At 41.0% G+C, this 142,864-nt stretch overlaps 9 protein-coding genes and 1 non-coding gene across 12 annotated transcripts in view; 3 read left to right on the forward strand and 7 right to left on the reverse strand.

The window, feature by feature from the left end:
* The first annotated feature begins 2,743 nt into the window (after positions 1-2,743).
* Positions 2,744-10,330, forward strand: arg2 (arginase 2). The gene is made up of 8 exons (XM_078278322.1): positions 2,744-3,188; positions 3,306-3,378; positions 7,056-7,230; positions 7,444-7,603; positions 8,609-8,703; positions 8,809-8,913; positions 9,099-9,235; positions 9,358-10,330. Exons 1-8 carry the CDS (start codon positions 3,075-3,077, stop codon positions 9,546-9,548), a joined length of 1,050 nt encoding a protein of 349 aa, XP_078134448.1. The 5' UTR covers positions 2,744-3,074; the 3' UTR covers positions 9,549-10,330.
* Positions 10,331-11,646: 1,316 nt separating this feature from the next.
* On the reverse strand, positions 11,647-16,914 carry vti1b (vesicle transport through interaction with t-SNAREs 1B). Its single transcript, XM_078278325.1, has 6 exons — positions 16,644-16,914; positions 16,473-16,531; positions 15,561-15,758; positions 14,935-15,108; positions 13,988-14,049; positions 11,647-12,545 (listed from the first exon to the last, which is right to left on the reverse strand). The coding sequence occupies exons 1-6, from the start codon at positions 16,738-16,740 to the stop codon at positions 12,446-12,448; spliced, it is 690 nt and encodes a 229-aa protein (XP_078134451.1). The 5' UTR covers positions 16,741-16,914; the 3' UTR covers positions 11,647-12,445.
* On the forward strand, positions 16,479-26,762 carry rdh12 (retinol dehydrogenase 12). Of its 2 annotated transcripts, none has more exons than XM_078278324.1 (7): positions 16,479-16,581; positions 18,544-18,662; positions 20,292-20,447; positions 20,559-20,663; positions 21,645-21,854; positions 23,223-23,412; positions 25,741-26,762. In XM_078278324.1, the coding sequence occupies exons 2-7, from the start codon at positions 18,569-18,571 to the stop codon at positions 25,841-25,843; spliced, it is 858 nt and encodes a 285-aa protein (XP_078134450.1). In that variant the 5' UTR covers positions 16,479-16,581; positions 18,544-18,568; the 3' UTR covers positions 25,844-26,762. The 2 variants fall into 2 exon arrangements, with proteins under 2 accessions (XP_078134450.1, XP_078134449.1); XM_078278323.1 differs by lacking the exon at positions 16,479-16,581 and adding an exon at positions 17,798-17,967.
* Positions 22,839-22,909, reverse strand: trnag-gcc (transfer RNA glycine (anticodon GCC)). The gene has a single exon. It is a non-coding gene; the product is annotated as a tRNA-Gly (tRNA).
* A 1,475-nt stretch (positions 26,763-28,237) lies between the features above and the next one.
* On the reverse strand, positions 28,238-69,421 carry zfyve26 (zinc finger, FYVE domain containing 26). The gene is made up of 43 exons (XM_078278326.1): positions 69,315-69,421; positions 66,665-66,952; positions 66,440-66,515; positions 65,678-65,764; positions 64,614-64,766; positions 63,924-64,245; positions 61,693-61,817; positions 61,341-61,505; positions 61,140-61,228; positions 60,876-61,027; positions 60,576-60,779; positions 59,375-59,986; positions 57,540-57,704; positions 57,121-57,266; positions 55,980-56,223; positions 54,956-55,219; positions 54,645-54,764; positions 54,272-54,442; positions 53,521-53,754; positions 52,969-53,074; positions 50,693-51,528; positions 49,852-50,051; positions 48,759-48,863; positions 47,774-47,896; positions 47,316-47,492; positions 46,442-46,691; positions 46,019-46,114; positions 45,559-45,746; positions 39,382-39,518; positions 39,017-39,045; positions 38,611-38,747; positions 38,127-38,347; positions 36,917-37,064; positions 35,724-35,933; positions 34,563-34,778; positions 33,995-34,192; positions 33,345-33,425; positions 33,118-33,239; positions 32,320-32,482; positions 31,708-31,767; positions 31,122-31,304; positions 30,926-30,976; positions 28,238-29,758 (listed from the first exon to the last, which is right to left on the reverse strand). Exons 2-43 carry the CDS (start codon positions 66,853-66,855, stop codon positions 29,546-29,548), a joined length of 7,770 nt encoding a protein of 2,589 aa, XP_078134452.1. The 5' UTR covers positions 66,856-66,952; positions 69,315-69,421; the 3' UTR covers positions 28,238-29,545.
* A 1,822-nt stretch (positions 69,422-71,243) lies between these two features.
* On the forward strand, positions 71,244-77,211 carry LOC144535060 (galectin-related protein B). Its single transcript, XM_078277326.1, has 4 exons — positions 71,244-71,351; positions 71,679-71,764; positions 74,384-74,564; positions 76,303-77,211. Exons 1-4 carry the CDS (start codon positions 71,325-71,327, stop codon positions 76,444-76,446), a joined length of 438 nt encoding a protein of 145 aa, XP_078133452.1. The 5' UTR covers positions 71,244-71,324; the 3' UTR covers positions 76,447-77,211.
* A 697-nt stretch (positions 77,212-77,908) lies between these two features.
* On the reverse strand, positions 77,909-85,090 carry plek2 (pleckstrin 2). The gene is made up of 9 exons (XM_078277318.1): positions 84,981-85,090; positions 84,502-84,666; positions 81,588-81,772; positions 81,341-81,432; positions 80,238-80,425; positions 79,983-80,084; positions 79,814-79,897; positions 78,855-78,933; positions 77,909-78,372 (listed from the first exon to the last, which is right to left on the reverse strand). Exons 1-9 carry the CDS (start codon positions 85,032-85,034, stop codon positions 78,245-78,247), a joined length of 1,077 nt encoding a protein of 358 aa, XP_078133444.1. The 5' UTR covers positions 85,035-85,090; the 3' UTR covers positions 77,909-78,244.
* Positions 85,091-90,575: 5,485 nt separating this feature from the next.
* On the reverse strand, positions 90,576-108,455 carry tc2n (tandem C2 domains, nuclear). The gene is made up of 12 exons (XM_078277846.1): positions 108,294-108,455; positions 106,989-107,063; positions 106,698-106,901; positions 104,815-104,985; positions 104,002-104,075; positions 99,872-99,941; positions 98,990-99,090; positions 98,092-98,208; positions 97,591-97,782; positions 95,071-95,185; positions 94,768-94,967; positions 90,576-93,005 (listed from the first exon to the last, which is right to left on the reverse strand). The coding sequence occupies exons 1-12, from the start codon at positions 108,295-108,297 to the stop codon at positions 92,895-92,897; spliced, it is 1,434 nt and encodes a 477-aa protein (XP_078133972.1). The 5' UTR covers positions 108,298-108,455; the 3' UTR covers positions 90,576-92,894.
* Positions 108,456-110,490: 2,035 nt separating this feature from the next.
* On the reverse strand, positions 110,491-124,496 carry fbln5 (fibulin 5). The gene is made up of 11 exons (XM_078277947.1): positions 124,110-124,496; positions 123,892-123,946; positions 123,585-123,633; positions 123,110-123,385; positions 116,979-117,101; positions 115,098-115,214; positions 114,755-114,871; positions 114,371-114,493; positions 113,694-113,820; positions 113,379-113,574; positions 110,491-111,337 (listed from the first exon to the last, which is right to left on the reverse strand). The coding sequence occupies exons 1-11, from the start codon at positions 124,151-124,153 to the stop codon at positions 111,176-111,178; spliced, it is 1,389 nt and encodes a 462-aa protein (XP_078134073.1). The 5' UTR covers positions 124,154-124,496; the 3' UTR covers positions 110,491-111,175.
* Positions 124,497-125,942: 1,446 nt separating this feature from the next.
* trip11 (thyroid hormone receptor interactor 11) overlaps positions 125,943-142,864 on the reverse strand; it is a 23,728-nt gene continuing 6,806 nt past the window's right edge. Inside the window, exons 6-21 of one of the 2 annotated variants that reach the window (XM_078276832.1) lie at positions 142,373-142,538; positions 141,867-142,193; positions 141,574-141,614; positions 141,359-141,457; positions 140,877-141,080; positions 136,671-139,718; positions 136,243-136,383; positions 135,406-135,599; positions 134,232-134,395; positions 133,314-133,417; positions 132,486-132,585; positions 131,178-131,259; positions 130,383-130,497; positions 128,014-128,136; positions 126,681-126,823; positions 125,943-126,248 (exon numbers count right to left, since the gene is read on the reverse strand). In XM_078276832.1, coding sequence (XP_078132958.1) covers positions 126,032-126,248; positions 126,681-126,823; positions 128,014-128,136; positions 130,383-130,497; positions 131,178-131,259; positions 132,486-132,585; positions 133,314-133,417; positions 134,232-134,395; positions 135,406-135,599; positions 136,243-136,383; positions 136,671-139,718; positions 140,877-141,080; positions 141,359-141,457; positions 141,574-141,614; positions 141,867-142,193; positions 142,373-142,538 — 5,268 coding nt within the window. In that variant the 3' untranslated portion in view covers positions 125,943-126,031. Of the gene's footprint in view, positions 126,249-126,663; positions 126,824-128,013; positions 128,137-130,382; positions 130,498-131,177; positions 131,260-132,485; positions 132,586-133,313; positions 133,418-134,231; positions 134,396-135,405; positions 135,600-136,242; positions 136,384-136,670; positions 139,719-140,876; positions 141,081-141,358; positions 141,458-141,573; positions 141,615-141,866; positions 142,194-142,372; positions 142,539-142,864 lie in introns of both variants that reach the window. The other variant, XM_078276831.1, reaches the window with a different exon arrangement.

A 142,864-nucleotide genomic window follows, 5' to 3' on the forward strand; every position in this document is an offset into this window, starting at 1 on the left:
TAGACATTGAGGAGTATTCGTACACGGTCACTTTATACATTAGCAAATGCATTGCTGATGTAACCACCAACCGAACCATCGCAACACGGGCTAATCAGAAGCCATGGCTGACAGGATCTCTACAGCTTCTTTGCCAGGTTTGAAGCACACAAAAGCATGCCCCCACATGATCCCCAACATCATGAAGTGCTTTCAAAGGCTAATCATGGCTCACATAAAATTCACTCTCCCCCCAACCGTGGACCTCTACCAGTTTGCATACCAAGGTAACAGATCCACCGAGGATGCAATCTGTTCTGCTCTTCACCCAGCACTCACCCACCTGGATACCAAAAACTCATACGTCAGAATGCTGTTCATAGATTTCAACACCATCATCCCTAAGCAGCTGGTCCAGTTGATCTGCAAACTGGACCAGCTGGGGCTCAGCACTTCACTGTGTAACTGGCTGCTGGACTTTCTTAGTGAGAGGGCTCAAGCAGTACGGGTCGGCAGCAGCACATCAAGAACCACCATTCTGAGCACGGGGGGCCCCCCAAGGTTGTGTGCTCAGCCCCCTGCTCTTCACACTGCTGACCCATGCTGCTGACTGCACTCCATCCTTCAGCAGCAACCACATTGTGAAGTTTGCGGACGACACAACGGAGGTGGGTCTCATCTCCAACAATGATGAGACCTACTACAGGAAGGAGGTCAGCCAACTGGCCACGTGGTGCAGCGGAAATAACCTCTTCCCTCAAGAACTCTGGACTCTGAACCCCCCCTCCCTCATCAGAATCAGCCCGGCCACTTTATAAAAAAGATATTCAGGAACTCTTCCTTTTATATTGCACATTTCACTATCTTGATCTTTAGTTTTCTGTACTGTTTGATTTTGCCTTAGATTTGCACTATTTAGAATGTATTGTACATATTACTTTTTAATTGTATATATAACTTATCTTATTTGTAAATATTTCTTATCTTTTTTTATATTATCCTTGTGCGTGTCCTTATTGCACCGTGGGCCGGAGAGAAACGTATTTTCAATTGCTCTGTATGTCTAGCACATATTGCAGAATTGACAATAAAGTTGACTTGACTTGACATTAGTGCATCAGTCATATACAATGTATAAAAACTTTAATGTCTCAGCATAATGAGTACTTTTACTTCTGATTAAGTAGTCTACATTTTGCTAATAATATTTTCAAATTAAGATTTTGAAGTTTTACCTGAGTATTTTTACAGTGAGGAGTGAGCTAAAGCAGTGTTTCTCAAATAGGGGTATAGTACCCCTAGGGGTACTTTGGAGTAATGCATATATACATAATTATAGTATAATATACATAATTATAGTATAATAATGAATGAATTTAGAGATGGATTCTAAACTAAATGTAGGCTAGCATTAAAGTGTTTTCAGTTAATTAGGTTGTTTAGCCTAAACAGGTGCAGCGCTGTATTGTATTACCTTGGCAAAATCATCTGGGACCCCTGTTTCCATCCAGGGGGTCCCTGTGGACACTGTTGAGGAGTACAAGTACCTGGGGGTGTACTTAAACAATAAGCTGGACTGGACACGCCGAGGCTGTCTACAAAAAGGGCCAAAGTCGACTCTTTTTCCTCAGGAGGCTGAGGTCCTTTAACATCTGTCGGACGATGCTGAGAATGTTCTATCAGTCTGTTGTGGCCAGTGCTATCTTCTTCGCTGTCACGTGCTGGGGCAGTGGGATGAAGGTTGCAGACACCAACAGACTGAACAAACTGATCAGGAGGGCTGGTGATGTCGTGGGGGAGGAGCTGGACACACTGACGACCGTGGCTGAGAGGAGGATGCTGTCCAGGCTTCAGTCCATCTTGGATAATGTCTCACACCCTCTCTACGACACACCGGCCCAGCAGAAGAGCACCTTCAGCAGAAGACTCCTCTCACCCAGATGCACCGCAGGAAATCTTTCCTGCCTGTGGTCATTAAACTTTACAACGCTTCTCCCTCGGAGAGTCACACACCCCCTCTCTGTAATCATCTCATCTCAAAAATAGACAATCATTTCTCTTTTGTATTGCACTATTTGCACATTAACATTGTACATTTCATATTTTATATATTATTACTGTATATTTGTTTTTATTATATATGTTAAAAGTCTGGATAATATATGTTGTTTGTATATGTTGTTTGTATACCTGGAGTGGTAACAAAAATAATTTCCCCCTGGGATTATTAAAGTATTTCTGATTCTGATACCTCTTTTTTTTTTTATTCTACCAAAAATGTTTTACCCTGGTCAGGGGGTACTTGGCTGAAAAAAATATTTCAAAAGGGGGTGCATTTTTGAAAAAAGTTTGAGAACAACTGAGCTAAAGGGTTGAATACTTCTTTCACCACGGATAGGCCCTAGACACCTGCTACACAATATCTGCCTATGTAAAGATCCTTATAAAGATGGTTTGTGTTTTCACCTTGACCTGAAATACGATATGTTTACGGACCTCATGGAACACATGTTAACAAAAAACTAGGCCAACTGCTATCATGTAAACAATTCTGTCAGTCCCGCTTGGCTCCTTCTCTGGAAATTTCCACCTACTGTAGATGAGAGTGCAGTACAGCGCTTCACAGCAAACATTACATGACCATGGCCCACATCAGGCAGGCCACGCCCACATAGCGAACCCACTTATTTCGCCATTTCCTATTGGCTACACCGAAGGTGTGTCATTTAACCGGACGTCAGAATCTGTATATGAATCAGGACGCACGGCACTGCCAGTACAGGAGTTTATAACAGGTCGTAAACGCTTAGCACCGCTGAGAATTCCAAAATATTTAAACAAAGTTACGTTTTCTAAGAAAAGGGTAGGGTGTAGTAATCTCGACTCTTTTTCTTAAATCCTCCTTTTCACCAGCTAATGAATATTAAGTAGGATTTAGGAGAAATAAGACCGGCCTCCTGCACCAACGCGGCCACATCCAGCATCCAGCATCCACTCGAGCAACATCTCACAGTGCTTTCATCAGACTTTTTGGTCGGCGACTGGGATCGGATTGGTTTGGACTGCGGCTGTTCGGAGTTTTGAATAGAAAAAAAATGGCTTTGAGAGGACCTCTATTCCGTCTTCTAAGAACTCAACTCGGCCACACATGCCAACAAAGCAGAGCTCAGTCTGTGGCTGTACTCGGAGCTCCTTTTTCAAAAGGACAGGTAATAAAATGTGTCTACGTGACTTTTTTTTCCTTTCTTTTTTTTTCTTCTTAATCTTCATTTTCAAATAACATCTGAAACACCGACTTAACTCCTTTCTGTTCATTTTTTTAACAGAAAAGAAGAGGCGTGGAGCACGGCCCTAAAGCCATCAGAGATGCGGGGCTCATCGACAGGCTCTCCGCTTTAGGTAGGTGAGGGAAGGGAGGATAATAATGGAGCAGCCGGTGCCGCTGCGTGTTATGTAACAGTGGATGGGGTGTAGCCTGCAAGTTCGCGTGCCAGCATTTAGACAGATTTAACGTCCTTCTTTCTTACCACAGGGAGGCTTGTAAATTTAAACATCAGACATGTTGCCTGGGAGAGGTTAGCCTGTTCCAGCACATGCCTTAGAGAACAAAGTTATCTCTGCTGCTGCTTAATCCTGTTGACATCAAATCCTCCTGGCTTCTTAAGATCCTTTCACTGACACAATGTAGCCTATAGGTATATTATAGTGATATAACATAGTTATAATTAGCCTATATAGTTAGGAGAAATTCCCATTATTTCCATTTAGTAGACCTACATCACAAACTTGTCTTTTTTTATTTTGTGTAGCCTGTATTTCTTTTTCTGCAAGAGGTTCTATAGCAGAACAGGCGCAATATAGCCTGATGAAATCATAAGGAACCATTTTCGAAATACGTTAACGATGACGTAATGGCGGCTTCAAACTTCCGTTCCCGCGGGAACGAACATCTACTAAAGCGATGCCATTTCCAAGGGCAAGAATGCCATAAAGTAGGCCTAGTCAAGCCGAGACTCACACTGTGAAATAACCGTTGGAGGACACTGTGGTAACTGCACCATGCAAGATTCTTTCTTTCTCGCTTTCTTTTTTTTCCTCTCACTCGGATAAAGCAGCCACATGTCTGGTTTAGTCATTCATGTCCCCGGCACATTCTCAGAAGGGTGCAGGAAGAGGATAGGCTGATGTATTTCCACTCTGTCGTCACTGCAGACGGACTCTCCCCTCACTCTAACAACACGTTTTGTTCTTTTCGTTTCAACCGACACGCCGACAGTTTTCTGGGAGGAAAAAAGGAGAGCTGCTTTGATGAGATGAAAGATCCGTTCTTTATTTTTATGCTCAGGTCAATGGTTGCACTGTGCTTGATATCTCACGCCACCATAACAAAGACTATTTACCAAAGAGACCGGTGATGTGATAGAGGAATGAACAGACAAGACATGGTTACAAGGACTTAGTAGCCTATTATGAAGGTCACTTTAAAGTCTGCCTAGGATCCTTAAAGTCTATCTGTAGTCCAGAGACACAGATAATCCCAAGGACACACTGAAGATAAATATGCTACAAATTAGTATTTGGTACACTAAAGTAATGTGGTCTTTAACAAACTATTTGTGTGGAGATTTATGATAATTATTAATCCTTAAACTGTTTTATATTTGATTTAGATCATTACAAATACCCGTTAAAGTTTAAATTTAAAAACTTTAACAAAAAAATACTTTTTCACCATACACCTAGTCTGCTGTAGGCAGCATTATCTTGCAAAATAGTATAATTATACTATAAGAAAATGAAAAAACACCATAACCTATGAGCAGGTCACTATATTTATTTATATTAGTGTGTTTTATATTAGTTAGAGAGTTGATTTTACTCATCACTTTTTTTTCTTAAAGATTTTTTAATGCCTTTAATGGAAAGAACAGATAGATATGAAAGGGGAGAGAGAGGGAGAGGACATGCAGGAAACCGTCTCAGGTTGGACCTGAACCCTGGACCTTCTGCGTCGAGGTATATACACCTCCATATATGTGCGCCTGCTCTACCGACTGAGCCAAACCAGCCACATATTCATCACTTTTAAAGATCTAAACGGTTTAGCCCAGCTATATTACTGAGCTTTGTCATGAGCCCTGTGAGCCTTCTATCTTACATTCCGACACCATGTTTGAGTTTGGGTTTTTTTAATTGTTTAATATGAATTGTTATGTTTGATTGCTATTTTTATGTCTTATTTCTTCATTTTATTTTATTTATTTATTTAATGTTATGTATTTAATTTTAAAAACAGTCTTAAGCCTGTTGACTCCACAGAAGATTCAAATAAGGCTACCATATGTATGATGAGCCTACTATAAATACACTCATTATAGAGTATACCACAGTATAAATCTACTATTATTATACCACAGTTGACAGGAACACAAGGTCACTATAAACTCACTGCTGAGTTCCACAGAAGGTTGGTCCATATTAATATGTAAAAATATATATATATATTTTTTAAATATAAAAAAATTACAGTAATTGTCAGTGATAATGGTAGCTTGACACAACCCTTCACACAGTGGATAATCTAGGTGTGTGACAGTAAAGGACAGCAGTACCTGTTCCTGTGTTGCAGCCAATTAAACAAACCCCAGAGCGTTAACAGCATTTGCCAGGCAATCCTAGGGTCTCTGGTCCCAGACATCTGCTCATCAGCTGTAAACATCAGATGTTGTGCCAAAAGTGTCGCCTCTTTGCACCATTTTTTTTAAAACCCTTTTATGATAGGAAATGACATTGTTTCATGTTGAGAGCTAAATCTCAGTTAGGGGTCATTTTAGGCTGCTCTACAGTATCTAATATACAATTAAGTCACAGGGTCTTCCTTCTGGAGGCCCGATGTCAATTTGGCAGCAGTGACAAGAGATACAGCTGCCATGCCACTAGCTGACCCTAATGTAGGAAACCAAACCCTAACTGAACTAAATACCATGTCATCTTTACAATCTCAGGGTTGGTGTCATGTTTGTCCAAACTGTCTTAGTAAAAGAAAAAACACATGTATATAATAATAATATTAATAATAATATACCAATACATATGCATATCTATCTATACATATAGATATGCATATCTATCTATCACACATATATATATACACACACATATATATATATATATATATATATATATATATAACAAAATCAGTAATCATAGGGACTTAACTACTGTACTGTACAGTAAAGTACATGTAGCAGCTATAATCTTGCATTATCACAGTAAACAGAAGCAGAACTTGCAGCCTGTTGCTGCTCAAAACATTTCTGAATTGTCCTGCATCAGATGTTCACAGTTGCACCTAGACAAGGGCTATTCCTGTCCTGTCTACGAATGGTAATGAACCACATTGGTTCCCCTTAGATCAGCAGAGTAACACTACACTGCCATAAAGGCTCATATTGCCAAATGAACCTCCAAGATCACATCACTTGTTTACTTGCAGTCCGCGTCCGAAAAGCAAGTGGAATTCTTTTAGTCTTTACTGCTGCGGCTATCTAGTAGGCTACAGGAACCTGAGCTGACATGGGACACTGGACAAGTGGAAAGTGCTTCGTCACTTATGTTCCACTGGCATTGAATGAATCAGCCTCCTCAGACTGCTATAGCAGCCACAGATTCAACTGAAGCTGGCTGCACTCTTCAAACCACAAATGTTTCTTCAAAACAGACAACAGGGCAGCGTCTTAACAAATTAGACAGAATGTCCAAAACCAAGAGATTGCAGGTTGCTTCCATGCAACAGCCACTGTGTCCATCAACAGTTCCATGTCCTTGTGTAAAACTGTGAACGGTTGCTCACTCACCAAAAGAGTGACTCAGCTAGATGCCTTAAATGCAGGGTTGGCAATGTTTATGTTGGCAATGCTAGCATGTTTTGAAACTAGCATCTCCTCAGGGCTTCGTCTTACGGGGTGTAAAGACTATTTCAAACAATATATAAAAAAGTAAATAGTTACCAACCCCGCCTTTAAAAGCATAAAGTGCTTTAGGTGATGGCAGCTTCTTGTCTTTGTGTTACTCAGACTACTCTGTCCACGACTTTGGCGACCTCAACTTCCACCACCTTGAGAAGGACGAACCCTACATGGATGTAAAGTTCCCTCGCACTGTGGGTGGAGCCAATAAGATGCTGTCTGGCGCAGTGAGCAGAGCTGTCGGTGCTGGGCACACCCTTGTCATGCTGGGAGGGGATCACAGGTAGTTATCTAACAATACATGTACTGCTTGTGAACAGCAACTGCCCTGAAATCATGCAGTACAACTAGTACAGTATTTAGGTGTCCAACAGCTACTGTATAGCATTTTACCATTATGTGTTAATGCTACCTTGCAAAGATACTCTCATCCTCGGAATTTGACTGATGAATAAAAACACCAGACATTTATAAGACTGTCCTTCTCATTTCATAGCCTTGCTATTGGATCAGTGGGAGGCCACGCCCAGCAGTGTCCTGACCTTTGTCTCATCTGGGTTGATGCTCATGCAGACATTAACACGCCAATGACTTCTCCATCAGGGAACCTCCATGGCCAGCCTGTGGCATTTATGCTCAAAGAGCTGCAAGACAAGGTGAGGAGAAATAGTAGGCGTCACAAAACATGCATGTAATGTAGACTGGATATCTTTGCAGCAGTAGAACTTGACAGTATTTTAGCAAAGGAAATCACCGTCACGGAGGAAAAATCGCTAGAACACAACATTTTAACGTCAGAATCATATCATTTGACCGGTTTTGCTGAAGGTGCAGTAAGATCAACTTCATCCGTTTCAGTTTATAACTAATACAAATGTGCCTTGGGATTCTCATTTTACAGAAAAATGCATGAAGTAATCGAGGAACTCCCGTAAATTTATAACAACTGGTAGAAAGTGCAACAATGGGAACTTCCTCTTATGCAAACATGGGCGGATTATGAGATAATGGGCCCCTTTGCACAGACATTTAAAGGCCCCACACCCCTCCTACATAGGAACAAGACACCCAGACTGAAAAAGATGCAAGACGTAAAAAAATAAATAATGGATTGGATTGCTTTTGACATGCTAACAATAACCTTTGTTATCACCCAATAGAGTGTGGCAGGAATGAGTCTTAAAACCCGGAGATATCTTAGCTTTTTTTGCATTTCTGGTTCCATCATCTTAAAGTCATTGGGCTTTTTTGTTTAGATGCCAGACAAGTGGCCAACTAAGATTGCAAACGTCATCGCCACAAAGATGGGAAATTAGTTGGTGCATGCAACTGTGGTGTAGTTTGTTAATAGCCTAACGTTAGCTTTTGTTCTTCTGGCGATTGCATTTATGCTTCAAAATCATAAATGTGGTGTTCATTTGTGAAGGTTATCTTGCTGAACACAGAGCTTATTTTCTGCTACGATTAAAAAAAAAAAAAAAAAAAACACTGGAAAAAAATCCCGTTGGCTTTTTTTGTCGAGGGAACTAGAGTGATGCGAACGTTCAGGTCGGCCTACAAAAAAACACCATCGCTGCAACACTATGGTGGATGTTTTTTTTCTGTCCCTACATACATATACATTCTATATTACATTATCCTTTTTTATCTGACCACCACAGATGCCAGCTATTCCAGGGTTTACCTGGACGAAGCCATTCCTCTCCTCGAGGGACCTGGTGTACATCGGACTGCGGGACGTTGACCCCGGAGAGCAGTAAGCACATACTATCACTTGCTGATACAGTATGAACTTAATTCTCCATTTATGCACTGTAAACAAAAAAATAGTTCTTGATGTTTTTAATTTTGTTTGTTACAGCCACATCCTGAAGAACCTGGGTATCCAGTACTTCACCATGAGGGATATCGACAGACTAGGCATCCAAAGGGTTATGGAAGTTACTCTTGACCATCTTCTGTCAAGGTACCTTTACGGACTATGACATTCACTTACTGTTAAACATAATGATTGTGTGATTATTTATTAGGTTTAATACTTAACTTTTACTAAAAGCTGTTACGTTTATGTGATCAAACCAAATGATTGCTCGTGTCTGAGTTGAAGTGAACCTTAAATCCACACTTTAACTTTCTCACCTTCTTGAACAGAAAACAGCGGCCGATCCACCTGAGCTTCGACATCGATGCGTTCGACCCGTCTCTGGCTCCAGCCACGGGAACACCAGTGAACGGAGGTTTGACCTACAGGGAGGGAATCTACATCACAGAGGAAATCCATAACACAGGTACAGATGACATCCTTATAAAGACTTCAGATACCTTAAATTGGTTATTTTTTTTTTCCTGTCCTTTAAGGACTTTTATTGTCAAGTTCCTGTATTGAACTTGTGAATGTGTTGATGTGCAGGTCTGCTGTCAGCCATGGACCTGGTAGAAGTAAACCCAGTGCTGGGAGCCAACCGCGAAGCCGTGGAGGCCACCGCCTCTTTAGCGGTCGACGTCATCGCATCGTCTCTGGGACAGACGAGAGAAGGCGCTCACGCTGCCATCGACGAGATTCCCTCTGTGAAGGACGACACAGAGCAGCTTTGCCTCTGAGAGCATGAAGCAAAGCTTTGGACTATCAACCTCATCCCTGAGCATTCCGCAATTCTGAATACAAGACTAAAGACTGAATCTAAAGGTTTTGTTCTCTTGTTACGTTTCATGAAGAAAACTAAATAATGTCTGAATCATTAATTTTAACCAGAAAATGGGCTTTACAGATTTGAGGAGAAAAATTCACATTATTAATGCGGAGACAAAAAGCCTTTGACAAAATCAACTGCTACGCTTATTTAATTTAAAACAGTAATACTAACTTATTTTGCTCCTGTATAACATGTGAAGTGTTAAGAGGACACAGCTGCCATATTTATTATGCATTTGGTTTTTGAAGAGAATGAACCTGCTTCAGAGGTATGATAAACCAAGTTTGACTCTGTTTGAATTCCACAGTATAACGTGGGCTAAGACAACTGTTTTGTGGCTGCGCCAGTTATTAAAAAGTAGAAAGGATGTGTTTGCACTTTTGGACCAGCTGTGGTTACTGTATTTTCTTTAGAGATTACTTTTGTATTTTCACTATGAACCTACCAGTAAATGTGCTAGAATTACTGTGTATACATATTTATTGACTTCATAAGTATTAATTGGCTTGAAAACTGTTAATATCCGGCTTTGATTGAAATGCTGGCAAAAAAAAAAAGACGACAAGAAATTGCATACAGTAATTAAGCTTGAACTGATCTAATCTTTGACTTGATGTGGTCACTAACCGACTATTGTCCTTGTAACAAAGAGTTTATATTTTGGTCTTCCATAAATGTGATTACATTTTTCGTTCATGTGTACATGTGTCTTATTTCCTCCATAGTATCATAACCTAGTAGGTATAACTAAACACAAAGTAAACTGAGGCTGATGGGAAAGCAATTAGTTCTGTAAATATATGGTCATAACCCAAAGAGTTTGACAAATTACATTTTGACCCGATGGTCGTGCTAGATGATGAAAAAAAATCAGACCATCACCAAAGTTATTACAATTCATCCTCGGGGGATGCCAATCGAATAGGGGTGTGCAAAAAAATAAAAATAAAAATCAATTCACATTCGGATCACGATTCAAGCTCTACCGATTCAAATTGTATGTCTACTGCAATCACATGGGGAAAGTAACTACATTTACATACTGTGAATTGGTTTTTTTTTTGCTTGTTTTTTTAAATCGAGAATCGTTTTTTAATCAAAAATCGATTATGAATCGAATCTTGAGCCTGAAAATCAATATTGAATCGTGACATTTTCTGAATCGTGCACCCCTACAATCCATCCAATGAGCCATTTCACTAAAAACCACAAATATGAACCTCTTGGTGACACTAGCATAGAAATAAGAGGATCACCTATGTCATAACGATTCATCCTCTGGGGACAATGAATTATTATTATTATTATAGCAATCCGTTCAATAGCTGTTGAGATATTTCAGCCTGGACCAAAGTGGTGGACCAACCGACCATGCTATACCCTGCTATCTGTAGAGCCATGGTGCTAGCATGGCTGAAACATGATTCAGGTACATGAAGGAAATAATGGCCAATGTTTGGAATAATATAAATTGTTATTAGTATTGCTGCATCATATTAACATTAATGATTAGTTGCATGAAAACATTACATATTTTGCATTCGGTTATTCAACCATGGTATTTGCCGTTAGTACTTCTGTAGTAACAGCAACAATAAAAAAAGATGTGCTTATTTGTTACGTTTTTTATGGAAAAGTGAACACAATATTTCAGATAAAAGCAACAACAAAAAAGTCCTTTCCTACAAGCCCTACTCTCCGCCTGATCCCCACAAGCACGTCACCAAATAGGTTTTTATACTTGATATCACACCAGGAAGGCATGGTACCTATGTGGAAGAAAAACATTGTGGCAGATGTGCCACTTCTAAAACAGCACTAAAAATAACCTTATCACCTATTATTTGAGATGTAATTCCATAGTAACAGATGCTGTTTACCAAGCACTAACCTGGCCTGGGGCTTTAGTCCTTAACAAATTTTGGTGACGTCGCTCCTCAGTGGATGTTTTTCTAACTTTGGCCTGTCTGGCTGCTGTCCCTGGAAATATCAGATACAATGCAAACTGAGGTTAAAGATTAGCTTTAATGTGGTGTAGACTGTCAAATAGGGAATACTGAAGCCTAACAGGGAATTGTATTATACAGTGATTAGACGACATTAAAAAGAACATTGCTTGTATTAAGAGTTTGCATCCATTTTTCATTTACATTTCTGACTGACAAATGTGGCCTTACTGTGGGTCTCAGTTCTCAGAATTGGAAACATGAGGTCATTACATCCATTTAGATACTTGGCATGATGGTGAATAGATTCAACTGGTGCCATTTCATCAAATAATATTGTTTAGTATTAAAAAAAGATGATGGCACAATACAATTGTATTTAGAACCAATACTGAGAATTTATAAACCTCCCAGAACTGTTGCACCAATCTATCAGTAACATTTCACAAGTACAGTCACCGGAGAATCTACATGTGGGAGTAAGTTGATCGTACTCAGGCATGAATCAATCCTACGTCATCTCTGGGGTCTGTTGCAGCCAGCACAGGTCCAGAAAACCATCCTGCAGGCAGGGCGTCATTGGCATTAACAGTCTGATTAAACAGTGCAAATCTCAAGTCAGTTTTGTGCGTGGAGTTTCTGTAAGTGTGGTCCATTAACAGGTTCAACATCATTCCTGCCAAATGATCTTCACCTGAATCCCATCTCAGTAAAAGGTTCACTTTAAGACTGACTCATCTCATTGTCCTTATGTGCACTCATAGAAACAGTTGGCTGCATAGAGCAGAGGAGCATTATTGCTACTGGATAGTCAGTGGAGACAGACGTAGAGAGTCTGGGTATGCCCTGGATCCAGAGCTTAAGACTGTTTTCGGAAGAACTTTAGATAAACCACAGCACCTAGAATGGCCAACTCCATTAAAATGATGACAGCTAACAGCAACTTGTTCGTCATGAGCCTACAAGACAAAAAGAAAAGAAAGTCAACAATATGCAGAGGCCATTGTTCCTCAAACATATATAGATATACATATATATATTTTTTTAAGATAATTTTTGGGGCATTTTAGGCCTTTATTGACAGGACAGCTGAAGAAATTAAAGGGGAGAGAGAGGGGGGAATGACATGCAGCACAGGGCTGCAGGTTGGAGTCGAACCCGGGCCCGCTGCGTCGAGGAGTAAACCTCTATATTTGGGCGCCCGCTCTACCAACTGAGCTATCCGGGCACACCCTCAAACATATTTTAAAGGCATACTATGCAACTTTTCCAGCTTCGGTCCCCCTACAGGTTGTCTCATTGGAACTGCCGCTCAATGATTAAGGGCGTTGACACACCAACCCGATAATTGGCTTTGGACAGTCTGGCGAGGTCGGTGACTCGAGTCTGTTCGGTGTGTTCCGTGCAGTCGTCCGTTGGAGGAGCTGTCGGCCTTCATTTTGGCCGACCTGACATGTTCAGTCGGAGACAGGGCGGTCGGGACTCAACCGGAAATGACGAGCGGATGAGTCTCTCAAAATCTGACGAAAATCTTAAACTTAAATTTTAAACTGACCTTTGTCGATCTGAAATGAAGACAGATTCAGCAACTGCACGGCCTATTTCTAACACGTTTCGGTGAACTATTTTAGTACAATATGAGATCGTATTCTGAACAAGCCGCCATGACAGTAACAACAGACAAACAATACAGAGAAGCGCCGCCTGCTGCTATGGAGACGTATTACGTTTTGCGCACGCGCAGAGCGTACGCACAAGTCGCCGTCGCCTCAGTGTGTTTTGAGGCATTTTTTTGGACCTCGGGGACCCGACTGATCAGTCCGACTGCCTTTTCTGCCGACGGTCGGCCGTCTGGTTGGTGTGCAACAGCTCTAAAAGATTAGTCGAAAGACAGAAAAGTAACCGGCAATTGTTTGGATAATCGATTAATAATTTTGGACGGCAAACATTTTCTGTTTCCGTCTTCTCAGATGTGAGGATTCAATGCTTTTCTTTTTTTTTTTCATTTATGATCGTAAAGTGAATATCTTTGGGTTTTGGACTGGTGGTCGAATTAAGACATTTGAAGACGAAATTATACTAGGCATTTACTGTATGACTTTATTCTGACATTTTATAGATTGAAAAAATTAATAAAATAATCATTGGTAGCAGCCCAGATCACCAGTACGTTTTTCAGAAATGCATTAATCAGTGTACACGGGACTATGATACAGTACTTGTGTCATACTATAAGAGCTACGGAGACAACAGGACCTCACATTCAATGAAAGGCAAACAAAAGAACAGAGAGCAAATCAAACTCAAGAAAGATATTTAGCATTCAATCCTTTTGCATCGATAAAAAAAAAAAAAAAAAAAGATAATTTGAATGTAAAGGCTCTTCAGGGGTAGCACTTACCGCCGCGACATGGCACGGAGAACTTTTCTACTTCGACTGAGGTTCTCTCCAGTATTCACCAACTACAAAATAAATAAAAGACATAATAGGTTTAACAAAATAATGGTCTGACAACAACAAATTGTCTTTTTCCTACTACCAATATTGACGAAAAAAGAAAAAAAATCCAACTAATAGAAATCACATTGACCCAAATCAGAGCTGTGCCACCTGTTTTTTGCCCCTAAACTAAGTATAAATGATGGCCTGCTGTCGAACATTCTATCAAATTTAAGAAACTGAATCAAGTGACTTCAGTGTTTCCTTTAGGATTTTTTTTTAGCAGTGGGGGCAGGTCTGTCCGAACAACACCCCCCCCCCCCAACCCGGCCGCCAAATGTTTTACGTATGAAACAGAACTGACACTTCGCTGCAACACAAACAAATACATTTATTCACCTATATTCACACACAATGAGGCATATTTGCAGTTGTGATTGAACTGTATTTTTTGAGGAACTATAGGGCACTTAACATCTACAACAGGTCTACAAAATTAATTAGAATGGACCCACCGCGGTGACGTTTTTGGTGGAGCTGTTTGTTTAATAGTCGACTCGGAAGACAATAAACTACATCAACGCAACAGTATGTGGCGTTAAACTGGACGGGCCCAATAACCTCTGAATAGTTCTACTTGTTGTTAAGTTGCAATGTGAGCGGCAGTCGGCAGATCCTGCATTATGTCGGCAGGATCATTTAAAAAGGCAACCGCCGTTTTGTACAGCCCTAATTCTGATACCATGGTGGCAGAAATTTTGGCATGGTGGGCCGCCACTACAAAATCAACATAGAGGAAACACTGGACTTACATATTTAACATAGAGTATCCACCTTCAATGCATTGAAACTAATTCAGAACCACTATCTCATCCCATACAGTAACATAATTACAATTAACTGCTCACTCTGTTTCTGGTGCGGTCCAACTGTTCCCTCTGCTCTCCTAGCTCCTCGATGATATCTGTGCCGATCTGATCCGTCTCCGTGGCAATGCGCTGACTTCGTTCAATACTCTGGGTGGCATTGTTCAAAGCGTCTGTGCCTTGGAGTAGCAAAGCTCTCTGGGATTGCTGGTGTGTCTGCATAGGTGAGCACAAATGACAGAGGCAGCCAGGGTAAGTTTTGTCACAGAAGAGCAAGAAAAATCATTTACAGGACATTTGCTATCCTAAAAATTCCTTTTTTATCCATTTTGTTAAATACATTCCAGAGGTTATTTGGCAGAAAGATTCCATCTTACTGTGCACATTTTGTCCTCAAACTTCTACATGGTTAATTTATTGATTCCCCGCATTCCTCCAGCAAAAAGCGATGTAAGCTTCTTGATTTCAATCTGTGAGACTTAGAGCCAAACTGAAATTTTCTATTGATATTTAAGATAGCTGAAACATTTCCAGTCTTCACATTTTCCTTGTAACTGTGCTCAAGCACCATACACAAAATCACTTAAATGATGACGTGATCATGACTTAAAAATGAACTGCTGACATAAGAAAAAAAAACTCATAAGAGTCCACAGCCACACACTCACATTCTGTTGGTTTTGCGATGAATAGATGGCACGATGACTTCCATCCACTGTCTGGGAAGAAGAACTAAAGCCAGGAGCAGAGTTTTTCATGTCCCTCTGCAGCTTGCCCAGATCCCTGCGGTATATGCGCAGCTTTGTACTCATTGCATTTCTATAAGAGGAAGGGGCAGCACGTAGCTCTTCTTCCATTCCTTGTAACTGGAGAAAGATAAGAAAATAGTGTAATTCCAGAGAAAGATCTTTCAAGTGGTTGTGAACACATTGCATATAACAACAGTGCTATGCAAAGTACACTGACGGAACAATTACTGGATTAGGTTATGCTTTTTAATCCCTGATACCAAAGGCAAAATGGAACCAGCGAGAACTGGTTTCAATACCAGTGGTGGAAAGAACTTTACTAAGAAGCTACAATTTTTTTTAAGATTATTTTTTGGGCATTTTAGGCCTTTATTTTGATAGGACAGCTGAATACATGAAAGTGGGGAGAGAGAGAGGGGGAATGACACGGAGCAAAGGGCCACAGGTAATATTTACATTCATTTTATGATACTTTATACGTCTACTCCACTACAATTCAGAAGAAACATATTGTAATTTTGACTCTACTACATTATTGTGTAGCTATTGTCCGTATTTACTTTGCAAAATTATGTTCTAGGAGCTGTGTGTAACTTAAGAGTCAAATTCCTTGTACAGCTATGTGTAGGCTACGTAACGTTATATTTCGCCAAAAAAAAAAAAAAACTTAAACAGTTTAAGTTCTACTATGGCTTTTAAACAAGTGAGTAAAAGCAGGGTTGTTTTACCCAAGGCTGTTTACTTTGATAATGGTAAAGACTAAGAAAAGCTGTTCTTAAAGTGCGTAGCTAGCTAGCACATTTCACTTCCAAAACATAAACAGGTGCTCACCACTTCCTCAGCCTCCCCCTGCCTCTCATCGAAGGTCCTCAACAACCTCTTCCTTTCCTCTGTAGACACAACACAAGTTCCAGTTTCACAGCACAGAAAACATCTTCTGGTGAGTTTGTTACACAGTTAGCTATGACATTAGCCGGTAAAACAACAACATGGACTGTTTACCTCCGTGGCTTTTCAGAGCTGTCTCTGGCATTAGCTTGAGCTCCTCGTACAGTGATTTATAGATTTCGTGCAACTTCTCGAATTCCTCCGACGACATTTTTGCATTGACTGTAGCCAGCTGCCTTTCTTGAAGAACTAATTCGCCCTTTGTTGTAAAAAAAACAATCAAAAACAACACTAGTTACAGTCACAACTGTAAGTTATTTATCTACTAGTTTTGCTTTGACGATAATAGGATCCCCGGGACTTCCGCATGATGGACCTCGTGATCCAGTGCCTAAAACTCCAAGAACCAAAATCAAACCATGTTTTGGTGTTCTTTTTCTTTAACCCAAAAATGAAACAGGCTCAATAATAACATTCTTATAGTAATACAATTTACGAAGATGATGCCAAATTTAGGTGAAAACGATTTAAAAAAAACACCCCGATGACATTTGTATTCAGGCACAACGCAGACAGCTTTCACCGCGCTTTCTGGGAAATGAAGTTCAAATAACTACTAGCCTGCTACTTCTTACTACCTCAAAACTGTCAACACTTTTTAATAATTGTACAACAACATTGTGCCTTAATTGTTTGTATTACTATTGTACAATTATTAATAATAATAAAAATAATAACAAAACCACTACTTCTTACTAAACATGTATGGGTGTTTTCATTTTAGATAGATAGGTTCAAGTTTGTGTTTTTTATTTAATTTTAAGCAGAGACTTGATTTTCTTTTGTCTGTAACCTTATTTTATATATTTAACCATTTACATATTTATGTATTTTTGTTGCTTTCTTTTTTCTTGTGTGTTTATTCTTCTTGATAGTAATGAATAGTTATTGTTCTTAAAATCATGCGTATCATTAGGTCAAAAAAGGTTCATGGAGAGTAAAAGTTCTTAGAAAAATGAAAATGTACTTGTATTAATAAGTCTGATAAGGTAATCTGATTCCCTAAAATTGTTTAATTTATTATATAAAACGCATTCACATTATTCTACAATTTACTTTTTAAAATCAACAGGTAAATAAAAACATGGGTGCAATTTCAATGTAAAACAATATAAAGACCTGCGGTACCTTCAGTTCTTTTTTTGCCAGGATGTAAAAACTACAATCCCATAATTCCGTTCGCGGTATAGCTTTCCCCGTTGCTTCGCTCTTCTACACCCCTCTATGCTTTGACATCAGCTGTTCTGCCGACAGAACAGTGGCATTCTGCTGGAAGGGACAGAAAAGCGCGCCTCCGTGGTATGATGGTGCTTTTAATAATTGTCGCGGGCCTCGGAGTGGTGACGTTACTGGTTATTTTATTTGCACCACATATAAGGTAAGCAGCAAATCACGCAGCCATTCATTTTCATATATGTGTTTAGCACATCACGAATAGGTCGTTACTTGGTTGACAGGACATTACACTGATGTAATTATTACGATGAGGTTCATTTACATTATATAGAATACTGTCCGCCCACTTAACCCAACTGATCGTCATTTTAAAGGCTATTTTTCCCCCCATCACCTATTATTTCACACGACGCTGACTGATATTTAAGCAGAAAATCAATGAAACAGAATGATGGAGCTGTGGGAGTTTTTGCACAGTCTTCCATCTGAGCTACTTGGGCCTATCAGGAGGCTGAGCGTAGGAGGAGTTCTATTTGTATGCATTACTCCAACAGAGCTATTGGTTATGGGGCGGCCCTGCTCAGTGGCGTGGGTCGTACGACTTCAGTACTGTTCATTATCCAAGTTTCTCTATGAATAATTAAGCCAGGCTGTCCATATGTCCAATCCTAACAAGGGCATAACTTATACTGACTGCAAAAGGGGCTACTTGTCATGCAAATTGAACTGTCTGCTCTAGTTTAGTTTGTATTAATCAGTGACCATTGTGTATTAACAGAAAATATGCAGCAGGAGGAGTGTGCATGTCCCCAGCTAGACTGGATGGGAAGACAGTCCTCATCACTGGGGCCAACACGGGGATCGGGAAGGAGACTGCCCAGGACCTGGCAATGCGAGGTGACTTTTTAGTTTTACACACAGCTCAGTGACAGTGACTGATAGCACCTCTTTACACCCTAATGTAATCCCTAATTACTACCCTTGACTACAAGAGAAAACAGTAGTCTCTCTAGGGTTGTGCAAAAGAATGAAATCAGTACATGTTAAGAGTATTTTATTTCCCATATCGTAATATATATTACGATACATTTTGTCAAAATGTCAATCAAACAGATGTTCAGAGCAATGATCAGACAGAACTCTTAACAGGTGTAATACAACAAAAGTGTTAGCAAATTGTTTTTAATTTGAAATTACAATTTGCTCGAAATAACAAATTTGTGCAACAGAATTTCATAAAATGATGTCATGACATGAAAAAAAAAAAAACATTGCCCCGTCCTAATCACTTGGCTGTAGGCCGTTTGACATGTTACAGTAGGAAAAGCAGAGGTGTAAATGATAACAATGAATGATGGCTGAATTCCAGTTTAGCTGCTCCAGTTTCAGGGTCCTGATATTGAGCCTGCTGGCTCACTGTCACAACTTACTGGGACACTTGAATAATACAGAGACGTTTATGTTATCAGTTACACCTTTCAAAATGTCTATGTTATATTTGTGCTCATGTTACTTGTTACTAAAATGACCCTTTTGGTTGGCTATGTTATTGGTGACCTACTGCAGGACTTGAAATCTTTTTGCCTTCATTCTGGTTTAAACAACCTGCTAAGATGTATGATATGAAGTGTAATTTAATTATTTTTTTTTTTAAAGCTTAAAGCTTTCATGACATGGGACGTCTAAAGGATATTTAAAACAAATCAACACTATCCTCCTCAATGTCACCCAAAGATGTTAAACCTCAGTACAAATATTGGACTTAATAGTCTTTGGTTGATCTTGCCATGTTATAACAGTAATGCTTTGCTCTAGGGGTGGGAGAAAAAGAAAAGAAAAGAAAATCGTATGTATCTTGATTTTTTTGCGACGATTTTAAAAATGTATTATTTTCTCTAGAATAAATTTTTTTTTTTTAGCAATGATTCACCTAAATATTCTCTGTTTATACGGTACCGCTGACAGTGACTACATCATGTACGTCTTTACAAATGAAATGAATGTCAGACTGACTGACGTGTGATGTGCATTCTTTTTAGAAAACAATTCGTTTTTAGAAATGTCTCACGATATAGTCTCTAGAAGTGTATTATTCTACTTTTGCTTTTGTTAAAGAAGGAAAAGAAAATCGCAATACTCAACACTATCGAATAGCAATACTTGTAGAATCGCAGTAAATGAAAATCGCGATACAACTCCATCGGCACCCATGTATCGGGAAAGAATCAAATCGGTGACAAAAGCATATCGTCCCAGCCCTACTTTGCTTGAGGAGTGATCTCTCTCCCACCTTTCCTGTCCATCCACTGTCACTATCTAATAAAGGGAAAAATGCCCTCCCCCCCAAAAAACTTTGACAAATACTATCCTACATCACTGAGCAACAAGCCTGAACCAGAGACATCCTTCAGTAAATGGCTTCACACACCAAAAGCCAACAGAAGCACCCCCTATTTTCTCTTTTATAAATTAATATAGGTTCTGTTTTGTTCATAGTTTAGCGGCTGCTTGTTTGTCACGTGACAGGGGCTCGGGTGATCATGGCATGCCGAGATGTGGACAAAGGAGAGGAGGCTGCGGCCAGTATACGAGCTGCGTATCCTGAAGCAAAAGTGGAGGTTCACAAGCTCGACCTGGCAGACACCTGTTCTATACGAGCCTTTGCACAGAAATTCCTGAGAGGTAAACGCAGAGTCACATCTAACGACAGACAGAGCCCCGTTTTGTTGTTGTTTAACAGGCATCACAGCTGCCACGCATCTTTTTCTCCCCCTGTGTTGTTCTCTTCTTCAGAGGTCAACCAACTTCATATCCTTATCAACAACGCCGGGGTGATGATGTGCCCCTACACAAAAACAATTGACGGCTTTGAGATGCATATCGGAGTCAATCACCTGGGTGAGACCGCGCTGACATTTACTCACATCTAATAATAAATGATGCTTTAAACAGCAATGCAAACATGACGGACTAACGGATTGATTCGTCTATTGGATTATCATTTTTCAGGCACAGTTCATCAGCCTAGCCAAGCTTAATTGACTGATGTTAAGGCTCCTAATATTTCCTTTCACTCTAAATTCAAGGACATACACAATAGTCATTCCAATGTAGTTTTAGATACACATTTCATAAGCATAATTCAGGGTGTAAATTTTTTTTACTGAATTTGCTTTTGGATCGTGACAGTTATTTAGTGGCAATTAAAAATGGGGTTAATTACAACATTGTATGATTACATTAGGACGAGAATCCATCGCTATGAACAAGTACCTGTATTTTTGTAATAGTTTTATCCTGTTGGTTTTCACTCACATCTGTCTACTTACTGTAACCAACAGTTACTGTCACTCTATATGGGAAATGTTAACATACAATTTTAGCTATAAAATGCAAGATAAAATGAAGTTGAAGTAGGTTTAGACTTTATTAATTCTTGGTTGACAGTAGAGCTGGGCGATATGGAGAAAATCAGATATCACGATATTTTTGACCAAATACCTCGATGTCGATACTGCGACAATATTGTAGGGTTGACTGTTGGTGCTTTAACAAAATATTTACGCAATGAGATTTTAGGAAAATAATCATCAACAATGTGAATATAATGATTACGTGGTTAAAGGCAAATAATAGAACAGCTACATCAGTCTGGTAAGTTCAGAAAATGACATCACTTGTAATGCAGCCTTTAAAACCAGGAAAAGACAACACTTAATCCAAAATATCCAAAATCTGAGACGACATCTAGTCTCATATCACGATATCGATATAACATCGATATATTGGCCAGCTCTAGTTGACAGGATCTGAATTTGAAAGCTGCAGTCTTGTTTTGTGTGTTCAGCCCTGACTGTTTGTGTCTCATACTTCTGGCAGGGCACTTCCTGTTGACGTCGCTGCTGATCGGGCTACTAAAGCGCAGTGCGCCGGCCCGGATCGTGGTGGTCTCGTCTCTGGCTCACAACTTCGGCTGGATTCGTTTCCATGACCTTCACAGCCAGGGAAGCTACAACAGTGGATTGGCATACTGCCAGAGTAAACTGGCCAATGTGCTCTTTGCCAGGGAGTTTGCGCGTAGACTCAAAGGTAAACACACACACACACACAACACATAGGAGAATGGACAGGTGACTGGCTCTGGCAAACAGAGTTGTAAAAGAGAGATGATTAGTGATTACAACAACAACTCGTCTGAACCAGCCTATATTGGTGTTTTTGGACCCATGTAGCGCACAAAAGTTCATAAAATGTAATAGCATAAAACTAAATGAATGGCTCTGCTCTAAAATGTGACACCCATTACATTTGGCCAATATTTAAAAAAAACAACACAGATGGTGTGCCTCTACTTTCTGCATTTTGTAAGTAAAATGATTTAGATACAGGAGATAGTAACATGTTAAATTCCACAGGAGAATACATCTTTTTGCCTAAAATGTCAGGTAATGAAAAATAAAAGAAAGCATGAGGGTGCTTAACTTGACCTCAATTTCAGGCTCTCTTATAATAATCATCAGCCCGATACTGCTAGAAAGAGGAAAGAATGTCGCCCATAGTGCCCTTTAGAATAAAATGTATTATTTGTCACATACAATCTTATCAATCAATCAATGTAGTGAAATTTAATCACTGCATTTATTATTATTTTTTTTCTTTTCATCTGCAGTCCCTAGGGAGGTGACATAGGACTAACAGAGACAGCCAGCAGTCATACAGCACTCAGTCACCATAAATTAAAAAAGGTACACATAATGGTGACATATACATTAACAAAACAAAAATACATGATGACAAAGACATTATTCATCCACCTCTATACTGCATTCAATTAAACAGTGGAAGTGTATGGGTAATGAAATGTGTGACAGTTAAAAGTGAGTGCATCTCTGATTTAACCCATCCTAAGCATTTGGAACGGTGGGCAGCAGCATACAGCATCCTGGGAGCAGCTTGGGGTTCAGTGTCTTGCTTTCGACATGTGGCTGGAGGAGCCTGGGATCGAACCAACAATCTTGTGGTTGAGGGCTGAACTGCTCTACCTCTGAGTCACAGCCACCCAAAAGAGTGTGTTGCATTGGCCGGGAATCGAACCCGGGCCTCCCGCGTGGCAGGCGAGAATTCTACCACTGAACCACCAATGCTCACTTAGTCTTAAAAAGCCATAACTTGAAAGTCAACACAACATTCCGGGATAGGAGAAAAACATTCTCTGGTTTATTGGCATTTCTTTAAACAAATCACAAGCCCTGGACACAATGACGGTGCCTCTGCTAAATAGCCTCTGGAAGGAACTCCACCGGAGTTTAGAATGCCAACACAAAAGGAAGAGGAAGGTAACAGACATCCGGCCTAAAAGAGGAACATCTGGCGAATTTCCAGCGGCACCTTAACAATCCCGTAAGTGGACTGTTGTCGATATAGACTAATGCTAACTCAACTCTGTTGTCCTCACAGGTACCAATGTGACCGTGAACTCGGTCCACCCCGGGACGGTGAACTCTGACCTGACCAGACACTCAACTCTCATGACGATATTTTTCACAGTCTTCTCCACGTTCCTAAAAACGCCGCGGGAAGGAGCACAGACCAGCATCTACTGTGCTGTGGCAGAGGAACTGCACTCAATCTCTGGGAAACACTTCAGGTAGGCGACGAGCTAGAAATTGGTTTGGTTCACTTCAAAGAACTGGGCGTCGGAAATGGGTTCTGGATGCAAGTCTGCCCATTTGTTATTCTCTTAGGGAATTATTAAAAAGGGGGTGAACTCGACATTCAGAACATTAATATAGCAGTAAACAACTATTTTCACAAAGCTTGCATGTCATTTTATGTAAAGATATAGTCGAGAAATGGCTTCTTGAGCAGAGAAGGAAGTCCCACTCCCTCTGTGTGTGTTGTAATCGGAGCATTTCTGTTCTTTGCTCATGCATGTTAGTGCATGTGAGAGCGTCAGTGTCTGACGCCGAGGGCCGTAACAAAACGTGTTGGGGGAACAGTCCCGTGAGAGCCGTAAATCCCAGTCCACTTTTTTCTGAATATCGAGTACAGCCCCTTTAATCGTTTAACTGTTAAAACTTTGCCATTTTTAATGACATCCATAGCTCCAACATAGTTTTGCCATTAGACAGTTTGTCCTTTTTAATGTTATTTTATCACGTACTGGTGTCACCACGTGACGAACAAAATGACAAAACCTAAACACAAGACATTTCCATTCATTATCATCATTAAACACAACAGAAAATGCATGATGTCTGAACATAATTATGAATTAAATAAGGCAAATCTAAAAAAAAACAACAAATGGCTTCAAGCCGTACTTTTGCCTTTTACATTATTTACGATTAGTTTATTGTCATTTTGTTCCATCTAGAGCAGGGGTCGGCAACCTTTTTAATATGAAGTGCCTTTTTAAAATGTTCTTGTTAATCAGTGTACCATATCAGCATTAAGCCTGCCATCGTCTACCGAGCCCTCTCAGGCAGTGGTTGTAACATTCTGTGAAAAAGGCAACGAGTTCTAGCCAATCAGAGGCAGAGTAGGGCGGGTTTTTGCATAACGCAGACGGGGAAGGAGTCAATCAAACTATCGCAAATACTAGTCTGTGCTCCTGCCAATGGCTGTGAAAGAGGTCATTTGGTCTCTTGTACACGTATTGCTAGTGTGCCACTGGTTGAGCTACTAAGGTTGCTGACCCCTGATCTAGAAGTTGAAGGAACAGAAAGAACAGTGTAGTGGCACCTAGCGGTGAGGTTGTAGATTGCAACCCACTGAATACCCCTCCCTTTTCCAAGCATGTATTAGAACATACGGTGGCCTTCAGGGGACATAAAAACACAAAAGGCCCTCTTAAGAGGCGGTGTTGGGTTTGTCCTTTCTGGGCTACTGATGGCGGTCGAACAACTTGGCTGCTCCCGATATATCATCATCATCAATCTTGAATTAGTTCTCAGGTACAATTGAGGATAAGCCCTCATTTTCAATGTAGCATACATTACAGAAAATAAATACACAATAACATTCAGAACACAATATACAAACAAAATTGTAAAATGAAATGACGAGATATACGAGCTGTAGATAAGAAGGGAAACATTTGAATGTACAGTAGAAAGAAAGACAAGAAGTTCCTTGTGTCTGCCTGGGTCTGACCTTCCAGACAAAAAACTGATAAAATACTTTGATACTAAACTTTATTATCATGCTCAACGGCAAAGAGAAACAGTGGTGGAATGTAACTAAGTACATTGACTCAAGTACTGTACTTGAGTCTTTTCTTTCCATGCCACTCTCTACTTCTACTCCGCTACATTTCAGAGAGAAATATTGTACTTTTTACTCCACTACATTCATTTGACAGCTTTAGTTACTTTACAAATTTTTGCACACAAAACACATGTAGTTTATAAAATGTTGTTTTATTATAAATTAAACTATCCAACAATATAACGGCCTACAAGTCCAGCTGAAATGATTAGACCATTAAACACTTAGTTGATTGACAGAACTGTTTGGATCGTTTTCTAAAATGGGAGGATTTTTCTGCATCGACTTCTTTTACTTATAATACTTTAAGTACATTTTCCTGATGATACTTACACACTTTTACTTAAAGATCCAGTGTGTAACATGTTTAGTTGTTCATTATCAAAATCTGTGTTGCCGTTCACAAACTTGTCCTTTTTCATGAATATTTACCACCACCATCAATTCCAAGTATTCCTATTGGCTTGAAATTGTACATTTTCGTTTGCATGAACCGGGGTAGACGCTCCATATTCATGCGCCATCTTGAAATACGTTAGCCGGTAAGGGACATACAGGACATACTGCTCCGCCTTTTGCGTTTTCGCTGCCACATGATAAACTCACAGGTGCTGCTAATGGGTATTACAACCAGAGTGATGACTCCCACTCAGCATCATTAGCCCTTCATGTAATAATCTTTCCCTCTCCTTTCATTTCATTTCAGTGACTGCGCCCCTGCCTTTGTAGCCCCACAGGGACGAAATGAGGAGACCGCGAGGAGACTGTGGGATGTCAGCTGTGAGCTTCTTGGTATCGAGTGGGACTGATTCAACTTTGAACCACCATCTATCTCAGTTCTCAAATGAGTCCTTAAGCTTTCTTTTATCATTCATTTCATTATGGTTTCGATGTTCTGTACTTTGAGCGTTTCTTGCCTAGTACGCAGTCAGGCAATACTTAGTAAGACGTACTATAATGTGAAGTTGCTTTTTTGTGTAATAATGCAGTAATTACATTATAATAACTTGAGTATTTTTGGTGCTCCGCAACAGCTCCTCAAACCAAAACCACTCAACCGTATTATCATATAACCACAAAAAACTTTTTGACTATATTTTTGTGACACAATGTGAATACAGTGTAGGCAAAAAAGCAACTTGATGTATTGTAATGCTGTAGGATACTGTGAAGGGTTAAGCCAGGGTAAATGACCAGCATCTTTATCAAATAGTTTTTTTTTTAATTATTATTATTTTCCAGAATTTGCAGCTTAATTGCTTGACTTTTGTGCCAGCGTTTCTAAACAATTACAGGGGTTCTTACAGTGTTTCCAGCTTGATGAAAAATTAATGAAAAAACTAAGATCAGCGTCAGTCTGAGCCACGATTACCGCTTGAATTGCATAAATGTATTTTGTGATAATTGTAGTCAATGTAGGTTATAAGAAGGTTTTTTTCTATTTCAACCAAATCAGACTCAGAATCATGTTGTTGCAATATCTGCCGATAACTTTTTTTGTACATTTGCATTGCCAGAAACGGCACATTCCTGGAAGAACTAGAGTTTTACATTCATACAGTAAGGATCTCCCCCAGTCATGTTTCCTTCTCAGCATTCACATGCAAGGTTGCCAAGAGTTTACATTCTGTGTTTTATACCAGTGAAACATGCCTTTTACTACACTTACATTCATGTTAAGAGTTGAATGTTTACATTTGATGTAAATAAACGGAGATATTACTATAAGGGTGCTTGGATCAATCCTTTGAAATTGTAGTTTGAGATCAACAAAATCAAGAGAAGTGAGAACTGGATTAGTACACAAAAATAGAGAAATGGTTCATCTAAAGCCATGAAATGTCGGAGAAAGTCGATTCGCTGCACAGAACAAATGAGTCAGAATTGATCACAGTGTAGTCTCGCATTGCCAGACCTTCCTCCACAGCCCTGCAGAGGAAGGTGACCCACATCCGGCGGAATTTCCGGCGGCACCAAAAGCAATCCCGGAAGTGGAACGTACTCCATATAGACTAATCACAGTGTGCAAAGGACAAGTTCAACATTTGGGGGAATTGTGCTTCTTTACCTTCTTGCCGAGAGTTAGAATATTGATACCACTCTCACGTCTAATGCTACGTTTACACGTGGCCGGCTATTTTCATAAATGGACATTTCACCCGCTCCGTTTTCAAAAATATCATTGTGCACAGCTGTCAGTTTTCAGAAAAGTGTTCGTTTACACGTACCCGTGTATACATGCCGTCAAGAGCATGCCACACCTGTAGGTGGCAGTGTAACGAGGAGCTTAAGCCCACGTTAGCCAATCAGAATCCCGAAAATAGCAACAACAGCAACAGATCACTTCCTCTTTCTCTTTTCAACAAAGATGGCGCCAGGCAACGCGTCGGCTGCCTAAAGCTCCGTTTGTCTCAGTTTACACGCAAACGTGCAAACGACGTTTTCCAAAATCTCCACTCTGGCCCGAGGTTTTAGAAAGAATCGTTTTCAGAGGAGAATTCTCCGTTTACGTGTAAACGAAGGGCACAAATGAGGGGAAATGTCTCCGTTTTTCAAAATAACCATGTACGTGTAAACGGGGTATAAGAGTGGCATCAATCTTCTCATCTGGCTAGATAACTAACTAATGGCAAGAAAGCAAATAAGTGTAATCCCCATGTCAAACTTCTCCTTTCATTTCAAGAAACTTGAGCTCAATAATCCATGTTTGTACATTACATTTTTGTTTTATTAATTCATTTGTTCAACAGGGGATGGAGAAATCAATGACATTTCTAAATCACTAGTCTCTGCATCATCAAATCAGTTACTGTATTACATATTTCACATTTTTTAACAAAAGTAAACTCACGAAGTATAAAGTGCGGCAGTGATGAGACAACAGTCCGAGTTAAGGAGGATTAGAGTGCAAAAATGTCTACACTGGCTTCTTTTCATGTCTTGCCGATCAACACTTACTATCACAGGAAGTCTGTCTGTCTTCAGACTAGTGCAGCAGAGTGACAACACAAGACAGAAGACCTTGCCCATGTAATCCTTGAAAAGGCAACTTTAGACTGTCATGTAAATGAACAAAAAAATATGTTTTATGGTGACATAATACAATTTGCAGTGTTACCTAGTTTGGGCCAGGATGTAGCTTTGTGAAAGAAAATAGGCCAAATTAAACATCCAAAGAAAACCATATGGCAAAAGTTAAATCCCTTTTTTTTTTTTAGACATTATTTGACTGTATAAGTTAATCATTGTGGATGTATATGGTTCAGACAGATGTGTGTCATGTGTCCTATGAGAACTAAGTGAAAAGCATGATTTCAAATTAGCGACACTCCGGCTAATTATTACCAAAACAGGAGACACAAGATGAGACATAAAAACTAGCCACCCACAGACCAAACTAATGACTGGAGAGTTGATATTCTGGATAATGAATTGAACTTGATCAATAACATGATCTAAAAGTCCCTTTCTGTATCAAACCTAAAACTTTTACATTTCTTGTAAATGTCTCAACATGTCCTAAAGTACTTGCAATTCTGTTTGATATTCATCCCGTATATATATATATATATATATATACGCTAAAAAGCTGACCATAAATGTGCTATACAATATCAGATAAAACAGGTAAACAGCCTCATCAGAATTACAAAAAACAAGATTCTACATTTTTTCAGTTTCTTGAACATGTACCGTTCTTGGCGGAGGACATCTCATTGCATTTACGTCGTGTAAATTCACACACTGGACCAATAAGGACGTAAAAAAACAGAAAAAGGCAACATATTTGTCAGAGGCCTTCCAGTCAAAGATATTTTCCCTTTTGGCTGAGGTAGGAGACTAATCTGAGTCAAATATTTAGTTACAGATATGTTTATATTGTGAAAGAACAACTATCAGTTTACACTGCAGTAAGCAATTTTGTTATGTGATAGTTGTCGTAACATTGTTCCCTCTCAAATAGAAGTAATAGCAAAACTATTTCCAGAATGGAAATAAAGCACGTCGGTGATTTGTCAGTGTCACGGACAGGAAGGCTGCATACAACAAAAAGAGAAAGGGTTTCTAGATGTTTCCACTGAATTAGTAACACCGGGCTGAAAAAAACAACACTTCCCTGTCTCACCCCTGACCACCCGCAGCATCAATGATAGATAACCACACATAACAGTTATGTCATGGGGTCAGTACACCTGTACATCCCTGCAGCAAGGTTAGAATTTAAACACTGCAAAACGTCATTCTAACAATTTAGTCAAATTTGAGCGTAGACACCAAAAGGATCTCGACTCTGTGCCCCGTATCAGCTCCTCAGCATACACGGTCGAGTGATAATGACAGTATGGGACCGTTTGGGCGTAAAGTGTGCTGTGTATCGATCATTCTAATACTCTGCAGCTGCGGCGCACACAACATGTAACATGTGCAACAGCTGCTCTGGATCCTCTTACTTGCGGCTCATTTGTTTTCAAGTGCTGTGCGTGGAATCGCTTGTTATGCTGACTGTGCCTTTACCTGGCATTGGGTCGGCCCTGGCGCTGCTGAGATGACTTGTTGTTGTGTTCAGACAGCCACTGGCTACAGATATTCTGCATCACTGAGTCCTGGGCTCCCTCGGCGGCCTGAAGGACGTCCTGGACCAGCGGTCCCGCTCGGCTCGGCTCCAGCTTCACCGCCAGCAGGTACGCTGGTCGCAGTTTACTGCACAGCAGGTAGGCTTTGATCTGCCGACATGGGGATGAGGTGATGAGAATTAGACATCGATGACTTTTCTTTTATACAACTTTCTGAGTGCCTATGAACACTGATTTCAGAAGTGAAGAGGATCATTTTGCTGGTTTGACATTCCCGGGCAGTTTATTCTAGTCTAGAGATTATGGAGTGGCCAAAAAATAAATAAAGTGATATCATTGGTAAGAAGGAAAAATTAGGAGCAAAGGGTTAAGGATGACTTTAACAAGTATAGCAGCTGGCACTCAACCAAAGTGACATATTTTATTTAATTTTTTTGGGCATTTCTGCCTTTATTGGATAGGAAAGCTCAGATATGAAAGGGGAGAGAGAGGGGGGGAAGACATGCAGGAAAACCGTCACAGGTCAGACTCGAACCCTGGACCTTCTGCATCTGCATATGTGCGCCAGCTCTACCAACTGAGCTAACCAGCCACGACCAAAAAGTGACATATTTATAACAATAAAAAACCGCCTAAGGCAATGTTCACTCTTGCCATCTTTTTTTAAGCTGCCAGCGTCTGTTTTACATTATAATTATAATCCTATGGAGTGAACCGTGTTTTCAAAAAAGTCCAGAGTGCTTTTTTTAACGCCACCGCCGACGTTTTATTTCTGCAGCTCGGAGCGTCTTTTTGAAGTTGGAAAAAAGTTAAACTTTTTTTTTTTTTTTTTTTATACATACAGTGCTTTTTTGACAGCTGACCAATAGCAAGCGGAGTAGCGAGAACTGTCGTTTCCATAACAAGAAAAACTGAGAAGGTGCCAATAGATTAGTTGTGCTAGAGTCAGAGCACAGCGAGTTTTATGATATGACCTGGTGCTCAATGTTCAGGGAACTGGCTTTGTTTTATCTTACGCCAATAGTAGCACCGCTCCCTCTCGCTGTTCATTCTCTAGATCGCTTTGTTTCATCTAGCACCGCTCTGCGTAGAACTCTTGGATACTGTAGCAGTAGCTCTTGTTATAGCAACAAAAGATGCTCTTGGCTGCTTTTTGAAACCAAAACGCTGCCAGCTTCTTCTTTTTTTTCCCCACTACAAAAGTGCCCTAGTCAACTTTTTCTTGTCAAAGAAAGACACCAAGTGTGATAAAAAATGCCTTAGGCTAGAAAAACAAGTAGCAAAGAAAAAAGTGTTCTGCAGTCAGTTTTACGCTACCTTGCTTTCTGTGCTCTTGGTCTCCAGAATGAGACTTTCCAGCTCCTTGGCCTTAATCAGAAAAAGTACAGCAAAAGTCTTTATGAGCAAACAGACAACACAGAGCCAAGTCATGGTCATGATGTTTTCACAGTACACTCAGTGACTCATCCTTGTCGGTCAACAAATGCACTATCAAAAAGTTTCTATCACTCACATCAGCCGGTCCCTTATCTGCAATGGAGACGCAGCTGAGGATGAGGGCGTCGCAGTCGTCTTTGGTGGCGGTGCCTGATTCACCGACACATTTGAGCAGCTGCCGTACGGCTCCATACTGCCTCTGGCGAATGAGCCTTTGGCTGGCCCGCACGTAGACTGCCTGGGCCTCCAACTGGAAGTCCTGAGGCAGGAGGAGAGGGGAGAACATATGTTTAGGTTTACTTGGCTATCTTCAATGTGTCAGACTTCATTTGTTGCTGCATTTCTTGTACAGTAAGTTAATCAGTTTATGGAAGTCTACTCTTAGTGTTCTTAACCAAGATTACAAAATGAAATTTACATTGCCATTACAGCTGGATGTTTTTGATCTTTTCTTTTTTTATGTCTGTTGGTAGGATATTTCAAAAAGTTCAGAATAGATTTGCACAAACATCTGTGGGAAAATGTCTCACTGGTAAAGGACAAACGTAAAACGCTGGCAGAGGTATGCACTCTTAAATTTGAAAGGAGAAAGAACAAACGCTTGAAAGAACAAACACTTTATCAGAAAACATGACAAAGATCACTTCATATACACAACATACCTGTATGACTCTATATGCAATGCCAAAACCCTCTTCTATGTTTTTTCCTCCAAGCATTACCTGCAATAATACAAATTGAAGACATTACTGATCTTGTGAGAAATGTACAACAGAATTTCATCTATTCATAATATACATGAAACATAGAAAACAATCAGGCCTTTAATATTTTACATTTATTATACATAAGTTCTTAATGAGTTCAACTTATACATATTCATGTTATTTGGGATTTTAGAAACCCTTCCAGTAAAACATCCGACTTTAAGCCCTCAAAATATATGACAATAGATGTTTAAATTAGATTAATTTGGTAAATGCTTTAGCCCAAAGTGACTTAAAGTAAGTGGGAGCAAGAGCTAAATATCACCCAACACTGGGAGTGTATCCCCTTTAAACAAATACCTAGAAGTGCTTTGAGATATAAACATTTTTTTTTACCTTTTACATAACTCCCACTTGTCTAATCCAGGGGTTTAACACATGAATAAAGTCAGCAATAAGGCAGTACTGTAAGTGTGCCATTTTAACAAACTAAATATATTTTAAGTGGATTAGAGATGTTGAAGTACAGGAAGCTAAGTACTAGGATAATCGCAACCAGAACCTCACCTTGCAGGCAACCTCAACTTTTACGGGGCTTCCTCCGAACAGTGTAGGCGGTGAGCTGGATCCAGGGGACTTGGAAGGTGTGCTGGTCTTTGGCGACTTGGAGGTCTCACAGCGGTGGAGGAAACGGGTTACCTCCAGCTGAAGCTCAATTGTGTTCATATGCCTAACGAAAATGAGGCAGGAGAGGTCCATACTTTTAAAACAAGACCTAAAAGTCTATTTGACAGGTAGCAAACAGTGTTTTGTGTTTTAAGCCCCCAACGTCGCCTACCAGGCAGCGCTGCCTGGCAGGCACTAGGATTAGGCAATGGTTAGGGTTAGGGTTAAGGTTAGGGTTGGGTGCCTTGAAGTCGACGGTCGCAGCGCTGCCTTGAAGTCAACGATGGGGGCTTAAAACACCATTGAGCGTAGCAAACCTGAATCTTTGGACTGGTTTTAAGTGTCTTTTAAAAACCCACCTTTTTACACTAGCCATCTTGTAAAGGGCTACATCATCCTTTATGCTGTATTTTGTACTCTAATTCATGTTTATTCTTATTTATTTGTATTAATATGTATTGTGCATGTGTGTGAAGCACTTTGTAATGGCGTGTTTTAATAGTGCTATATAAATAGTGTTACTTACATACTTACTATGTATAAAGCAAAAGTGGTAGTAATAATAATAATATTATAGGCTATAAAAATAAAGATTGAATTAAACTCTTTTTCTTAATCAATTCTGATTAAAAAAAAAAAAGGGCAAAAGTCTAGATTTCTTTCCATCATGTTAGTTGAAATAAGGACGTATTGGACAACCTGGACACGTCACTGGATGACATCATCTTCCTGACGACCTGAGACTTTCTCTTCGCGGCGCCGCGGCCCTGCTGCTCCTGCAGGTACGTCCTCAGGTGCTCTTTGGCCCGGACCAACCAGCGCTGTACAAGGCCAAGGACAGGGTCAACTTCCTCATATGAGCAGAGATGTTTTTCAGAAGGTTTTGCTAACTGCCAAACTATGGAAAAAGAAAAATATATACGTACCTGGTGTTCTCCCAGCTCTAAGTACGAACTGGCTCCATGGGTGAAGAATCGGATACAGGTCATGGCCGCGCGCACATGATCCTGTCCACGTAAAAAAAACAAAAACACAACAGCATTTTACATTTTACAACAAAATGATTGTCTGTAAAACATCTAACATCATCACGTCGCTCTCTGATGCAAAATTATAAACTTACAACAAATGTAAATTCTTTGTATCTTGTTCTGTTTTTGGACTTTTTTTTGGGCCATTTTGCCTTCATTAGATTGTCTGTATAGAGCAGTGGTTCTCAACCTGGGGGTCAGGACCCCCTACAAGGGGTCACAGGATTAATCTAATGGGTTGCAACATGATTATTGTGGTAGGAAATAAGAAAAAAAACTGGTTTGAACTGAAATCAGTAATTTTATGGTACACATCTTAACCCCGAGGCTTGGGACATTCATATTGTAATCTAAAGGCCTGACTCAATGGGGAAAAAAAAAAAGTATTTTTAAGGTGTGCCAATTGTCAGCTGACTAAGACACAGACCATGTCCCTTTGATTTACAGCATTTCAATCAAGCCAGGAAACTCACCACTTTTTTCTTTTCACCTTCAAATGATAATTAAAAGTTGAAATGATTACAACAACATTAAAAGACTCCAACCATCATGAACTGCTGGAGCTGGTAGAGAGTATTGTAGTATCCCCGCCGCTGCAGGAACTGGCAGGAGGCGATGAGGTAGCGGCTGCAGGTTTCCAGGCCAGGGTCAAGTTTTTCCAGGATGCCCTGCAGCATGCCAAGACACCCCCTCTCCAGACTGGGCTGCAACACACCCTCTAGAAATACCTCATCTGGGCACTCCTGAGCCACGATGAAGTACAAAAACGTGTGTTAAACGTCTTAGAAGAAAGAGATGCAGTCATACTTGATGGTTGGCATACTCAATTTCTATACTTCCCCAATACACATGGTACACTGCTAATTTTTAACATGTTTAAGGGTCTGATCAACCTAAAGCTTGTTTCTTTGGTACAAACGGGGTACTAAAGTGCCGTTTTATTGCATTTTTGCCTAAACAGGGACCATGTTCACTGGACAGAGTTTAGCGTTTAGATTAGTAAGATCTTGGCAACAGCGGGGTGTCAAATCATATCTGTTGATCTGACAATTAAATAAAACTGATTGATCAAAACACACTTTTTAATTAAACATTCTACCTCCAAAGCCTCACCTTGTTGAGCAGGTATGTCAGAGCCTCCGTCATGCAGTCATGACGCATATAGAAGCTGATTAGTGCCAGGTGAGTGCCATATGTGTTCAGGTAGTAGAGACACTCCTGGTGGAGGCTGCTGCTCTGTGTCTGACCCTCTGGTCGATCCACAGGACCGGCCTCGCACAGGAGCTCCTCAAGCTGCCGCAGGGACGCCAAGATGTCCTCACCGAGAGCCTGCCACAGACACGGTAACAAACAGACAACAGAAACACCACACAAAAGGGTCAATCATTTATATGTGGAAAGACATTTTCCCGACCAATAGAAGCCACACATACACACACATGCCCGAACTTACTAGCATGCCCTCAATGCGAAGAAACCATGACCCCCCCCCCCCCATCACCTAACAACACTTGGGAGATTCCCGAGGTGTCGTGGACAGCTGGGGGTTAGAGAGGTCTTGTACATTCTGTACAGTAGGACTCCAGAGTGTGCACACTAGAGGAGTGACTCTACCTGACTTCTACAGTGTTATTACAAAACATACATCACATGTCATGTCACTGATGCTTTTTATCCAAAGCAACTTACAATTGATCTATATATCAGAGGTCGCACACTTCTGGAGCAACTAGGGGTTAAGTGTCTTGCTCAGGGACACATTGGGAATCGAACCCAGATCTCCCACACCAAAGGCATGTGTCATATCCACTGCACCATCACCACCCCACACATACTGCAGAAATGTATATAAATGGACAAGAGTGGAAACTGAAATAACTCGTTTTTAGCTTTATTTTTAAGGATGTGCAGCTGAAGTCATTGTAAAAGCCACCTACTACTCCACTCCTGCATCACTAATACAGCACAATAAATCATTTTTAAATAAGAAGTAAGTTTTTTTTTTCCACAGAAAAATGCTAATTTGATGCCGAAAAGATGCAAGTTGATAAATGTGTTACTTGTTTACAGTGTAGCACTCATGTAAAGCACTTGGAATTGCCCTGTTGCTGAAATGTGCTATACAAATAAAGTTTCTTTGCCTTGCATGATACAGCCCAGCACATATTTTCTGCTCGAGCATGGGCTATAATGGAGGCCTAAGACAGTTGCATGCCTACCACTGCTACAAAGATGCTGGTTGGATAAAGATTGCGATTGCCACCGTCTTCCTACCGTTGTCAGAGTGGGTTGGACAGTGGTCTCCAGGTGCTGGACAACCTCCTGCAGCAGTAAGGGACCTAGGTTGAGCTGGTTGCGGTCCACTGGAGCCTTTAAGAAGCGGCCAAACTTCTCCCTCGCTCCAGAAAGGTTACCTGCCTTGAGAGAAGCCATCCCCCATGCCTGCCACACGCCGCCAGGGTCCAGGCCACTTTTGGTAGACACCTAGCATAGCAGTCACATAACCAGTGACAATAAGAACAGAAGGAATATGGGGGGGGAGGGGGGGAATCAATGTCTGTATCAATGTTTTTTAAAATCAGATTCTTTTCCCAAAAATCTATATTTTTCTCTCAAATGATTCACCTAAATATTTCCTCTTTATATACGGTACCGGCACCCATGTATCGTGAAAGAATCAAATGAACAGCGATGGAATTTTATTTTCTGGGAGTCTGCATTTATCTAATTTAATCATTAAATAGGTTGGGTTGGTTTTAATAAGCTGCCCAACTACTACAAAATGTTACAGGTACGTTTTTAGACAACAGGTTTTCTGCACCATGATGGTCTGAATGGCATTTTAGAGATTTTTCTTCTCTGAAAAGATACAAAATGATGGTCCAAGCACTGCTTTATGGACCAATATTCTAAAATATGTTGGCTTCTGTGCTGAATGGCGGCACAAAATATACACATACATACAATGATTCAACAGCAATATTTTATGGTGAAATGTCTGATGAACTCCTGAGTTCTAAGAATGTTCTCTTTGTATAGCCTCAAGGGACACTCTCTCTCCCTAATAAAATACACCTGGCACATCAACATGAGAGATTAATAACAGAGGTGTACTGTACAAAATGTACAAACCAGTGGGTTGTAAGAATCAAGGTTTCACAAGCCAGTCCCACAACTTTACAACATATGAACTTACGTAACAGAACCTGGATGGGAGGGGCGTTTATGTTGCATGACGTTGGATGTATGATTGAAGCGCGACATTGGCAGTCATTGTCTAAGCAAAATCTTTCACAATGCATCTCTTTTTTATATATATATATATATATATATATATATATATATATATATATATATATATATATATATATATATATATATATATATATATATATATATATATATTTTTGTTGCAGTCCCTGACTAAAGGAATAACATTTTAAAAAATAAACCACCACCTGCCTCACCTCTACTGCTAGCTGGTAGTGCTCTGCTTCCAACAGCTGGTTACGGAGACGTGTGACAGCAGAAGTCTCCAGAATGTCATCCAAAGAAGGAATATATTTGTAATTGGCAGTCACTAGAATTTTGAGCACATCGACTTTGCTGATGTAACTGTGGGAACAGAGAAGAAATAAAATACAGTACAGTACATGAGATTACTTACTTACTCACTCTGACACAGAGGCACATGCAATGAGTATCCGTAAATTTAGAAATTATTTTAAGCACAGATGAGTTGTCATGACCGAAAACTGTCCTAATTTGGTGAACCCGACTCATTTGGTAGGTTAAAAGCCAACAACTAAAGCTGCAACAATCAAAGTTTTCAAAAGGTTTTCTTTTAACAATAAATCCATGACAATATGTCCTTAACACTGACACAGTTATATTCATTCAAACACAACTCCTATGTGATGATAAAGCTGCTTATCTGCTAAATATGTAAGAAAACAGTTGTTTGCCATCATCTAGCTATAACAACTTTGTAAGATGATAAAATGTCAGTGGCGTGTGCCTGTTTGCTTGTCTATGTGGTCTTCTGCCCACTACTTTGACTTGTGATAGCAGCAACAGCAAAGACATTACTAATAACACTGACTCAGTTATATTCAAGTGTTCCAGTAAGCCGTGGCATTGTGACAGAGAGCCAGCATGCAATGAACCAGCAGCTACTGTACACAGAATTCAGTCATTGTTCCTTTTATTGTTTACTGTCACATTTCAAAATGTTGTTGTGTAGAAAGAGGCCTGGAGGTTAATGTTCATTTAATACCTGTACATACTATACCCTTGGTCAGTCCACTCTTCTGAGACTGAGGTCGTGTACAGAGTGCGTGTTACACTCAGTGTTCAGGCAGGACAACCTGTTATGACTGGTTATAGTTTACAGAGTTTAGTGGCATGACGCAATTCCTAGAATAGCTGCATCCAGTTTCAACCTGACTCAAAGTCTATTTGAAAAGAGCAGAGTCAGACTATTTACTTGCATTCTTAAAAGCCCTGCAAACCCACACTGGTGTTTTCAGTGCTTTTAAGAATGCCAGTAAATAGTCAAGTATTTAACTGCCAGGCTCTGAAACCTCACTGTTGTTCCACAGCTAAATGATTGAGCAGTGTCCTTAACAACACATATGCATATACATATAATCACACTGACCTTGGGTTACATCTTACCTGTCACATAAGGCGAGATCCTGGCTACGGCCAACCTTAACAAACATCAGCTTAGCGCTGAAGAGCAGCTGCCGCATGATGTCGGTGAGGAGGCAGGCGTCCACCTCTGGATTGGTCAGCTTACGAGACAGAGAGCGGCAGTGGCTGATGAGCTGATGACCACAGGCTGTCTGATCACTGTGCAGAGACAAGATCGCCACGCAGAGGTACGCACTGGGAGCCTTGGAGTTTTAGGAAAAAGACCATAATTAGTCTTATTGTATTTTACTGGGTTATACTACAAGACAACTTAATAACAGTAATCTAAAATGCTAGAAATAACCTTAACTTTATGCTTGCTATACTGCACTTAACCATAAATTCTATTTAGCATAACCCATATCAGCATATAAGATTGTTAAAGTGTTGTTGCACTTAAAACAAGTCGACTGCGGTGAGCTGAAAATGACTGATCCGGTGGAATGAGGAATGCTGGAATCCAGACCTGTTCATAGTAGAACTCGCTCCGCAGCAGCTGGTTCTCTGCAGGCTTTGTGCTGAGTTGGATCTGTCGTTGGACCACTTCAGGGAGATGCAGCATCCCATCTAGATCTTCCTCTGAGACCACGGGGCTTCCAGCCACTGCACGAAGACAACAGAGTTGAGAGAGACTGGGTGAAAGCTCATCATTATAGCCTCTACACACTACTGATTTGAGAAATGGCTGCATTTCTGATATTCCAGGTGGCAGGTGCGATTTGTCAGAGTGCATGTATCAGGATTTTATACAAAATCAATCCTACAACCTGCTTATACTTAGAAATAAAAGGTTTAAGCTAAAAACATTTTTTTTGTCACTCTGATATGGCAAAGAGGAAATAGTTCCAGACAATTTCTGTTATTTAATTTACCTTTATCTGGTTCCAGCTCATCGTCAGAACTAGTCATGGAAAAAAAAAAAAAAATACAGCACAAATAAATTTCAAAACACAGTAACGTATCTAATTTTCTATGAATCCACATATTTTCTTGCAAAAGAAGATGCTCTGAATGTGCACAACACGTAAAATAAAACCTGCTATATTCTTTGAAAACATGTTTAAGGTTCTTCTGAATCGTTGTGTCCTTTCTAGACTGTGCCACTAAGATATGCAAGACTTTCCATGACTGCAGGAGACCCTCTGTAATGATTATTTTAAGTACAGTACCTGTGTTGTTAAAAAAAGATTTCATTCGACAAGTGAGGTTTTCTTCATTTAAATCTACAGGGTCTTACTCTGGGTGAAAATAGGCGTAACACTGGTCACAGACTCTGACTTCATCTTCTGGGCAGCCCTCAACGGGCATCTTATGCTCTGAACACGCATGACAAACCAGACGGCCACATCTCCGACAATGATGCCGTCTGTTGAACTGAAAAAGCGAGAGACAATATTAAAGACAAATAATGATTTAGTGTGAAAACATTACTGTTGGATTTAAAACCAGTTTTAAAATCAACAGTCAGTGAAGTTACTCTCATTATAGTTTCCTTTCGCTGTTTTTTCACACTTATTTGGTTATGCAAGTTTACATTTGAAAATTCTGCACATTTACAGTACTAGACATTGAGGTGGGGCAGAGTCAGATAGGATAAGATGAGGTAAGGTCATTTAATTTAAGGCAAGGTAGGTCCCACATGGGGAAATTTGTTTTGAACTTTTATATATAAAATGTATTTGATATGTCTTTCTATGTATTACGGCAGAGGCTATATCTGTATGCAGGCTTAGAGTGTATGGTGTGGACAAGAGGATCATGTTTTGATTTTATCAGGCTGTACTTGAAAGCGTAGTCAGATACGGGACGTCAGCATGGTATGGAAACCTCACGGGTAAACTAAAAACTAAGTAAATTGCTCGTATAGTACACACTGCCATGAAGGTGATTGGGAGGAATGAAGACCTGCCCCTCCTATTAATTTACAATTGTTCTTAGGCAAGCCCAGAGGATATTGACTGACCCATTACATAATCTTCACACAGAATATGAGCTCTTGCCCTGTGGCAGACGATACAGAGTCCCTCACAGAAAACTCAACCATTTTAAAAACCTGTTTTGTTTCTCTGTCAAACTTTTAAAACTGTCTCTACTCTCTACTGAGGCTGTAGAGATTGTGCAATAGTTTCATGGTGTTTTGCTGTTGGGTGAAGAAATATATGTGTAATTATGTGCAATTTATAGTTGTGACTGGTACAGTTGGTGCTGTATTGTTTTGTTGTACAGGTTTTGTCAAGGCATGTTTCTATTTCGTTTCTACTGACCGCCAGAGGCGGTGATTTCAGCACCTGGATATCCATCGCAGGCATGTGCAGGTTGAGTGTTTGTATCAACAAAGTCACCTGGGTGACGTATGCCCTGTGCTCCGGCACAAAGGGCAGGCCCACCCAGGAAGTGACCTCTTGCATCTTCTTGTGTTGGTAAGCAGGTTTTCGAGTTTCAAACAGGTTGGCGTTGCTGGGAGTCTTGTTGCCCAAACGGGTTGGAGCTGTGAATTTACGCCCTCCAAAAGACTGCGACTAGCCACCTTAACACGATTGCCCACCCCGTAATTGAGTTGATTAGGAAGCGGTCCTTTTTGCCACTGCTCTGGTTAAATAGGTCTTCCTTTGTTTGACAATCGTGGTGCATGAGTGTGCTCGCTCGGACGCCTCACGACCGCTCCGCATATCCCGTTTCACGGCAAAAGGAGATATTCGGTTTTTGACATTCATTGCTGCACTCGAGTGTGTTCGCCACAGACGGCGCTACGTTATATAGTGGCATTAAGTTATTTTCGCCTTAAGACAGCAGGGATTGTCTACATCATATTGTAGCATCACTGTCAACAATAACAGCACCTGGGATAGTGTGACACGCTTAACCATGGTGCAGGCTGCCTGCTTGCAGCATGAGTGAAGGCGCAGCTAGACAGTCAGTGACAATGTTTATGACCTGTGTTGACTGCCGGGCCCCTCTTGAGCCAGATGATGGCCACGACAGATGTCCTTCCTGCCTTGGCATTGACCACCTACGGCAGGGGCTAACAGAGCTGGCGTGCATGAGTTGCGCGTGCCTAAGCCTGGTGGTGCAGTCAGCCAGACTGGCTCAGCTAGGGAGGACCACTGGGGCTCAGCGGCCTCCGCCACACAGGGACAGTCCTCCACCCCCAAGTCCTCACAAGCGTAGACGGACTGAGAAATATGAAAATCCTAGTACAGGCAAAGGTGAAAAGGTTGCCCTGTCACAAAAGGTGGACAGTTTGACGTCTGAATTTGCACAGATTAAGGCTCTCCTTCAGACATTACAGCCTTCAGGTGCAGGGGCAGGTAGTGCTCTCGCTACAGCCCAACGACGGTCACCACCTCCAGTATTATCACCGGCATTCGAAAGCCAGGAGGACGATGTCCTCTCCACTAGGGCTTCGCAGAGCTTAACTCTTGGCCAAGTGGAGTATGTAGAGGAGGTGGGTGATGACGGGGCAGGCCAGGCCTTCAGCTGCTCTCGTTCTGGCTCTCGGGAAACAGGCAGTGAAAGGGAAGGCTCAGATAGCATCCAGACATCGGTCAGGCCTATTTTGAAGGTGGCACTAGCGTGCCTTGGGTTGGATGAGGCACCGGTCGTAGTACTCCCTCAGAGTGCGTTTTTTAAGACGCCTCCTCAGTCAACAGCTCTCTGTGTCCCACCATCAGCTCCATACATTGAGGAGCTCCAAAGATGCTGGGCAGACCCCAGATGTCGCTCTCACCTTCCGAGTGACTACAGGGCATTGGCGAACATGGTGGATGCGTCCAGCTACGGACTAGGCAATATGCCCAATGTACAGCCGGCTGTTGCGGCCCTTGTGCTGTCACCTGACGAAGCACTCAGGCCCGACGCTCGCTGTCCCTGGCCGCAGTGGCGCTTGACTGATGATTCCATCGTCAGGAGCTATGACACGGCGGCACGTATGGGACGTATTGGAAATTCTATGTCCCACCTCATCCTAGCCCTGTCCCAGTCACTGCAGGACTCAGATGCAGACCCGTCTATTCAGAGGTTAAGTGATGCCTCCCTGCAGGCATTTGCCTACATGAGCAGGGAGCTAGGAAGGCTTATGTCCTCACTGACCCTCGCTCGACGCCAGATATGGCTGGCCCAGTCTCCGCTTTCGGAGCCATGCAGAAGGGCACTCCGTTCCCTTCCGGTTGTTCCAGGGGAACTGTTTGGTCCTGCAGCACAACAGGCTCTGGAGCATAGTGTACAGGTTACACAAGCGAGACGGCAGTTTGCAAGTCTGCGCCGTGAATACCCCAGTGGACAGAGGCCCTATTCATCCAGAATTACAGCAGTACCACAGCCAGCCGTCCAGCAGGTGACGCGACACTCTGGACGATTTCAGCGCCCAATCCTGTCCAGCTCCCTCGCTTTCCACAACGGGGCCAGACCTCTGCCCGTCGCCCCTCCAGGCATCTGAGGGGGCGGGGGGGTAGACAACGATCACATAGTCGTGGTGGTCGGACGCTTCACCAGCCAGCAGCTCAGATGCTGGGAAGCGTTAACATCAGACCCCTGGGTTGTGACGACCCTGTCCCAGGGTTACACCATACAATTCTGACGCCGACCGCCAGGATTCCGTGGGGTCAAGATGACCGTGGTCAAAGATCCGACCAATGTCCTGGCAGTACGCTGGCAAGATCTGGGCTCTCCTGGAGAAGGGAGCCATTGAGACGTTAGACACGCATACACAGAACAGTGGCTTCTATTCCACGTACTTCGTCATACCAAAAAAAGATGGGGGGCCTCCGCCCCATACTGGACTTGAGGCCTCTCAACGACCATCTCAAGCTGCTAAGATTTCACATGTTGCGTACTATAGAGGTCTTACAGGGCATTCGACAGAACGACTGGTTCACTACCATCGATCTGAAGGATGTGTATTTTCATGTCCCCATTGCACTTCACCACAGGCAGTTCCTTCACTTTGCGTTCGAGGGAAGGGCGTATCAGTTCCGTGTGCTCCCATTTGGGATTTCGCTGGCACCCAGGGTTTTCACCCGGTGTGTAGCGGCGGCACTGGCTCCACTCCAAGCCCAGGGAATGCGTATTTTCCCTTACCTGGACGACTGGCTCGTCTGCTCCCGGTCGGAGGCAGACGCCCTCAGAGATTCTGCGTTGCTGATATCCCATATTACCAGGTTAGGGCTGACTGTAAATTACAAAAAGAGTTCCCTGGTCCCCAGTGAGCAGATAGGATTCCTCGGTATTCAGCTGGACTCCCAGGCAATGAGGGCTGTTCCCTCTCAGCGACGGACCAGCAGTATCTGCCAGGTAGTCAGGCACTGACTACACAGGGAGGCAGAGCTCTGACTCTCAGAACGTTTCAGAGACTGCTGGGGATGCTCGCAGCAGTCTCCTCTGTGGTCCCACTGGGCCTCCTGTCATTGAGACCCCTCCAAAACAGCCTTGGTTTACATCCCACTCACCACAGACACAAGCTGGTCAGGGTCACTGCCAACTGTCTGAGACATTTACACCCCTGGAGGACAGAAACGCATCTCATTCAGGGTGTCCCCTTAGGGTCGGAAGTGGATCTTTTTGCCTCCCAGGCGACGACACACTGCCCCCTCTGGTTTTCTTTTGGGGAACCAAGTCCCCTAGGCCAGGATGCTCTGGCACACGCATGGCCCATGCAACTGCTGTACGCTTTCCCACCTCTGCCATTAATATTGCCAACACTGGACAGGGTGTCTGCAGAGGGACACGGGATACTGCTAATAGCCCCCAGATGGCCAGGAAGAGTATGGTTTCCAGTATTACACCAACTTCTACAGGGAGAGCCTTGGTGCCTTACAGTGAAAATGGATCTCCTCTCACAGTTGGGCGGCCAAATCTGGCACCCGAACCCATCTCGGCTGAAACTTTGGGTCTGGCCTCTGAAGGGCCAGAGCCATTGATAGGGCTCTGTGAGCCAGCAGTGGTGCGGACTATTCACAGTTCCCGGGCACCCTCCACCAATGTGCTCTATGCTAATAGGTGGAAGCTTTTTGCCAAGTGGTGCCAAGCTCAAAATCAGGAGCCAACACAATGCTCCATACCGGGTATACTCAGTTTTCTCCAGTCACTCCTTGATCGGGGCCTCACAGCCTCCACAATCAGGGTGTATATTGCCACCATCTCATCTATGCACAATAGAGTGGAGGGGGTGACTACTGGGTCCCACACTCTGGTGACCCACTTCTTAAAAGGGGGCTCAGCGATTGAGGCCTCCTCGGCGAAACCCAGTACCCTCCTGGGACTTGCCCCTTGTTTTGCGTGCACTGTGCAAACCCCCATTTGAACCCCTGGGGGGTATAGAGTTGAGCTGGCTGTCCATGAAGACAGCCTTTCTCTTGGCCGTTACATCGGCAAAGCGGGTAGGAGAGCTACATGCTTTTTCCGTGAACAGAGTGTGTCTGCATTGGCATCCGGGGGGTACAGGAGTAACCTTATGGCCGAACCCCTCTTTTCTCCCAAAGACCTTTTCGTCCTCATACATCAACCATCCTCTTAGGCTGGCAGCCTTTGAACCCCGAGATCGGGGATCTGAACTAGGGTTGAGCACTGAGCTTTTGTGCCCCGTACGGGCACTCCGGATTTATCTTCGGGAGAACGCCCAAATCCGGCAGTCAGACGCATTGTTTGTCTGTCATACAGGGCCAAGACGGGGCCTTGCCCTGTCCAGACAGCGGCTGTCCAGATGGATAGCCGAGACCATCGGCCATGCTTACAAGAGCAGTGGTCTTCCAAGCCCTTCACATGTTCGGGGGCACTCCACCAGGAGTGTGTCTACATCGTGGGCAGTTTTGTGCGGCAGCTTCATGGGCCTAACCCTGCACATTTGCTAGATTCTACAGGGTTAATGTTGTTCCACATAACCCAGTGGCTGCAGCTGTACTTCCTACACCTTCGCAGCATCCTTAACAGGCGGGTAACAATTCCTCCTGACTTTGTTGATATTAGTCATCCAGGTGCTGAAAGCACCGCCTCTGGCGGTCAGTAGAAACGAAATAGAACGATGGTTACGTATATAACCACGATTCTATGAGTTTCGGATGACCGCCAGAGCTCGGCAGTCACTCGGAATTTCCACGAGAAGATTGCCAAGAGGTCACTTCCTGGGTGGGCCTGCCCTTTGCGCCGGAGCACAGGGCATACATCACCCAGGTCACAGGTGACTTTGTTGATACAAACACTCGACATGCGTGCGATGGATATCCAGGTGCTGAAAGCACCGCCTCTGGCAGTCATCCGAAACTCATAGAACCGTGGTTACATACATAACCATCGATTTATGTGCAGCTCGAGTCCAAAACAAATTTCCCTAAGGGGACAATAAAGTACATCGTGTCGCATCATATCGTATGTTGGCAAGTACTTATTTTTAATTTGTCTCAACACTGTTTTGCACACTCACCATGGTGAACCTCTCACGCTGGCAGACCATGCAAATGTGCTGCATGGTGTCAGGGACCCAGTCTTTGCGGGCTGGGGGTTGGTCTGGAGGCTGAAACTTGGCAGACGAGCGGCATTTTCTCCCTGTGGAGCTTCGATCCCTCTCCCTGTCCGTGCTGTTAGAGGACGGGATGTGTGTAGGGGTGCTTCCTGTAACAAACAAAAGTGTCACACAATCAGAAAAATCAAGAAGAACACAAATTTCAAACCAGGAACCATCAATCAATCAATCAATCAATCAATCACCACCAAAAAAAGAACTTCATTTGCATTTCTTTACATGAATATTTATATTTCCTTGGTTGAGAACACAAACTCCAGCAGTGCTGTTGTGATGCTGACTCTACGTGCAGGGCCATTTTTGTATGGAGGATCAATATGCGTATCATATTATTTCTGTTAAACAAGTGCAAATGTCTCACCTGTGGAGGATGTTGGAGATTCGATTCGACTGGATGCGGAGCAGCTGTCTTGAGCGGGACACTGCATCAGCGCGTCCTGGAGGCTGATAACAGAGTCTGAAAGAGAAATCAGTCAAATATTTAGACACAAGTTGCTGTGGTCATTGGCTGTGCTAAAATATGAGCTTATAAATTGCTCCATACGGTCTTTCTTTAAGCACAAGCACATCCAAATACCCTACCTTATGGTACCAAAGGGAACGAGAGGGCAACAAAGTCCTTCTCAGTGTGTGTATATTTGTACAAATTTGTCTCAGTTATGTGTCAGGACTGTATATGTTCCAGTGTTAGGGCTAACCTTTTAAAAACCAGACACACTTCGTTCAGCCCTACCCACATTTCTCTGCCTGTGTTGGCGATTGTCACTATACAATGTGCACTAACCAGATCGAGATCTCTCTCTGGGGGCGCAGGGGAAGTCGAGAGCCTTGCAGGCATAGTCTGCCAGAAGCTTATCGATGTCCTCGGCACCGAAGCCAGCCTCCTGACCAACCAGGAGGCTCTGCAGGGTTCGCACCGCCACGTCTACCCAGTCCACCTTGAGGTTCATCAACATCTGCTCGAGCATTAGCAGCGGCTCCGACAGCAGAGGGAAATACTCCTGCCTGGCCGCTGGGGGCAAAGTCAGCAACACCTGGAGAATAATACACACATAACCTAAGATATGGATGGAGCATATTCAGCAGCTGTTGGAAAACAAAGCTTTAAATGGTATAAAACCAACATGCTTGACCAGATCCATTCATAGCTAACAATAATTATATTCCTTGATAGTTAAAATAGTCTCAATACCTACACCACTATCTAAAACACAAATCTGGTGCAGGACTCATCTTGTCATTTACTGAATACTGGAAGAGCTCATCCTTTCTTTCTCCTTTCTTTCAGCATTGAAAAGTTGCAAAACACAGGGCAGGGTTCCTCAATGCATACAGGAATGGGCGTGTAACCAAGTTGCAAGAACGGAACTTATTTTTTGCCCATTAAGGGAATGACTGTGACAGTATAACAGTATGAAGTAATATTCTGTCCTTTAAATGAACTTCTGTGGATAAAATACTACTTAAAAAATTAAAAGGAAACACAATTCCCAACTGAATTTCAAGTTCTACCATTTGGTATAGTAGGATGTTTTGTTTTTTTAACATTTATGTTACAGCACATACAGTAAAGAGCGCTGCTCTAAAGATACATATCAATCTAAAAGATATTACTACTTAATACTATTCAAAGATGACATCAGTGCAAATTCACAAACCTTAGAGCCCAGATGGAGGGCGTGGATGTGACGCCGACGCGCTGGAGACACCTGCCTCTGGAAATGCAGGGTGAGGTAGTCAGCCAGGAAGTGACAGGCAGCTAATCCGGGGCGGCGGTCCAAAGCGCGCTCACAAACGTCTAGGCCGACCACAAAGTCTGAGAGGCCTTCCAGTAACTGGAAAAAATAAGTAAGGGGCGAAGGAAATTGACAAAAAGAGAGAGAAACTTTCACAGCAATAATTGTAAAAAAAAAATCACAGTTGAAGAGGCTAAATGTGTGTTTAAATGTGAAATTATAATGCTTTCTCTCTTAAGGGGACTACACATTTAACAGGGTATATAGGTAGCATATGCCTGTTAAATTAGAAGGATTAATTTGGTGATCCCTGAAACATTTCTGACAAATGTACCCAATGTTTTATACAGCCTACAATGGATTTCAATCTAGATCTTGACCTGGAAAGCCTCATCTGTCTGTCCCTTCTCCAGCAGATGAAGCAAATGCTCAGTCTGTAGCTGCAGTCTCAGCTGGTCGGATACAGGATAGAGCTCAACCCACTGTGTACAAAGAGCAAACTCCTGCAAAGAAAAGAGGAATCACATTATACATTTAAAACATAAAGAAAAGGTCTACACACTGTAGCTCTGTTACGTGGAATGTATTAGCACATCCACAAACAAGTAACGTTCTGAGCTTTTGCTTAAAGAGAGCATTAGCATTACTACAATGCACTGTTTGTCATGTTATATGAAGAAACAAATTAATATGTGCTTTAGAGATTAAGGTGTGCGTTAAGTCGTTTGTTCTTGTTTGATGAAGGTTAATATGCGAGAGCTTGTAGACCTGATGTGAGCACTTACTTAATCACTGTTAGAATTTGCAGAACAAAAATCTAAATTTTTAAATTTTCACTTGTATAAAATATTTACACATATGTGAGGGGAATTCGAAGTCACAGAAAGAAGAAAAACACATGAGAGCTGGTTAAAAAACATCTACAAGCTCTCGCATTTTGCACCATATTTACCTTCATAACGGCTGCAGCTGTGTGGTACCTGTGACTTTTCAACTCTTGAGCTCATCACATGTCACTTTACCTTTAAACCATCCCTTTATCTATATATAGTTAGTATATATTTACTTCTCATTATGCATATATACAATACTACATTCCTTTTTACATGCAGTCTTATTCTTTTACAATACTGTCTACACAAATTGATTAAATAATTATATTATTTCATACATATTTCATTGGTTTATATTTAAGCCATATGTCTTTACTTGCACTATTGTTTTCTTTTGAGATTCAGATTTGGTTTTACTTGTGCGTTATGTAAGGAGCATTGTTGGAGGTGCCCGAGGCCTAAGAATTCCATTGCCAACGACTACTTCCGTTAGTGTTGTGCACATGAGAAATAAAGAACCTTAAACACCTACTTTTGCCTCCACCATCATAGATAACAAGGACTCGGAGTTTGTCTTGGACTCCGTTCTCAGTTCCTGCCAAGTAGCCCATGGCAACGAAGGCTGTAAATTCAACATCTGTGACAAGAGAAGAATAAGACACTTTGTACGTCACAATATCGTCAAAGTCGAATTAGGTCAATGAAAAATGTTGTGTGTAGTGATGCATAACTATGTCAACACCAGACTGACATGGTTTGGCATGACTATTATGTACAAAAGGCGCCAAATGAGACGGCAGCCAAAACTGGTACTGGCAAGTACTGACAGGAACACAGGCTCACTGTAAGCCTGAATACACCGAAAGGCTTATATTTCTCAGTTTTGATTAAGTAATTACTTAACAATTACTCTCCCATCTTGAATTTGCTAGCTCAGTCTGGTTTCCATATACATTAAAATCCAGAGAAAAACTACTAAATTAATCCCAGGAATAAAACATATGTCATATGAAGAGAGATTGATAAAATGACGTTTACCGACAAAAGATACAGAGGAGACATGTTGAGGTTTATTAACTTAGCAACTGTTGAGCCTCTCTTTCATTTTTGGTACGATTTAAGAGGGAATTCTTTAAAGCTACACCCCAGAACATGCTTGTCTGAAAAGAGAAACAATTCTCTTTACACTTGTAAAAGCATGGAACGAGTTGTGAGGTCCCCTTCAGTGAAGAACCCTTTTTCAAGAATAGGTTGGATACATTTTGTCTGTCAAAAGATGGCATGTACAATTGTAAAGCTGGTTTGTAATTTAGGTAACTTATTTATGAAATATGGAATTTATGAAACTTTTTGATCATGAAAATGCGATTTATGAAATTAGTGTGCTTTCAAATCTGTTTATATCATTTTTGCGCTGTTGTGTTTGAGTCTGGAATAGAGGATTTTATATCCTGTATCAGAAAAGTTCAATAAGTTCCAATACATTTCTCTTGTTATAACAGCTCTTTGTACATGTATCTACTAGGTTTGAATGCTTACATGACCACTTTGCTGTAGGAGGATATATTAATTTCCCTGGAGATTAAAAATAAGTAAGTTAGTCTGAAATCAGCTCTATAAATTACCCAGCGATAGAGGTCCAGTTCTTTATTCTTGAGCTCTAAGTCTGTTCTCAGCGAGGTCTCTGTGCTCGGGTCGTTGAGGCAGAACTCGAGCAGCTCCAGGCAGGCGGACAGAGGCCAGCGCTCCAGAGCCTGCAGGGCAACACGGGCTCGCAGGTTAGCATCCTGTACGCGGAACAGCGGACCTATACCTTCATCTCCATCTGAACATAAAAAGAAAAAAGAGAAACATTTTAGTTAAATTTATAACAACTGTAAAGTAACTTCTGCATGTAACATCCAGGAATCTACAAAAAAACATTGGAAGAAGGCTTTAGAAATAGATCAGTAATAACAAAACAAAAGAAGGAGAGGAGCTGTTAATATGCAGAAAAGTTCAAATAAAAATAGTCTGATCGATAAGTTCACAAATACAGGGAACGCAGAAAACGGCTTAGACTGGCAGCTGATTTGTGCTGCAACCCATTTTCAAGCTTGGTGCTCTTCCTCTGGCAGTAGCTTTCTCACTTTTCTACATTCAATGGCTCCCTTCTTTTTTCTTTATGTCAAAATGTGTTAAAATTGTGAAAAATGCCCATCACATTTTCCCAGAACACAAGTAAACATCTTCAATTGGCTTGTTTTGTCCAAAAAACATAATATCAATTTACTGTACATGTAAATGTTTGGCATTTTTGTCAATTCATTTACTGTCGATCAAACAAAACAGCTACATGTAGCTGCAGCATGTACATGTAGCTGGGCAACAGTTGCAGTATTTATTAGAAGTTGGATCTTAAATCTTTTATACCAAATGTCACCAAAGCATCCCTGCCTTTTGAAAAATGCATTTACCATTTCTTACCTTCTAAGGCAGCACAGGCAAGCAGGCGGTCTCTTAGCGCCCCCTCCTGGCTGCAGCCTTGCCCATACAGCTCCAGCAGACTGAGGGCTCGGCCCAGGTCTCTGGAGGAAAGAGCCTTCTGGAAGGCCTCAGTAGCCACAGCCTGGGCTAAGTCTTCTTGAGGCCCAGACAGCAGCAGACTGACGAGGGGTTTCCCACAAATAACCGCCCCTAGTCCAGCAGAACCTTCCTCGCCCTCACTTAACAGGGTGCCCAGCAATGGTTCAGCCATGGTGTGAAGGTAAGCCCGGAGAATAGGGAACTCCTTCAGGAGGTTATCTGCTTCACGAGAAATCTGCTCCCCATCTAGGACTGCCTCTTTACGGCTGCTTCGGAAATAGCCAGACCATCCGGAGGATTGCGTCCGGGCAGTTTCTCCTTTGCAGGCACTCAGACACGCCAGTGTGGCCAGTAAAGGGGAGCGAGACTTTAGGAAAGACAGGGCCGATGGTGTGAGGAGGAAAGAACTTGAGGAAGAGGAGGATGAATGAGATGGTGGCGAGGTGGAGAGGATGGTGGGTGTCGGTGAGCGCTCCTCCACTGAGGCCTCAGACTCAGAGCTCGCATCAGACTGAGGCTCTGTGATTCCCAGAGTGGGCATGTGCTCCTGAGAATGCTGTTGGAGCAGGACGGACAGACTGGCAACACCGAACACTCCGTCGTCTTTCTTGGACTGATTGGAGTCTCTGTCATCACCTGGACAGGAGCTCCACACAGGCAGAGTCTCACAGCAGCGCTGGACAATCACCTGCTGCACGCTCAGTCGCAGACCTTCCTGCTGCAGCAAGGACAGCACTCTGAGATAAAACATGAAATAGTAAAGTAAGCTGTTGACTTCACACAGCACGCAGTTCTATCTTCTCATTGTTGTATACCAGGGTTTCCCCCAGTGTATTACAAGCCTGGTGGCCTACCAGGCCAAAGTTGCCCCCCACCAGGCCTAAGCCACTGGAAATGATTTTTTTCTGTATTTTTAAGACGTTTATTAAACTACAGTTACAGTGGGGCGGCTCGGTTGGAAACTTAAACGTAGTCTTATTTCCAAATCTCCAGTTAGCTTTTAGCTCTGACTTAATGTAGGGCCCTATGGAATCTGTCTTATTGCTTTTTTAAATTCTCAATATCGCAATTGCGTCCAAGATTTATGGATATCACAGAAACTATTGGGCTCTACAGTAATACTGCCATCAGTCTGTGACTGGCCCCAGGCGGGCCCTCGAAAAAAAGACATTTGCCATCAGGCTAAACAACCTTTCTGCCCTGTACTGTATATCCCCTCCTTTGCAGTTTTAATGTCGGCACCACTTTTATAAAAATGTTTCATTCCTGTTTTATTGAATCTGTTCCTCCTCTTCTTTTATCTGTTGGCATGGCTCACTTTCTGTCAAAGAGAAACATCGCCTGCAAGGCATTGCAGCAAAATCGCTGTAACGCCACTGAACAGCCTCCATGACCTGTATCAGGACAGATTCTTAAGGAAAGCTAAATCCATCTTGGCCGATCTGAGCCGTGCCAGTTTATGCTGCTACCATCAGGGCGCAGATACAATCTGCCGCGATGCAGAACAAATAGGTTCAAGAGGGCATTTATTCCTGCTGCTATCGGCATAGTAATCTTTATTATTTTGTTATGCTTTTTCTTTATTGGTTGTGCTTGTGGTTTATGCATTACCGCTGGCTGGAAACCAAATTGCCCTCCAGTGATAATAAAGATACCTTGAACCTCTTTCATGCTACCATTAATGGATGGTTTTGCATCGATCTAAGGGTAATATTAAACCTGAAACCTGCAGCATTTCCCATTGTGCTGCCCCCAAATATAAAGCCTCTACTGTGTGGCATCTTCTACCTCTTCCCACCTCATTACTAAGCAACTTGCAGAATGCAATGTCATAGACTTACTAAGTTATATGATCACAAATGAATGATTTCTTTTACCGTTATTGTGAACTAGCACAGGGGTGACCGGACAACCCAATTAGCATTTCTGAATAGCTTGCAGAAAAATGTTAAGTGTCTCTCACAATTAAGCCATGTATATAAATAAAAAAATATGACAGATTTGGATTTCAGTTTCATTCACGTTAACCATTAGACCGTTTCTACAGTGCACCAGCTGTGAGGCACACATTGTAGCTGCAGTTTAGATAGCCGTGTGTAACAAGGTGAGGAATAACATAGCATGCAAACTGCAGGCTTATGTATACTTATGTATAGTCACACTGACTGTGTGCGTACCTGTCAGGAGACACCTGCCTGTCAAACAGCAGGTGGGAGAGAAGCTGAAATGGGGCTTGAAGCAACACCAGTAGTGGATTCCCAAGCTTCACTTCACTGCTCTGGTCTAAGAGAAACAGCAAGAGAGGCAAATCAGAACAAACCCAGGTATAAGAAGAAGAGTCACTGTTGGGCCATGCCTGGTATAGTCACTATTTACGTAGAATTGGCTTTAGTTTGGTATATAAAAGTGAGCTTATCACCAAGCGCCTGCTGATTTGATTCCCAGTACCAACTGGGATAATGAAGGTAGGGGGGGGGGGGAAGTGTTAATAGGGGGGAAAAGAGATAACTGAGACAGCGACTAAGATGAGATGGTGAGGTCTGAAAGCAGCAAGATTTCTTTTAATAAAACACTATAAAAGCACTACTTAAACTTTTAAAGAGCTGTTGGTAGAAGCTGCTGTTGCTTCAGAAGAATCTAAAGACTGATACTTCTGTTTTCAGATCAGCATCCTTTTCCCAAAAGGACAAAGAAAGCATTCATCTCTCCTAAATGACAAATAATTTTACCTTCCGATCCAAGGCTGCGCACTAACACAGATGCTAGTGTGTTGACGTAGTCGAGGAAACTGCGCACATAATCTGGTCTGGCAAGATCTCCGTCCGGCTCGAAGGGGCAAAGCTGATCCAGAGAACGCAGCAGCTGCTTCATGCTGGAGCGCACAGGGTGAGCGTCCAGCTCCGACTGCTTCAGACTGGACTGTTCAACCAACTGGGCCAGAAGAGCGCTGCCCACACTGCCCTCTGTTAAAACGAGAGTAGGGCGGCTCGATTATGGGAGAAAAAAAAAAAAAATCATAATCGCGATTATTTTGGTCAATATTGAAATCATGATTATTTAACACGATTACTCAGTCTTTCGGAAAGATGTTGCATTTGTTGAACTTAAAAAAAAACAGTTTATTATTCTGTTTTTGTGCTCATTAGGAGCCGAAATTGTAATCACGATTACAATTTTGATTTATTGCACATCCCTAAATGAGCGGTAACACAAAACATGCAGAACATTCTAATGTTCACATAGAATGCTAAAAACAATATAGGTCTTCAATCCTGCAACACATTTTCTTCTGGTATATTGAAGTTATCCAAATCGTATCTGACATTACACAACAGAGAACTTACAACAGAGCTCCAAGACATGTAAGTGAAAATACTTTGAGCGGTGAGGTTTACTGTGTAGTTCAACATTTATCTAACCAAAACAAAGTCAATGCTAACTTTATTGCATGAATTGCAAATTCATGGTTCCTGTGCCGACCTGTGCCATCTGTTGCAGCGCTCAGGATGTGCAGGGTGGTCTCCAAACGTTGCCCGAGACTGAGCCGAGCAGCCATGCACTCTTCACTCAGTGCTGGGTAGCAACACAGGAGCACTTCCTGGATGCAGCAACCAAATGGGCTGGCGAACACTTGGTCTTCCCCGACAGCTTCTATGAACAAGAGCGGATCCGTAACCAACAAACTATTCTGTACATTTGCTTCATTTTTTTATATTAAGTCTCTGGTCGGGAAAGTAATATTGTCTGCAGGTCATTGAGCGATAGGCCATTTCCATTATTGGAGCAGCCAAATGGGCATGTTAATATTCATGTAAATACACATTTTCTAATTAAAAATGTTATTTGTATTCACCTGTTTTGACAGAGCTCTTATTAGTAGCAGAATGATTCAGGATCTTGTTGATCTGCTGTAATACCATAGGGAATCCACAGATCCCCTCAGAATGGGGAACCTTAGAGTTAACCCTTACTCCTGGGGGGAATGAAGATGAAAACCAAAATAACTACCTGTGCAAAGCTGCTAATAAACACATGAAATTGTAGTTGGTCTCGTTAACTCTCCATGTTCAAAGAAATCTGTTCTGTAACCTGCACCATCGACAATACGTCATCAACATTGCTAAAAAGTCTTCCGAGAAAGACCCTAAAATTCAGGCTGCATACCTTGAGCCTCCAGGCTGTTGTCGAGTCTGCGCTCTGCGGTGTCCAGCAGCTGTCGGGACGTCTTCCAGAGCTGACAGTGGCAGCAGGCCAGGTCGAAGGCAGCCATGGCTGCTGGGCTGAGCTCCTCCAGCAGTGTGTAAAGGAGGCCAGAGGGGTCTGACGTGCAGTGGCTCAGCCAGTAGCCGTCCTCCAGTGAGGGCATCGGGTGAGCAGGGGTGCTGAGGAGACGTTCTGCTATGTCCGAGATGGAGTAGAAAGCCACACCTGCAGAGAAGACCCAGAGTTATCTACTGTACGTGATATACATGTTATGTGACAATAAAAACATTGAAAATGTAAAAAAGTAAAGCACATAATACATGAAAATAAGTAAATCATTACTATAAAAACAACAGTTCAAGAATCTTAAACTGCTTTCCCACATCACAGGTAAACACAAAGGGATCAAAGCTGTAAAGGCCAATGTAACAGATGCGTCCTGACACCTAGATATCAAGATAAAACATAAACAATAACATTTGCATTTATGATTTTTGTAGCTTAGTGGTATATTTTATTCCACTGGATGACTACATGTATACAAAGTTACAATATGATATTCCCAGCACAGCCCAATTGAATTTGAGTATATCCAGTCCCTCAGAGTCAATCAAGAGCTTTTGTTCTGTAGACTCACCATGTTGAATGTTTTGAGTGTTAAATTAAAAATGGAAAAATAAAGTCAATTTATGTAAGGAGTTCAACTTGCTCTCCTTGCCTACATGTCTATGCCACAGCTGCATACAGTACAGCAGATTTACATCTATTCTTTGGACACTGTTCAAAGACATTCTACTAAAAGTGGTCTAAAAAAACTAGACCTGCAAGCAAGTATATGAAGGCTGAAAGCGCACTGATTTTGCAACAAGGAGGACGAGGCTATGTTTGAAAAGGGCTCAATCAGGTGGTTATACATGCATTTTATTACTTAAAATTAAGAATTAAAAGCAACATAAAATCCTGAGTAGGAAAAGAGATGTTGAACCTGCAGCAGCAGCACTTCCGATGGCCTGCAGGGTTAATCGCCCGCTGCTGCCCAGCCGACTCCTCCCTGCTGCGGACACAGCCGCTGTCCCCAAACCCTCTGAGGAGGAGGAGGATGAAGACATAGACTGGCTCTCCATCTTCTGCTCCACCTGTCCCAACTCCACCAGGACTTCTTTGTAGCGCTCCATGAAAACCAGCTCACCACAACAGGCAGATGCCTCCAAATCAAACACCAGAGACACCTGCAGAGAAGCCAAGAAATACACCATGTCAAAAAAGATGTACCACAATCATAAGTAGAAGTAGTTGTAGTATTAGTAATATTGGTAGTAAACACAAGAGTAGGGGGTAACTATTAGTAGTAGCAACAGTATTAGTTGTAGTACAAGTATCAAAATGAGGAACATTAACTTTGAAGTTGGTAAAAAACAAATGGGTTTTTGCAAAAAAACATAAAGGGCCCCATCTTGCACCTGGCGTGACGCAAGTGTCTTTGCTAGTTTCAGACCGACGCAGTTGTCAATTTCCCGTCCAGCGCCCACGTCGTTTAAATAGCCAATGCACCTGCAGCCATCTTTGCGCCCATGGGCGTGCTGGTCTTACAGGGAGGTGTGTTCAGGTGAATTCTTGGCGTATTGCTATCTTGAGGCAGCGGGAAGTGATCACGCCATTGACCAACAAAAACCTGGTCTAAAGTCAATAGCGCAGCATTTCACTGTTATTTTAACAGCGCATTAGTAAAATGCGCCTAGGCTCGTGCACAGCGCGGGCACACTATGCTTGTTACACACACACACACACGCAAAAGATTACAAATAAAAACATTACGGTGCAAATCTGCCATCATAATAGCAATGCGCCAAGGTCCAAACACGCCTGGCTTTTAAAGGGAATGGGAGAGGACACTGATTGGTTTATTGCATCTTACGCCCAAAACACACCTATGAATTAATTAAGATACTAAGTACAACCCTTTAAAACCATGCACCCAGCACACGGACCCTTTTTTCCGCCGTCGAACTAGCAAAAGTGGTTTTGGACACGCCCTAAACACACCTGCGCCAGGCGCTTCACGCCGTGAGCTTAGATCGTTAAAATAGGGCCCACACTGTTTTTCAAGTCCAGCTTGCCACACAGACCTGATGCGCCTCCATGAAGTTCCCTCTGCGGATGCAGGACATGAGTAGAGACTCTGGAGGAGACAGCATGGCGGGGACTAGCCAGCTGTGGGCACCTCCGCATGGACAGACCTCTAATTCCACACAGCCTGTCCTTCCTCCACCATCTGACAAAGTACAAATGCACTGTCGTAAACCCAGAAAAAATAATATACGTCTTAAAAACAACAACTTGAATTCCCCTAAAAAACAAAAAAGCCAGGCCCTGGCCGTTTCTTACAAGTGAAATTTCCACTTCATAATAAAATGATTTATGATCTCCCGTTCATTCTGTAAGACACCATTTCATTGGTGGAAAACCAAAAGATTGATCTGATTCAATGTGATTTGAACAGACCAAATCAAAAGAAGGACAGGCTATTGTTGTTGTTATACCTTACCTGATGTACTGGTGCTAACTTCTCCATTGTGTTTATCCACTGAGGTTTGTCTCTCTATAGCATGTCTCCCTGGTCTCTTCCTTCTCCTCAGGCTGGAGCTCTTGCTGCTTCCCAGAGAAGTGACAGGACAGCCGACAGTTGACAGCTGGAGAGGACTTTCTGAACCTGCAAGTGAATTTACCATCAAGAATGAATGCCCAAATGCTATCTGAACTCAATCCACCCCTCATGCAAACATAAGAAGAAACGCACACTCAATTCAAAACAATTAAGAGTGATATACATATGACACCAGACAGGCGACAGAAGGCCGGTTTTTACTCCCCAAGGCAAACACTTATTTCCTAAAATGCACAGAACTACAGTATATAGAGCGATGAAAACATGGAATTCTTTACCACTGTTATTGACTTAATTAACAGAGATTAATGTTTAAAAAGCAAATTATAAAAACATCTTGGGAGAATCAAATTTGTAGGATGCCATGCAATTGGGAATTTCTTCTTTTTTTAGGAGTACTATGTTAAGGGTGATCAGTGTAAGCTTAGATTCATAAACACATATTGGTGTCAGTTTGACTCACTCGCTAATATATCTCTTATGTCGAATGTAATGTTTAATGTATGTTTTAAATGTGTTGAGTAATGTTTCATGTATGTTTTTACAGTGCTAAGCATAAGTGAACACCATACCTAGAGATTGGCATGGGGTACTTTCCATAAAATCATTTCTCAATGCTAACCAAACCAGCTATTAGGCTAACTGAAATAAAACCATGCCAATCTCTAGGTATGGTGAAGGGTATGTGATGATGTGAGGCTATTTTAATTCCAAAGGCCAAGGGAACTTTATCAGGATGCATAGTATCCTGGATCCATGAAATAACTGGCCTTTAAAAAGAAAAATCTGCCTGCCTCTATGGGAATTTAACATAGGGGTGTACTGACTTATGCCCCCTGTATTTTCAGGAAAAACATTTATTTATTTACGATACATTATTTCTTCACAAAGAAAATTGGTGTCCTTAAAAGGTTGGATTTTTCCTCATTTTTTGAATTAAGGCATTAAGATCAATTTCCAAAAGATGATTTTTGTATTCCTCTTTTTAGTCAACTTTAGCAGGGGTGTATTCACTTATGCTGAGCCCTGTAACTGTATTGAATTGTGTGGAGGAGGAGTAGCTGTGCTTAAGGGGACAGTTAATGAAGATCCTATGATAAACTAAACTAAACACAATATGATGAGCCACCAGTCAAATGTTTGTGAATTTTAGGTGTAGTTGATTTTCTTTTGTTATGTAATGCATAGTCTATATCGACCACAATTCATTTAGGGGAATGCTCCTGTGCCGCCAGAAGATCCGCCGAAGTCCCTCATTTTTGGCCGGATGTCCGTCACCTTCCTCTTCCTTTGTGTTGGCATTCTAAACTCCGGTGGATTTCTGAGGACTATGGTTAACGGCTCCTCAGATCTCTGCAGGGTAAATCCAGACAGCTAGCTAGACTATCTTTCCAATCGGAGTTCTCTCTCGCACGACTAAAACAACTTTTGAACGGTCCACCAAAACAAGTTCCTTCCCGAGGCTATTTTGCGGAGGCACCGTTATTGCGTCCAGTGCTTAGCACCGCCCTAGACGATTGTGATTGGTTTAAAGAAATGCCAATAAACCAGAGCACGTTTTTCTCGCATCCCGGAATGCTGTGTGGACTAGCCAGACCCTCCTCCGCAGCGCTGTGGAGGAAGGTCTGGCAATGCGAGACCATGTCATGCATGCAGAAAGAGTAAATCAACAAACTAAGAGTAAGAGCTCAAGAGAAATATCCTGTCCATCTCACCACTTCCAGTGCCCTGATTGCTGGTGATGATCTGTAGCCTCCACTGAGCCTCTGCCGTGCGCTTGGACAACCTCTGCAGGCGAGCCCCGAACGTTTCAGCAGTCACCGAGCAGCCAAGGTTCTCTGCCGCTTCGGTCTCTCGAGGCAGCGCTCTTCCCGCCTCCTGTCCCACCTGCTGGCCCACCACACACATGCCCTCCAATCCTTCTTTCAACAGCTTCAAAAAACCTGCCATGGCCGTCACGTCGGCTAGAAACCCCCTGCAGCCCTGGATAAAGTGTCCCAGGTCCAGGTGACCATGGTGGACTGCCGTTAGTGAACTTGAACGCAGCTTCTGGTTCTCTTTCCTGATGTACTCCGTCTCACCCGTCTTTGCTTTGCTTCCCAATTCTACATTTGGGTTTCTTGTATCGGATAGAAATTCTGACTGAGTGGCATTCCCCGTGTCCTGGTTCAAGTTTATGTCTTTTTGGATATGCTGGGCAAAGTCAGTGGTGGACAGGAAGAGAAGGGAGAAGATGTTCTCCAGAAGCTCCAGGCGGAACATGGCAGGCACGGCCTCCAGATAGAGCTGACACTCTGACAGATAGTTCTGGAACAGAAAATGGCAACCTGGAAAACACAACAAACAGAGAAGATCAAAGCCAAGGTATTATTTAGAACTATATAAGAAAAGAAAATCAGCTTTAAACAAAGAACAATTCTTGTTGTAGTATCATCATATGTAGCACAATCATGAAGTTATGTAGGAAAAGTGGAAAAGTCTCCTTTGTGTATGTGTGTATGTGTTGCCATCCATTTTGATTTTGTGTCTCTTGACATGTGAACTATTTGGTGTGACCTGTTGAAAATAAAGCACAAACAACTGGGTAAAAAAGAAAAGATCTGTGTTATCAAAAGATGATTATTGAAGTTTAGAAACAAAAGAATTACCAAGGCAATTACCTACATTTGGCTTACACATTTCTAAAATAATCTTTCAACATATTCTACTACTTTGCTTTTTTCAGTCAGTGGTTATGATTTAACACTACCAAAACTAACTACAAACACTGTATATTTAAAAAGGTTACTCATGACACCAATGTCTACTTTGTCGCAAGCCGGAGATTATAATCAACTAAAACGAGCAGACAGGAAACTTTTCTATCATCTGTCATCAAACTAAAACTTCACCGCAGAAAAGAAACAGCTTTCTCACCTTCTGAGGAAGTTGAGGTTTGGTCTTGGTCCATTTCTGCTTCAGACGGCTGGTGCTGCATCAACTCGCACTCGGTACAATTTGAGTATTTATGTGCGTTTACACAGAGGGCATAGATGGCGTACTTCATGGCACAGAACCCCTGGAACAATACTATGTTCCTCTGCACACCAGAACTGAGATTACTGACGACCTCAGTGTCTTCTGCAGGGGAAAATGTACATTATTCTCTTAGCAATTAACTGCTAAATAGTTTTTTGACTCCAATAAAGAAACAACAACAGAGATGAAGCTGCTGACCTGTTCCTGGTGAATTTGGCAGTTGCTGCAACAGATCTAGTATCTTGCGCTCCTCAAACCGAGCCAAAGGAGTGAGGGAATGCAAAATATAGAGGGCAGAGTGATTGTCCAGAGTGTGAAGCTGTGCCAGCAATGCCTCCATGGAAATCCCACTGCACACAAACAATCACAAAAAAGTAAATATAAAAAATAAATAAAATGGAGTTAGATACCAGTCAAACTTAAAAAATAAATAAATAAATAAATAAATAAATAGATGCTTACGGATTGTTGTTTTTACACCATTTAAGTATTCCAAGCTGAGAGGACAAAAGATTGGAAAACTCCTGCAGAACAGAGTCATTGGCTGGAGCCTAAGAAGAAGGTAAAGACTGTATCAGCGAATGACACTTAATAGCTGTTAACCAGCCGCAGAGGTGGAGGTATATGTGGATGTCTGGACAGGTGAATGATTTCAGCCCTGACCTGCTCTCGGTGCAGGATGCTGAGCAGCGTTTGAGCCGAACTCAGACTGCGACACTGAGTCCATCCCAGGAGCAACAGCAGACGAGATAACGGCTGGTACTCCGACTTCAGTAAGTCTCTCAGCGAAGAAAACTCCTCGTGTTTAATCAGGTCAAGTGCAGTAACCTACAGAAAGGAACCAATCCAATTACATTATTGAATCTCATCACATGCAGTTGCTAACCAACTTAACGTCACGATCCAGTACTAATTATGAAAAATACAGAGTTATGGTACTGCTGAAAGAAGACTGTATGCACTATTGCGTCTAGTGGGAATTGAAATCTGGTTACAAAACTAGTATTCTACTTACCAAGACCTGCTCAAGGAAGTGCTTTCCACTACTAAGGCACTCAAAATAAATGGTCTTCCAAATGGATGGACGGTCCTTGTGGCAACATAAACTCAGGGCAAGCTTCTCAGCTTCAGGAAGGTCCACTAAGAGGGGGATATAAAAATAGAGGAAATAAGTTGATAAGGTTGACTTTTTTGTCTTAATGTGATCTTGTTTGTGTTGTGGTCTCTCCACTTTGTTGTAAAGCACTTTGAGCGACACTCTCTGTATACAAGGTAGCCTAGAAATTTAGACGCACCCTAGCGGCAGCAAATTTATTTTGGAGCCAGGGGGGGTCTAGGCACTCTCCGTTGGCTTGAGAGCTGGAAAAACCAAACTCTGGTCAGGCCAATCACATCGTGTATAGAGTCGCTGGGCGGGCTTATGGCTGCTGGGAACAGCAGTCTTCTGGAAGACTTGGAGTTAAGCTTTTCTTTGAGAAAAGAACAAAGAATGGCACTGAAGTCATTCTTAAAAAAAAGAAGATTTTTCGGAGTTCTGCCGACCGGATACGGCAAAAGTTTAATCTATCAACTAGCTTCGCTACCTTCTTCGTTGTAGTGCTATTCTATTGCGTGCAGAGGGAATTTGAAAGACAACCGTTTATCCCGCCCCTCGGATTGAGTCCTGTCAATGGTGGGTTCCCAGACCCAACATCTTGATGTGGGTCTGGCTTGTCAGGCTATATACAACTAATTACTACTACTACTACTTTAAAATGAATTTCTAGTATTGCAAAGGAATTTAAAAAGTGTTGCAAGTAATGTAAATGAGTGAATTCATAAAGTAATGCAAAAGTATTTCAGCAAAAACATTCCCATTGTTTCCGTACAGAGACTTTATAAATAAGCTATTATGGGAGGCATTTAGGGGTTAACCCCTGTTGGACATTACATTGTGTGTCTTGTTCTTCTTTATATTTTTCCTTAATATAAGCTTGGTTATTAGTAAAATACACAGAGTTGGAATAAGAATTAGCCTAATGCCATCACCACTACCATCTATATAGGCTAAACCGTAAACCACCCATCAATCACCACTATTGGTATAATGCCAAATTGACAGCAAATATAAAGATCTTTAGAAAACGAAAGAAACTGTATGCAGATGCTAACAAAACTGCTGTTTTCATGACACGAACGGGAAGTAAAAACCCATTGTTGTGTGTGTTCGCAGCCACAGAAGCAGAAGTGTGATTAAAAGAGGTTATGCCAACATTTGTTCTTTATAACTGAAATAACAAAAGACTTAAACCTCAGGTTATAAAAGACAACGTGACCGCTAAAACAGCTCAGAGGAGGAACTGATTTATAGGAACACACAGCTGTTTTACAAAGCAGTCTGGTCAAACTAATTAGCATGAAGATAGCTTAAAGGGCCACATCATACATTCACAATAAAATATGTGCTTTAGTTTAAGTATAAGACAACTCCAAATTCTGTTTAACTGTTATCGATGAATGTAAGAGTCAATTACCAGAGTAATCAGAGTAAGCATTTTCCAGAGGCACCGTTGCTCCGTACGGCGCACAGCACCGCCCAAGACAATTGCGATTGGTTTAAAGAAATGCCAATAAACCAGAGCACGTTTTTCTCCCATCCTGGAATGCTGTGTAGACTAGCCAGACCCTCCTCTGCAGCGCTGTGGAGGAAGGTCTGGCAATGCGAGACTACTATAAATTTCACTGTTAAATGGGCTTATGATATTGTCTCATATCGATCGCAGGCCCCTAAATTCAATCAAAATCATATCATGGCAGACATTAAGATATCATCAAATATCGTACCATTGTCCAAAGAATCAATATAAAATCGTAAAAAACTGTGATTTACACCTAGAGCTGGGCGATATGGAGAAAATCAGATATCACAATATTATTGACCAAATACCTCAATGTCGATACTGCCACAATATTGTAGGGTTGACTATTGGTGTTTAACAAAATAATTTTCACAATTAGATTTTAGGAAAATAATCATCAACAATGTGAATACAATGATTAAGTGGTTAAAAGGCAAATAATAGAACAGCTACAACAGTGGTTAGTTGAGAAAATGACATCACTTTACTGTAAAGTAGCCTGTAGCCTTTAAAACCAAGAAAAAGACAACACTTACCATATTACAGTATCCAAAATCTGATCTAGTCACATATCACAATATCGATACAACATTGATATATTGCCCAGCCCTATTTACAGCCCTACTACCTTGTGTATCAGGCGCGCTCCTTAGCAGCTGATCCCTCTGAAGTCTCAAAGCGGTGGAACAGTAAACCGAGATGAGAGCATCACACCGAGGGCGAAGCAACGAGCTCAGGATCCTCTCCTCTTTCAGGGGCCCGTCTCTGGCTGCCCACAGAGCCTCACACAGTGCCTCCACCTGCCCGCCGCTTCTACCGGAGCTCTGCGGCATCACAGACAACACGGTGTAGATCTCCTCCACCCACTTCTCCACCTTCGCCGGCCTTCTCTCCGGTTTCCCCAGTTCCTTTACCAGGTGTTGGATGAATGTGTGCTGCAGAGTGTGGTCCTGTAGGAGATGGAGCATGCTGGTGTTCTATCTATACATACACTCAAATGTTTGTTTATAGCTGAGCTTTAAGGATTTGCAGATATGACATGATGTTAAAAATAACTTTAACATACTTCATTAAATGACCATTTAAAAAAAACAATCTCTGGCAGAAAACAATAGTATATATTTACTCATTTTCATTTAATATGTTTACGCCATTTCACATGATAATTTTGTATTGAAATCACCCAGAACAAGGTCTATAATGTCATGTGTTATGTTTTTAATTCATGTGCACACATGTACATACATTTATATTTTACATGTTATATAGTTTTTAATCATTGTGTGATACTTTATAGTTAGAATATGTTTGACTCTACCTGTAAGAAATGTGCTAAAGACTGGGCCAGCCTGGGCTTCTTTTTCTCCAACAAGGTTCGCAGGCAAGACTCAACGGCAGCATCTGTTGTTCTTGAATCCTCTGGGGCCTTTTGCCCAGACTGTGTGTCCAGGAAGGCCTGGTGCAACTCCTGCTGAAAGATAATTAATCTCAGTCTAGAGTCACAACATGTAAAACAGAACAAGTGATTGTTGTATGTCAAGTACATTGTGTCTTAATCTAATTAAAGGTCAAATGCTTTCCGATCCAATTTTCACTACATCATTAGGGCTGAACGATCGATTGCATTTGCAATAATATCGGTATATGTTAAAATGAGATTTTTTAACCGCGAAGTGTGCTCTGGTCACGTGACACGCAAGAATAAAGCAGTCTGCATAGGAAGCATCAACTTGGCACGCTACCGTACCTTGAAAAAGCAACAGGACGTCAGTTGTGTGGGATTATTTTGGCTTTAAAAAAAGAAGATGCTGCGCAGCGTCAGGTATTGTGCAAAACCTGCCTTGCGACCTCACGGGGGCAGACTACTAACCTGTATCAGCACTTAAAAAAAGAGCCATGTACGACAGTTGTTTGTCTTTGTTGAATAATACAGAAGATAAAGAGCTTAAAAAATAAATCACATTTTAAAGGACAATTCCGGCGCAAAACTAACCTAGGGGTTAATAACAGATGTGTACCCACTCTGTCATTTTCTGGGACATGATTTCATGCTAATCTAATGTGATTGGAGCTTGAAACAAGCTAGCGCGGACCGCTGATTAGCTTACAACGCTAGGGTCCCTAAATGTTAAGCTAATCATTGTAAGTATTTAGTTGTAAGCTAATCAGCGGTCCGCGCTAGCTTGTTTCAAGCTACAAACACATTAGATTAGCATGAAAATATGTCCCAGAGAACGACGGAGTGGGTACACATCTGTTATTAACCCCTAGGTTAGTTTTGCGCCGGAAAAAAAACTAAAAACAATTTGATTATTTTCAAAAATTGTTCAGCCCTATACATCATTACAGCAGACAGATTTAAAATAATAAAATAAAAATAACCTTTAGAGCAGTCTCTGGTAAGCCCTCTGAGCCCAGTTCTTCCAGGAGCAGCAGGAACTCCAGCTCTCTCCTGGTGTTGGGAGGAACCTGAAGTGGACAGTAAAACAGAGTATAGTTATCATGTCACACTGCTGACGGTGTTTCAGATGCCTTTTCACCCCATTTTACAACACAACATTGTCTGCTTTGTGAAAGGACACTTTCTGGTTCTAACAAAGATTTGACCAAAACATCTTCTGTAAGGTAATACAAACAGAGATGGTCTCAAATACCAACATATAGCGTATAGCGTATATAGAGTCCAGACTCAAGACATTTTTCTATTGTCTCTGACTTAACTTGGACTTGTTGATTTTTGCACTCTGACTTGGCTATTGGACTTAAGGAATATTGTAGTTGGTCTCGACCGAGTCCACGAATATATGCTTTTTTAACTAAGTAACGTCCTCCTTCAAAACAAAACCATTGATGAAGCACGCTTGTTTAGAAGAAGAAAAAAAAAAAGTATTGATATCAAAATCCATTCAGAACAGGCATTAACATTGGATTATTTTTTTTCCTTTGTCTCTGTCTTGACTTGGACCTTTTTGGACTCGGTCTTGACTCAGTCTGGACTAGTCCTGGTCTTGGGACTTGCCTTGGACTTGACAAAGGTGGACTACAGCCCCGGCTTGAGGATGACGTGACTAAACATGTTGTTTCAGAGTAACTTAAATAAGTACAATAAACAGAGCTGCACTACTTGATTCTTTATAGTGTTACCTGCTCTTCTGTCCATTTCTCCAAAACCTGAAGCCAAAACCAAGCAAGTCTGTGTGGACTGCCCACAGACTCCCATCTGCAAAATAAACACAGCCAGTAAATCAATAGCACAAATAACACACAAATATAAAACTCAAGATCATTTTTGCAGACATAACGTACCCATAGTGCATTACATTTCAATTTACAAAAAATGTCTTGTGAACATAGAGCTGAGTGACTCACTTTAAGTTGTAAGGATGGCAGACAATAGCTTTGATTATGTCTCGTAGGTTTTCTGAAAGTCCTCCCGTTGAATTAACCAGCTGTGGCACACAGGCATTGGCCAGCTCCCACTCTCCATGCTGCAGGCACCTCTTGAAGTACTCAAACAGCTCCTGAAGGGAGGTCTCAGCCTCACAGCCGAAGGGATGCATGGCCACTTACACTGGGACACTACTCTGCTCAGCTGTCACAACTGGAGACCCACCTTTACTTCCAGAAAGCCAAGGACAACGTTTGAACTTTCTTCACCTGAAACAGAAAGAAAAGGCATTCTGAGTTTATAGTTTCACAAAACAAAGAAATGCATATATTATGTTAATTGTAAAGTCAATATAAATACAATAACATCTTTTTTTGGAATAAAAAGTATTTCTGTCTGCAAATAATCATCTGTATAATAAATTGGGAAGCCTGTGTGTGTGTGTGTGTGTGTGTGGTCCGTCTTTGAAATAGCTCATGAACCGTTCATCCAATCTACTTCACACTTGGTTTCCTGGGTACCCAATGAACTTTGGGTTTGGAATTCGGAGACAGCGTTTGGACAGAGTTTGGACAGAGTTTGGATATTAAATTATGAATAAAACTAAAAGACTGCGGGGGCAGCCTCTAGCTCACCCAGTAAGAGCGTTCACCCCGTATTAAGCTGCTGTGAGCTGTAGGCTCACCACTCCTTCCTTCTCACTCAGACTCACCCTGGGTCTGGTTGTTCAAGTGTGCTGCTAACTTATAACACTAATAACATTACCGTCGGCAAAATACCCCTGTGAATTAAATCCATACTTAACCGTCAAGCCACTAAGTCTGTTTGGAAATTAAAACCTCTAATATTATTTTACATTCACTAACGATTAGCTAAATGCCGAGACAGCACCGCCATCATTAAACACTGACTGTGGCGATATCAACATGCAAGATCGTTGACGAAAATGACAACACTAAAAACTCTTTATTTGCATTGCCTTCCACCTTTCCCTGCACCCCCTCTGTCTCTCCACACACACACACACACACACACACACACACACACGTCAGGTAAATGTGGTAGTACGATGTTTTTTCTCTGGAGTAGGAGTACAAAGTAAGTCAGTAGTAGGCTATAGGGCCTACAGTGTGGTTGCTAAGTGCTTTTGGGGTCCTTCTGTAAGTCATTTTGGGGTACAATGGTTCTAGAGAAAGCTTCAAGCTGCAATACTACAGGCCAAGCAATCGGCCCATTCCAAACAGGCACATTTTGAATGGGCACAAACAATTTGGGATAAAACACGCGTACAAAAACTACTCCCAACAGAACCGTGGGAAACAACACAACATCGCAGAAAGATTTGTTTGATACAATTTATTATGATATACTGTAAATTCACCTCCTTAACAGAAATGCAATGCTTTCTTTATCCCTTTATTTCTTAATCATGAATATTACTCTCAAATAAAATTGTTTTCCTCTCATTTTAAACATCTTTTGGATACCTGCAGGTACTAGCCTAGTTTTTTGTTTACCTTATAGGCTAAATCAGGGGTCTTCAACGTTTTTTTAAATAAAGGACCCCTTAGCTAAAAAAGAGACAGAGCAGGGACCCCCCCCCCCCTACTAAATATATTGTATAAAATGAAGTTGCATATTAAACTGGGCCTACAATAACTTGCAGGGCGGCCTAAAGCGCTTATACATTTTTGCATAGAATACTAAGCTATTAAAATAGCCTAATAATTGTTGGCATGATTTTATAAATCATGTTTTAATGTTAAACATACACACTTAGGATGAACTGTATCTGTGGATGGCTACCTTAGTGACACCAATAAGCCTATCATCAGTGGGGATTTATATTTGCTAATAATATGGTGACTTTAACATTTGAGGGAAAAAAAATTCAAAAATTTACTATAATTTGGAGGCCCCCCTGCATTGACTCTGAGGACCCCCTAGGGGTCCCGGACCCCCTGTTGAAGATCCCTGGGCTAAATGATTCTTTGCACAAAAATATGATATTAGCTGATATCCCAAAATCTGCCACGATATGATTCCGAATTAGTTCTATATAAGACAATATCATATGCTAAAATAAAATAAATTAAATTAATAAATATCTTAAATAGATCATTAAAAAGCAGTTAGCGGCATAAGTTTGCTTTGTGAATATATGACACGTTAACGAAAAATAATGAATTTACCTTGCTTGTTAACAACTTATTATCCGGACCATGCATGTTTTCTTTAATAACACACCAAGGCACTTAGAGCCCAGATGTGTGCCATAGACGTCAAAAGTTATACTACACAATGTATTTCTCATTTATTATCTGTACCTTCAATTGTCTGTGCAAACAAACCACGCAAATTGAATAAGAAATCAAACAGCTGTCCAGCGAGCTGCTGTGTTCCGTCAGCGAGATTAAATACGCCTTTTAAATGCCAATGTTCCCATGTTCGTTGTTCGCCTCTTTTCAGATTTGAAAGCTACCTTAATGTCACTAGTTAGCATTAGCATTAGCCAAAAATCTTGCTGACTTGTTGTAGCTGAAACTGAAAGTCAGCTAACTTCCGTAACAGCTAGCAAGCACACACATAAAGCATTTTCAAGTGAGCGAGTAATCGATAAAAGTCACTTACTCATTTCTTTGTGTTGTTTCCCCCGAACTGGGGACTATTTACACTCCTAGCTACTGCTTTCTCTTGACCTGTTATGCTAGGAGGCTAGGTGCATGTTAATAAAGGTCATGTGATAAAATCAGCTGATTCTCCAACGCTGGTTGGTCAAACGTTTTGGCACGAGGTGGGCGTTTTCTTTAACTGCTGCCTTCAGGTGCTGTTGGAAATACAGCCATTCCAACAGGAGTACACATACGATAAATTAACAACCCAGCAAACTACTGTGAAAGATCTGAGTAGCTATAACTGTTGGCAGGTTGGCTCAAAGGATCACCGGCTCACAGTTCCCAACACTGGAAGAGATCTACAAAACCTGCTGCATCTTGTTAAATTCATCTTATTTTATGTTTTTGTATCTTATACAGTAGGCCTACTCACGTTTATAGTGTTAGGCTATACTTCATAGTTTGGATCCTTAATTAGGCTTCTAGGCCAACAGGCTTGCTCCAACCGACATTTTATTGTAGGCTACTAGTGACAATAAAGGTATCTTGTATATTGTAGCAGTAGGGTATAAAGAAATAGACTGGTTGTAGAAGTTGAAAGTTCATTTGGGAACTTAAACAATTTCAACCTGCTTGTTGTGGAGCTTTGAACTGTATCACACAGTAACCTATTTGCTCAGTTGCCACAGAACTGTAGACGTTCAAACTTTGCATAGAATTTAACACAGATGAGAAGCCCGTAGTTAATTTGCCGCTGTTATTTAGCAAACTCAATCTGCTGATGAGAACCATATGATGCAGCTCAAAACCTTCAGTTCAGATTGTTTGGTCAAGGCTGGTTGTGATTTTTGGTAGGAAAAAAAATTGGATGGAATATAGTGTATTTTGTGCAATAAACCATTATTAGTAGTCCAGTCCACAAAAAAAAAACTATTTTAGCAACAGTTATTGAAGTACCCTTGAACAAGGCACTGACTGTTGACAAAGCTGAATTATATAGACACGTAAACGGGCAAATGCTCCAGAGCTCCAGGTTAACTGTCAATTATTTTGTGGTAATTTGATTACATTTAAATGGGTTTGGTAATATGCACCACTAAAGATAGCCAGAGGAAAATATAAACTGAATTAGTAAGGCCCTCAAAGTGTCTCCAGTCTTACAGAGGGACCCTTGTGTCAAAATCTTTTATTGCCATTAATATGTCAACTGACATTACACTTATAAAGTGCATATTCTTTTATAAATTCTAATTTAATCAAATTATAACCATCTGAATTAGGCCCTCTTGAGTCATTTAACCAAGCCCTTCCTGCTTTTTCACTTTCCTTCTACAGTAGGCCACAAATGAGGCTATTACTAATTTGTATTTGTATTATTATTATTATTATTATTATTATTATTATTATTATTATTATTATTAGTAGTAGTAGTAGTAGTAGTAGTAGTAGTAGTAGTATAAAGAGGAACTTAACTGCACAATTAAGAAAAAATAAATAAGATAGTCTAAAGGCAGGATGATATTGTACTTTCTTGAGCCTATTATTGAGGTACCAGTTGAACGAGGAGAACCGTGACCAGTGAAGGCAGCATCAGGTGGAAGGTTGCGTCTTGTAAAGGGAAGCGCACACAGTGTAGGCCTTCTTTACCCACAGACATGTGGAGCAGACTCACTGCCTAGTGAAATCCAGCGACAGAGAAACAATGAGATAACTGTGAAGGGATGCAACAAAGGATGAACCCGCACGTCCACATCAATCCCAAAAAAACAACCTTCTTCTTTTACCAACTTTTCATCCGAATGATAGGCTATTGAACTGACATGCGTCTATTCAGCTTGTAATATATCCCCCACACACACACACCTCTCCCTCTCTGCTTGTCTCCCACCACCATCCCTGCCAAATTGGGACCCTGTCTCTATGACAACGTAGTACAGGCGGGGTTTGCCAGCTGGAGGCAGAGTCAATCAGTCCTCAGTTGGCATCATCGCTCGGAACCTCCACACTGCATCACGCCCTGAGTGGAATGGAAGAAATCGACAAGAAAGAAAATGTATGTAGATGTGTGCTTTTTTGTTGGCTTTGTGGCATGCATTACAACGTTTCGTTTCAAATATGTGACTTGGGCATGGCTTACTGAAAGAAATAGGCTACAGAAGCATAGTTTGTGCAGCTGAGTCACTGATTGTTAAGAATGTGGATCAATAAAGCTATTGTTCCCATCGGTGCCATAGGTTGCTGCTCACCGCTAATTAAGACACCGGCAGGCTGCATGATGAAGAAACAGCAGTTTCCCCCTCCATGAATACACTGAGTGTGTGTAGCAGTAGGCCTCACCCTGTTTGCCCGCTCATCTGTAGACATGTCCATTGTTTCACAGGGGGAGTACACCGGAGAAATAAAGGGTGGGATGCGGCCTTCAATGAAACTGGTTGTTATGGGAATTATTAACAAAAAACCCAAGAGGTAAGTGCATACACCTGTTTTCATTTTGAAATAAAAAAGCGGACTATACATTATTGATACAGCCTACTGTTGCACATTTGACGTGGCAGCCAATTAAAGTTTGTGATAAAAAATGCCCTGGATTGTTATAAAACAGAACTGTAAAGCACACTGACAGCTGTTGTCTGTGTTTGAGTCTAAGCCTAAAGGCTTATGTCACCCACCCAAGGACTAGCCCTGTTTTGGGAAAATCTCTTTGTAATGCCAGTGCGTTTTCTAATTATAGGTTAGTATGTGAATGTGCGTGGGAGAGCTGCAAAATCCCATGAAATCTGAAGAGTCACACTGGAATTCTTTGGTTGATAACATCAGCTGACTATTTATTTATTCATTCATTCATCAATTAAGTTCCAGTAAAAGATGACAATTAGGCTGTACAGAAAAAAAACATACTGTGCCAAAATAAACTGTGATGCAGAATTTTAATTTTTTTATGTCAAAAATGTATTTTCAGCTGCAAAAACATCAGGAGGGTTTTAAGGACAAGTGTTCTTAAAGGACCCTCCCTTTCCTAAACACTGAAAGTAACACGACAGAGCTTTTCACTTTCATTTATTTTCATTTCCCTATTAATGATTTTGTAAGCCGGCCTCGTAATAAAAACTTTTAATCAGAGCTTGGTGTTGCCAGGTCATTGTGATACCAGTGTCCTTTTGTCATCTTGTCAAACGGAAATTAGCAAGATTTGTAATAATGCAATGTCCACGACAGCCAAAAATCCCAATAAAATGAAATATTTGTAAAGAAAATTGTAGTTTATTATGTTTCAGCGTTGCATAATCAGGACCAAAGACAGAGCTGTGTACATGATCACTGTAAGATGTATTCAAATCATTTAAAGTAAAAGTAGTAATACCACATTATGAAAACACTCCCTTATAAGTAAAAGTCCTGGACTCAAAAGAAGTAATGGCAACATAAAGTACCTAAAGTTAGCAAAAGGAAAACATGTCATTATGCAGAATGGCCCCTGTCAGTGTCGTACTGATGCATTAACATGTAAGCAATACTTTCACTCTAACTACTTTATGTCATTTTGGATAGTTTAATGTAAAGCAGTGCACCATATTCTTTAAACTGATCATACATTTTGTCTCCAAAAAATTATATTCAAAGTAACTTTAGCTTTGTGATAAATGCAGTGAGTAAAAAGTACAATATCTCCCTCTGAAATGTAGTGGAGTAGACATATGAAATAACAATAAATGGAAATACGCAAGTACAAGTACCTTAAAAGTGCACTTAGGTACAGCATTTGAGTAAATGTTCTTTCAACTACTGGCAATTGGAAACAAAAATAAACAGTATTATAAATTCTCCTGCAGGCATAAGCCAACATTCCCTTGACACATTTTTTTTTATTATTAATTAGTGTGCTTAAACACATACACTATATTTGTTATTCAGTCTTCTTCATTAAAAGCCTCATTACTACATTACAGTTGTGATAAAGACCAGAAGATGTCACTGTTCTCCAAAGAATCTACATACAGTACATTTATAACACAGTTGATTCCATCAGAAGAAAAATAAATAAATGAAAGGACAGAACAGCAACATGTCAGAAGTGGTGGAGGAAGTATTCCGATCCTTTCCTTAAGTGCTTGAGTACTAACACCCCCAAAGTAAAAATACGATTCCCTGTCGTACTGTTATATCATTGATTTTCATTACTCATGCAGTAATGTAAAAGCAGGATGTCACTGTTGTAGTTGTCAAAGGTGGAGCACATTTTGAACTATTTTGTATAGGACTGAAACTAATGATTATTTTCTCCGTTAATCAATTGATTGATTGATTGTTTGGTTGTAAAAATTCTGAGAATGCTGTCACAATTACCCAGAGCCTGAAGTGACACATTCACAATGCTTGTTTTGTACAAAACCAATAGTGCAAACCTCAAAACTATAATATTTATTCATTTATCACTTTTTGTTACCTCCAACTGTGCAATATGTCATCTCTACTCATCTGTATATCTGTGTTTATATACTGTCTGTTTATATAAGGGTGTTTATTGTGTAAATACGTTTGTTTTATTGATATTACTATTATAACTAATTCTATTTTTTCTATTTCCCATACTTTATGTATATTTTTCTCCTATGTCTACTTAATGTGTATTTGTGTTATTCTGATGTGTGTACATTTTTTTCTTTTGCGCTGCTGTAGCACAGGAATATCCCCAGTATGGGATTAATAAAGTCTATCTTATCTTATTTTTCTTAAATAAAATATAATATTTAAAAGGAAAAGCAGCAAATCTTCACATTTGAGATGCTGGAATCATGAAGTGTTTTGCATGAAAAATGACTAAATGATTATCAAAAAGAGGCCAATACATTTTGTTGTCAATCGACTAATTGTTTCAGCTGTTTCGTGTGCCAAAATCTTAATATGTAAAGTAATTAAAGCTGTCAAATTCATTTAGTGAAGTAAAAAGTATCTCAAATGTATTCTTCAGAACAGTACTAGTTAACAGTTACATTCCACCCCTGCATCGTAGTCCTTTATTTAAATGTTGTCTATTACTATTGTCAACTATTGTCAGTCCCTGATGTCTGGTGTGTGTTGGAACAGCATGGAGGTGATTCTGTCCAGTGAGCCTCAGGAGGAGGACACAGAGGGCGACGTGGGCCTTCAGTTAAAGGTGAGCTTCATGGATAAGGCCGTCCACCGCAACGCCCGCATGGCTGGAAAGTGGGGAAGACCTGAAACTACCCTCTCTTTCTTTCCTTTTGCACCTGGAGAATCCTTCAAGGTACGTTTATGATCTCTGACATTCGTGTATGTAGACTGTGGGTGGCGGGGTGACACTGATCCAGAGCGACACAGTTAACTAGGGTTGGGTATCGTTTGGATTTTTTTACGATTCCGATGCCGAACCGGTACTTTTAAAACGATTCTGATTCCTAAACCGATTCTTGAAAAACGACATCAAAGAAAGGCTCTTTTTATAGGCATTTTAAATGCACTAAAAGCTAGCTAGCTAACGATAGACTAGCAGAGCAAGTGTAACATGTTTACTAGTGATCACGTGCAGTGAATGGTTAATATGCTTTGACATCCTTTTTGGGGAGCCCAGAGGGAAAATATGGCATTTAAAAAGTAGCCTACATTTACGGTAGCTAGCTAACGGTAGACTACAGAGAAAGTGTGATATTTTTACGTCCGTTTCGGAGCGACAGAGGGAAAATATTTCAGTCGACACATTAAGTGGAACCGAAATGAAGAACCGAAATTTGCGTTCTACCGGTTGCGTAGGAACCGGTTCCATAGTGGAACCAGGTTTCGGTACCCAACCCTACAGCTAACACAGTTAAATAAGCTTGAAAAGCAGATGTTTCAAGTAAGAATTGATCATTATACAAAAGGAAAGGACTTTGTCTCTTAATGACAGGTTGTAAAAATGTGTTTGCTGGAGTTCTCCCTATGGTTTCTGCAGTTACACTCTGCAATACGAAGTCAGCTTTAATATCAGCTTTAAACACTATAGACACATTGGTCTGTTTGGCATCCCCTTAATAACAGAAAGTAATTGGCCATTGTTAGAATTGACAAGTCATCAAAAATGTATGCTTCCAAGACCTAGAACCAAATCCATGCTGTAGAAAATGTAAAAGGCAGAGGAGATTAACCGTTATGACGGAGTTCATCTTCTGACACTGAAGGGCGCAATCTCTCAAGTCAAATAATCAAACTGTTCCAACTTTGGTAGAAAATTGGGTTTTCATGACGAACGACATCGCTCATAGTAAGAAACAAATTGAGAAGATCTGTTTTTGGGGCCTTTAAGTTGTGACCAACCTTTAATGTATACATATTTCCAGTGGTGCATGTAACTAAGTGAATGTATTGTTTTATGTAGTTAAAGTGCTCATATTATGCTTTTTGGCTTTTCCCCTTTCCTTTATTGTGTTATATATATTTTTTGTGCACGTTATAGGTTTACAAAGTGAAAAAGTCCACCCCAAAGAGACTTACCATCTCCAACAGAAAACACTGTTCACAAACTGCTCCAAACAGCTCTATTGTAGTCCAGCCTTTACTTCAGAGACAAACGAGGTCACTTTGTAACACACGTTATAATGCTCGCCTAGCTGCTAGCGTGGCACGCCCTCATACTCTGCTTCTGACTGGCTAGTAGTCCTTACCTAGGTACTGTCAGGGCACGCCCTCATACTCTGCTTCTGACTGGCTAGTAGTCCTTACCTAGGTACTGCGCATGTGTGACTCCCAACAAAGATGGAATAGAAGTGAGATGTCTCACTCTGTAGCTAAAACAGAGAGCTCAACACACAGGGTGAAAAGAGGAGCTGCAGCAATGTGCAGTACAACAAATATATGGTGTTTTTTGAAAATTAAACCATGTAAACCTATTCTGGTACAATCTCTAAATACAATTATGAACCTTCTTTGTTTACAATTTAGGCCAATATATGCACCTTTACATATAAAAAACTGACCTTGTCTTCCTCTACATCCCCTCTGACTGTTAGATGGAGATAGTTTGTGAGCACCAACAGTTTCGTATCTTGGTGGATGGACAGCCTCTGTGTGGATTCAGCCACCGCATCCCCCGGCTCGCCTCCCTCACTGCCTTACGAGTCTGTGGAGACCTACACCTGACCAAGGTGGCCTAGCACCAGCGCATCACCCAAACCAGAACAACATGAGGATGTTTGGGGACAGTATACAATACATACGGTTAGAATAGAGCTACTTTTTGAGTAAAAAAAATTAAAAATGAACCCATGATGGAGATGTGGGGGAAACAAAGTTACACCTGCCTCGTAATCACGTGTTAAGACAAAGTGCCTTCACTAGATTACCTATTTGGGGACTTGAAGAAAATGACTGAATGCAACAGTCGTCGACGTCTTAAATCAACTGAGGAATGTGATTTGAACTGAAAGCAAATGTGGTCTAGGCTATAATACTTGTCCTTCCTAATGAACATTTTTACAAACGTGTTACTGCTATACAAAAAGGAGTGCTGCACCCGTCTTTGTGCACTCAAACCTCAGACGTTAGTCTTTGATTTCTCTGGAGTTAACCTTTGAAAGCACTTAACGTTTACGAGCGCCAGCACGAATATGAATGTTTCTGAACTGATTGTCATTCTGTGCCCGACTAAGTACTGTAACAGGTGTAATAACGTAAAACACTTCACGTAGCCTACATTAGTGCATGCCAGTATTACACACACTATGTTTTCATTCCTCTCAGTTTGCTTTCAGATTAAACTGGAGGGATTAAAGGTTATGCCACACCTTCAGTTATTTTAATCATTATTAACTTTGGAAAACTAAACACTGATTTGTGTACTTTCCTTTTACCCCGAGCACTTTTTGTGTGAATGTTTCATATTGACTTTACTTCACTGCAATAAATCACCTTTGTTGTTATTTATGTGGTCGAGTAACTGCTACCCGGATTTACTGTAAGACCTATACTGTACAGCATGAGATATCACTGCGGTTTCGTGTCACTTGTGATTTCACTGGAACAAGCCTGTAAAGCCCCACCAGCTCAGGTTGAGTCATTCAGATAATAAAGGCTCGACTCAGCTTGCTGAGTGGGAGTGCCTGTCTGTGATGTGCTGAGCTCAAACTTGATGATTGTGACAAATTCCCCCCCCGAGGCTTTTCTTGTCTCTACTTGTACTTCAGCTTGGTGTCAGATCCTTTACTTAAGTCAAAATACCATGAAACACCATAAAAACAAATGTCCCTGGGTTTTTCACAGGTTCACCAAGTTAAATGTAAGACTTTTTAAGACCTTTCAAATTTCACATAGAATACATTTTAATACCTGTTTAACCGTCATGCCGACCAAAGTGTGAAACTATGATGGAAAACCAGTAATGATGATAAGGCCTAGACATTCTTTCCTGTACTTCCCAGCAGTATATAACAATTGTTCATACAATTCATATTGATATTAATGATTTTAATTCATTTAAGTTTATTAAGTTTTATAAAATCCACACTTGGCCATTATAAGACTAAGTCTGGTGGTGCTGACTCAAAAAACTCCGTAAGTACTTCTCACCACAGGTGTCTGGAGTTAAGTAAAAAATTCAACATGGAGAATAAAGTCAAAATGATTTTTAGTTTAATAATGAAATTTATTTTTATAAAATACATGACAAACTTTTAACTTAAACTGAATGATTACAAGAGAATTTGCTACGACTGTTGGGCTTTTAAAAGCCTGAAAATCTCCCATTATACTTTTAAATACAGAACAATAAAGCTGAAAGCATTTTTAGAGATGAATGAACAGAAATGTTTTGTAACTACAAACACTTTCATCTGATTGCATGTCCCTAGTTTGTTGCTACAGTATACTGTGCATTCACAGAATGTGTAAATCTTTCTTCTTTCATACCTGGATAAACATTGGTTACGTTAAGGAGTGAAGTTTGAACTGGCTGCTCTATGTATGCTTTCTGATTGCTTCTATCCAGTCCATCTTCTGCTGCTCGGTCGGAGCCTGGATGAAGTAATGCGTGTCTGACTGAGTGATGATTTTAAACAAGTTGCCTTGAATGTTGCCTTTCACACCTGTGTGGGAGAAGAAATACGGGTAAGTGAAGTAGAACTGCATGAGGACTGACACAATAAGGCTGCTTTGGACGGACAGACAGACATATTTTTTAGTTATAAATACAAATTTTCTGTATTTCCTAAAACTGCTGCCCGCTGTAGTTTTTAGCAAATGTTACTCAAACAGCAGTAAATAGTTTGTTGTGGACAATTTCAGTTGCAGATGTTCTAGTGAAAATGTACAGCAACGGGACTTTTTGTGATTTACATCAAATTAAACTACAGTGCCCAAGTTCATCGTGATGAAGAAAGTTTTTGGACAATAATGAGATTTTAATCTCTTAGAAAGTGGCAAAGTTCTCTCCCAGACATATAACCGCAGTCAAAAAAAAACCCATTTCTTTTCATTACTCGCCCTATCTTGTAATCATTTGCGTGAATAACTTTGTTTAAAAGTGTACAACCTTCGGGGGTCACTGGGGTTGTAGACAGGGACTCACCTGAGGGAACTCCGTTATCCTGCAGAGAAGACACCAGACAGCCTCGCAGTGAGAAGCCGCCAACGGGGCTGATGTCATCCTGACAAGTGACGTAATACAGAAAAGTGAATAACACACATCAGTCATGGCCATCTGAGGCTTAGGCGAACAAAACAACTGACTTGTTTGGGCCAGGATCTCCTCTGTTCTGTGTTGTCATCATTTAAGAATGTACAGAGGTCATGTAATTGTGTGGTGAAATACACTTCAGAAGAGCTTTACTAGATAAGAAACCTTCTCCAAAGTTGCTACACCAAGCGCACCACTCTTTTTTAAATTGCAGTTATTGACTATCTTCGACATCAACATTCTTCAAACCTGTATAGTTGTGTTTAAAACGAAATATAAAATAACGGATTTACCTTATAGTTTTAGAGAAATATTTTGTTAACAATTCATACAGTATTTCCATAACTACCATACTAGACAGGCTAAGAATCTTCATCTTCCTACGTATATAACATCCCGTGGCAAATTTCCTGGAGTTTTTTTGTGGAATGAAAGTGTACATTTAACGGATTCCTCTGTGTCATTTTCAATGTATAAAATAGGCTTAGAAATGCCCTGCTGTCTAAAACATTTGACATGGAAAAATAGATCAAACTGTTATTTATACCTTAAATATGGCAATGACTTCTGTTTCTCTGCATGCATTTCTCTTTTTTAAACTTATTTTATAGGAAACTTTTGAACACTAATATACTTAACATGTACTGGTGATTTTGCATTTACATTTGGTCCTTTGGGTGTGTTTTTTTATATAAGCCCTTACAGGTTTCTACCACACCCTCATTTGAAATACATAAACTTTTGTAGATTTCTTTTAGGTTCTATCAGGTAATTGGATTACTTTCTTTTGTGGTCTTAATTGTATTTTTTTGTACTGCGTTGGCCCTCCATAGCATGGTCTGTACACTCACCTTGGTGGGATCATAATAGTGAAGGTAAGAAGGCTGTGAACGCAGCACAAACAGTCGCACCTTCCAGTTCTTCCTTCTGTGTCCCTGTGTTTATAAAAGTTGTTGTTAGTAAGTTGTAGTATTTATAAGAACAGGCTTTGGGTTGCCAGGTCTAATCTAATAGGTTTACCTGTTTAAGTAGATATCCTCTCTTGATCACTTTTCCACTGAGCTCCACTGCAGACAGCGACTTCTCCGCCTTCACACTGCCTCTCTTCTTTAAACTGTCAGACTGGGATTAAACACAAACATGTTGTGGATGAAATGCTACTCCAACCTGCTATCTGCCATCTCAATACATAGATTTACGCTGGAGATCTGTCTATAATGTATGTGGTTATTCTTAGTGTGAGAGGTCAGTACACAGAGACTTCCTGGTACTCACAAAGCTGTACAGCGCAGTGGAGTCATCCATGAACTGCTCACTGAGGCCGGCGGTGCGGTAAGCCTCCACACTCTTCAGGCCGACGGTGCGCAGGAAACCCTCCTCCAGCAGGGCCGAGGCCAGCGTCCTGGCCTCCACACGGGTCAGAGCCAGCTGCATGAACACCAGCCAGTCCACCACCGCTGAACCTGCAGGGACATCACATTTCTATACATGTCTGTACAGTATGTGACACTGAAAGCGATAGATATATAGATACAGTATATATACACAGTAGATACAGTATATATACTACCGGTCAAAAGTTTGGGGTCACTTAGAAATTTCCATTCCACTCCATTACAGACAGAATACCAGCTGAGATCATTTGCATTGTTTTTTTAATGAGGGCAGCAGTTTTCAGATTACATTATGTGCTTACATAATTGCAAAAGAGTTCTCGACTGTTGTAGAAAGAAGTGGCTGATCTTTAATGCAATATCTACATTGTCCATTATCAGCAACTATTCATCCAATGTTCCAACATTCTGTTTACTAATCTGATATCATTTTAAAAGGCTAACTGAGAACATTGGAGAACCCTTTTGCAATTATGTAAGCACATAATGTAATGCAGTATGCAATAAATTGCAATTAAATATTTGAATCGATTGACAGCCTTAATATATATATATATATATATATATATATATATATATATATATACACACATATATATTATTATATATGTGTATATATACTGAAAGAGTATGTTGTTCTGATGCATCATGTACAATAGGTGTCATATAAATTGTTTAAAAATGCACTTACTGTATAAAATTCAAAACATTTTTAATTAATAATGATAAGATGCAACCTAAATTACAGAAGATAACTAATGGCAAAAGTGACAATAATTTAATCTGTTTACCGTCTTTCAATAGTACCTCTTACTGTCATTTCAGCCTCTTTGGCTTCTTGAGCATCACGCAGGGATTATAACCAAGTAGACAGAAATCCAGGGGGGCTACAATCCCATTCTACAAGGTGGATGTATTTAAGGTGTTTCCAAGCAAACCGCATCTGAGACAATAGAGAAGACTAAAGATGTTGAAAAGGCTGACCTGAGAAACAGTTGCTGTAAGTGCTGCCCTGCTCCACATGGTTGCTCATCTTGATACCACTGTGGATGTCATACATGGAGTCCAACACTTTGCTTTGAAAGAGACAAAGAGAACCGGGGATAGATAAAGTCATAAACAAGCAGAGACAAAAGTAAGATGTCTGCAGGGTGAGACAGTGAAAACACCACAAGGTTTAACATGGGGATGAAGTCATTTCTGGGGGTGAAATGCTGTTTGTAAGACTTACCTCAGATTAATGTTGTGTAAGGGGGATCCAGCAGGGTCTGGCTGATTTGTCACCTTCCCACCTTCAGCCGCCCGCAGCTTGTTGACCGCAGCCATGATGATACCCGCCCAGTCATCTCTCTCCTCCCGGGAACAAGCCTCCAAGAAATGATCCACCCCATTATCCGTCTGGAGCTTGAACACCAACTAGGAAACATACATAGAGTAGGGGTGTTGAAATTAATCATTGCGGCAATGCATCGCGACATGGACGATTCTGCATCGATGCAGTGACAGACCATAATCGATTATTGCCTACTGATGTTACTTGTTGATTTTCCGATCACTGCTTTGTTTTGTTTTTGTCGTCTGCTGTGTTCAGACTCCATTCAGGAAGTCTCTTTTTTTAAAGCGCAGACTAAAAAAAAGGGAGTTCATTTATATCTGACTGCTTGAATTTGTTGTTAAATACCATGTGCAGTAATTAGAGATGTTCCGATACAATTTTTTTCCTTCGCAATACCGATTCTGATACCTGAACTTGCGTATCTGCAAGTTCCGTACTAATAAGTTGCGCACCTATCCAATACCAGTGTAAAATACATATATTTTATTGTTTTAACAGCGGTTGACTCCCTGTATGGATGTGATATGATTGCTATCGTTGTTGTTAAAGGTCCTATGACATGCTGCTATTTGGATGCTTTTATATAGGCCTTAGTGGTCCCCTAATACTGTATCTGAAGTCTCTTTATATAGACCTTAGTGGTCCCGTAATACTGTATCTGAAGTCTCTTTTATATAGGCCTTAGTGGTCCCCTAATACTGTATCTGAAGTCTCTTTTATATAGACCTTAGTGGTCCCCTAATACTGTATCTGAAGTCTCTTTTATATAGACCTTAGTGGTCCCCTAATACTGTATCTGAAGTCTCTTTTATATAGGCCTTAGTGGTCCCCTAATACTGTATCTGAAGTCTCTTTTATATAGACCTTAGTGGTCCCCTAATACTGTATCTGAAGTCTCTTTTATATAGGCCTTAGTGGTCCCCCTAATACTGTATCTGAAGTATCTTTTATATAGACCTTAGTGGTCCCCTAATACTGTATCTGGAAGTCTCTTTTATATAGGCCTTAGTGGTACCCTAATACTGTATCTGAAGTCTCTTTTATATAGACCTTAGTGGTCCCCTAATACTGTATCTGAAGTCTCTTTTATATAGTCCTTAGTGGTCCCCTAATACTGTATCTGAAGTCTCTTTTATATAGGCCTTAGTGGTCCCCTAATACTGTATCTGAAGTCTCTCTTATATAGGCCTTAGTGGTCCCCTAATACTGTATCTGAAGTCTCTCTTATATAGGCCTTAGTGGTCCCCTAATACTGTATCTGAAGTCACTTTTATATAGACCTTAGTGGTCCCCTAATACTGTATCTAAAGTCTCTTTTATATAGACCTTAGTGGTCCCCTAATACTGTATCTGAAGTCTCTTTTTATATAGGCCTTAGTGGTCCCCTAATACTGTATCTAAAGTCTCTTTTATATAGACCTTAGTGGTCCCCTAATACTGTATCTGAAGTCTCTTTCCCGAAATTCAGCCTTGGTGCAGAATTACAGCCACTAGAGCCAGTCCCACAATGAGCTTTACTTAGGATGTGCCATTTCTGTGTCTGTAGCTTTAAATGCTGTTGAGGAGGAGAGAGGGGGGGTAAGGTGGAGGGTGGGGGTGTGGCCTTGACCAACTGCCATGCGTCACTCGTTTGCAAGCCATGATGCCTCTCTCTTTCTCATGGGCGGGCCAAATTCTCTGGGTGGGCAAAGCAGAGAAAGGGGAGGTAACCTTTCCTCCTTATGACATCATAAGGGGAGGTAACCTTTCTCCTTATGACATCATAAAGGGCAAATTCCAGATTGGCCCATCTGAGCTTTCATTTTTTTAAAGGCAGAGCAGGATACCCAGGGCTTGGTTTACACCTATCACCATTTCTAGCCACTGGGGGACCATAGGCAGGCTGGGGGAACTCACATTAATGTTAAAAAAAACTGTTCATGCCATGGGACCTTTAAACTCTTTGTGAAACATGAACAAATAATAAACGCAAAAGAACTTTCCTTTATTATCCAGTTTGACAGCGAGTCATAGTGGAAAAAGAACATAAATAAAGTATTTTAAGTAGAATTTCTTTAGGGCTAAATTATGTAGGCCTATCGGATTGGTACATAAACTCCAGTACTTTCCAATACCAGCATTTAAGGCAGTATCGGAGGCTTTTCCGATACTGGTATCGGAACATCTCTAGTAGTAATATAATAATAATATTGAGGAGGTGACGCATCGTGATATTGAAACGATTTGGTTCGTTGAAGGAGAATCGTAATCGAATTGTGCGACCAGTGAAGATTCACACCCCTAATATAGAGAAAGGAGACTGATATTTAGTATTGATGACAGATTTGGCCAATAAAACAAGTTGTTCCTTGGAGATCAGGTCCTGACAAAAGAGTAACCTGAGGCAATGCATGTGAAAGGATCCGAGAGCCTCAGCTGGTGAAGCCGCACCCTTTTAACGTGGTTTCTTCCAATAAAAACATAAACAAAGGAAAACCGTGACTAAAAAATGTAATGCATCCATAGACATGGCACACGTTGTCTATGAATGCGTGATCTAAAAAAATGTGAATTCAAATTTGTATATTTCTGCAAATATATTATGTATATATTGTTTTATGAGGGATCAAACCAAACTATAAAGGCACATAAATGAATTGCTTTTTCAATGATTTTATAGAATCTTTTTCGTTTTCATGAAGGGAAACCTTGAACAATTCATTTCTTTCCTGAGACATCAGACAGAAAACTATAGAGGTCTGTAATGAAATGTTTGAAACAAAAACTTATGAGTCCTTTGAAACGTCCATAAGAGTCTGGATTAACTCACCGGTCGATATTCATACTCCAGAAAAGGACTAGTTATTACGCAGTCCTTCAGGAGGATTTTCCCCCGCTGACATGAGTCTTTTTGGCCTCCTTCGTACTTGTAATACAGCAGCCTATCTGGCATCAACACGAACCAGCGCGGCTTCCAGTTGTGTACGAGATGACCCTGTAATCACATTATCAAAAATGATCACAAATGTGTTATATTTCCAGAAAAGCAACATACAGTACTCTTTTCTCTTTCTAAGGCCCTGCCATTATATACACATTACATTATTTAGTTTGACATACAGTAGGGTACTTCAATTTTAGTGATAAAAGTTCACATCAGCCAATAAAATAGCCAAAACTCCTTTCCACAAATACAAATATGAATATATTTACCATCTGCTACATCCCTCACTACATGTCACACTGACTCAATTCAATTTCCAATTTTCAGCATTTGTATTATTGTGTATTACACAAAATATGTCTTACCCTTTTCACCAGGAAGCCTTCTCTTAGAATCACATTTGTCCTGTCTGTATCCATTCTGCTCAATGGGATCTTGGCAACTGAGCTTTGCCTGCTCCTTCCAGCTCAAGTTATAGAATTTTTTTTTTTTTTTTTTTTTGCCTCAATAGGTGCGTCACCATGTTCACACCCAAACACACTCACACCTATGACTCACACCTTGCTCAACACTGGGAGGCCGATCCAATCATGCACTTTCTGCCAATTATCACATGAGGGCGCACTGACTCCTTCAGACGCTCAGCATGGCTGACGATTGTTTGGTAAAAAAGTTTTCAATGTTCATTGTCATTCGCACAACAAGTACATAGAAGCAGTTGTTGGCAATACAAACCTGAGAGCTCAGGATTCCTCCAACAATACTCATTTATATATGTATAAAAAGAAAAAAACACAAACAACATAAAACGGTATTGGCTTGTTTGAATGATGAATTTCTGAAGAAATTTAGGTAATTTCAACAATGTTCTGTCAAAAGAAACTAATCGAAACTAACCAAAACCTAAATGTAATTACAATTTACCTGCTGTGTGTGTGTGTGTGTGTGTGTGTGTGTGTGTGTGTGTGTGTGTGTGTGTGTGTGTGTGTGTGTGTGTGTGTGTGTGTGCAAAAGCTCAAAAGAAATTTCACATCATCAATTTCAGTATGTAAAGAATTCATATTCAGGAGTTGAAGCTGTAGTAAAACATCCTCCAGACAGATTGTAGATTTTGATCCCATTTTGATGAGAAAACAGCAGCTGGTGGTCGACCACAGCTCATCCTCTGCTCTGTAGCAGCTGGACCCAATGGGAGGACAAAGTGCACATATACCTGAAAATGAGAATAATGTGGTTGATGAGCCTGGAAGAGTATTGGTACTGAGACTCCTGCTTCTGCAACCACATGTGGCCCTGCTGGACATTAATCCCAGCAATCTCCTGAAAGAGCATAAATAAAGGGATAGCTACTTTCGAAAATGACTGCAACTTCTTCTAAACCTCTACACTGATCTACCTCTTAATTAATTCTTTCAGATCACATTGTTGGTAAAATAAAAGTTATCTTTGGAACCTTAACGTTTACCCTCAAGTTCAAATTTACTCTGTTTAAACCACCAATAACAGATTTTTTGGCCACTTGGGGGCAGCGAAGACAAGCTGGGAACACAAAACTGACGTACAGTATCACCTTTTAAGAAAACATGTTTGCATACAGTTGCAACACATCCAGCAGACAGGGAGTAACATTGTAATTCATTTTGAGTCATGTTTCTGTTCTGATGAATGTAAGGCCAATATTGACTCTCATTTACCTCTGTTTAGGTCTTCACCAACTCCTGAAGGAAATATCTGGTTCTTTAGCTACTAAATTCTCTGCAATGTGCACCAGCTAGCTGCTAAATTTATTATGGATTCCACCTGGTTTCTTGGCAAGACCCGCCCCACGAAGTAGTCCGATTGATTGGGGTTGGGACCTTGAGTAGTTACGGTTAGGATAGCCGATTGGTCAGGGTATAGGACCTGAACAAATCAGGTTCCGTTACCTCGCGTGACATGTCGTAGCGTGCGAATGCTGAAGGGCGGGTCTTGCCTGATTTAATTTAATTGTATTTATGGTATCACATTATCTCAAGACACTTTACAGATAGAGTAGGTCTAGACCACACTCTATAATTTACAAAGACCCAACAATTCCAGTAATTCTCAAAGGAGCAAGCATTTAGTGCAACAGTGGCGAGGAAAAACTCCCTTTTAGGCAGAAACCTCGAGTGATGAGGAAAACATCCTTTTAGGGAGAAACCTCGGACAGACCCAGGCTCTTGGTGGGTGGTGTCTGATGGTGCCAGCTGGGGGTGCAACCATGATTTAGGTGCCACCCTAATTCAAGGGAAATTGCGGGGCGAAAAAACATAAGGACTCTGGGGAATAAGCTCCCCAGAGCTAAGTTAGTAAAAAGCATTTCTGGGACATGGATGCACACAGATTGAAAGAGAGAGGAGAGAGGAGCTCAGTGCGTCAAAGGAAGTCCCCTGGCAGTCTAAAACTATAACAGCATAACTAAGAGTTGGTCCAAGGCAAACCTGAGCCAGTTCTATAAGGGTTGGTAGATGAATCTGACGACTATAAAGAGAAGCAGAGAAGAGAAGGGGTTCCGTGTCTGTAACAATACACCCTCCCCAGCCTAGAACTGCAGTGGGTTCCAAAATAACCATAGACTGTATAAAACATAATGCGTAGTTATGTGTCGGCAGGTTGTGTTGGCGGCCCCAAGTGGCACTATCAATGACACATATTTACTCAAATTCCAAACAAATAATAGTAATCATCCAGGACAGCAACGCCAGTATTGTTTTCACCTTGTGTGTGTGTGTGTGTGTGTGTGTGTGTGTGTGTGTGTGTGTGTGTGTGTGTGTGTTTCATCATGGCAAAATGTGGTCCTGGAGACACCTACTGTAGCGGGACCAACCACAGAGGCGGTTTTGAGTAGTTTCCCAGGGTTTATATGTCTCCAGACAGATGATGTCACTGCGATATTGTCAGAACCGTGCAAGACGCAGTCACAAAACTTTACAGGTGTGTAGTTGAAATTAAAATGAAGGCCGCATTCGAAAATAAGTGTGGTCCAAGCAAGGGCGCCGCAATTAAGGGGGGTAGGAAGTAGAGAAGGGGCACCCCCACGTTACACCCGTGGCCCGATTTGGTCAGTTATTGTTTATGTGGTGCTATTTTTCAAGGAATGATCTTTATCTCTGCACTTAATCTGTCTCTTAATATTTTCTGACTTCCCTCCCTTTCATATTACTTATTGACATTAAGAAATATAGCAAATATCGCCAGACTCTTAAAACTTTCAGTTATGACTTTTTGTGACATTTACAGCAACGATTCTCATCAATGTCATGCTTTGGAGTTTTTTTTAAAAGGATCATTCTTTTGGGCTGGTTTGCATTTAATGGACAGAACAGCTAGGTGAGAAAGGGGAGAGAGAGGGGGGAAGACATGCAGAAAATCACCACAGGTCAGACTCGAACCCTGGACCTCTGCTTCAAGGTATAAACCTTACTACAGTATACGTGCGCCTGCTCTACCAAGTGAGTCAACCTGGCCACACATATTTATGGTTTTGAATCTGAATATAGTCTGAAAACATACTGTCAAACAATCTTTTCCAGCTGGTAAATGCTCATGTCTTGTTTTCCTTCAAAGACTTCAGAGTTTTTTCCAACAGGTTGTCAGCAAATGTTATTAAGCTTAAAGGGTTGTATGTCATGTAATGTCACATAACCCTTTATTTTGGATGAAACCCAGAGGATTTACCTTCATATGATGACAGAGGCTTGAATCTTACAACTCTGCTCTCTGCTGCAGGACTTCTGTAAACTCTCCATTGTGTCTCCCAGGTGAAGGAACCTGGACATGCAAGCATGTGGTTATGAGACAACTGGAATGTGCAGCAGACTCAGCGTGGCATCTGGCCAAATAGTGTCAAACAGAGCTCAGCACATAGAGGAACAATAACCACCAAATCCTGCTTGTGAGAATCAAACACCTTTTTTGAGTCAAAGCCAAACACGCTCCTTTGAACTAAGAGCTGGATGTTAAGTCAAGTCACTGGTTAAGGTGTGTCTGGAATGTTCTCTGTGTAACATTAACTATAAATCAAACATGAATTACGTTAAATAAAGATGATGGTGTTTTGGCACGCCAGGATATGAAGGGCTCTGACGCAAGCCAGCTCACGTGGGGCGCACGGTTGCCCTGGTCACACACACTTTAAACGCAAACACTCGCCATCCACTGTTTTCTTGGTCCACAGACTTATTGTTCACTGGGTGTGTGTGTGCGTGTCCACGTCTACAGCTGGTTACACAGAGCAGGTCGCCGGTCAATCTCATGCTATATGAGACTGAAATGGAGACAGGATTCCCTGTGGGATGATAAAACCCGAGGCTTTTATTACCCAACAGTACAAATTCGCCTTTCAAAAATATTACTTTATGTTCAAAATGATTATTTGAATAGCAAAGATGGTTAAGAACTCCCAAATGTTCACACATTCCCTGTAATAATCACTAGTAACATTTGTTTTTCTTTGTAGGAAATGTTTTTCTTAAGTGAAGGCATTACAATTTTCAAAATGAGGACACTATTTTCAATGAAACCCAACTTTTCAAAGTGCTGCAGCTGAAAGGAAAGTGGCTTTTCCCTATCAAAACAAATGTCCTTTTCTATTGTCCTCAAATGTTGAGGATGAGATTGAGATTGCCCACATACAGCAGGGACATTAAATTGCCTTTATAATAAAGGCTGAAACTGGAAAACAGGATGTTCCAGAATCAGGAGAAGGGGAAGCACTGTGGTACTTTTTCTCTTGCTGTTCGCCTTAAGATTTCACAACCAGTGGCTTCTTCAATAAAAAAAGACATGGTGACTTTATGGTTGTTGACCTATTTTACAGGTGCTACATAATGTGTGTAACGAGTGTAATGTACATGCTGAAGACCTTGGCCTGTTTTCATTCCATGTGTCACAAACGAGACCTTAAAAAAGACAAAATCCCAGAATTATTGCACAAACGTGAAGTTTTCTTTCACAAAATGTCACCTCCAGACTAATACACACATTTTATTATCCATTTATACTGTTCTTTATTTCAATAAACACAAACAAACTTCACATAGTCAAATGACACCTACTTTTAATCGCTAAACTTTCAACATTAATACATTAAATACATTTTAAAAAAAATTAAAGTGCTTTTATCAAAAGCGTACAGCTAAGGTTTGATACTGTAATACAGTAACATGATATCCTATATAGTTAAATTAGGGTAAGGGGAAAACTTTAAGCTCACTTCTCAGGGAATTAAAGGAAAAGTTAAGTGGTACAGTATATTTCTCTTATTGTCAACATGACTGATATTGCTAATTCCTCAGTGTCATGGAGCTCAATTAATTGTAGTCCAAAAACTATTAAAACATATTAGTTCATATCACATTGTTGCACAGGCTTACATGTTCCTTCATTACAAAGAACATGGGCACTGTAGTTTTTCCCACATACAGTGCACCGTCCTGTTGCCATGAACACTCACTAACAGATTAAATGTGTATTAAACAGCATCTATAAATGGTCCCCACAAATACACTATTTACTCCTGTTTAAAGCGTCTATAACTGATATTTTAACCTGGAGAATTATTACAGTGGGGCAAAAAAGTATTTAGTCAGCCACCAATTGTGCAAGTTCTCCCACTTAAAAAGATGAGAGAGGCCTGTAATTTTCAACATAGGTACACTTCAACTATGAGAGACAAAATGAGAAAAGAAATCCAGAAAATCACATTGTAGGATTTTTAATGAATTTATTTGCAAATTATGGTGGGAAATAAGTATTTGGTCAATAACAAAAGTTCATCTCAATACTTTGTAATATACCCTTTGTTGGCAATGACAGAGGTCAAACGTTTTCTGTAAGTCTTCACAAGGTTTTCACACACTGTTGCTGGTATTTTGGCCCATTCCTCCATGCAGATCTCCTCTAGAGCAGTGATGTTTTGGGGCTGTCATTTGTGGCTAGGCCACTCCAGGACCTTGAAATTCTTCTTACGAAGCCACTCGTTCGTTGCCCGGGTGGTGTGTTTGGGATCATTGTCATGCTGAAAGACCCAGCCACGTTTCATCTTCAATGCCCTTGCTGATGGAAGGAGGTTTTCACTCAAAATCTCACGATACATGGCCCCATTAATTCTTTCCTTTACACAGATCAGTCGTCCTGGTCCGAGGGAGGGAGATTATTAGTGGTCTTGTATGTCTTCCGTTTTCTTATAATTGTTCCCACAGTTGATTTCTTCACACCAAGCTGCTTACCTATTGCAGATTCAGTCTTCCCAGCCTGGTGCAGGTCTACAATTTAGTTTCTGGTGTCCTTTGACAGCTCTTTGGTCTTGGCCATAGTGGAGTTTGGAGTGTGACTGTTTGAGGTTGTGGACAGGTGTCTTTTATACTGATAACAAGTTCAAACAGGTGCCATTAATACAGGTAACGAGTGGAGGACAGAGGAGCCTCTTAAAGAAGAAGTTACAGGTCTGTGAGAGCCAGAAATCTTGCTTGTTTGTAGGTGACCAAATACTTATTTTCCCGAGGAATTTGCAAATAAATTCATTAAAAATCCTACAATGTGATTTTCTGGATTTTTTTTTTCTCATCTTGTCTCTCAGTGGAAGTGGAAGTGTACCTATGATGAAAATTACAGGCCTCTCTCATCTTTTTAAGTGGGAGAACTTGCACAATTGGTGGCTGACTAAATACTTTTTTGCCCCACTGTACCTCAATCTGCAGCTCTCCTCGGCTTTATGGCGCTTTCTAGTGACTTTCAGCTCATTTTTCAGCTGTCTGGTCTGTAAATGTTACTATTTTGGTTGACTCATGTCATTTTTCGGCCGCAGAGAGCAGCTGTTTTCAGTGATAAAGCTGTATAAACCCAGTGTACACTATCTACTCAGCATTAAACAGCAGACAGACACATTAGAGACCAGCTGGTGAACGTATAGTGGAGCATTTAGCAGCCAAAGAGCCAGATATATCAATGGAAACTCCTCCGCAAGATCACGCACAGAGCACAACATCTATTGCCAGAAGAGACAACTGGTAAAGAAGAATCAAGAAGCGAGTGAACAGCCGAAGCAGCTACTGCAGCGTGAGGCGATAGGACGAGATGCCACACAGTTGTATATATCCCGGCTGCGGTTTAAAAGCAATAGATGTTGTGCCCTGGTGTGATCTCGCACGGTAGCAGCCGAGAGGAGTTTCCATCAGGCAACCTTTCTAATGCCTCGTTTTATAAGTACAGAAACTATTTGTACTACTGTAGAAGTTTGGTATCATTCCGGGCATTATTAGTGGGGTAATTTACGCGATACAATTGTGGATCCATTAGCACCTGCACTAAGCTAACCAGCTGATAACGCTAACTCGACCAACGTTATAACAAGGGAAAAAAGCTTATGGGAGGTTGTTTGGCTCGAGGTCAAGGTGCAAAGCAGCCTAGGGTGAAATTACTCCGAACCAACACTTTAAAAGGTGATATGTTAGTGTTGTTTTCACAACTTGTTTCTGGTGCCCCCAAGTGGCACAAAAATCTGGTGATGCATGTTGAAGTAATGTTTGCTGAAAACAGTTCCCAGCTGGAAGCAGGAAATTATAGAGCCTTAAAAAAAGGAAACTATGTATTCAACGTTATTTAAGACTCTCTTTCTTTAAAGATTTACTTCTTAAGTAGAAACCAATGGGATTTATCTGAGAGCTAGAGACAGGGTAGGAAAGGCGGAAAGCATCTAGAATAGTTAGTTTTTATGGGTTTGTTGACAATAAGAAAAATATAGAATATCGCCAGCCTTAAGATGGGTCTTAATAACAGACTGATAACAACGTTTTCAATATAATGACTTTGGCTTTATGGTGACTTTCTCTGCTTGTAAACTTTCTATCCAACTGAAACAGAGTGACAAGGTTTTCACTAAAAATGCATTTCAGTTACAAAATACAGCATTATATACAGCTAAATGCCATGCAGCGGACTAAGTTGTTGGTTAGGCATATGCTCCACAGTTTTTTTAAGAAGAAAATAATTAATTTCGTCTACACAAAAAACAACGTTTCCAGCAATTACACTTTGTTCGAAATTCCTCTTTACAACCGAGCACCTGAACAGTGGAAATCTGGTCTCTCAGGGCATTCAGAGCACGATCAGTACTTTACAGTCCGATCCGTCAGAGTTGACTCAGCTAGTGTATAAGACTGTGGCCGGGCGACTGCAAAAGCAAGCAAGCACAGCTGGACGTGCAGCACGAGAGCATTGTGTCTGTGGTGCGTAAAGAAGACGTTAGGATAAGAGATTTAAGCAGCGCTCAGCTGGTACCATGATGTCACCACTTTCTCTGGGTGAGCCATCGTATCCTTCCACTGCTCCACCGCTTCTGGGAAAGGGCTGTCGAATCCCAGCTCAACCTGCCAGAAACATTGGAAAGGCATTGATTCCTGAGCTTGTTGCATTTAACCTCCAATTATCTCCAAATCTTCCAATCTCAGTATTAAAAGAAAAAATAGCACAATCCTCCACTTAGAAAAGCTGAATTCGGAAGCAATAAAACACACCCTCAATCCAGTCAGGTGTTTTTCTCAAGGCCTCACTTTGTCTGTTTTTGACCAGTAGCTTAGTGGTTAGCTAATGTCAGCAAACTTCAGATATTTTACTTCAGTTATTTTTGTATAACAACAACTACAGAGTCAGTTTACTGACTTTATGATTATTTATACTTGTGCTACTGTTACACTATGTTTAAAGGGGCTGTACTTGACAGTCAGAACATTAATATAGCAGCAAACTCTCAAACAAATCTTTTGTAAAGATACAGTGGAGTAATGGCGTCCTCAGCAGAGAATGAAGTCACTCCTTGTTTTGATAGCCGGTCAGGCCACACGTGCATGTGAGTGCCTGTGCATTCGTATCAGACGCCGAGGGGCGTGACAAAGCATCAGTATTTGACGAGATGGGGAACGGTCTGTGAGAGCCGTGTGAATGCAAACCCAGACCACTATTTTTTCTCAGGATTTTAAGTACAGAACCTTTAAGCATATCACTGCAAGTGGCTGGTGGAGAACATCCATTTCATTGTCTTTATGTATGTAAGTACACAAGGAACTAGGACAATCTGAATCTGAATCACAGATAAATCTTTCAAATGTTTCATCACAAAAAGAGAAACAGTGTGCCAATATCCTGTAATAACTTACCTCCTGTGGCAACAGTGGCCACTGTTATGTAGAGTTATGTATCTCTCTTTAAGGCTGATACTTTTACTTTTGTCAATACATATTAATATTAATGATGCTGCCAATATTTGTGCAGTTATTGAAAACCTTAAATTGTATTAAATTAGTTTGCTTCAGAAGTACTTTATCAATTCTGAGATGGAAAAGCCTCCGAAACAGTTTAAGATAATGAGATACTTTTGGGTGCGTTAGCAGCTCTTTATAGTAGAATAAAAAAAGGCATATGAAGAATTAATTTACAAAAGAAATATTTACTAGTTAGATTAAATGAGTATAAAACAATCTTAAATTCAGATGTATAGGCTGATTTATTTATTTTACATTTAAATTTAGACTCTTAAAGGTGCACCATGCATGGTTTCAGCGCGATTTCATTTTTGTCTCAAATTGTAGGCATCTCTCCTTGATCCTCTAGCTGCCTGCCCCCTGAACACAAAGCCCGGTCTCGGGAGACAACACAGGGGTCTTAAACGTCAAACAAACACTAGGGGCACAGGATAGGCACCAAAATACAACAAACCATGTTCCAGCCAATCACTGACAAGATGGTTGGGGGAGGGGGGTGGGGGTTAGTGCGCATGCACATAATTGCCCCCCCCTTCCCCCCCCATTATGTAAGGAGAGATGCCTATGATTTGAGACAAAAATGAAATCACGCTGAAACCATGCAGGAACTCATAGTGCACCTTTAAGCCAACATGGACACGAAGTCCTTAAAGTGCTGGGAAACTCAAATGGAAATTTGAACTTCTATATTGTGGAAGCCATCATATCAGCGGTATCAGCCCACTATCAGTGATGCATACACTGGGAAATATTACATACAACAATCAATAATAAATATTAGTAACAAAAAAATAACAACAGCTCTAGGACATAATAGCTAAAAGAAAAGTGAGTGTTATTTCTTCATGAAAAACCTGGTGTCATAACTCACCTGTCCAAGGCACTGTTTCCTCCTGACCGAGCTCCGGCTGTACAGTTTGACTGACATGGAGCAGGCGTGGTCAAACGCAGCCAGGAGGAAGTGAAACGTCTCCGTCCACCTACACTGCCCCCCCGACGCCTTCAGGACACGAGTCTTCTTCTTCAGCACCACCCGTCCCAACTGGTGCATCTCCACTTTGACAAAAAATGCTTCAGAGGTGGAAACAACAATATGGTTACTCACATGAGTCACACGGGATTGCGGTTACTCATCATTCCACTGAAGATTTAAGACCATTTCCAGTGACAGTACCTTGGGTGAGTGGTGAGGAGGATGCTGGGAGGTTTTGGGCGGCGAGGACCTGGAGCTGGATGCGTCCGTTGACTGGCTGAAAGCAGGTGGCAAGATGCAGCTCAGAGTGGCACACCTGAAAGATAAATACTCAATTATATCTTAACGAAAGTAACCTGCACTACCCAGTTACCTAGTAATAAATGATGACCATGTTTTTCATATCTTATCTCACACCCAAAGCATAAACTAAATGTGTTATTTATTAAGTGTATTTCCCGTTAGGCACATAGGAAGCAGGGCCATGTTCTGTTCAAGTTTTTTTTACCACTGAGCACTAAAGACATCACCAGTATCAAGTAGTCATGTTGTCTACCAATATGCATCATCCATTATCAAGTTTGTATCAGCTACAGGCTTTCAGAGTTTGACCTTTTGTCGCAGTTCTCTCAGAATAATCAGTGTAAACTGTCAGGACAGCTGTTTGGTGTCAGTTGGAGCTTCACTGTAAGAGTTTGTGACTTTAAAGCTACAACAGTTCAACCTTTAATTATTGGCCCAAAAGATGTAGTTAAAAAAAAAAAAAGGCCAAAAGAACATACAAAGTGCATCAACAGTTCAAATTTTGGCATTAAACCAGCAGTTTGAGGCGTCTAATATATTTTGACCTTTAAATTCAGCACTCCATCAGGAGAGTTATCTCCACACTAGTCTCCACCCTCCTACAACCGCGATGGCTACAGCTGATTGGACCAACGCGTCACGTGGCTCTGTCTGCTCCCCAATTTCAAAACCTACCATAATGGCGGCTCGTTCGGAATACGACCTTATATTTTACAAAAATAGTTCACCGAAACGTTTCTGAAAACATTTTAAGCGAGAAATCGGCCATGCAGTTGCTGAATCTGTCTTCATTTCAGATCGACAAAGGTCAGTTTAAAAGATTTTCGTCAGCTTTTGAGAGGTGGCGAGTCGAAAGTTGGCTGGATTCAACTTTATGCAAATGAGGAGTTCTATGATTTCTGTGATCTAGACATTTAAAATGCTGCTGATGTATTTCTTGTAGGGTACTTCCACTAGTTTAGCTGTCTTGGCTCTTAAGGAGCCTCTACTGACTGTCAGTGATTTGTGCCTTTTGTCCACGAGATGGGTAAAATCACTCACTGAATCTAATCGACCCTCTGAGAACCTAATGACGATTCACTGTCTGATCCACTAAGTGCAGAAACAGTTCACAGTTTACTGTCACTGGCCAGACACGCATCCATTTATCAACAAAACCACTCTCTGCTGTTGAAATGGTTTGAGGTTTGAATCACTTTCCGTGTCTTACATTTTCAGAATCTGCACTCTGGTTTCTTCTCTCCAATAAAAGCCTGTTTCCAAATTCCCCTCGATAATGAATCCCCTTTCTCGTTTTCCTGTGATTATGCAACAACATAACGTCTGCCTCAGCGTAGATGTTTCCCTGTTAGGGCCAAGAGTACGGTACATGCCAGCAGGCTACAATGCATCACAGTTTTATGAGACACACGCAGTGTGTTGTTCTTACTGAGCACATACAAAGGGGTGATAAAAGACAGCAGAATAAGTAATAAAAAGTCTGGGATATTCCCACACTAAAACATCTGGACAGCAGGTAACCCTGCTGACTGTGGTGATCCTCTGACATAGCCTCTAGTGCCACCATTAGAGTTGACATTTGGGGATTTTGGTAAAATATCTCAAGAACTATTCAATGGGTTGTCATGAAATTTTGTACAGACATTCATGCCCCACTCAGGATGAATTGTAATAACTTTGCTTATCATCTGACTTTTCACCTAGCTCCATTACTATGTCAACATTTTAGTTTGTCCCTTACTTTAGTTTATGACCAAATACCTGCAAAACTAATGACATTCCCATCAGCCTCAGCTGTACTTTGTGATTTGTGGTAATTAGAATATTTTAGCATGCTCCAACGCTAAACTCAAATGGCGAACATGGTAGATCGAACATCAACATGTTATGTGCGCATTTGTGTAAAGTCTAAAACAAAATCCCTTCTTCGAGTTGCTCTGGGTTGAGTTAATAATAATTGAATTCCTGGTAATCTTGTAAATGTTCTCAAACAGTGTTACTATTTGAAGAACCAGTGACAGACAATGTAAACCGGACATCAGCCTTAAGACCAAAAACAGACTTTAGTGCCACAGACCTGACTCATAACATGTCAAGTGCAGGGGTGGAAGAAGTATTCAGTATTCAATCGGCTTACCATTTCAGCTTGGGTAGTTTCACTTATAATAAAAAATTACATGTGTTTTGTGTGCAAAAATCCTAATGTGTAAAGTAACTAGTAACTAAAGCTGTCAGGTGAATGTAGTGGAGTAAAAAGTACAATATTTCTCTCTGAGATGTAGCAGAGTAGAAGAAGAAAGTGGCATGAAAAGAAAAGACTCAAGTAAAGTACAAGTAACTCAACATTTGTACTTAAGTACAGTACTTGAGTAAATGTACTCAGTTACATTCCATTACTGGTCAAGTGTCACCACTCACAGAGGATTTGGACGGGAAGTTGAGCTCCAGCCAGTGCTCTGTCTCCTGAGGACCGAGCTGCCGTAGGGACAGGACGCACTCCGCCATCGTACGTTTCTTGGGGATGTGTGTCTGCAGGCGCAGTACCAAAGCACTGCAGCGCAACTGCTGGAGACGCAGTGCAAACACAAAGGTCTCCATGAAGGATACATCCTGAAGAGCAGACGAAGCACACAGTAAAATCAGGTGTTTTTTCCTCATTCATCTAATGCAAAGTATATGTAACTGGAATAACAACCCTGCAAAGAAAAAAGTTAACTTCATAGCACTCTGAGAAAGAAAAGGTGTAGCTAGTCAGAATGTGTCTGTATACAAGGGTCAAATTGTGATAAGTCAAATGTTACAAAACTGTCTTTTCATAAATCTTCTCCTAAAATGTAGCAGAGTAAAATCCGAGCTACGACTCAATTTGTTCCCGTAAAAATAAAACGTCAGGTTTTAGACAGCGGCCTTCAGCATTACCTGACGGCAATCCTTAATCGAGCTCTTGAACTGTATCGGTTTGGGGATGGTGATGATCCCTTTAAATCCAATCTTTTGTTGTTCCACTTCATCCGGACCAACGTTGAGGTCTGAACACTGATAACAAATGAGGGAAAAGAACATTATACTCGAGGCAGGTCAACTATTCATAGGCTACAGTGCTCTTAAGCAAACTGCTAAAAGGACATAAATATAAAAACAAGAGAATCAACGTCTGATACATCACCACTGTGCGTGTGCAAGTATTCTTTTGTTTGTTTTAGTTTTTTAATATTTCTAGAGTTAACAGGCTGCTTTAATGTTTGAAATCCTCTTAAAACCATTTATTTAAGCATGATTTGTTTCATTTATGCTCCAGGAAAGACTCAATTCTGGACATAATGTCACACAAGGGTATTTGTGCGACCCCAGTGCCCTACTTGTTCACCCAAATGCCCCAATGGATAGTTCAAGTGCTGCCCTGATGTGAAACAAAACCAAAACCCGAATCTTGGGTGGGAAAGAGAGGTGCCCCATTTTCATTTTTGCCCCTGTTCATTGAGGAATAAGTGCATACCTCTGCAATAAAGTCTTAATAAATCAAATAAAAAAGATTGAATGTATACACACACACTGTCACTGTAGGTGTTGCCTTTTGCTTGAATGCACAGATACACTTATCACTGTGTTTCAGCATCAATGAGGACAGTTCTGTCTCTTCAAAAAACAACCTTTTCCTCCTGAGTGTCCGAGCCAAAGTTAATAGAGCACTGAGAGAGCTAACAGAGACCTGTGTTTTGGACACACAGAGGGTCTATTGAGAAATGCTGCAGAAGAGCACAATGGAGCTTTTTGAGTTCTTCCCCCCCCCACCTTTCCTCACAGCATGTAACCTTACCTGAACCACAGTGATCCACACCTGCTCCAGAGCCTCCTGGTAGTTCACTCGGACGCACACCTTCCCCAACTCGCGCTCATCCCCAGACAGGGTGATGGAGTCTGTAATATCAGCAGCACAACAGGAACCAATTATTGGATGTGATTGGTTGTATTGTTATAATGTAGATTTTGAGCTTAAAGTGAGCTATATTATTAAGTCTTTGATGAGTGTTAAAAGCTGATATAAATGGAAATGTATACGCTTTTGCAACAAATATAATCTATAATTTCAGCTTTCTGGATTTTCTCATTTATTTCAGTTCTTTTTTGCAAATACAAATAAAGTTTAGATGTGTTACAAAGTTCAACAAGTTCTCGATATGTATGCTATTTTGGGCAAAGAATCTGACCTTTTCTCCTCTTGTCATCACCTTTTTTGTCTGTTTCATTAATTCTTTCTTTCCAGCTTTATTAAAGCAAACTTTCTATAAAACTGCTCAAGCAGGATAGCTATACAGAGCTCCATGTGATTCTGCTTATGAATACATGAAAAGCAGCATTATGCTTAATTGTTGCATAGTATATGAAGTAAAAGAGGTGGTAATTTGTCATAGCAGTGAAGGACTTACAGACATTTTGTAACATAGTTTAAAACTAAAAGCATTACATACAAATGATATGTCTCTTATTATAAGAAAGCTGCATCTCTTCTTGGAAAAATACAGTCTTTACGTAAGAAGGCTTATCTCTGAAGCTCAATGGCGGACCTGAGTGAAAACATTTGCAGGTGATTACTGTGTCTGCCCTTTCATGACTGCACAATGCAGAGCGATCTTAATCAGACTTAATAGAAAGTCTGAAAGGTAAAGTGTTTGTAGATGGAGACAAATCTGTAAGTTACCCAGGCTGCTTTCAATGGAGCCAATCATGGAGGATGTGCTGCTGGGGACACTGGAGACGAAGTCGAAGCGCTGCAAGTGGACCCAAAAACAGACATGGAGATAGTCAGGATGGCATGAAACCCAAAATTGTATCATTTTACAACAGTCTACAGCCACACGAGCAGCTTTGTGAGGCTGTACTCAGGTAGCTAAATGAGTGAATGCTAATAATGTTTAGCTAATGTTTACTATGTATATCTTAGTTTAGCATGCTAACAATTGCTAATTCACACTAAACACAAAGTGACGAGGCTGATGACAACGTCCTTCGTTTTTCAGGTATGTAGTTATCAACCAAAGTATTGGACAACATGAAATTTAAGCTGGATGAGAAGTCAAAGATATTACAATTCATCCTCTGGGGACCAAGAACGTCTGTACCAAATTTAATGCAAATCCATCCAATATCTGACATAGACATTTCACTCAAAACCACAAATGTCAACTACCTTGTGGCGCAAGAGGAAAAGTCAGCGGATCACCAAAGTCTTTGGGATTCATCCTCTGGGGACAATGAATAGTTCTGTTTGGACCAAAGTGGGGGTAACGATCGATATTGCCATCCCTAAAAATCCCTCAACATCCTCTCATTTCCACCTTAAATTCGCCATAACGTTGAAAACACCGTCTCTCACTGCTCCCTTGTTGCTTTACCTGTGCTGTACGTTTTATTTCACATTTTCATTCTGGAAACCCGGGTTTATTTGTTTACTGTTTAATCTATTGCCGAGGTGCTGTGTGTTTCATGCTATCATTACTTACTACTGTTTGCTTGACAAGCAATTTATCGCACTGTTGTGACGAAAAGAGAGATCTACCAGTCAATTTTTGTTCCTACCCTCACCTATGGTCATGAAGGCTGGGTCATGACCGAAAAAACGAGATCCAGGGTACAAGCGGACGAAATGGGTTTCCTCAGGAGGGTGGCTGGTGTCTCCCTTAGAGATAGGGTGAGAAGCTCAGTCATCCGTGAGAAGCTTGTATAGTTTTAGAGAGTAGAGCCGCTGCTCCTTTGCGTCAAAAGGAGCCAGTTGAGGTGATTCAGGCATCTGGTAAGGATGCCCCCTGGGCACCTCCCTAGGGAGGTGTTCCAGGCACGTCCAGCTGGGAGGAGGCCTCGGGGAAGACCCTGGACTAGGTGGAGGGATTATATCTCCAACCTGGCCTGGGAACGCTTCAAGATCCCCCAGTCGGAGCTGGTTAATGTGGCTCGGGAAAGGGAAGTTTGGGGTCCCCTGCTGGAGCTGCTGCCCCCGCGACCCGGCCCCGGATAAGCGGACGAAGATGGATGGATGGACGGATGGATGTTTGCTTAACATTTGGGCTAATATAACTGTAATTGTACACCCACTGCATGTTGCTCTGGAAATGAAGGACATCAGCAGAAGTGAAAGGTGAATGGAAATGTATCCGTGTTGGTTCACAATAAGCAATACAGTGAGTGTGTTGCTTAACGTTACTCTGACGTTTTACAAAGTGTGCACCCTCAATGAGATATTGTAATGTTTATCTAGGTTTTGGGCAAGACGTTAGATTGATTGTTTGTAACAAAGCCTGAACCAGTAACAAGGAGCTGTTGACAGGCATACTACACCACATCCTTTATAGAACAAAGAAATACACCCCAACACACTGATTGTTTGCCTTTTTCTAATACTGATTTAAAAGCACTTCATCCAAGACAATCAACAGCTGAATCATACATAGCAAACAACAATACATTCTGAAGCCGAAGCTGAAATTAATCTCTAGTGACCTTATCATCACTTTCAACTTTCAAATTCCCTTCAAATCAATTTTAGAATGACTCACAAGCGCCATCATTTACTTTTTTGTAATAAATACAGGATCTCTTGAGGTTTGTTGATCTTTATGTTTGACTTTTTAAAGACTTAAAGAAGTTATATAGAGGCCCAATTAAAGATTTAAATGGCAAGCACACTGTTGTAAAAGAGATTTTAATCTTAGGCACTTCTCCTTGTTAAGTAAAGTTATATATAATACAATTGAGTGTTAACTTTATATATATTTTCTAGGGCTGTCAAACGATTACATTTTCTTAATCGTGATTAATCGTTGAATTTCTATAGTTAATCGCGATTAATCGCATGTTTTATCACATGATTAAAATTCTATTATTTTGCATTTCAGAACTGTTTTTAAGTACATATTAACAATGGAAAGCAATTCTTACCAGTGTATCTTGATTGGGAATGAAATTAATGCAAAGAAAATGAGTTTACGAACTTGATTTTAAGATTTGTATTTGTTTATTATATATTTAATCTAGTCACACATTTGAATCTAGAGTCAATATTAGGGTCGGGTATTGTTTGGTTTGGATACCGGTGCTAAAGCGGTACTTTTAAAACGGTACCGGTGCCTTAACGGTGCCTGAACCGATACCTTTTAACAGTTAGCGACATTAAAGAATGGCTTGTTCATTTCTAAGGCCATATCGTCAAAATTAAATGATTTAATAATAATGTAATCACTATAACAATAACTTATTTCACTAGTGAATAGCTGTTGAATGACAAAAACAACCACCAGATGGGAAAAGGACATTTAACAACAACTTTGAATGCACCACGAGACTGTAAATTACCAGTTTCATTGAACTGGTTCTGTGTTTTTCCGAAAACAGCAGCTGCAGATTGTTACATCCCGGTGTCGGAATCCTCTACAGTGAAATACAGACAAACTTTACACCGTTTAGCGTTAGCTGTCAGCATTTTAACCGTGTTTAATCCAGCTGCTAGCTAGCGGTAGGCTAACGTTAGCTGCTGTCGAGTATAGTGTTAACTAGCGTCACGTGCAGCAATGTTTCTGTTTTCTGTAACGTCTGTTTTCAGAGCATCAGAGAGAAGTGCTGGCATATCAGTGGCACCGGAATGAGGCGCCGAAATCGGCGTTGCTATTCCTCCAGCAGCAGGATGTGTTACGAGGAAGTACGGCAAAATAGTAGCCTGTTAGGCACGACGCAAAGCCGAGTGAAGTGAAAATAAATTAATAAATGGCGGCATGCAATTAATACGATTAAATAAAATTAACGCTTTATGCTCGGCCCTTAATCACATCGCGATTAACACGTTGATGCTGACAGCCATAATATTTTCCTCTACCACTAATCAGCTGATAAAATTAACTGAATTAAAACTTGATTTATTTATTTACAAAAGTTGGACATCTTGGGAAATAAGCTTACTTCTTGCTCAGAGTTAGTTGTGAAGACCGATAACACTCTCATATCTACAGTATGTCCAGTCTCTATTTGGGCTATAGCCACCATCAGGTTAGCTTAGCTTAGCATAAAGACCAGAAAAAAGGTGGAAACAGCTAGCCTGGCTCTCTCCAAAGGTAACAGACTCCGCCTACACTACCAGCACCTCTAAAGCTCACTAATGAACATGTTTTATTTAGTTAGTTTAATCCTTACAAAAAGTGTCGAAAATTTGTATTAAGTATTAGTGGAGACTTCAGAAATTTGTGACAGTCCAAAGTGACAGTCCAAAACATATGATATAACAAACCTGATATAGCTTAGCTGTTTCCAGTCCTTGTGCTAAGCTAAGCTAACTGGCTGCAGCTTCATATTTAGCGACCAGAGTTTTGGCTAAAACGTGAATGAGCGTACTTCTTTTCAGGACTTACTAAATTTTTTTTCATTTATGTATTCCCTATTTTTTCCCATGCAACATTTAAAATGTTCTATCACTGCTTTATGTAGCATTTGGACCTCCATACTTTTAAAATTTGTTATTTTATCAAAAGTTACACAATTGCTGAAATGTTTTTTGTTTTTTAGTAAAGATTATACATGAATGTCAAGTATTTTTTTCAATTTCAAAACTTCTAAATATAGTTTATTTCAAAAGCATTGTTGAAAATTAGCTTCGTTTTCAAGTCTTCGAGATGAAATGACCCCCATAACTTTCTCCTTTAAATCAAAATAGCAGCTTATGAGGCTGGTTTGCAATGTTCCACTATGCTGCTGAGAACAGTGGAAACTATAAAACTATATTTAGTCTTGGTTGACACAGGGTGAGAAACGCTGTGTGAATACAGATTAGATAAAGCACAGTCCCACCTGCGTGTGAGGGCTGGAGAGATCCAACATGGAGCTGCTCAGTCGCTGCTCGCCGCCTGGCTTCAGAGTCCAACCTGGAAGCAAAACATCAATCCACATATAACTGCCGTACATATTATTTCTGTTAATATGTAAAATATTTTTGTTAAATTATTTAATCATTCATGAATACTGAGTGTCGATGTTAATTGCCAGTGACGGTGACGCCATGTGATGGCGGAGAAAAGGATGACAAGTGCAATAAATCCATCAGTAACCAGAACCATGGAGTCATTTATTTCAGGTGGTTTTATTAAGTTTGTCTGTACTGTAGGTCTCCGTCATTAATTCAGGGATACAATGTCCTATTCCTATATTTAAAACATTTATTATTGTTTTTTTTGGGTTTTTTTATAAATCGAGAATAGGAATGTTGAATAGGTGTCTATTCTATAAATACTGTAAGTATATAATGGCGACTATGCATATGGCTATCCAGACACAAACTTAATAATTTCATATCTAGCATCTCAAACACATAGCCTACAAGTTCATACTACAGTAAAGTCTTTAAAACATGAAAAGAAAGTTAGTAAAATTGCGATATGTAATATACAGATGATTGATTTCGGACTGGCATACAATCACAAATTTGATCAACATGTTAAATATTTGTCACGATTTTGGTCATATATGTTTCTGTTACTGTAATACACTATTTCAGATTACATAACTAAACAATGTAATGTTCTGCTCACAGTTCTGCATTTTAAAACCATTTTGATTCACAACTTAAAGAGAAGCATGGATGAAGTTTTTTGATGCGTCTGCTACCTGGACTTTGGGGACTGGAGTCTCTGTTCTTCTGTGTGTCTCGGTGGGAGGCTCCGGGGGAGATGTACTCAGTCCACTGGCCCTGATGGAAGCTGGACTCTGGGTTGTAGGTGAAGTGACTGGAGCCCAGCAGCTCTGCTTTCCTCTCTGCATACGTGCACCGGGCTGAACCTGCAGACAAGACATCGGGGCTGCAGGTCAACATTGTTCCACTTGACTAAATGTATTCTTTTCAGTCAGTCAACTAAAAGCACTGCAGCTATTGATTTAGAATCAGGATATCCTGGTACCTGTGATATCAAATGTCAGGTCATACCCCAGTGACCTCTGAGCTGATTTTAATGAAACTTAGACACATGAGGCGTTATGGCAGCTGGCTCTGTGGAGCGGATGGAGTAAAATGTGTCAGTCACCCTAACCTTTACCTTAACCTAAGGTTGTGGCAATGTTTTATTCCACCCTAGTTTAACCGTGTCTTAGTGCTCCATCCTTCAGAATGGGGGATGCGTGCCGACTGACCTATTGTACAGTAGTTAAATGTCTTAATGTCAAGTTCTAAAAAGCAAAAATTGCTATACCCTACATTTGATGGGAAACTTTCTTCACACATCCAGCTGATGAAAAACCTCATGGGGGCTCTGTTGAAGTGAAAATATGTCTCTAAATCCCCAGAGAAACAAAGACACAACATATAATGATAACAGCCATTTTCAGACATTTGATTGGCCAGATATGGGCCAAGATCTCGTCTGGTTCACGATACGAACACTGGCCCAAAGCTGGTCTGACTGACTGCTGCCAAACTGGCTTTCACCTTAAAGCGCCCATATTATGCTCATTTTCAGGTTCATAATTGTATTTTAAGGTTGTACCAGAATAGGTTTACATGGTTTAATTTTCAAAAATCACCATATTTTTGTTGTACTGCACAGCTCACTCACTGCTGCAGATCCTCTTTTCAGCTGGTCTCTGTTTTAGCTACAGAGTGAGACCTCTTTTCTTCTTCTTCTTCTTCTGTACTATCTTTGATTGCACTCGCACGTGCGCAGTAGCTCAGATGTAGATCATGTCAGCTAGCTAGCTCCATAGACAGTCAAAGAAAGGCTATTTCTACAACTTCGGTTAGTTACAAGGCAGGATTAGCTGGGAGACTTCTTCTAAATGAGGGCGCACATGGAAGTAGTTCTTTTGTAGATTATGGTGAACTTGTATGTGTTGTAGCAGTGCTTTGCTATTGAGAACGAGGTAGCACGCTAGCGTTAGCATTAGCGTTAGCATGCTAACACTAACGCTACGAGCTAACGGTTGCGGTTAGCCAGCTCGTTTCGGCTTGTGACGTCACAAGCCGTGCAGATTTTGAACAGCTCACTCGGAGACTGAAGGCAGAACACATTCAGAAACCGTATCTCACTCAAAACAGCATGGATGGATTTTTTTCAAAGTTTGTATGCGTGTGGAAGCAACAGAGACAAAAAAGAACACCCCAAATCCCAGAAAAGGTGTTTTTTTCATAATATGGGCACTTTAAAGTCCTCACCCTCAAAATCTAACTAATTCTGGCAGCTACGAGTTTTAGCTTTATGAAGCAGAAAACAAACAAAAGAAACTGAAACTGAAACTGAAATATAAAGTCTTGAGATACATGGCATGTCTTCTGTGGTTATCATGTGGTTAGGGACACTATGATGACGGGAATGGCATTATTTACCAACCCAACCTTTAAGTCAACACAAACACTAGGGCAGGTTTCTACAGGCTATGGCTCATCACTGTTCACGTATATGATGGTGAGATTCTGTCAATAAGTTTATTCCCTAAAGATATGAAAGCATCTTTTAATGCAAACAAAAGGAAGAACAGGGTTTTTTTCGGTCGGTACATACTCTGTGGCCCAGACTGTAAATTGGGATAGCGGGAGCCACTGGGTTGGATGTAGGAGGCCTTGAAGGTGGGCAGGACAAACGGCACCTCCCTGCCATCCAGGGGCAGCTTGGACAGGAGGTAGTCTTCTGTGACCCCCCTTCTCCCTTCATCCGGCTCCCATCCTGAGGCCGCTGCCTTCTTAGGAGGCATCTTCAGTGTGATCACTTAAAAGCAGAGGAAATCACACAATGAGAAAAAAAAACACTCTGTCTGAGCTGTCTGATATGCAGCGGTGCAGGGCGCCAGTTTACCTTGGCTCTCCTGCTCCTTCCCCTTCTTCCTAATGACGTTTTTGAAGCAGTCTTTGAGGCACTCCATGGCTGCAACTGGAAATATTCCAATGATGAGAGAGTAGGTGGAGGTTAGAGTTGTTTACACAGTAAACAGTGATACTAGCCGGGAAACTTTTCTGGGGATCTAATCAGGAGTTGATAACACTCCAAATATAGAAATGTGTTAAGGTGCCCCAAAAATGTGGCATTAATCTGTAAAATGCATTCTTTGTTATAATCCCAAACTTTCTTATAGTGTCCCCTAAAATGTGTTGTTTTTTGTAATCCCAAATGTTCTTTTAGAAGCCCCAAATCAACAAAATGTTGCATACAATTTGTCTAATTAATCCTAATTACTGTTGTAGTGCAGCCTGATTATCACAATTGGCATAATGCTCCAGAAATGTGTTGTCATGATCCCAAAGTTTGAAACTAGTTCCAGAAAAAATGTTTTAACATTTCTTAGTTGTTATGATCCCAAATCTTTTAGAGTAAACTAAAAAAGGTATGTATAACCAAAATTTGGTTTTTGATACAATCCCAGATTTTGCTATAGTGCTCCACCATTGCAAAACTTTGGTATGGATATATTTGCAGATATATTCCTCAAATGTCCTCAAATATATATATATATATATATATATATATATATATATATATATATATATATATATACACGTACTTAGAGCATCTTTAAAATGTGCTGTTGAAAATGTTACATTTCCCAAAATCGTTTTTAGTTCCTCACAAATGCCCCAAAAATGGCACTAAACACACAAAATCTGTTCATTATATCCCATAATTTGTTGTAGTGCCCCAACACTGGCAACAATAGGGTTTGAACTCCAAGGATATAATCTTAAAATATGCTATGTTCTGAAAACCCCCAAAGTTTGTGATTTGATATATAAAATGCCTCCAAATCCTCCAAATCTGGTGTAGTGACCACAGCGTTTATTGATTATTATAATCCCATTGTTATGATCCCTTAAAAACCAAAAATTAAGACTATAGGCTATAGCCAATCATCAAAATATTTTGGGGTTATAATAACACGTTGTCTTTAAAAAGCTAAATTATGACATTATGTTTGGGGAAGATTGACAGACACTCAGCTGCAAACAAAAAGTGAGACTAAATGATTTAATTTCCCTACTACAAACGCTGCTCTGTGCTGCGGGCATATGGAGGAATTTGCGTCGCTGTGACTTAGCAATTTACACAAAATAGCAATTAATTAACTACTTACGTCAAATGACAAAGCCAGTAAAAATGGAAACTTACCCATGCGATGTTTTCACTGAAAGAGGATAAAGTTTGTACATCCGGCGGCGCAGTTCACTCTCACGGTCCGACTGGAGAGATATACCGGAGAGCTCAGGTTTATGGTGCACTTACAGGTCTCTCTCTCTCTCTCTCTCTCTCTCTCTCTCTCTCTCTCTCTCTCTCTCTCTCTCTCTCTCTCCCCCTCCCCCCCCCCTCTCTCTCCCTCCCTCCAGACTCTCTAATTCCCGGACTTTTTGCGCTTCCTTCCCGGAACTGCCATGAGAGCACCAGTTTGTTTGGATTGTTTTTGTTTACCCCACATATCATCACTGTGTGCTAGCTGTCATTTTATTTCATTCCTCCTTACTTCCTACTTCAACACTTTCTACATAATCCAGGTCCAGTGTGTCTTTATTTACTGAGACTCACTGACAGTTATTGTTGTTATTTTGCGCCCAAATCCCCCAAATGTGGTATGTTAACAGATAAAATCCCAGTTCCCCCATTGCCAAAAATTGGGATGGTGTTCCAAAATGATCTAATATGATATAGCTGTTATCTCTGCAACCCAAACAGAAAATGCATGGTTTACTCTCAAACACAAGCAGTTACAATGCTACAATTGACCCCATAGTCCTGGTTAGTTGTACCATACCCTGGGGTGAAATGTAACATCATGAAATTAGAATAATAACAAAAACTTGATATTGAAGCTTTCATTCAACATTTAAATGACTTTTAATATAATATTTGTGTGTGTGTGTGTGTGTGTGTGTGTGTGTGTGTGTGTGTGTGTGTGTGTGTGTGTGTATGGGTTGAGAGGCACGCTTCGGTCAGTCTTTCTTTTCCAAGACCAAAATTTAAAGCAAAAAAACATAAATACATTTTGTAACCCAGACTTTTGTCACAACTAACCCAGACTATTGTCGCCATGAACTAGTTTAATTTACAGCTAAAACATTAGCACTGCATGAAAGATATCCATAAAGACAAACAATAAACAAAAGTTTGTTGAGTTTAACTGCAAACCCGGCAATGCTATCAAAAAAATAAGAGGTAAATGTGCAGTGTCTATCACAGGGCGTTAATTCTTCCCATGTGTATTGAGGACTAAACAGAGCATGTTTAGAGTGAATCAGGTGATTCAAAATGTGTTCCCGATTGGAGAAATTGGACATGTTACAACTGACCCGTGTTACAACTGACCCGTGTTACAACTACCCCCGGTCTCACTATTCCCAAATCCCTCAAATTGAGTGTTCAAAAGTTCTCTGTTATAATCCTAAAATTTTTTATTGTGCAGACAAATCTCTAAATTTGAAGTTGCCCCCAAAGATTGTCTTTTGTTATGGTCCCAAAATAGTAGGGTATAGAGTATGCCAAAATAAATAAAAAATGGTACAGCAGCACCAAATATTGTTAACTGATATAATCCCAAATTTGTCTACAGTGCTTTAGCATTGATAAACCCCCAAATATGGTAAAGTGTCCCCAAATTGTAATTGCTATTTGATATAGTCCAAATATTTGTTATAGTCCCTTAGAAATATTACATTAAAATCCCCAAATTAGCTGTATACAGTATGTGTCAAGAGTTCAGAAGTGCTGTGTGGGGAGTTTGAGTTTGCTAAATGACCCATATTTACTCCCAAATTTGGGATATAGGTATTGTAGTGTTCCCAAATTTTGTTATCAGATTTGATCCCATAATTTGTTATAATCCCCACAAAATATGACATAATAATCCCAGAATTAGCTGTAGTTTCAGGAGTTCTATGGCCTTCTTATGGCAGGGACAGTCATGTGAAGACATGTATGGTTGTTATTATGCATCCAAATCTCACAAATTTACCATAGCCACCCTAAAATTTTATACATTTGAATTGATATAATCCTAGGTTTTGTTATAGAAAAATTGGTTTATTATTATTTGTTATAGCACCCCCAAATCTGTGTCCCCAACATTTGTTATGAATAAACACACAATTTGTGATAATACACCGAAAATATGACAATATAATCCCATTTGTTTTCCCTATAGTGTCAGGTTTTCAAGGGCCTGCTCATGCCAGGGACAGTATGTGTCGTTAAAAAACATTTATTGTTTTTATTGTGCGCCCAAATCCTACAAATGTGGTGTAGCGCCTTCAAAATGTGATAACTCATATAATCCCAAATTTTGTTTTAGTGCTCCTCCCAAAAATGAGTATAGTGCTAATACAGCACTGTGCTGTTGTAAATAAGGTGTACTTTCAGGAGTTCAGGGGACTTGCTCATGCCAGGGACAGTTGTGTGGTGAAGACATTTATTGGTCTAAAAGAAACTGTGATCAATAATTCAGTTAATGACTGGTTGTTACATCATTTACCCGGCTCTCCTCCCGTCTCATAAAAAAAATAATAAAACAGGACAATGATCTGATGGCATTCATGATGCAATGACAGCATTTGAATTCAGGCATATGAAAGTCGTTTTCACAGCTTATCTGAAGGGATGAAAATTCACAGACAACTGGGGAAACTTGTGAGAAAAAAAACAAAAACTGTATTGTATATATATATATATACTTCGTGAGGGTAATTTCCATCATTTTCGGGTCATTTTCTAAATAGAGGATGTCAGAAATTGTACACCATAAATATATCTCTGTGTCGAAAGTCCTTATCGCAGTCATAAAAAGCTCAGTGTCCATTAAACCAGAGTGGGGATTCGAGCACAGGGATGCTTTCCCATCAGCTGGACCTGGCTGAGTCTTTATCGGACATGTCTTTATTGAGGATGACATAATGATTTAAAAAAACAAAAAAGGGTGATGAGCTGTCTCATACGAACATTACATCAGCTGCAGCAGATGAGCGCAGCTTGATTCTTTGGTGGGCGCCGAGGCCCGTTTGGGACACTCAGAACGGGTGCTCTGAGACAAATACTGTCAGACGTATGATGGAGCTGCCTCGGAAGTTGATGACGTTGTTGACCGTGACCATCTCCAAGTCCAGCACCAACTCTCTGGGCCCCTTGATTGGCCGGGACAAGACGAGTGTGGCGCTCACATTACTGGTTTGCTGAAAGATAAAGAAGACAAGGAGAGGCATGTAAGGAATTAAGTGCAGGAACCGCTTGAATCTGACAGCTGCACACGATGGCCCAAAGCCAAGTCCCAGGGATTTTGTCGTATCATTTACATCTAGCAAACACAAGTACAAAGTCAAAAAGTTAATGTGTTTTCCATAGTGCATAAAGCCAGAGCAGGGTGTGATTAAACAAGGACAACAGAAGGTAACTTTAGAAGGATATTGTTATAGCCTGTGGTATTTTAATCATGCCACAGATAATATATACACTAATCCTCACAACAAGTCTCTTTTAAATCTGTGTTTATTCAAAATCACCCTCCCAGTGGCCGGGTTGGATTGGTGGTTAGAGCAGGCTCACATATACTGAGAGGTTTATGCCTCGACGCAGAGGTCCAGGGTTCAAATCCGCACTGTGATGATTTCCTGCATGTCTACCCCCTTCCGTCTCTCCCCTTTCTCACCTAGCTGTCCTATCAAATTGAAGGCGGAAAAGCCCCAAAAAAATCATCCTCCCAAACACATTACACACACTTATTGCTCCATCTACTGGCCAAGATCAGGTGCATCATGTTTGACATCTTCCCCTTTCTTTGCAGGCATTAAACCCTACATATTTACTTTATATATAGTCCCCTTTTTCACAGCATTTGACTTTGCATAGTAGGAAAAGTGCAGGTGTTACTAATAACATCATACACACATAACACTCTGTTCAAATGTCTCAGTAATTTAGCCATTATTTATTTTATTATTCACAGCTGTGTTTTTCCTACTGTGACATGTCAAAATGTGGGAAAAGCCCTGCTGGTACGTAAACAAATGATATTAGAGCTGAATAATGTATGTTTCCACGGTGTGTATTCAGAATCACACCTGTAACAAAGTGGTTTAGCTCAAAACTTGACTTAGGATCAAATAATAGCTATATTTAATCTTTCAATGTAAGATTTTTAAACACAAACCTACCATGTTTATTTAAAAAATAAGAGAACAACAGAAAGTTGTTTAACTGTACAGCAATTTCCATTCATTTCTGCAGTTACGTTGGATTCTCTGGTGACAGAGTTTGACTTTTTTTTTTTATGCCAGAGGAGTTGCTTAAAACAACAAATGAAAATGTATTTACAACAATATATGACTGTCTGCATATCAATTCAGGTTCACAAGGATTTTTGGCCCGCCTAGTTGTGCTCCGAACCAAAAAGACGGGAAACTGTTTTTCAAACTGCAATTCACGACACTCAAAGCAGAAGAGTTTTCATATTCAGGCTGTGAAACAGGTTGTTGTGAGTCGGTTGTGTGGTAGCCTAGTCTTACAAACGTAATCATTGTTTTGCTTGATTTGCTAAATTTTATGATGGCTAAGGAACTTTTTTTTGCTGACTTTTGGAGTTTTATGTAGACCAAACTGTAAGTGAGAATGTGTATATGTATAATGTATATGAGACATGCAGTAATACAGTCAAAAATATTTGGCTTTTCTTGATTTAACCCTCCTGTTGTCCTCGGGTCAAATTTGACCCATTTTCAAAGTTTCTATATCAGAAATTTTAGTTTCTTTCAACCAAATTGTCAAAAAAAAAAAAAGAATGTGGATGATTCCCTGCAACGCTCTTTACAAGTAAAATAAATGATCAGTTCCCTGCTTTCCTTGAATTTGGATGATTTATTCAATTTTATAGCATTTGAAAAAAAATTTTGAAAAAAAGCTTAAAAAACGTCAGAAAAAAACGTTTTAAAAACGTGTCAAAAACGTCAAAAAAGGTTACAAAAACGATGTAAAAAGTGACAAAAACATTGGGAAAAGCGACGTTGAAAACTAACTTTGTTATAAATTTCGACCCAGAAAAACAACAAGTTGCATGGTCGACAGGAAGACAATAAAGCATGTCAATAAACTATACATTTCTTGTCCTTGACATGATTCTCATTTCCCAGTGTGGCCCTTAGTGAAAATGAGTTTGACACCTCTGCTTTTAGGGTGTTAATGTGACACTTGAGCAGTTCACGGATCTCGGAAAGTACTCACCCTCATGTAAAACTCTCGTCCTTCGTTGCCCGACTTTATCTGGAAGATGTAGAAGGCGCCGGGGTAGCGCGTGGTGGCCTGCATCTGGAAGATGTCTGCAGGCACGCTGCGCCCCGACGACAAGTCCATGTGTCGGTACAGAATAGTGAAGGGTTTGTCCCTGCAGGCAGGGTTCTCAGCTGAACACATACACTGACTGCAGAGGAGGAGGACACACACACACACACACACACACAAGTAAATAAATGTAACTTTGTGTTAGGTGATGCCGTGTGATAATGAACATAAATGTTATGGTACAGTAGAAGTACTCACTTGTCACTAACTTCGATGTAAGGAGAGTGACACTGTAAAGCATCCAGGCATGTATAGCCTCCCTGGAAATTGAAACATACTTGTGCTGTTGTACAGGTGTTGTTACCAGTGTCACATTCATTGATATCTTCAAAATCAAACACACAACAAAGTCAGTTAAAACAACATCAACATCATCATCATCATCATCATCATCATCATCATCAGAGAAACAACATTGAGAAAGCATCAACAGTACAGTTAGTGAGAATGACTGTGCCATACAAATACTGTACAAAGAGATCACATAATAATACTAAAAAAAAACTTGTTTTAAACATTAGCTGATGTAAAAACTGATCAGTAAACATGCTACACATATTTGCAACTAGTCTAAATGCTGGATTCATTTAAATAAATTGTTTAGTTGCAGGTGTGGAATTTTAACCAAATAAAAAGCTCAAATATGACACATTTTAGGGGATGGATGAAAAGTATTCCTAGCAAAAATGATCAAAGCAAGCAGGTTTAAATTACGTTATACACTTTTCTGATTAAAAAAAGAATTACAATACACAACAAGACAATTCACAGCAGCTTTTTGAATAATGTTTCCATTCGTAGTTGCACAAATATTTGCATCTAAACTGCGCCCAAATTGACATTAAAAATGAACATTTATTCAGTTATTCAGTTACCTTCACAACTCCTGCCGTCCTCAAATACGTAATATCCAGGCGGACAGATGCAGGAGAAGGAGCCGGGGGTGTTCACACATCTGTACTGACACAGAAACTCAGAGAAGCTGCACTCATCCAAGTCTACAGGGAATTAAAAAAAATATATATTTAAAGGTGCCGTAGGTAGGATTGCAAAGATCCAGGACTTAGCCAAAAATGAACATCAACAACTTCTCAGTCCCTCCCCCCTTTCTGCTAAAGCCCAAAACGGTCTCCTAAGCCCCTCCCCCCCAAAAGGGAGAATGAATGTGTGTACATGAGCAGTGATAATTTTTTCAGATAAAGGAATTGATCACCCATCAACACCATTAAAATACAAAAACCACAACCCACTCGTCTCACCGATGCAAGAAGTACCGTCGGCCGCCAACTCAAATCCCTCGTCACAGTTGCACATAAAGGAGCCGTAGGTATTAAAGCAGCCGTGACTGCACGGTTCATCTTCACACTCATCCACATCTGCAAGAACAACAGATGTGGAACAGAACATGTTTAATACAACATTGGTACCTGGCATGGAAGTGTGAAAAGAAACAATGAGCCTGTTTCTTTGCACAGGGCATTTATTATGCCTGTGTGTGTGTGTGTGTGTGTGTGTGTGTGTGTGTGTCGGTGTGTGTGCTGTGTGTGTGTGTCTGTGTCTGTGTGTCTGTGTGTGTCTGTGTGTGTGTGTGTGTGTGTGTACCTTGACAGGTCCTGCTGTCCGGGTTGAGGATGAAGCCGGGATTACAGGAGCAGGAATAAGAGCCGGGGACGTTGGCACACAGCTGTTGGCAGTAACCATAGCGACATTCATCAATATCTGGTCAAAAAGAAAGAGACAAACTGGTTATGAATCACAACATACACATCTATAATGTAGGTCTGTTTACTGTGATATGAATAAAAACCCAGCTTCATAACCTTTATTTTAGTACGTTCACGATTTATTGATGTGATTTGGCAAAAACTCTGCTGAGCTGCTTCACTGCACAGACCATGAAGAGGGCGCTGTTCTAAAGCTTTTAGAGCTTGTAAAGGCATTTTGTAAAAGGAAGACAAGAAGCATTGTCTTTTCTACACTATCCAACAGTGCTAAGTAATATGGTCTTAATTTTGGGACCTACAATCATATCCCTACTTGGCCATTGTCTCATTTATTTTGTGTGTATTTTGTTTTAGTGTAATGGAGCACTTGGGTGGTTTTGAATAGTTTAGGCCAATAACTACAAATCATGCACAATCCACTTTACTGCCAAATCAACTTTGTACCTTCAAGGCTGCCATTGCGTTTATTACAGTATTTTAAAAAAGAAAAACAAACTATAAACCTCCTTGACAGGAATAAACAATCTCAATGAATAATTACTAAAAAAATTTTTTTTTTTAATATGGTATGATAACTGTTTCTTGTTGGGGATTTTAAGCAAAACCTCACAGACTTGAGACAATCAACCTTTCTGAATGCTAGAAGTCACTGAATATACATTATCCTTTTCACAATGGTTAATCACTGTTGGCCTTTCAGATTTTTCCCAAACAACATGGCTTGTGAATCAGATGCCTTTTAGTAACAAATGCTTGACTTTCAAATGTCAGAGCTTCCTTAAATGCATCGCAACTTAAGGGAGTTCCAACTGTTTCTGTTAGTATTTACGTTAGTGCAAAATAACAATGTTCACTATGATGGATTACCTTTCTCAAGCAAGTTCATTTTTACAACCTTTAAAGGACAAATCTGGCGCAAAATGAACCTAGGGGTTAATAACACGTGTACTGAGCCGACCGTTCTCTGGGATATGTTTCATACTAATCAAATGTGACCAGTTTTAGCCCAAACCGTTAATTAGCTTATAACGCTAGTAGTCGGGGCAAGGGTAAAGTAAAAATAAATGGCTATTTCTACACCACTAACAAGGCTCAAAATAGCACCACACTTCCACGGTAGCATAATGAGGGTCCCTACATGTAAACCGAAGCATTGAGAACTTTGTAAGTGTACAGACAGTTTATTAAAAAGATAGTTTAGAAAGACGAACGACGAACGCCATGCTTGAGCTATGTTACTGGTTACTGGTTACACAGCGTTCGTCTTTCAACTGCTCATGACTGTTTTCCCAAGATGGCGCCCGCCTGTATACGTGAACGGTACTGTCTTTCTAAACTATCTTTTTAATAAACTGTCTGTACACTTATAAAGTTCTCATTGCTTCGGTTTACATGTAGGGACCCTCATTATGCTACCGTGGAAGTGTGGTGCTATTTTGAGCCTTGTTAGTGGTGTAGAAATAGCCATTTCTTTTTACTTTACCCTTGCCCTGACGACTAGCGTTATAAGCTAATTAGCGGTTTGCGCTAAAACTGGTCACATTCGATTAGCATGAAAACATATCCCAGGGAACAGTCGACTCAGTACACATGTGTTATTAACCCCTAGGTTCATTTTGCGCCGGATTTGTCCTCTAATAAACTGACTGGTACACTTAGGAAAACATTTAGCAGCACTATTGTAAAGTACCTGCAATTGGAATATGCAAAACCAGTCCTCCACAATTATTTTGACAATGGTATGCTGATGTTCACTCACCCTGGCACTGCCCCCCAATGAGCCAGAATCCTTCAGTGCAGGAACAGGTGTAGCCACCTGCTGTGTTGATGCAGACCTGGGTGGGGTTACAGTGATGAGAGTTTGTCTCACATTCATCGATGTCTGGAACACAGAGAAGGAGTCGAGAAAAGAGAGGGGGGTTATTATTAATAGTTTCTTTTCTGTTTTTGTAGAGTGGAGAATGTAATGGACTAGATAACAATCAATGAAATAACATTGTTACAGCAGTCAAATTACATAGAAGAATCACAAAAAGACATAAGGACTTCAGGGTCCAATAAAAACGTGAATAAATAAAATCTTGACCAGATACTCTAAACATATGCTGTACATTGATATTGCCTGGTTCTATTCTGTACATGATTATTATGGTAAAATGATGGGACATTATGATGGGGACATTATGAAAACTTATCAAATAGACATTTAGCACATTAACTTTTAGTTTTCAGTATGATTATGTAAACTTGCATACATGTTTTTTTTTGTTTCAGCTTGGAAGTAGTCCTTAGAATCTACACTAAAGCGACACCTGGAGAGCCTCATAAGGTCTACAGAGTTAGGAAAAGTTGCTGCTTATGGAAGAATGTCATACTGTATAGGACGTCACAACAGAAAACTACTTCTAAGCAAGCCCCTTTATTAGTTTGACCCCTCTTGTGTCTGTGTTTGAGTGGAGTGGGAAAGGGAACTTCTGTTTGGAAATAGGATGTCCTTTTTTCTAATTTATAGTACCGATGTTATAATCAAATCATAAAAGCTTCAAAGCCTACTGAAGGTAACTCTACTACACTTTTTGAGGGTTACATGCCTTGCTCAAAAACCTGTAGACTGCTGGCTCGGAGATTGCACCTACAATCTTTTAGTCAAAAGTCGGTTTTTCCAACACTCGGTTTTCACCACCCTGTGTTTAAAATAAAACTCTTAACACAACAGTTAACGTTTCAGTCCAGCATCAATGTACAGTTGTTTTTGCACAAGATTAAAGATTTCTCAGATTACAATCTGAATTCCTTTTGACGCAGCACATACACTACATCATAATAGCCATATTTCCTTATGAGGATATGACAAATCAAAAATTCCAACTTCTGTTTATGGTTCTCAGACCATGAAGTCACCAATCTCTAGAAAAGAGGTGGGGGAAGTGGGTGGGAGTGTTTTTTTTGGACAGGCAGTTACGATAAGTGATAACGTCTGTCGGTGGGACTGCTGCCCTTTGTGCCAACTTGGACCACTGGCCCTTCACGGGGGTGGGGGGGTGGCTAAGGCCCGGAGTGCTCGGCTGCTAGCCAACAGCTACACGGCCCCCGACACCTGCATGCAGTTACCAGTCAAAACCTCTCTGAACGGTCTTCATCTGCACCCCATGTGTGGCCTTAATGTGGATCTCCAGCGCGCACACACGCACACACACACACACACACACACACACACACACACACACACACACACACACACACACACACACACACACACACACACACACACACACACACACACACACACACACACACACACACACACACACACACACACACAAGCTGCAGGAGCGTTTCAGTTCAGCTCCTTATATAGACTGTTTCATGAGCTGCCCACAAGCTTTGGGGTCACCGCTGACAACCCTGATCAGCTTCAGGGGAGACATGACAGATGGGATTTTGTTTGACATGTCGGCCACATATAGAAAAACTGAGAAAACTTGAATAGTTGAAAGATTTTGACATCAAATTTGTACACAAACGGATTCAAAATAATCCCCGGTGGCTTTTAATGCCAGGTCCTCTTAGTTACACCGATGAACATGTCAGCTGTGTTCCTCGTCTGCTCTCAATGCACATGGAAAAAACACTGAATGTGCTCATAAGCAACTTATAACTGTGATGAGAAACATTTCACAAAACAGTCTTCTTAGATCAATTACCATGCATTTTTGGTTTCAAAAGCCTACAAGTTTGGACATTTTTCTCAAGCCACAGAGGAGCATGTAATCCTTAAGTGAAAACATGAAAATCCCCAAAACTGGAGTTATGAGCGGAAATGAACAGCACAGTCCCACGTGAGGAGAAAGAAACAGTATCTGAACTCTGGATGCATCATTTGACTTACAACACTCTGGGCTGCTGGTTCATATGACAGTGTGTAAAAGGGTGCTTGAGCAATCTATCTCCTGCTTAAAGAATCAGTTCACCCAAATCACAAAAAAACAATTCTCTGCCATTATAAGTGTCTGGTTAAGCAGGTAGTTTTGGTTTTAATGCACAGATGTTCAGAGAGTATTAAAAAATGATATCTGAAAAACTCAACAGCAACATGTCTTTCGCCCTTATTCTTGATTATCTACAGAGCGTTTTCATAGGGACTATTTCTTCGGGAGAAAGTGAAGCCTGTGGGTTATCTTGTGCACCCGTCCACATAATTCTGGTCTGTTTTGGGCAATGCCCCTTTGCTCCAGTTAAAGGAATAGTTCAGCTTTTTTTTAAGATTATTTTTTGGGGGTTTTCCGCCTTTAATCGATAAGACAGATAGGTGAGAAAGGGGAGAGAGGGGGGAAGACACGCAGGAAATCGCCACAGGCTGGACTTGAACCCTGGGACCTCTGTGTCGAGGCACAAGCCTCTCTGGTCGCAAATTGTGCCAGACTTTTTTTTTTTATACTTTCATTTTTGTTTGGATTAAACAAATGAGATACGTGTTATGGCTGTAGCTTCACATTTACCATACCAACATGACAGTGGTATCACTCTTCTCATTTAATGCTCAGCAAGAAGGCAAATAAGTATATTTGCCAAAATGTCTAACCACTGTTTTCAGGAAAATCTTAATGCTATAGCATACAATGACTCTTTCGACTGTAATTCTGCTTCCAACTTTGAGTCAACAATTTGGGGAAGGCCCTTTCCTGTTTCAACACGGCAACGCACCCATTCACAAAGCCAGGTCCACAAAGAAATGATTGGTGTGGAAGAACTTGACTGGTCTGCACAGACCCCATCCAACATCTTTGGAACTCTTCACACTGACTGCAAGCCAGGCCTTATCCCCTGACATTAGTGGCCAACCTCACTAATGCTCTCGTGGTTGATTGGGAGAAAATCCCTGCAGCCAGGCTCTGAAATCTGGTGGAGTTTCCTCCCACAAGTGTGGAGGCTGTTACAGCAGCAGATTAGCATAAATGGTTTTGGAATTAGATGTTCAACAATCGGGTGTCCACTTAATTAAATGCCATATAGTGTATCTGCATGGCTAGATAGAACAAAATAATAATGTATTTTTGTAAATTGTGTGATCTGCTAAACGGATGGGCTCCAGAAATTAGCTAAGAGAGGGATAAGACTACTATACAGACCATAACTCTTGTAAAAAGGGCTTTGTAGTGCTGACCTTGGAGAAAAAAAACCCACAAACGCATAAACGCATAGCCGAGGCCTGATTTGTTTTGTTCTCCCAGACTGGTGCCATTAGTGACATTGATGGAGCGTAGTGCCATTAACGTAAAGACAAAGTCATGTTTGTTGCAGGTTCAGACAGGAAGTCACAGTCTGTGTAATTTCTGCCCCAATGCAGCCTCAAGGAACAACCCATTACATCACTACACACACACAGTAACACACAGACAGACAGAAACACACAGACAGACAGAAACACACACAGACAGAAACACACAGACAGACACACACACACACACACACACACACACACACCAGCCTTTAGGGGTGTGAGGACTTGTTCCAAATGACCCCTACAAAGAATTGGCAACACATGACCTCATCTTTGGCACTGTGATGGTGTAGTTTACCCAAACAAGGTTGTGAGCCGATCCCTGACAGGCCTTCTCCCCTACAAAGAGAAACAGTCCGTATTTGTGCATGAGCTAAACTCTAAAGCCCTCTTTCGAGGGAAAAAACTGCACTATATGTGTACATTTTCCACTCATTACATGGTCACGGCTGATTTACCTAAAACACCACAAATGGACTTCAAGGAGGCTATTTTAAATAACTTCTCCCGGCTGGACACACTGGGGAAATGATGTTAAGATGTATTTAAGACAGTTTGGGTTTGGGGGGGGGGACAGCAGCAGCTGAGGTCTCTTGTGGTTGTGAAATCAATCACAAAGCAGAAATGTCCCCACTGTGAGGAGCTGAAGGTCCCGCTGCTCAGGCTGGGTGTGGGCACTGGGCAGACATGACGCTGCACCGAGCATTAAACAACATCTGTCCCTGGGATCTGAAGGATTCATGCATTTCCCTGGAGTTCAACCATAATCTCCTATGACATATACTGAATTCCTGGCCTTGCGTCACCACGTCCATCTAGTTTCACACGTGATTTAACAGCAGTTGTCGGGAGTGACTTTCTCAAAACATTCACATCTTTCGAGCAGAGCCTCTTCAGAGATCCAGCAAAGGGACAAGACACAGCAAATAGCTGCAGCAAAAGACACACACCATCCACTCTTGCAGCTAATAATGCTGTAATGATCCTTAAAACATGATGTGAACACTCACTACACATGAATTCTTTTAAACTCACTACAATGTTTCCAGGAGAGCAAATTTGAAAGCAGTTCCTATGTTGCACATGTCACCAGTTACATACTCAACCGGTGACACAGGGGTTGTAAAGAGACAACCCCTGTTTTTTTTTTTTTTTTGCTTCATTTTAATCTGATCCTTATCGGCAACCACGGCAGTTGCAGGAACGGCAAACTGACTTCAGGCTCATTGGCTGCATTCACTGTCTGTGCTGAATGGGAGCACATGCTGACCCACTGTGAATAACTAAACAAGGTTTGTGTGTGGCCGCTATAAACAAACAACTGAAAACATTGAGCAGCACTTTTGATAAATAGGACCCAGTGGTATTTCCTCCACATTTTTCAATCTGTCTTGAAGACAAGAAAAGTGAGGGTTGCAACACTGCCTGTTTGTGCATCAGTGTTATTTGACATGTTCTCCTGCTTAAAAAGGATCAGTTCACCCAAATCACACAAAAAAAAACATTTCATCTGCCATGATTAGTGTCTGGTCATGCAGGTAGTTTTGGTTTCATGTGTAGAGGTTTTGAGATATCTACCAATCCAGTAATACAATTCTTCACAGATCATTACAAAATATCTGAACAACTCAACAGCAAAACGTCTTTCCCCCTTATTCTTGATTATCTACAAACCTTGCTGTAAACGGTTTTCATAGGGACCATTTATTTGGGAGAAAGTGAAGTATGGGGGTTATCTTGTGCAGCCCTGTCCACTTACTTTTTTTGTCTTAAAGACAAGAAAAGTAAGGGTTGCAGCACTGTGCCTGCATCAGTCTTATATGACATTCTATCTGTAGCTACATGAACTGTCCTGATTAAAGGGAATCAAACTGTGATTGAAAGTAACTAAGTACATTTACTCAAGTGCTCTACACTTCAGGACAATGTTGAAGTACTTGAGTATTTCCATTTTATGCTACTTTATACTTCTACTCCACTATATGTATCTGACAGCTAGGCTCACTGGTTACTTTACAGATAAAGATTTTGTACAAAAAAAACAAAGAAACTTCATAAAACAATGCTTTGTTCAAAATTAAATAATGTGTTTTCAACCGGTTTGGCTTGTGACCTCTTACAAAAACAATGCGTGTTTAGTTGGGGCCCTTTGACACATTTCAGATATCTATGACTTGTTAGCAGCTCCACCAAAAAGAGACATTTCCCCTCTAAACTTCTCAGCTGGTTTAATTTAAATAACTGTTGCAGGCCCACCGATGTGATCCAATATTTTACAACAAAAACAGATATTCCATTAACCATCTCAGGACACCTTAGATTTATCTTGTGACATACTGGGTTGGGAACCCCTGGACCAAACTACCAAACTATATAAAGTAGTTAAAAGTACTGCTTACACATTTATGTTATTTATTGTAATCTATCAGTCACAGGTGTCATTTTTTTTTTTTTACAAAAAAGTACTTTTACTTTGGATTCTTAAAGCACATTCTGCTGATACTTCTGGATTTTTACTGAAGTATGATTTTGATTGCATGACTTACTTACAGTGGAGTATTTTTTACATTGGATCTGAGCACTTATTCATGTCTGCAGACATCACTCACCATTACAGGTGCCATCCTCTGCAGGAGTATATCCCAGGATGCACTGCGCAGTGGTCCTCACTCTGGGGTAGCTGGGCTCCACAGACCTCGGAAGAGCAGGGAGGAAGGCGCCTCCACCCGATGGGTCCGGGTAAACTGGCTCAGGCAGGGCCGGGGTCTCCGGTCTGTACGGCTGGTTGTACAAGCTCCTCGGGATGCACAGATAGCCTCCGTTCTGGTTCACACAGCGCATGTCTCCTCGGCAAACATCTGGCAGGGTACGGCACTCATCCACATCTGGAATACAGAGCGGTGCACTGATAAGGGCATTCCTGCATCCAGAACATCTGTGGGCTTGTGATCCATTCGCTTGTCACTATGTTAAGTTTGGGAACTCATTTTAGTTCACACTCCACTTTGTTTTACTCTATAAAAGTGTCTGCTATGACATGCCCACAAGGTAACTTTTCAAAATAGGAGAGCAGATGTCACTCACCTACACACTGTCTCGCTCTGTGGTCATATGAAAAACCATCTGTGCAGGTCTGAGGAGAGATGATCAAGAAGCTGTTTGAGTGTTTGAAATTTCTGACTAACTATCCATGAAATATGATTATAGCATGAAGTTGTATCTGTTACATTGTGTCGTGCCTTGCTATTTTCCATACTGACAGTTTAATCACAGTTTTCTTGGGTCATTAAAGCTATTCACTTCATCAAAATTAGATGGCACATCTCCAGACCATGACCCTGAGGTCTAGATGAATGAAATCCCTGAAAACACTGAGGGAAGGTGCTGTTACCTGTCCATGTCCAGGCTGGATGCAAAGCAGAATAAATACCAGAGCTGCCAACATCCTGCAAAGAGGGAAATTTAAGATTTTAAATTATACTTAGAGACGAGCAAAGACCCGGAACTCCGTGCAAGCAGCCCGTTACGTATTCATTCAAACGCATAACTAAAGCAAAAACAACTCAACTAACTCCGTTGCGCAAAGAAAAAAGAAAGAAGATTACTGACCTTGCAGAAGAGCAAAACCTGAAGCCACGTATTTCAAAAAGCATGGTTTATGGTTTCTCAAAAGAAAGATTTAGACGACCCGTAAATTCTCCCCAAATCCCCTCGCCACCCCCCAAATATGCGCCTTTACGCGAAAGCCGAGACCAGGTTCTCATTAACCGCTGTCTGGTCGAGCCGAAGCTTCGGTACATTGACCAAGTGTCGCAAGAATGCCTTTTCAAAATGGACTGTTCTGTTTCTGCTCCACTCTGTCGGCTCTACAGATTATTTAGCAATGCAAATTGACTGGCCCCCTCCGAGCACATTCACAACAGCTGGATTCAATCAGAGAGAGCCAGCCCCCTCCGGTCAGAGCGCAGAGACAGCGGCACACTCACTCCAACAAGCTGCTATACTCCTGTGCTGAAAAAGGCATAAAGCATACACAGTGGGTGTCTGTTTTCCAAATAACATAAACAGCCCCCCCCTCTCCATCCTCATACAGCTAAATGACACTGCACATCTGGCGCAGTCAATCAGACGATCCACGCTGTAGTAGCCACATCTGGTTTGCCTGAATGCGCGCGTTTTAGAGGAAAAAAAAAGACGACAAAACGCACAGCAGTAAAGGGTCAGCAGCAGTGCCTTTATTTGATTTGAAATTCCAATTACATCACGGGTACTAACCTCGGTTAAAGATCATCCAAGTTCAAGGTAATCCAACTCCTTTTTGACACGTCTGAGTTTCAGATATCACATCTACAAAAATTATTTTACAGCTGGATTTACAGTTTTTACATTGGATCAATACACCTGGAGAAATCCTGTAACATTCCCTCTGCAGCGCCTGATTGATGTCTATACAAAAATGTAGAGCAGCTCAGTTATGCACTGGCCATCTCTGGTCAGGTAAAACCTTTTAAATGTGCAGTTTTTACATTTTGTAAATATATATATATATATATATATATTTATATTAACCATTTACAATCCTGATTATACAACTATCTAATTAGCAAAAAATGCAGGCACTTATCTTCCAAAACTTCCTTAGTGCCTAAAAATAGGGAAAAAACGGCACCCATTTACATATATATAACTATATAATAGTACTTTACTTTAACATATGAGCAGTCTCAAGCCTCTGATCTACCACAATCTGCAGTTACAGCCATAATTACAAGGCTCGTTGCGTATCACAGTCTGGTCGTCTGGAAAAGACAAGATTTAGCAAAAATGTCCTCATGATTTTAACAGATGTACTGAACCACATAAATCTCTACGCAGACTACTGCTGCCAGAGATTTTAGGCAAGTCCTGGATCAGAAACAAGTCACTGCAATGTTGAAAAGAAACACACACCAAAAAAGACTCAGAAGACAAGAAAATAAAAGTTGTCCAATGCAAGTCAAAGGAGGAAAACTGAAAGGCATGAGAAGTTTCCTCTTGCAAACAGAGGTGATGATTAGACGCAACCCACGAGGATTGAACTGCACACAGCGACTGTACACGGTCACACTGGTGCGATGAAGAAATGTAAGACTGAACTCATACTACAAAGGACTGCTTCTATGAAAATCAACACTGTTGCTCTCTGTACTACTGTATGAATGACCCCCCCAAATTGAAAACGTTCTCATCCTTTTTGCATGGGGAGTCACTTTGATTATTTTCAACTTGTGGATCAACAGGTAACAATAATGTTGAGACAGATGTGTAAAGGGAGAGTGTTGCATAGAACAGTAATTGCAAGTAAAACTGAATCTTAAAAAACTAAATTTTGTTTTAGTAAACCCACAAAAAAAGAGGGAATATTAAGCCTTTATGAATTCTCTGATAATTTTTATTAAAAAGAGCAGCAATAAGTAGCAGAACTGCTCAAACATCTCAGTCTGTGTAGTGTAAAACTCGTGTTGGATGAATTAAGATGTCTATGGGACCGGTCACTGCTTTAACAGGTCTTTGAGCACAGCTCCACCACTGGCCTCAGCTGAGACGGGCACAGGTGTGAAGGTGGGCAGGTTGTCAGAGATGGGCTTCATGAGCAGGTGACCTCCTGAGCTGCCGGAGCTGGAACTGGCCAGCAGGGGCACCGCAGCAGAGCGGGGGGCCAGGAAAGGATTGGACTCGCCGAGCCGCTTGCCGAGTGCTCCGCCTCCTGTCAGGAGAGAGGTGTATAATTTAAATAAAGTTTGATGTGTTTTAGGGATGGAAGAGAAAGAACAATATCTATATTCTTCTATATTTTTTTTATGCCCTTGTTGTTTCATGTAGCCAACCTTATGCTTGCTTTTAATTCCATGCTCAATTGTGTTTGGATTGTAGATTTCAGGACTTTTGTAATTGCTCATGGTACATTTGTCTTTCTCTTGCTTAGGTGAGATTGCTAAGGGTTTTCTTAATCTCACCTGCACAAGCTTCTTTCTTTTTTCTTGTTGTGTTTCTATTGCCTTGATTTTATTGTGCAAAATAAATATGACTACTACTAACAACGCCTCCTGTCTTGACATGACTGCTTAAGCACACGAGAGGAAGAATCATCCTGGTGGCGGGTGTTCCCAAGAGGGTTGTTTACCTGCAGCACCGCTGGAAGCAGCACCGCTGGAAGCAGCACCGCTGGTTCTTCCCTGAGGTGGGGCGTTTAGAGGCTTGAAGTCCTGGAATGGAAGCTTTGGTGCGGGCATCGAAGGGGTCGACTCAATCTCCAGGAACTTTACAAACATCTCTGAGAACGACTGCAACAACAAAAAAGGACAGGACAGTGTGATAGTGCTGCTGCTGAATTACTGAGATATTTTAGAAAGGACATTCTGCTTTACATCCTAAACAAGGAGTCCACAATTAAGAGTTAGCTTCAGAAGAGCACTGTGGTAAGGATTCAGTGTCCTGCTCATGAACATTTCAGCAGAGCACATGATTGCCAGTTAAAGAATTCTGCTGCCATAACTGTGTATCCCTGCACAGGTGGGTATAAATACTGCAGTGGCTAGATTCAAATTCTGTGTTTGTGGGGTAGTGTGTATGTTGCTGAGACTTAATTTGAAGGGCACATGTTAACACATAAACAGTAATATGTATCCTTTTTTACTTAGGATTCTTCAAGTGTTGTTCATATATTGTTAAGGAAGTAAATATGTTGTAATGTGCAATTTGTATGCCGTTTCTATAAAAATGAAATGAAAGTAGAAACACTTAAATACACACTTATATTTTACACTACTTGCATTAGAAATACTTCATTTTCTTCCCTTTGTTTACTTTCAGTGTTTTTGCTGTATAGGTGACGCTAAGTTATATTAAACAAGTGTAAAGTGAAGGTAGTGATATTTTTACATTTTTGGAGCAAACATTTTGATTTCTTTTAATGCATAGATAGATGCAAGGTTTTTCAGAGCATGTGTGGCAATGCTGCCGTGTAACTTGCAATGCAAGTGAACTGCACACATTGCTTGTGACCATGTTGGCCACCCTGGAGCATTGTGCGACTGTGTTCATGGTGTTACACAGAAACAGAGAGCATGTATGCAAACCGGACATTGTAAATGCTTCGTTTCTCAATCGCAGGCGTGTCGGGTTATGTATACATTATTTTTTATGCATTTTTATGCATGAGAATTTTCTTAATCATTTTTGCAATTGTTGGTGTGCATATTATGCTTTCTTCTTCTATTTTCACTCTGGATTTTCCTCTGGGAAAGCACAGACACCGTGTGAATGCTTTGTTTCTCTATAATTGCAGGGAACTTAATGCGGATGCCATGTCTGTTGCCTTGTGATAACTTGCTGAAAGACAGTCCTGGGAAGTGTGGTCCGTGCCCATTATACAACAAAAAGCAGAGTTAGACAGTGTTAGGGTATAGCACACTGTATAAAATATAAAACAGTGGGCTTCTGTGTTAAAAGAACTGTATGAGGCGTTTGTTACCGTGTTGAGCCCTTGGCCACTGGTGGGCCTTGGGGGGGTGTTTGGGACACTTTGTGCTCCTCTGCCTCCCAGCCAGTTCGACATCCATCCAGTAACACCGTGCCGTCCGTCCTCCTCTAACATCTGCAGATGGGAGGCAAGGAAGTGCAGACAAATACTATTGGATTCCTAGAAAGTCTCCAAATCATCACTGACACCTCATATTTTATGAAGTACATGAAATAAGTTATTAACCATTGATTAACCAAAAGGATGAAGAGTGCAGGTACAGTAAATGTTAGAGTCTTATACAGTTCATTTAGGCTATTAGAGTAGTTTTACTTCTGTTTTCAAAGGGGCAGTCAGATTATTTCAGTTTTAATTGCCCTTGGTTTCCTTTCTGCCTGCCACCACTTTCTGGAAAATTATTTTGTGGACCCACTCACTAGTTAAGCTTATATACAGATTCTTTGCTGACAGTCCACACTCCTAGAGAAAACGTATGGCTTTATTATTCACTGTCATTCATACTCCCTAATTATCAGCGTCATTTGGATTCGGTTGGATGGACCCCATATATAGAGTGTATGGCTCACAGCTTCGGGTTAAAAAAAAAGGCAACCGTGAGGGGATACTAGCTGATCGAATGAGGCTGAAAAGTCGTCTGGTTTTGTGGGACACTTGGCTGCCGTAAACACGAGTTGAGTGGAAAATTGAAATAGCATAAACAGGAGCTGAGGGAGAGATGAAAAAAAAAAGTGGAACGACCTCCAACCCAATAAAAATGGGTCTTCTGAGGAGTTGTAATCGCATTTGCCCACTCCCTCTGTATCTGTTTTCCTGTAAGAGTATTGGGTAATATACTCTGGAATAGTTGGATGGAGACCCTAAGGACTCCCGCCAGACGATCTGGATAAGAGAATGCTTTCTTTTTTCAGGACAGAGGATTTTCAGGGGCTGCTGGAGTTAAAAGTCACAGTTGAACAGCAAGTTTTGAGGCTTGACTGTTTATCTTTGAAGGACGTGTTCAACTAATTAAACAAGAGTTGGTTGTCTAGCCTAGTGACCTGGGACAGTGACACGATGTAAATACTGGATTTGCCTCAGTATTGGGCCAAAAGCCTTTAGAGAATTTGGAGTCAAGTTTTGTTAGGCAACTGTCTTGTTAATTGTTTATCTATCTATGCCGGCAAGCGTTTGCCTGCCAACACTGTTCGTCATTTAAGTCAGTCTCAGGATAGCCTGACAAGCCAGACCCACATCAAGATGTTGGTTCTGGGAACTCACCATTGGCAGGGCTCAATCTGAGGGGCGGGATGAACGGTTGTCTTTCAAATGACCTCTGCACGCAATAGGATAGCACTACAACCAACCAGAGCAACGAAGAAGGTAGCGAAGCTAGTTGATAGATTAAACTTTTGCCGTATCCGGTCGGCAAAACTCCGAACACATCTTCCTTTTTTAAGAATGACTTCAGTGCCGTTCTTTGTTCTTTTCTCAAAGAAAAGCTGAACTCCAAGTCTTCCAGAGTCACAAAGCTGATTCAAAAGGCCGCTGTTCGCCAGCAGCAGCAGCCATGAGCCCACCCACCGACTCTATACACAATGTGATTGGCCTGACCAGAGTTTGGTTTTTCCAGCTCGCAAGCCAACGGAGAGTTGCTAGACCCCCCTGGCTGCAAATTATATTTGCTGCCGCTAGGGTGCGTCTAGATTTCTAGGCTAGTCTCAGGACATTCCCCCATGAGCAAGAATTTGGCAAAAGGGCAAGGAAAAACTCCCCTTTACAGGAAGAAACCTTGAGCAGAACCGGGCTCTTTATCATCCAGTTTCTCCATGCTGTCATGCTCTTCTTTTTGTCACAGACCAATGTATCTGCAATTTAGACACCAACTATACAGCTCTCTTACCTCGTGTTGTGTCAAAGTAAGACCCCTAACCTACTGCTAAATGATAACGTAACATGACTTTGCAGCTGAGTTATGTCTCAGTGAAACGGCTTTTTCATGTGGTGTTTCCATTATTATTATTATGGTGTTTTTTTATTTTGTCCACTACCTGTATATCATGGTATATAGGTACATTGTGTTGGACCCTTTTATACACTCTAAGTGCCCAACCAAAAGTACTAAAAATAAATCCTACATATATTTGGTAAATACAAAAAAAATTATATAATGAAATTATTATATACTTAATGTATTAGTGTGGTGATGTGTCATTAATTTATTCCCAATAAGGCACAATGCCACAAACATTGCTCACTGACTGTTGATGCCATTATACTGTAATACATTTTTCTATTAATACCAATTGCTGCCTAAAACCATGATTATGTGAATACGTGATTGCTTAAGTAATACTTTGAATATGAGTCAAGGAATCTCTCACCTTATCAACATCTTCTCTGCTCAGTCCCAGAACACTTCCCATGAGCCTCAGCACATCGGCACGCTTGGTTTTAGGTGTGTGGAAGTATCCCAAGAACAGGTTACGCATCAGGACTCTGGAAACAGAACAAGATGAATAATAAGGCATGATGTAATTCAAGACCTCAATCCCATTTTCATACAGCTGCATGCATTATAAATACATGTGTTTATTTCAGTATTTGTTTTCTCAGACTCCCTGGAGAAACACAAGCTTTATTTATAGCAATTTAAGCACTGTACAAAGTGTGAGAACACATTGTTTCCCCAAAATTGTGGCTGTCCTGTGAAAATTATCCATCTCCAACTTTTCATGAGCTAAAACAACCCTATTTTCAGTTTTGTGACATTGCATTTTTGCAATAATTCAATGGCTTTTTTAATGGTTTATGTAGCTAAAGAAACACTTAACCCGTAATTTTATTTTAAAAATGTAATATCTCCAAACTTGGAGATACATGACTTTCTTTGCTGCAGTTACAGGTTCGACTCCGACCTGCGGCCCTTTGCTGCATGTCATTCCCCCCCTCTCTCCCCTTTCATGTCTTCATCTGTCCTGTGAAAATAAAGGCCTAAAAATGCCCCAAAAAATTATCTTAAAAAGATAAGACTTATCACATTTTTATACTGCAGTGTGACTTTCTACAATCCCTTGAAACTATGGGAGAGTAATAATGAAAACCATGTGTTCATAATCTTATTTAGACGACTAAAAAAAAAAATCCGTAAGATTTAACCCAGATAGGACTGAACTCACTTGTCTATTTTCCCCTCTGTGCTGTTTAGAAGGTTCATCAGTTTCCTCTGCGCCTCCTCCAACATCTCCTGTCTCACTTCCACTGTAACACACACACACACACACACACACACACACACACACACACACACACAGTTAATCTTCTGAAATAATGTCCCTGCTGCTCATAGCCCCAGTGTGTGCCCTTAACGTCGTAACGTTAAAGTCACAGCGCTAAGCGGCCGATCTCACGAAAAAGAAATACCCGACAATCTCTGATTAACTCAGAAAGTTGTTTAGCAACTCATTGCTGTTCTGAAGGTATTTCAGAAGCATCAAAGAATGCTCTCACCATCTGGATGGTTATATAATAGACATGATAAAGAAGATCTTTTAACCGTTTCATGTTGCGACTATATTGCCTAGCCAAGTACTTGGAACTGGCCTCTTTATTTTGTATGAAAATATAAATATTAGAAAGTTACATCAATATATACCAACATAATTGATGATAATAATACGCTAAGATCTTTTATATTGTGCAGCGGACAGAACTTTTTTTTCCTCCAGATGGTTAAAAGAATCTGGAAATACTGCTGTAAGAGAATATAGCTGTAAGACTTGTTAAGTGACCTTCTGAGTTGCAACGTCATCGGGTATTTATTCATCAAAATATTGGATTCTTTGCCGTAGCTTGGATTTAGTGTCAATGCATGAGAGGCACAAACCGGGGCTATGATGCACATAGCAACTTCATCCTCTCATTAGCGAGACTGTGGATCAGAACATTCTCACGGCTACCCAACTATTAATAGATCCAATGTAAATTTTCCATAGGTGACTGATTTGTTAAGCAAATATATGGCTTCATATCGGGTCTGAACAAATGCAATGTCTGGACAGCCAGAGAGGGGTGAAAAAAGAAACAGTCTAAGAATTTGCTGTGATGTAATGGCCAAGCCTGAGAGTGATAAGAGTGAAATCTGCTGAGTGTGACACAAAAAAAATAATACAGGAGAACATAACCCAGGAGGCAACTAGAGTTTCACATGCATTCGGACTATAATAAGGAAACGTGCACACTAAAATGAAAACATGAGCCTGGGAGAAAGAAAAACAGATGTCAATGTTTAAAGACGAAGGCAGCGCAGGATGGCAGATGCACAACATTTCAGATAAAGTAGTACAGTGGTCTTTAAACCACAGACTTTTATTTTGCTGTAAAAATAGAAGGCAGAAGTTTATAAGGAGTTTTGTCAGATATTTCCATCCCTCCCTGAGCAGACGTGTAGGAGTTGGCAGGTAAAAAACCGCTCAGCTGCAGCTCACCTTGTTTCTTCAGCTCTTCAATTTGCTCCTCGTTTAGATCGAGCTGATCGGTGAGGCGCGACGCTGACTCCAGAGCAGCGTTGGCTTCATCGAGGTTAATCTGACAGAGAGCATAACACCGTCAGTGATAGAGCTCACCAGTGTGGTTCCGGAAGTAAAAATCCCATTGATTTTCTCCATAAGGATTTAGATTATTAGGCATAATGTCTAAAAAGCAGACTGACCCCGAGCTATGAGGTTGTGTAACGGAAGTTTCTGTTCCTGTAAAAGCTTTTAGTCTGTATGAAATCAAACTTGTATTAAGAAAAACACGTTTTATTTGCGATCTTATGGAGAAAAACTACAGTACCCACAATCCTAAGCACAACAGGGACGTCTCTGATTGGTCCAACTTGCTGTTACGTGGAAAAATGTACCGCGAACGGCGAGATCGAACTTCTACCATTCAAGTCTATGATAGTTTCTCTACACGGTCTTGTACCTTTGCCTTTTTCAAAATGTTTTTTTTTTGCGCAGAATCAAATGTTTTACATTCACGATTCATCTTGTAGCTGGTTGGCTTGGTTCCAAGCTTAAAACTCTTTATATATAAGCACTTTTTGAAACGTCAATGAAACAACTGAATGGGGAAAAATACTTCCGGAAGCAGAGCTGTTAAAAAAGTGGGCGGTCACTGTTGAGCTCTATTATGGCTTTCATATAACTGTGAATTCAGCTGTCATCAAGAAATATGTCACGTGTTCACTTTGTGGCCTTGCTATTGGCGGCACATGTCAAATATAAATAAAGGGAATGACTTCAATGATCAGTTATTGATTGCTGGTTTACCTGAAGGGCGGATGCTTGATCTTCCAGCCTCTGAGCTTTTCTTTTCCACTCGTCCTTCTCCTTCTTATGCCTATCAAGCTCTGCCGAGTACATGGCTTTCTCTTCTGATGGGGGAAGAGACAATTACTACAGGTTATATGGAATTTCATTGCCAGATTGCAGGCACAAACTGCCTCATCATCACTACAACCAGGTTCTCCGTTAAAAATTATTAATAATAATAAAACAATTTAAAAAAAAAGCGCTGGCCAAAATACTAGACACTATTAGGCCGGCTACACACTGGCTGCGTGGTGTGAGCATAGCGTTTCTGTTGCATGGCGTTGCACACCAGAAACGTGTCTAACGCAGCGCTGCTGCGGCTAGCCTTGTCTGTACACCTGCATTGATTTACTGCACTCAAGCAGTAGTATACTTCATGTTAAACATAAATATATACTGATTTGATTACAGCAAAGACAACGTCGGCAGTATTGACGGCAAAATAGGCTCCAGAATATTTCGTTCTGTATTGAAAGGTGCAATATTTGAAAATCAAATTATTTTTTTTATTACATATATATCTGCATTTATGTCAAAACCTAGAGGCTTTCAAACATCAACATGTCATTTATTAATATGTATTCGTGTCAAAATGACATATAAACAGCTTTTCCTATTCTATTTTGCCTGGAAACGCTTCCGACACACTTGTGTGTCGTGTGAAAAATAGGCGTCGGTCCTATTTCTAGCATGCATGAGTTCTTGAGCCGCGCCTGAGACGTGCGTGTCACGCAGGCAGTGCGCAAGGTCTAACCTGTTAACATGGGAGCCGAAATATAAACGGACACGCCACACAGCTGACACGCTCACGCCACGCAGGCAGTGTTTAGCTGGCCTTAGACGACCAGAGTCTTCATGTTGAAGCGACTGACTTGCCTTGTTGAAACTGCTCTAGCACCATCTGCAGGTTGGAGAGTGACACTGCATACTGGTTGACCTGCTCCTGGGAGGTTCTGAGATGGATGAGGGCTTCATCCCTCTGCTTCACCACTCCACTCAGCTGCTCCTGCAGAGACTCCACCTGCATGCTGGCCTGTTGGCTGGAGGCAGAGGGCCAATAAGCAGAACAAATGACTTTACTATTTATATAACCTTCATTTGATCAGGTTAATCAAGGATCTCATATTTCTTTGGGAAATCCAGTACTCAATATCAGAGACACAACATAATTCAGGACACATCTGTCTAACATTGGAATTACATTTTGTGATATGCCCTAGAGGGACCAGATAAATGGAAAATGATAGAGGACTTAAGATAGATCCTTCAGTAACCCCACAACAGAGTGGGGCACCAGAGGAGCAGGCTCCTGCTACCACAACAAAGTAAAACCTAGTTCACAGGTACGAACAAAACTAGGGCTGGGCAATATGGCCAATATCTTCTATCCCGATATAGGTAATTTCAAATCTGGATAACGATATATATATCACAATATAGCATGTTTTCTGGTAATTCAATATATAAATCTTTCTTTTCTTTTTTTTGGGGGCATTTTAGGCCTTTATTTGTGACAGGACAGCTTAGACATGAAAGGGGAGAGAGAGGGGGAATGATATGCAGCAAAGAACTGAGCCTCTGTGTTTGGGCACGCGCTCTACCAGGTGAGCTACCTAAGTGCCTTCAATATATATATAATCTATATGAAATAACCACATGGTAAAGCCTATTTTTTGTATACTGAGTTGTTAATTAAATATAAAAAAGTACTGAGTATTGTTTTAAGAACTTAAGTGCAAAATGAGCATAACGTGCATAAAGTTACATACAGTTTCAGACAAAACATGCCAGGATAGCCTAGTGCAGCTTAAATGCATCTTGTATGGTTATTAATTGTAAAGCATTTGCATCTCTTATTTCTTTGCCACAGAGCCAACATGATACTTATTCTTGATGTAATGTGGCATGCTAATGCTGTACAATACCTAAACCCTGGTGAAAATATGCAGTGAAATCCGTGATGATTTTATTTGTACCTAATGCTTATTAAATATGACCCCATATTTAATAAACGCACGCACGCTTTACATTTGTTTTATTTTATGCTAACCTGGCATTCTCCACAGCACTCGAGGACGTGGCCAGTTTCTCGTCCAGCAGTGCCACCCTCCTGCGTAGTTCAGTCTCCCTGTCCTCTGCACCGAGGGCTTCTCTCGTGTACGAGTCCTCAATCTCCAAGAGGTGATTACGCAACCTTTCCAGCTCCAAGTTGAGCCGCTGTTCTTTGTCCCTCACATGCTGAAGCTGTGAAGGAAACCGAAACATCCTTACATTTGTAGAGCATGAGGATACCACAGTAACTTTGATTCCTAAACAGTAATTGTTTCTACATACAGTACTTAAACCTATTGTATGGATTTTAAAGTTTTGATCAATAGACAACTTGATTCATGACAGCATGTTTATGTGACTGGACCACATTACAGTTTGGAATATATGTTATATATCTATCTAATCATCCATATTTTCCCTAGACCTATGCAGGACATGTTTTGAAATGTGAAGCCTAATGGTCTAAAGTCTACATTGAACCTGCATGTCTTAAGTGATATGGTACGATAAAATTATGTGATGATGGAAAAATACACCAAACTGGTTGTTTTTAAAATATTTAGATTCTTACACTTACGTACAATTTTCAAAAGAGATTAACTTCACATCTAATGCTTCCTTCGAATGCAGAGTAACGTGCGTTTCGATTGACTTGAAATAAATGTAACATGAATCGACAACTTTACTACTTTAACACTTGTACTTTGTACAACATTTTAGCCAAACAAGAAAAGATGACAGAATACCATAGAAAACCCAGCTGTGAGCAAACACAGATTCATATCTTCACAGTTCAAATGAAAGGCTAGTGAGTGAGAATCATCTGTCCTCCTACCTCAGTTTGTATTGCAGTGGTCTCCATTTGTTTTTGCTTGAGTGCCATCATCACCTGATCTCTCTCCTGCTGGAACGCCACAGCCTTCTCCTGCATGGACTTCAGTTCATTCAGGAGTTGATTCAGCTCACCAGACTTACCCTGCATTACATCATCAACAGAGTACATCACAAATGTAACTGTTTGAAGAATAAAGGACAAAAGTCTAAATCAACTTTGCTGGATACATGTGTTCATCAGAAGAGTATTAATCAAACTGACAAAAAACTTGCATTAAGCTATACAAGACAGATTCAGTACAAAAAAAATCCTCTCTCTACTGAAAGTATCAAAATGTGTTTCTATTACAGTTGTAACAATACAATAAAATTAAAGAGAAACAAACATAATTATTAATTGAACTAATTAAGTCTTAGTTGCCAACTGACCTGCTCTTTGTCCTTTAGCATCCTCTCCACAGTTGCAGACTTCTCGCTCACTGCACTCAGTTCAAACTCCTTTTCTCTCAGCAGGAGGGAAACCTGCATGTTGGTTTCCTGCAGCGCTCTGAACTCGGACTCTTTCTCTCTCGAGCGTGTAGCTACCAGCTCGTTCTCTTCCTTCAGCTTCCTCACGTCCATTTCTAGAATAAGAGCCCGCTCTTTCAGATTGGTCACGGCCTGCTTCAGCACCTCGTTGTCGTTCTCGCGGTTGCGTAGGGCCTCGCTGACGTGACTCAGCTGGTCACCTTTGGTTTTGATGAGCAGGTCTTTCTCCCTCACAGACCTCTGCATGGCTTCCAGCCGCTCTTTGACCAGCCGAACCTCCTCGGCCTGACTTCTGTGCTCGCTCTCTGTGGCAGATGCCGAGTTGGAGAGCCGCTGGTTGTTCTCCTGAAGAGTCCTAATTATGTTCTCCCTCTCAGCCAACTGAATTCGCAATCGTAGAATTTCTTCTTGCGGTTTTTCATTGTTTGCTGTTGGAGACGCCTGGCGGCTTGGAGCGTCGGCCGTGAGAGAAGGGCCACTAGACTGAGCAGCTGCGACTTCAGGAGTCTGTCCAGACACAACGGCTACGCTGTCCAGTTTACCCAGCAGGACGTCCTTGGTGGTGCTGAGCTGGGTGATGGTCTGCTGGACCTGAGCCAGTTCCTGACTCAGACTTCCCAGCCTCCTTTCCTTCTGCTCGTAGCTCTGGATCAGTCCAGCGTAGTCCACAGACAGCTTGGAGCTGCAGTCGCTGTCGGCCGAGACCTGACCCTGCAGTTTGATCAGCTCCTCCTGCAGCTGAGCTGACTCGTGCTGCATGTTCTTGACCGTGGTAATCACCTGCTGCTTCCACTCCTCCATCTTCTTCACCTGCTGCTTCAGTGTGTCCCTCTCCTGCAGCAGCTCCTCAAACTGGTTGCTGCTGACGCCTCCGGAGCCGGCGCTGGAATCCCCTGCTGAGGACTGCAGGACGGTCACCAGGGTTTGGCACTTCTGGGTCAAAGCGTCGATCTCGATGTCCTTCTCCCTGATGATGCGGGACAGGTTCTGGATGGTCTCCTTGAACATCTCTTGGCTTCCCGAGGGATCGCTAATGTTGGAGAGGCGTTGGTTCTCCTGCTGAAGCTTCGACAGCGCCGCCTCCTTCCCCGCCATGATGTCCATGAGACGGTGATAGTCCGAGCGAAGCTGGCTGTTCTCTCTGGTCTTCTCGTTGAGCACAGCGAGCACTTGCTCTCTCTCCACGGCGTACGCCTGCAGCTGCTGCTGTAGGAACATGACGTCCTGGCTGTGTCCACCCCCTCCAACCATGGACACTCTGGCGTGGAGCGCCTGGATCTCCAGATCCTTCTGCAGGACCATCTGGGACAGTTTGCCCACTTCGTCGCGAGACACCGCCAGCTGATCCAGCTGTCTGGTCAGCAAGAGGTTCTTCTCGTTCAGCTGGCTGATCTCAGTCTCTTTCTCCTTGATGCCTCGCACCAGCTTTTCTATTTCGCCCTTAGACAGGTCATGTTTCTCGTTGCCGTTGTCCTGATTCAGAGTCTGGGTCTTCTCCTCCTGCAGGATGACCTCTCCCTGCACCGGGGGGAAGTCAGCACGAACACCACTCTCACTAAGCTGATCTACCGTGTGCTGCAGGCAGGATATCTCTTCGTCTCTGGCATGGATGAGTCTGTCGTAGTTAAGTGTAACCTGCTGATGGCGAGCGTGAGCCTGCTCCAGCTCGGTCTGCTGAGCCTGTAGGGACTGCTGCGACAGAAGGAGAGAGGCCTGGAGCTCCTCCGTGGTTCTTCTCAGAGTCTGGACCTCCTCTTCCAGACCATTCCGGGAGGACTTGAGCTGTGTGATCTCCGTCTCTAGCTCTGTGATGATGTCTAAGGTCCGGGGCTCAGTCAGAGGTTGAGGCCTGCTCTGCTGATCCCTGAGTCGGTCAATCTCTTCTTTCAAATGACTGTTCTCCTCCTTCATACTCCCCAACTGTCTATCCTTCTCCTCCAGGAACAGTTTGAAAGCATCCGCTTCCTTTGTCAAGACTAAAATACGGTTCTCCATCTCCTGCTGCAAATCTGAAGCATTTTGTTTCAAAGTGTCCATGAAGACATCCTTCTCCTGCAGCAAATCGGTCAGTTGCTTCTGCCCCGAAACTGTGATCGAAAGCATCTCGTTGGTGTCTCTGTGGTCGGACGCTACTTGCTCCATGTCTCTCTTCAGCTGAGCTATCTCCATGTCTTTCTCCTGGTTGAGTTTGATGGCTCGCTCGTGCTCCATCTGTAAAGCAGAGGCATCCATGGAGCGGGCTCGAGTCAACTCCTCGATGGTCTGCTGGTACTGTCTTGCCTGCTCTGTTAGCGTCCTTTCAGTCTGACCCAATTCCTCCTCTAGCTGGCTTTTCTCCAGCTTTAGAGCTTCAATACGAGTGTCCTTCTCCCGCACTGTCCTGTTCAGAGCTGCCTGGCTCTCTTTCATCTGCTTGGTTACTTCCTCTGCTCTACCCAGAGCCTGCTCCCTCTCCGCCTTCAACCTCCTTATCTCCATCTTCAACTCATAGTCCTCAGACATCGCCTTCTCCTGAGAGATCCTCATCTCATCCAATTCTCTCCTGAGGTCTGACAACTCCTTCTCCTTCCCTGCTAGCTTCTCTTTAGTTCCCTGTGCCTCCGTTCCTCTCTCCCCTGACTGATCCATTTCTGCTTTGGCAACAGAAGATTGCTCCTGAACAGTCTTCCTCAGCTCTGTGATTTCTCGTTGTGCTCCCCTGCTCTGCTCCTGTGCACGTCCCAGTTTGTCTTTCAGCTCCTTCACTGTCCGTTCCAACTCCTGTTTGCCCATGTGCAGGTCGTTGAGGGTGAAAGCGCTCTGGCTGGTTTTCTCTTTTTGGGTGTCCAGCTCTTGCTCCAGGGCACTCTTCTGGTCTTTGGTTGTGTTCAGCTCTGCAGTCAGTTCCGTCAGTTCTGCCTCGGCCTCCTTCAGCTGTCCAGAGAGCTGCTCCTTCACCGAGATCATGTGCTAGAGACAGAGAAAGTAGAAACAAAAGTGAAAATCAGTAAATTGTCAAAATTTTCCTCATTGTGTTTTGTTGTGAAGGGTTTCTACAATTTTTCCATTTTTAAAGATTATACTTCTTCATGTTTTGGCTTGATTTTGTTTGGTTTAGTTTTTTTTAAATTTTTGCTCAGCATTGTGCCTTTACAGTCGGTGGGCTAAATAAGTAATCAGTAAGTTAGGTATGTATGTATCATTTCACAGTTTAATATTACCACAATGTGAGAGATGTCAGTGGTTTGAAAAAAAACATTTGTAGTCTTACGTACATAGAACATTTGTAGCCCTTAGACCTGCATGTGAACCTAAAGCTGCAGACACACAGACCAGATGGCCGACCGTCGGCAGAAAAGGCAGTTGGGGTGATCGGTCTCCCCGAGTTGTTCAAAAAAGTGCCTCGGAACACACCGAAGAGACGAGACGTAATACGTCTCCATAACAGCAGGCGGCGCTAATCTGCATTGTCGCCTAAAAATGAAAACCGGCAGCTGATTGGACGAACGCGTCACATGGGTCGTGACGTCATGGCGGCTGGTTCAGAATACGATCTCATATTGTACTAAAATAGTTCACCGAAACGTGTTTCTGAAAACATTTTAAGAGAGAAATAGGCCGTGCAGTTGCTGAATCTGTCTTCATTTCAGATCGACAAAGATCAGTTTAAAAGATTTGTCAGATTTTGAGAGACTCTCATTCAATCACTCGCTCATTCCGCTCCCCGTTTCTTGGTTAGCTCTCTACCAATCAGATGGGTCATTTGAGTCTGACTGGACGGACGACGGCACGGAACACACCGAACAGACTCGAGTCACCGACCTCGCCAAACTGTCCAACGACCGATTATCGGCTCTGTGTCCGGGCCTTAAGAAAAATAACATTATAACAGTAATGTGCATGTATATATGTACTATGCAAATGTGTGTGTACATATATGTGTTTTGGGTATTTTATTTTGTCCTTTGTAACTAATTAATCTGAACTGTTCACTGTTATCACTTGAATCATTGTATTGCCTTAAGCCTGCTGATTGTAAAGCACTTTGTAATTACAGTTTTATAAGTGCTATAGAAAAAAAACTATGATTATTAGTAAATAATCCAGGGCCACCATGGTCAGTCAGACCTGTGTTGCTTCCTGGTTTTGCCGGTCTAGTTCCTCCAGCTCAGACATCAGAGTGTCCCGTTCCTCCTCAGTGTTTCTCAGGGCCTTTTCCTTTCTCTCCAGCTCTGCCTTCAGATCCTCCAGGGACTCCGAGTCACCAGACTCAGCTTCATTATTGCTAACTATTTGGTTTTCTGCCATTTCTAGTCTATCTTGCAGATTAAGCTGTGAAAAGACACAAACACAAAGCGTTACACTTCAGGATTTAAAAAAAATATATATATATAATCCAATAGACCTCAGCTATTAAGACTGTCTTCTTATAACCATTATATCAGGAACCAGTGACTCCAAATGTGCTACTCTATATGTCACAAGGGACTCATTTACTCTAAAAGTGCATACAGGCTCATACAATAATTGTATCAATAAAGCTAATACAGATATTTTGAACAGCCTGTGGGGGAAAAAAAAATAAATCTGATTGCATCAGATAAACAAACTTTTTCTTGTTCTAGACTTTTCTTTTCTTCTCTCAACGTCGCAATAATGGTGTTCAGTTCTAAGATGTCTGCATGCTCAACTTCTTCCTTTGGTTCTACCTAATTATACCAAAAGAATTAGAGAAGTCATTAAACGAGGTGATTAAATCATGAAAACCTACCACTAAATACATCATAAATATTCAACAGGATTAATAATTTATATTTACACTTACCTCAGCCAGCCTTTTCAGTCCCTCTATTTCTTTTTCTGCAGCTGGAAAGTAGAAATTTAAATCAATATGCAGGTTAATCATAAGGGAAAAACCTCCTATGGCTTATATCCATGACAATATTCTGCCTCTATGCAATATTGATTTGAGGTTACTACAATAAAAAAAAAGAAAGAAAAAGAGTATCGCATTAAAACACAATCAGCTTCAGCAAAGTGAGTTTCTGATAGCATGGAATAGCTTTAATTAAGCTGTATTCAGTGGCATGAATCAAAATAAGTTAAATAACAGTAAACCTGCAAGATTGTTTCTCAACATTTGGATCTCGTGGTCTAGCTGGGCTTTTTGGAGAGACTTCTCCTCCTGCTCCTGTACTCGTGTCTGAAGCTCGGTGACGGAGGCCTGCAGACGTGTGTAGTTCTGCAGCAGCCCCGTGTTTTCTTCCTGGGCCTCATCTTTCTCCAGCTGCAGGGACGCCTTTTTCGACTGTGCCTCCTCCAGACTGGCAGACAGCTCGGCCAGCTGCTTCTCCCGCTGATCTGCTGCTTCCTGCAGGGAGCTTATGGTTTTCTGGAATTCGGACAGCTTGGAGGCATCTGATGGGGAAGAGGATTGACTACCACCTGGAGAGAAGGATTTGGAGGACGGGGTTCATTTTGTGTGTTGTGCCTGAGTAGAAACACTTTACAGGAATAAAACACCTCAACATTTTGGGGTTTTAAAGCCATGATTTCCTCAGTAAAATCTCTGAGTTCATATCGCTTCCACAAGTTACAATAACAAATACAAAAGTTAGGCTAACCACTCTGAATCTGTTCCTCCAGCTCTTCTATCCTCTCCTCGTACTCTGCTAAGTCCTCTCTATGTCGGCGCGTGATGTCGGCCATCTTCTGTCGCTGAGCGTCCTGCAGAGCTGCCAGTTCATGCTGGTGTTCATCCACCTCACGGCTCATCTCCTCTCGCAGCTCCTGTTCCAAAGCAGCAATAACATCAAGGTTAGAGTCCCAGTGTCAATGCAGTCTGTGGAAGTTGTTATCTTCAATGATTTAAACCTAAAATTCATTGAAACTTTCAAACATGGGGACAGCAAAAACAAACTGTAAACACAACACTGACTGGTCTAAAGCTCCACAGAGCGATAAGGAACTTCAGTAGGGTAATATGAGCAACCCCTTTTACATACACATTGTAGGGTTGCACGATATTGACAAAATGTGATATTGATTATGAATATTGCGATCGATATTAATTCCAATATTTTTAAACATATGTAAAATTACAAAAGCTATGGGAA

This window comes from Sander vitreus, chromosome 20 (genome assembly GCF_031162955.1).
Source record: "Sander vitreus isolate 19-12246 chromosome 20, sanVit1, whole genome shotgun sequence".
Classification (NCBI taxonomy): domain Eukaryota; kingdom Metazoa; phylum Chordata; class Actinopteri; order Perciformes; family Percidae; genus Sander; species Sander vitreus.

Excerpts from the sequence above, each read along its gene's own strand:
- vti1b (XM_078278325.1), bottom strand. The coding sequence starts at position 16,740 with ATGTCGTCGGAGGAATTCGAGAAGTTGCACGAAATCTATAAATCACTG. Across the intron at positions 15,759-16,472 it reads AGGGGGAGGCTGAGGAAGTG|TTACAAGGAATGGAAGAAGA; the intron begins GTGAGCACCTGT and ends ATCTTTCTCCAG. Across the intron at positions 15,109-15,560 it reads CATCGCAAAACCAACAGAAT|ACACACCAGCAATCCCAGAG; the intron begins GTGAGTGTGTGG and ends TCACCTATGCAG.
- LOC144535060 (XM_078277326.1), top strand. The coding sequence starts at position 71,325 with ATGGAAGAAATCGACAAGAAAGAAAAT. Across the intron at positions 71,352-71,678 it reads AAATCGACAAGAAAGAAAAT|GGGGAGTACACCGGAGAAAT; the intron begins GTATGTAGATGT and ends ATTGTTTCACAG. Across the intron at positions 71,765-74,383 it reads ATTAACAAAAAACCCAAGAG|CATGGAGGTGATTCTGTCCA; the intron begins GTAAGTGCATAC and ends GTGTTGGAACAG.
- plek2 (XM_078277318.1), bottom strand. The coding sequence starts at position 85,034 with ATGGATACAGACAGGACAAATGTGATTCTAAGAGAAGGCTTCCTGGTG. Across the intron at positions 84,667-84,980 it reads AAGGCTTCCTGGTGAAAAGG|GGTCATCTCGTACACAACTG; the intron begins GTAAGACATATT and ends ATGTGATTACAG. Across the intron at positions 79,898-79,982 it reads GAGGATATCTACTTAAACAG|GGACACAGAAGGAAGAACTG; the intron begins GTAAACCTATTA and ends TTATAAACACAG.
- arg2 (XM_078278322.1), top strand. The coding sequence starts at position 3,075 with ATGGCTTTGAGAGGACCTCTATTCCGTCTTCTAAGAACTCAACTCGGC. Across the intron at positions 3,379-7,055 it reads CGACAGGCTCTCCGCTTTAG|ACTACTCTGTCCACGACTTT; the intron begins GTAGGTGAGGGA and ends TGTGTTACTCAG. Across the intron at positions 7,604-8,608 it reads TCAAAGAGCTGCAAGACAAG|ATGCCAGCTATTCCAGGGTT; the intron begins GTGAGGAGAAAT and ends TGACCACCACAG.
- zfyve26 (XM_078278326.1), bottom strand. The coding sequence starts at position 66,855 with ATGCATCCCTTCGGCTGTGAGGCTGAGACCTCCCTTCAGGAGCTGTTT. Across the intron at positions 64,767-65,677 it reads TACCAGAGACTGCTCTAAAG|CAGGAGTTGCACCAGGCCTT; the intron begins GTTATTTTTATT and ends ATTATCTTTCAG. Across the intron at positions 45,747-46,018 it reads ATCTCCAACATCCTCCACAG|GAAGCACCCCTACACACATC; the intron begins GTGAGACATTTG and ends TGTTTGTTACAG.
- tc2n (XM_078277846.1), bottom strand. Across the intron at positions 104,076-104,814 it reads CTCCAGTCCCCAAAGTCCAG|GTTGGACTCTGAAGCCAGGC; the intron begins GTAGCAGACGCA and ends TTTTGCTTCCAG. Across the intron at positions 99,091-99,871 it reads CTCCATTGAAAGCAGCCTGG|ACTCCATCACCCTGTCTGGG; the intron begins GTAACTTACAGA and ends CTGATATTACAG.
- rdh12 (XM_078278323.1), top strand. The coding sequence starts at position 17,891 with ATGATGGTGCTTTTAATAATTGTCGCGGGCCTCGGAGTGGTGACGTTA. Across the intron at positions 20,664-21,644 it reads TATCGGAGTCAATCACCTGG|GGCACTTCCTGTTGACGTCG; the intron begins GTGAGACCGCGC and ends TACTTCTGGCAG. Across the intron at positions 21,855-23,222 it reads GTTTGCGCGTAGACTCAAAG|GTACCAATGTGACCGTGAAC; the intron begins GTAAACACACAC and ends TTGTCCTCACAG.
- fbln5 (XM_078277947.1), bottom strand. The coding sequence starts at position 124,153 with ATGCTTTTTGAAATACGTGGCTTCAGGTTTTGCTCTTCTGCAAG. Across the intron at positions 123,386-123,584 it reads CAGAGCGAGACAGTGTGTAG|ATGTGGATGAGTGCCGTACC; the intron begins GTGAGTGACATC and ends TCTGTATTCCAG. Across the intron at positions 114,494-114,754 it reads CGACGGTACTTCTTGCATCG|ACTTGGATGAGTGCAGCTTC; the intron begins GTGAGACGAGTG and ends AATTCCCTGTAG.